Source organism: Dasypus novemcinctus, chromosome 14 (assembly GCF_030445035.2).
Source record: "Dasypus novemcinctus isolate mDasNov1 chromosome 14, mDasNov1.1.hap2, whole genome shotgun sequence".
In the NCBI taxonomy this organism is placed as follows: Eukaryota; Metazoa; Chordata; class Mammalia; order Cingulata; family Dasypodidae; genus Dasypus; species Dasypus novemcinctus.
In genome coordinates this window covers 7963195-8107373 of record NC_080686.1, presented here as the reverse complement: position 1 = coordinate 8107373, position 144179 = coordinate 7963195, and the positions used below count along the sequence as shown (strand labels likewise).

The 144179-nt window shown below is 40.2% G+C and overlaps 1 protein-coding gene, 1 long non-coding RNA gene and 4 pseudogenes across 4 annotated transcripts; 2 read left to right on the top strand and 4 right to left on the bottom strand.

Annotated features, from left to right (window-relative positions):
• Positions 1-30326: 30326 nt before the first annotated feature.
• Positions 30327-68190, bottom strand: LOC139436393 (uncharacterized). The gene is made up of 3 exons (XR_011645609.1): positions 67553-68190; positions 32701-32936; positions 30327-30466 (listed from the first exon to the last, which is right to left on the bottom strand). It is a non-coding gene; the product is annotated as an uncharacterized lncRNA (long non-coding RNA).
• LOC101417286 (serine/threonine-protein phosphatase PP1-gamma catalytic subunit B-like) lies at positions 34801-35694 on the top strand (annotated as a pseudogene).
• A 45-nt stretch (positions 68191-68235) lies between the features above and the next one.
• LOC101414223 (zinc finger protein 596-like) lies at positions 68236-128413 on the top strand. 3 transcript variants are annotated; one of them, XM_058275499.1, is made up of 7 exons: positions 68246-68355; positions 84129-84246; positions 117724-117809; positions 119342-119468; positions 122576-122671; positions 123188-123270; positions 123651-128413. In XM_058275499.1, the coding sequence occupies exons 3-7, from the start codon at positions 117798-117800 to the stop codon at positions 124596-124598; spliced, it is 1266 nt and encodes a 421-aa protein (XP_058131482.1). In that variant the 5' UTR covers positions 68246-68355; positions 84129-84246; positions 117724-117797; the 3' UTR covers positions 124599-128413. The 3 variants fall into 3 exon arrangements, with proteins under 3 accessions (XP_058131481.1, XP_058131482.1, XP_058131483.1); XM_058275500.1 differs by having other exon boundaries at positions 68256-68355; positions 84059-84246; XM_058275498.2 differs by lacking the exon at positions 84129-84246 and having other exon boundaries at positions 68236-68355.
• On the bottom strand, positions 84531-86867 carry LOC101417712 (band 4.1-like protein 1 pseudogene; annotated as a pseudogene).
• LOC101414968 (BAG family molecular chaperone regulator 5-like) lies at positions 92517-94341 on the bottom strand (annotated as a pseudogene).
• Positions 104560-109042, bottom strand: LOC101418150 (motile sperm domain-containing protein 1 pseudogene; annotated as a pseudogene).
• Positions 128414-144179: the final 15766 nt, after the last annotated feature.

Genomic DNA, 144179 nt, shown 5'->3' with positions numbered 1-144179 from the left:
TCACTTCCCTGGCTTCCCGTTCCCTCTGAGCCAGCTGTGTGTGGGTGGCATGGCTTATCTCCCATGGCTTCCATTTTCTCTGGCCAGTTGGGTCCCCCTCTCTAGATGCCCTTTGCATTTGCATCTTCAGTCCTGTGGCTTCTCTTCTGCCAGGTAAACCTGCCACCCTTCCCACAGTTTCTGGAGGAGGCAGTGTGCCATTCCTTGTTCTGCCGTCTTCTGTGCCCAAATTTTAATTTTGCATCAGAATGATTTTTGATACTATGGCTTTTCCAATTTTATAGATAAACTTATTAAATCTTACCCAAATCAACCACAAATATTCCTTTTCTGCAAACCTTTTGTACTTTTATATTCATAGAGGTTTGTCCCACATTTTCCTCATTTTAATAACTAGTCATTTTATTTTAGTACAAAGTATTTTCTTTTTCCCTAATAAAAAATAATTCTAGATTGTGGGAAGATGGCATTAGATTAGGCAGATAAAGCTCAGCTCTCTCACAAGAACAATGAAGAAGGAATCTAAAGTTGTCAGAGGGACATGCTTTGGGGGTCGGCAGGCCAGGACTGTACTTCACATCTCCCAGGAGAGTGGACCTCCTGCCAGGTCCCACTGAGAGTGGTCACAACTCCCTGGTCCCACTGCCTCTCCCCTTCTCTTCATAGGCCTCCTAATTTACCCACCCTTTGTTCCCACCCTCCATGTGATCTCAACTTTGCACAGTGCTACCTAGTTCCATGGGCATCATCCTCCATTCTGCCCACATGAGACCCCATGTCCAGGTCACTCTGCCAGGTCAGGTAGAGTTCATCCTCACACTGTACTACAGAGACCTATGTGCTGGGAGAATTGTAACTCCCTGGAATCCTGACCCTTGGCTCATTCTCACACCATTGCTCACAGCTCAAAGCAGCTTCCTCCATCCTCCTTTCACCAAAGCCATTTCCCCAAGGACAGTGGTGTCTCCCACAGAAAACCAAAACTTCCCCAACTCATTTTTACACTCAGGCAGTGGTCTAATGGGGTTGTCGTGCACTTGTCTGTGGGAGAGGCAGGGCCCACAGCATTACCTAAGGGAAGTGGCCTGAAACTTTAGGGATGGCTTCCCAGACCTTGCTCCCTGGTCTCCACCCTGGGCCTCGCATGGGCTGCTCCTACATGGGCAGGCCCTTGATCATTGCTGCTGGGCCAGGAGAGAGTATACACCCAACCTGTGACCACCTCAGGCCCTTTTCTGATTGCCAAATGATGACTTGCCATTTCCATCATTGTTCTTATATTTGTGGAGTTTTTTTTTTTCTTTCATTTTTTGTTTTATGTTTTTTTCGGCTCTCTACCGTAAGGAGGGGCTTGTTTTACTCCCCTGTTTATTATATCAATATAGATCATGCATGAAACCTTATTTTATTTAATGTATTATTATCTGTTCACATTCTTTTGCTGCTCAAACTTTCACTTATTTGACCAGTGGAATACTATTAAAGCTGAAAAAATCAGGCTCCAGGTTCTGTAAGAGCTGACTTGAGGGACATGTCAACTAAAAGCATTGTGGCATCAGAGAGGATTCAATGATTGTATATTGAAGACTACACTCAGGAATATTCTGAGAAGGAAGATTTATTATGACCAGCTGGGCCCAGTGGACTCCTGTCCACAAAGCTTAGCTGCAAGTAGAGACTTTAGGCTATTTTTATACAAGAGATACACGTGGTGGGGTCAGAAGATGTTTAGGGGTTAAAAAGACTATCTTTGTTAGCTTTTTTTAGGGTTTAGCCATTTGTTTGAATACCAGTTAAGCTTGAATTAGCATGTCATCCACATTCCAGGTAAGCTTGAATTAACATATCACCCACATTCTATGTAAGCTTGAATTAACATTTTGCCCACATTCCGTCTGGATGCAACCTAAAGACTTTGAATATTCAGAAAGGATGTAAGCTTGAATTAACATATTGCCCACATTCCATCTGGATATAAGCTTGAATTAACATATTGCCCATGTTCCATCTAGATTTAGTTTATATCCTGTCTGAATATTCAAAACGTATAGGGTCTATATCACTTAATTGGCTTTCTAGAAACTTGGCACACTTGGCTACAGAATTAGATAATTTTCAATTCATGCACAGGCTATATTAAAAGTAATGAATATTTCTTGACTGGATCCTGGAGAATTGGAAAGAAATACTTGTATTGATAATAGCACCAAAAAGAATATACCACTTAGAAATATACATTTATAAAAGAGGAATAAGATTGGTATGTTTATAACCAAAATATGTAGCTGAAGGAGATTTAAAGAAGACCTAAATAGAGATACACCCCATGTTTATGCATTGGAAGGCTTATTAACATGACACTATTCCCAAATTATTACTCAGATTCAAGGCAATTCTTATCACAATCCTGGCTGGCATTTTGCAGAGATTGGCCAAATGTTCTTAAAATTCATATGTAAATGCAGGAAAGCAGAATAAACAAACTTGAGCATAAAAATAAAGTTGGAAGGCTTCTTCCAGACTTCAAATCTTAATATAAAGCTATAGTAATAAAGACTGTATAGTACTGTCATAAGAACAGACATAACAGATCAATAGAATAGAATTGAGAGTTCAGAAATAAATCTTTATATTTTTAGGTACTTGATTTTTAACAAGAGTGCCAAGTCAATTAAATGGGGAAATAAAATCTTTTCATCAAATGATGTTGTGATAACTTGATAGCCACATGGCAAAGAATGAACTTGGACCTTAAAAGCACATTATATACAAAAATGAATTGAAATGCATTTAAGACATATAGAAGAGCTAATTTTAAGTTAAAAAAAAACCAAACAGATGTAAATCTTCATGTCCTTGAATTAGGTAATGGTTTCTTAGATATGAAAACAAAAGCACATCCAACAAAAACCAAAAAAACACATAAAGTGGATTTTATCAAAATGAAAAATATTTCAGTATCAAGAAATTTAAAGAAAAATCCAGGGAAACGGACTTGGCCCAGTGGTAAGGGCATCCATCTACCACATGGGAGGTCCGCAGTTCAAACCCCGGGCCTCCTTGACCCATGTGAAGCTGGCCCATGCGCAGTGCTGATGCACGCAAGGAGAGCTGCCCAGCGTGAAAGAAAGTGCAGCCTGCCTAAGAATGGCGCCACCCACATGGAGATCTGATGCAACAAGATGACGCAACAAAAAGAGACACAGATTCCCGTGCTGCTGACAACAACAGAAGCGGAGAAAGAAACAAGACACAGCAAATAGACACAGAGAAGAGACAACCAGGGTGGGGGGGTGGGGGGAGGGGAGATGCGGTCACCCCTCGGGCTGAAGTGTGGTTTGCTGGCCTGGCGGGGGAGCAGCCACAGCAGGCCAAGCCGCTGCCCCCATAATAGAGTGGCTGGTCGGACTCACTACCACCCCTGAAGGGAGCTCGGCATGGGCGCAGAGTGCCCTCGGGTCTCCCCTTCTCGGCAGCCATGCTTCCACGGCCGCCCCTCCTCCCAGATAGCGTCACACGATGCCTTCTTTCTCCCTGCACAGGCGCAGGGCGGAAAATTCCAGTCTGCCCTTTTCCCCTCCCCCGACAGCAGCAACAGCCAGGCGTGGGTGGAAAAATCCAGTCTGCCCTCCACCCCAGCAACAGCAGCCACCAATCCCTAAACCCTGCCCCTTCCCCCAGCAACAGCGACAGCCAATCCCTAACCACCACCCCTCCCCCGTCCAGTACCACCCACTGACCTTTCGCCGGCAACCAATCAGAACAGTGCGTGGCTTCGACCAATCAGCCTTCCCCAGCCCCTATAAAACTGTTGCCTCTCCCTCAATAAAGTTGGACTTGCGTGTTTACCTTGTCTCCGCGGTAGTTCTTCTGCCGTGCGCCCTCCAGTCCTGAGAGCCCCCGACAAGGGCCTGGCCTCCCTTGTCCCCAGTTCGTCGCCTGCTTCTCCGGGTGACCCCTTCGTCGCCGGCTTTGCCGGGCGACCCCGTCAGCCGAACTGCTCAACCCCTTGTGAGACCAATCCCTCGTCCCAAGTGGGACCGACCCTTCGTCCCAAGCAGGACCGACCCCTCGTCCAGAGCTGGACCAACCCCTCGTCCGCAGCCAGACCCCACCTCTACCGACCGAGCAAGCCGCCGCAGGGAGAGAAATAAATAAATAAATCTTTTTCAAAAAAAGAAAAATCCATATTATGGGAGAATGTAATTGCAATGCATTTATCTTGTAAGAATCTAGTATTCAAAATATAGACAGAGAATTTACAGTTCAAGAAAAAAAAAAGACAAGGAAACCAATTGTACAATGGAAAAAGGTTTTGAATGGACATTTCTTCAAAGAAATAAAAATTGACAATAAGAACCTAAAAAGGTGCTCCAGATCATAGGGATATGCAATTCAAAAACTAAATGAGATACCAGTTCACACATTATAATTACAAAGGTGCATATTTGCAAGTGTTGGTAAAGAAATGAAAAAATTAGAGCACTCATACACTCTTGGTAGGAATGTAAATGATGCAACCAATGAGGAAAACTGGCAGTCCTATCAAAAAGTCAAACATGAACTTGTATTATTCATATAAAGGCAGAGGTGTCCAAAGATTCTTAGGGGAGGGGAAGGAAGAACAGGTTCAACATAGAGGCATTTTTAAGAGATTGGAATTGTCCTGTATACCATTGCAATAACGAATACAGGCCATTACACATTTTGTCAAAACCTATAAAATTTTGCAGGGCAAAATGTAAAGTATAATGCAAACTATAATCCTTGCTTAGTACAATGTTCAATATGTGTTCCTCAATTGTAACAAATGTACCACACTAATGAACTGTGTTGTTAATGTGGGAAAGTGTGTGTGGGGGGGTGTATATGGGAATTCCCTGCATTTTTGATGTAAGATTTATGTAATCTAAAGTTTATTTAAAAATTTAAAAATTCAAACATGGGATTAGGGTACAAGGACTTCCAGGGAAAATGGCAAAGTAGGGAGCATCGAGACTTAGTTCTTCCTCCAAAACAACTACTAAACAGGTAGAAACTATCTAAAACAACTATTTTGATCTCCACAGTCCAAAAGACTCTCCAGTATTCAGAGAATAACAGAAGGAAGAGGCTGATAAATTATGGGAGAGAACTGTAAATTGCACTCTGCATGCTGGCTACCAGTGTTCATCTGCAACTGTTGTAACAGGCCATCTTGGAGTCCAGTGTCGGCCTACTCACTTGTGACAGAAAAAGACATGAAACCCTCTTCCCCAAGAACAGGGGTAGGCATGGACAATGACTGATCACAATTTTCATTAATGAATTTGGATCATTCAGTTCCTCCTATGGGGAAATTATTGTTCTATTTCCACTGTGGACAAAGGCCACAGCAGCCATTGTTTGATCCCTCCCTGAAAAGAAGTAGAAACTACGGAAATTAAAGACACAGGACTTCCTCAGTGCTGTGGATAGTTAGTTTAAGGGCTGCATTTTCTGTGCTGACCAGAAAAGCTCAGGTTTGTGGAGTTGTCAGAGAAATTTTTGAGTCCCTACACAGGGGACTTTGGAGGCAATCTGCCCCTGTTAAAGGGACCCTGACCCAGGTTTGTCTGGGAAATACCACCCTGGGAAAGTCCTCCCTGGGGTGACCCATTCCCCTTAATTTTCTCTCGAGGCAGAACTAGCCTAAGACACAGAAAGGATGGTAAAAAGAAAAAAACCATAGAGGTAGACATCTGGGACAAAGCCCTGCCAGCTTCTGTTACCCAAAAGAGGGAGGGTTGACACATGGAAAACATAGGGAACAACCAAACTCCCATAAACAGGGGAATTCCAAAATAAGCAAAGCCTAAGACATGGCAGAGACCCAGTAAGCCTAGGAAAACCCTGCACTGTGCATTCACCTTGGGCAGACCTTCCTCATAGAAAGGCTGAAGCTCAAAATTGCTGTCTTATTACCAACTGATTACAAAACCAAGAAATTAACATCTCAAGGAATAAATCCCAGAGTCACCACATATTAAATGTACACTGTGCAATAGAAGAGTATGAGACAAAACAAGGAATGAGGATAAAAAAAGGCGGAGGATAAAAATACAGAAAACACCAATGAAGAAGGCAAGAATGTGGACATACTGAATAAAGTCTTTTAAAATTATCTTAAAGATGCTTAAGGAGATGAAGGAAAGTTGAGAGAAAGAACTACAGGCTATTAGGAAGACAACAATATGAGAGTATATGAATAGAGAGTGTTATTTTAAAAAGGAAGCAAATAGAAATATTGGCATTGAAGACCACAGTAATGGAAATGAAAAAATGCCCAGGATGTTCAAGACCAGACTGGAGATAGCAGAAGAATGAATCAGTGAGATAAAAAAGACAAGTTATTTAACACGAGTCAGGTTGAAGAGCAGAAATTTAAAAAGAATTATTAAAAGTGAAAAGTGTATAAGACTGCTAAGGGACACCATCAAATGGCCAATTACATGTTATGGGAGTCTCAGAAAGAGAAGAGACAGAAAAAGGGACAGAAGAAATAGTCGAAGAAATAATGGCAGAGAATTGCACAAGCATAACAAGAGACATGAATATACATATCCAAGAAGTTCAGAGAACACCAAACAAGGTAAACATGAAGAAAAATAGACCCCATCATATACTGATCACACTATCAAATGCAAAGTTCAAGGAGAGAATTCCGAAAACTGCAAGAGAAATGTGTTACATACAAGGGAACCTCAATTAGGTTGAGTGCCAATACTTCATCATCCACCACAGAGGCAAGAAAGCAGTGGGTTGAAATACCTCAAGTGCAGAAGGAAAACAACTACTGGTCAAAAATTTTACATCTGGTGAGATTCTTTGAAAAATGAGGGAGAGATTAGGTAATTTTCTGATAAACAAAAGCTGAGGGAAAATACCAATGCTAGACCTGTCCTACAAGCATTGCTAAAGGGAATTCTTCAGACTGAAAGGAAAGGACACTGGACAGTGGTTCAAAGCAGCATAAAGAAATAAAGAACACAGTCTAGGTAAACATTTGAGTAATTATAATTGCCAGTATTTTTGTATTGCATTTTTTGGTATTTAATTCCACTTATTTCCTACAAGTGCTAAAAGGAAAATACATGAAAGGGAATGATAAATTTAGGTTTATGGGCAAAACATGGACAAGGATATCAGTGGTAACAAGTACACATAAATTGTGGGGGGATGGAAGGGTATTGGAAAAGTCTATGTGCATACTATTGAAGTTATGTTGGTATCAAACCAAATATACTTTTTATATATTTGGGGTGTTAAACTTTAACCCTATGGTACACACAAGGAAAATAAATGAAATAAATACATAAATACAGAGAAAGATGAGAAGGAACTCAGTATGGTACAATGCAGGAAAGCAAATAAATATAAAAGTCAGCTTTAATGAGATACCAAGGTTAAATAACAAAATGGCAGAAGAAAGACCTGTATTGCCATTAGTGACTTCAAATGTAAGCAGTTAAACTCTGTCAAGGACAGAGATTGGCAGAATGGATAAGATAGCTTGACACATATTTTAGTTTGTTAGGCTGCCAGAATACAATATACCAGAAATGCATTGACTTTTACATTTAGGATTTATTAGCTCACAAGCTTACAGTGCTGAAGTTGTAACAAATGTTCAAACAAGGTATAATCAGGCATTGCTTTCTCCCCAAAGGTGAGCAGCTGGTGATCCTGGATACCTCTGTCTCATGGCAAGTCACATGATGGCATGTGTTGATCTATCCCTTCCCTTCTGAGTTTTGTTGCTTTCAGCTTCTTAGTGCCATGTTATTCTCTCAGCTTCTGTCTTTCCCTCTCTGTCTCTGTGACTTTCCCTCTCCATATTCATCCCATTTATAAAGGACTCCAATAAGAGAATTAAGACCCACCTCAATGTTAACTTTTAGAACATAATTTTCCTGGGTCCATAAAGCCTCCAACTACCACACTTCACACCCAAAAAAGATGTTCTTTCCATATGTAATATATATTTATTTCATCACAAAAGCAGGAAAAGCTTAAACCATTTCAGTAACAATATTATGTACAAAATCTCATCAAAATCTCTTATAGGTTTGGCACATCCTGGGGTAAAATTCCTCTCCAGCTGTGGATTTATTAAGTAGCATAAATTATATGCTTCCAAAATGCAAAAGGGGGCAGTAATAGGATACACATTCCCATTACCATATGGAGGAACATGAAGGAAAACAGGGGTCATGGGTCCCCAAAAGTTCTGAAAGCCTACAGGGCATATTCCATTAGATTTCAAGGCCTGAGGTCATCTGTAGAACAATGTTTTTTCTTGGGGCCTAAGAATGTGGCAACTCCAACCTCTTTTGCTCCACTCTTGTGAAGCATGTGCTTGATAGCTGAACTCTAGGCTCCATCATGGGAGAATACTGGGGTGTGGGCCTGACTCACCAATCCCCAAGGAATGTGCTCCAATCTCTCTGAAGGCTGAGGTGGGGACTTTTTCCTGAACAATGGGGCAGAAGAACTGCCCTCTTCAAGCTTTGGGTCACACTCACCCTCTCCACACAAACGTGTGGGCTTGCTCTCTTGGTCTGAGAAAATGTCTTCAGTCTGGACCTCAAAATGAGTTTTCTCTCTAAGATATTATGTGTTTTTCGCTGTCACTGTGCCTTTCTCTCTCCATGTTTATCCCATTTATTAAGGAGTCCAGTAAGATGGTTAAGACTCACCCTAGGGCACAGTCCAATTGCAGTAATCCAATCAAAATATTCCATGTTCAATATGTTCACACACACCAAAATAGGTATATTAAGAAAATAATTTTCTTGGTTCCATAAAAATTTTAATCTACCACAACCCAACTTATAGTCAAAGATGCAGGTAGGTTAATGTTGAAAGGATGGAAAAAATGCACCATGCATTTGTAACTAGAAGAGGACTGAGGTGGCATTCTAATACTGGATAAAATAGACTTTCAGACAAAAGCAGTTATGAGGGACAAAGATCATCATTATATACTGATAGAGGGGCCAATACAACAGGAATATACAAAAATTATAAGTATGTATGCACCTAATAGCAGAGCCACAAAATATGTAAAGTAAATACTAACAGATCTGAAGGGATCTACATTCATAGTAGGAGATTTTAGTACAACACTCTCAATAATGGACAGAATATCTAGTCAGAAGATCTACAAGGAAGTACAGGACTTTAATGATACATGAAACTAACTAGACCTAACAGATATATATAAAACAAGGCACTCAATAAAAAGAGAAACTACATTCTTCTTGAGTGCATGTGAATCATTCTTTGTGATAGGCCATCTGTTAGGTCACAAGAAAACCTAATAAATTAAAAGATATTGTAATCATACAATGTACATTCTCCAACCACAGTGGAATGAAGCTAGGAATAATTAAGGGGGCAGCAGACTTGGCCCAGTGGTTAGGGCATCCATCTACCACATAGGAAGTCCTCGGTTCAAACCCTGGGCCTCCTTGAACTGTGTGGAGCTGGCCTGTGTGCAGTGCTGATGTGCGCAAGGAGTGCCGTGCCACGCAGGGGTGTCCCCCACATAGGGGAGCCCCATGTGCGAGGAGTGTGCCCCATAAAGAGAGCCACCCAGTGCCAAAGAAAGTGCAGCCTGCCCAGGAATGGTACCGCACACACGGAGAGATGACACAACAAGATGATGCAACAAAAAGAAACACAGATTTCCATGCCACTGACAACAACAGAAGTGGACAAAGAAGAGGCAGCAAATAGACACAGGGGTCAGACAACCGGGGTGGAAGGAGAAGGGGAGAGAAATAAACAAATAAGTAAATCTTTAAAAAAAATAATTAAGGGAGAAATGGAAACTACTCAAATATGTGGAAATTAAATTACATACTTTTAAACAACTAATGTGTTAAATAGAAAATCAGAAGAGAAATGAGGAAATACATTGAGATGAATGAAGATGAAATACAGCATACCAAAACTTAGGGAATGCAATAAATGCAGTGTTGGGAAGCTGATGTATAGTTATAATGCTTATATTAAAAAAGAAGAAAGACTTCCAATCAGAGACCTAACATCAAAATTGGAAGAAATAAAAAATGAAGAGCAAACTAAACCAAAAGCAAGCATAAGGAAGAAAATAACAAAGATTAGAGCAGAGATAAATGGAAAAAGAAAAGAAACAAAGAATCAACAAAGTTAAAAGTTGGTTCTTTGAAAAGATAAACAAAATCATCAAACTTTTAGCTAGACAGACAAAAAAGGAGAGGATACAAATAACAAAAATCAGAAAATAAAATGGGAACAGTACTACCAGCTCTGCTGAAATAAAAAGTGAAAGTGGTTACTATGAAGAACTGTATGCTAATAAATCAGATAACCTAGATGAAGTGGGCAATTCTTAGAACACACACACTACCTAAATTGAATCAAGAAGAAATAGAAGATTTTGGTAAACAAATTCCAGTAAATGGATTGAATCAGTCATCATAAATCTACCAAAAATGAAAAGTCCAGGACCAGATACTTCAGAGCAGAATTCTACCAGACTTTCCAAGAAGACTTAACCCAATTCTGCTCAAACACTTCAAAAAATTCTATAGGAGGAAACACTTCATAACTCATTCTACAAGGCTAACATCATTCAAATACAAAAGCTATAAAAGAAATCTACATATTAATAACTCATGAATATAGACACAAAATTTCTTTTAAAAATCCTTGCAAATTGAATCCAACAATAAATGAAAAGAACTATATACCTTTATCAAATGGGCATTGTCCTCAGTATGCATGATTGGTTTAGCATGAGGAAATCAATTAATGTAGTACACCAAATTAATAAAGATGATGAAAAACCAAGTGATTATCTCAATTGATGCAGACAAGGCATTTGACAACTACAACACCATTTCTTGATAAAAATCACTTAAAATGTTAAGAAGAGAAGGAAACTTCATCAACATGATAAAGGGTATCTATGAAAACTCAACACCTAACATCCTACTTAATGGTGAAAGACTGAAAACTTCCTCTAAGATCAGGAACAAGACAAGGATGGCCCATCATCACTATCATTATTAGTCATTGTACTGGAAGTTCTTACCAGAGCAATTAGCCAATTAAAATAAATAAAATGCATCAAAATTGGAAAGGAAGAAGTAAAACTTTCCTTTTTGTGGGTGATATGATTCTATAATTAGGGAATCCTGAAAAGTCTGCAAAAGCTCCTCACCTATTAAATGAATTCAGCAAAGTGGCAGCATCCACAATCATGTCCAAAAGTCAGTAGTGTTTCTATACACAAGCAATAAACAATAGGGAGAAAACATCAAGAAATAAATTCCATTTACATTAACTACTATAAAAGAATCAAATGTGCAGGAATAAATCTAGTCAAGAATGTAAGGGACTTGTGCAAAGAAAAGTACAAAACATTGCTAAAAGAATTAAAGAAGACCTAAAAAATGGAAAGAGATTCCATGTTCATGGATTGGAAGACTAAGGATGATTAAGATGTCTGTATTACCCAAACCAATTTATAAAATCAATGCAAACACACACAAAATTGGTACAATCTCCCTTGCAGAAATGGAAAATTCATTCATCAAATTTATTGGGAAGGGTAAGGGGCCCTGAATAGTTAAGGCCATCTTGAAAAAGGAGAATGAAGTTGAAAGACTCATATTTCCTGACCTTAAAACTTATTACAAAGTCATCATCATCAAAACAGCATGTTACTGGCACAAGGACAGACATATAGACAAATGGAATTGAACTAACAGCTCAGAAATCAATCCTCACATTTATGGCCAACTGATTTTTGTCAAGGTGGCAAAGAACACTCAGTTGGGAAAGAGTAGTCTCTTCAATAAATGGTGGCGGGAAAACTGGATCTCCCTCAGCAAAAAACAAATCGAGGACCCATACCTCACACCATATAAAAAAATTAAAATTAATCAAAGGCATAGATCTAAAAGATAGAACTATCAAACTCCTGAAAGAAATGTACAGAAGCATCTTCAGGACTTTGCATTAGGCAAAGGTTTCTTAGACTAAAGTTAGTTGGTGAATTGCAGTCTGAGGCATCTTTCATGGTGTCTGTTCTGGATGCTGGGTTTAAATTAAAATTAAAAAGGGAAGGAAGATGGCATCAGATTAGGCAATCTTCAGATCTCTCACAAAAACAATGGGGGAAGACCCAAAAGTTGCGTGAGTGTCAGCATACCAGAACATGGTTTATTCAGCTCCTACACTCTGGTTTATTGGACTTACCCCACTCAGCTAATATGGAGTTGAAGAAGGTCAACCACCACACCAAGGAGCCAAGAGTGCCTACAACTGAAAGCAGGAGGATTGCATCCAACATCCATGTGGAATCTAAGCCCCCTCTTAATACAGATGTAGTGTGGACACAACCATTCCAAGGTCCACAGGATGGAGGAATAGAGTATGGATTAGAGTGGACTTACTGATAATCTATTCATGAACTATTGTGATTAGTAATCAAAGAAAATGTGGCATTGGTGTGGAGAAAGTGGCCATGGTGGCTGCTGGGGGTAGGGAGTGGAAGAGATATAATGTGGGGCCATTTTTGGGACTCAGAGTTGTCCTGGGTGGTGCTGCAGGAACAGTTATTGAACATTGTATGTCCTCCCATGGCCCACTGGGTGGACTGTGGGAGAGTAAGGGCTATGATGTGGACCCTTGACCATGAGGTGCAGTGGTGCTCAGAGATGTATTCACCAAGTGCAATGAATGTCTCATGATGATGGGGGAGGTTGTTATGGGGGGAGGAGTGGGGTGAGGGGTGTGGGGGTTATATGGGGACCTCATATTTTTTTAATGTAATATTAAAAAAATAAAGACAAAAAAATAAAATGTTGGCTGCAGAGTCAGGGAGGGGACAAAAAAAGAAAAAGAACATGATTCATAACTCCCAGAAGAATGAGGTACAGAGATGAAGAAGTCAAAACAACCAACTGAGTTTCTAAATATTCCATTTGCTGGGAAGGGCTCCTAACCCCAATTGGGGGTGGGTAAAACTCCTGTTTCATTCCAGCTGACCAAAAGAGGAGCGGATATCTTCCTCCTGTCAAATGTTACAAGAAAAAGTGGGGGGAAGTAAGATGGTGGCTGACTGAGCTTGCCTTTTGGTCTCTCCTGGGAAGAGGCAGCTGGGCGATGCTGGAGGTTCTCTGAGAACAGGCTTTTTCAGGATTTTTGCAGGGCAGGAAGTGTCTGGACATTGATTTGGAGGGAAGGTAATGGAGAGGATTTGTCTATAAGATATAATTTGGGGGAAACGGACTTTGGCCCAGTGGTTAGGGCGTCCGTCTACCACATGGGAGGCCCGCGGTTCAAGCCCCGGGCCTCCTTGACCCGTGTGGAGCTGGCCCATGCGCAGTGCTGATGTGCCCAAGGAGTGCCCTGCCACACAGGGGTGTCCCCCGCGTAGGGGAGGCCCACGCGCAAGGAGTGCACCCATAAGGAGAGCCGCCCAGCGCGAAGGAGGAAGCAGCCTGCCGAGGAATGGCGCCGCCCACAATTCCCGTGCCGCTGACTACAACAGAAGCGGACAAAGAAACAAGATGCAGCAAAAAGACACAGAAAACAGACAACCAGGGGAGGGGAGGGGAATTAAATAAATAAAAATAACTCTTTAAAAAAAAAAAAAAAGATATAATTTGGGTTCTATTGCCTGGAGGTGAGACCTGCACATGGGTTGCCCCCTCCTTGGAGGTGGGTGGAGCCACAGTATCGCCGCTGCCGCCGCGTTTTTTGGTGGCTCTGCGGTGCTGGGGAATTTGCGAGTCCTGGGCGGGCTGTTGGGCTGATGGGACGGGACGCCTTTGTGGATAGATTTGGGGAGACAGACGGTGTTTTGTGGTGAAGCAGGGGAATTTTTGATTGCGGACACAAGTAATAGTGCTTCCGCCTGGAGCCCCACCCCCACAAGCCCGGCTGCCGATCTGCAACGGAATTAGATTGTTGGCAATAAAGGGGCGTAATTGGGAGATTGTTATAGGGTGTGGCGAGGGAGGGGGACACATCTGGTAGCCGATTGGGGAATATTTTGTGAAGCTTGGTAACACCGGTTTTGTCAGAGTTTCCAACTGGAGCCCCACCCACCGGCCAGACTTCTGATCTGCACCATTAAATTGGCCGCAGTGTAGAGGTGCCCTCAGGCAGCCATTGTGTAGAATCACAGGGTGGGAGCTGTCCAAAATCTGAACTGACGATATATCCTAATATAATAAACTGAGTAAGTGAACTGCAGGGTTCAGACATAATATAGAATTTGCGGATCTGACTTCCCCCATAGGGCTGGCACCCAGCTGCGGGGATCCCTGAGGGCTGTGTTACACTGCGGGGCTCCTAGGCTTTCTGTTGACCAGATTTGAGGTTGCCGGGTCTGAATCCCCTAAACTCTGGTGGCCCACACCCCAGAGACTCACACCTCTTGAGTCTTCAATATCTCAGACTTTCCACCCCTGAATCCATCATGCCCTGAGGTCCATCTGAGGTCCTTGAATGCCCTAGCCTTAAACGTTTGCATTTTTCCCTTATTGTTTCATTTTGTTTTGTTTTTATTTTCATTTAATCTTATTTTTTACTTTTTTTAATGTCCTAATTGCTAATATTGCATTATCCCCTAGTCTTTTCTCCCAGCGTATCCCCCAAAGTCCTTTTTTTTATTCAGTTATTTAGGGGTTTTTTGTTGGTGTAGTTCCTGTTGTAATTGTGGTTCGTGTATATCTATTTTTGTCTTTCCCCTACTTGTTCCCGACCCTTTGCCCACCCCCTTTTTCTTTCTTCCTTTCTTCTCTTCTTTCTTTTTTTTTCTTCTCTTTTTCTGTTTTCTCTCTCCCTCTTGTCCCTCATTTTCTACTTATTTCATTTTAACTCAATTATATAATAGGTGCTACAGGGAACACCTCACAGTTGCTGGGTTTTCTCATCCTCCACTCCCTCATTTCTGTGTGAACTGATTTAGACTACCTACACTCTCCCCTTTCCCCTACATCTTCATATCTGCCATCATCTACTGTCTCTCCTATATTCCACCTCCCACCTCCCTTTCTTTGATCCACAAAGTGTCTAACCCTTAATTTCTAATACCTTTGTTTTGTCTTCTGTCTGTTATCCACTCTTGAAACAATTACCTTTCTTTTCTCTTTCCCTCTCTCATGAAAACAATAGCTTTCTAGCTCATACCATATTCCTCCCATATTCACTCATCTACCTCATAATAGGTACTCTACCTACTGCTATAACTCTACACAATTTACATGAATTTAACCTCCATCCTCCCAGATCTCATATTGTTGTTTTGTTAACATATATCACCAATACTACTTTACACTTTTCCCTTGCTTACACAATTGCCTTTCCCCGGCACTAATATTTTCCTTTAAAGTGAACTTAACCAGCAACAAGAAATTAGAATAAGAAGAACAAAGGGACAAAGAGAAGATATAACACTTATGCAAAAACAACAGCTAATTAATCTCCAGGACTAGACAAAGAAGCTAAGGAACTGATTAAACCTGTCAAGATAAAATGATGACAAGACAGCAACAAAAATCTACAAACCAAACCAGTAATCAGGAAAACATGGCTTAATCCAATCAACAAACTAAAAATCAGGAAGGGGAGCAGAACTTCGCACAAGCAATGAAAGATCTCAGAACATTTATCACCGACAAATTTGATGAAGTAATGAAAGAGGTTAACAACATGAAGACAACACTTGGAGGGGAAATTGCAGACATATGCAAAAACATAACGGATATGATGGGAATGAACACCACAGTTCAAGAAATCAAAAATACATTTGCAGCAAATATCAGCAGACTAGAAGAGGCAGAGCAGAGAATTAGTGATGTGGAAGACAGTACATCAGAAATCAAACAGATAGTAGAAGGGGTCGATAAAAAGATAGAAAAAATCCAGCTAGGACTTAGGGACCTGAATGACAATGCAAAATGCTCAAGCATATGTATTATAGGCATTCCAGAAGGAGAAGAGAAGGGAAAGGGGTCAGAAGGAGTGTTGCAGGAAATAATGGCTGAAAACTTCCCAAATCTACTGAAAGAGACAGATGTACATATCCAAGAAGCACAGCGCACTCCACTGGTCATAAGCCCTAACAGGCCGACCCCAAGACATATACTTGTCAAATTATCCAATGCTCAAGACAAAGAGAAAATCCTAAAAGCAGCAAGAGAAAAGAAAACCATCACATACAAGGGAAGCTCCATAAGATTAAGTGCTGATTTCTCATCTGAAACCATGGAGGCAAGAAGGCAGTGGTATGATATAGTCAAGGTACTAAAGGAAAAAAATTTCCAACCAAGAATACTCTATCCAGCTAAACTAGCATTCAAACGTGATGGAGAGTTCAAAATATTCGCAGATAAACAGAAACTGAAAGAGTATACCAACAAGAAACCTCCCCTTCAAGAAATTCTAAAGGGAGTTCTGCAGGAAGAAAGGAAAAAACAGGACAGGCAAAGTTGGAGGGAGTATAAGAGCAAGAAAAAAAGACAAAAATAGAAGGGAAAAAATACAAACAAAATATCACAAACACAAATCCAATCAAAATATGGCTAACACAAATAATTCCTTAAAAGTAATAACACTGAATGTCAACGGATTAAACTCACCTATCAAAAGATTCAGACTGGGACATTGGATAAGGAAATATGACCCATCTGTATGCTGTCTACAAGAGACACATCTTAGACCCAGAGACGCACAGAGATTGAAAGTGAATGGCTGGAAAACAATCATACAAGCAAACAATAACCAAAAAAAAGGCAGGAGTAGCTATATTAATATCAGACAAAATAGACTTTAAATGTGAAACAATTGTGAGAGACAAAGAAGGATACTACATTTTAGTGAAAGGGAAAATCTTTCAAGAAGATCGAACAATCATAAATATTTATGCTCCTAACAAGGGTGCCCCTAAATACGTGAGGCAAACGCTGGAAAAACTAAGTGAAACAATAGATTCATCTACAATTATAGTGGGGGATTTTAATACACCTCTATCAACTCTGGACAGAACATCTCAAAAGAGAATCACTAAAGAAACAAAACATTTGAACAGTATATTAGAGGAGCTGGATCTAATAGACATATATAGATCATTACACCCAAACACCGCAGGATATACATTTTTCTCAAGTGCACATGGGTCATTCTCCAAGATAGACCATATGCTAGGCCACAAAGAAAGGCTGAACGAATTCAGAAAGATTGAAATCATACAAAACAATATCTCTGACCACAGTGGAGTCAAGCTGGAAATTTGCAAGGGACTGAGGCCCAGATTTCACACCACGATTTGGAAATTAAACAGCACACTCTTAGAAAAACAGTGGGTCAAAGAGGAAATCTCAAAAGAAATCAATGACTACCTTGAAACAAATGATAATGATAACACAACATACCAAATTTATGGGATGCAGCAAAAGCAGTACTGAGAGGGAAATTTTTTTTTTTTTTTTTTTTTTTTTTTTTTTTTTTTTTTCCGCTCCCCTTTCCATCACTTTTATTTTTTTTTTTTTTAATTTAATTTTTTTTTTATTGACTTTGTAATAATATTACATTAAAAATATATATGTGAGGTCCCATTCAACCCCACCCCCCCACCACCCCTCTCCCCCCCCCCCCCAACAACACTCGTTCCCATCATCATGACACATCCATTGGATTTGGTAAGTACATCTTTGGGCACCTCTGCACCTCATATACATTGGTTCACATCATGGCCCATACTCTCCTCTATTCCATCATGTAGGCCCTGTGAGGATTTACAATGTCCGGTGATTACCTCTGAAGCACCATCCAGGGCAGCTCCATGTCCCGAAGACGCCTCCACCTCTCATCGCTTCCTGCCTTTCCCCATACCCTTTGTCCATTATGTCCACTTTTCCCAATCCAATGCCACCTCTTCTATGTGGACACTGGATTGGTTGTGTCCATTGCACCTTTATGTCAAGAGGAGGCTCAGATTCCACCTGGATGCTGGATGCAATCCTCCCATTTTCAGTTGTAATCACTCTAGGCTCCATGGTGTGGTGGTTGTCCTTCCCCTCCATCTTAGCTGAGTGTGGTAAGTCCGAGAGGGAAATTTATAGCCATAAATTCATATATCAAAAAAGAAGAAAGAGCAAAAATTGAAGAACTAACTGCACATTTGAAGGAATTAGAAAAACAACAACAAAGTAACCCAACAGGAAGAAGAAGGAAGGAAATAACAAAGATAAGAGCAGAACTAAATGAAATAGAAAATAAGAAAGCCCTTGCAAAGATAAACAAGACCAAGAGCTGGTTCTTTGAGAAGATCAACAAAATTGACAAACCTTTAGCGAGACTAACAAAGAAAGAAAGAGAGAAGATGCAAATACACAAAATAAGAAATGAGAAAGGCGATATCACCACCGACCCCACAGAAATAAAGACTATCATAAGAGGATACTTTGAAAAACTATATTCCAACAAAAATGACAATTTAGAGGAAATGGACAAATTCCTAGAAACACATAAGCAACCCATAATGACGAAAGAAGAAATTGATGATCTTAACAAACCAATCACAAGCAGAGAGATAGAATCAGTCATTAAAAATCTCCCAACTAAGAAGAGCCCAGGACCAGACGGCTTCACAGGTGAATTCTACAAAACATTCCGAAAAGAACTAACACCAATCCTGCTGAAACTATTCCAAAAAATCGAAACAGAAGGAACATTGCCGAACTCGTTCTATGATGCCAACATTACCCTAGTACAAAAGCCAAACACAGACACCACAGGAAAGGAAAATTACAGACCAATTTCTCTAATGAACCTAGACGCAAAAATACTTAACAAAATATTTGCTAATCATATTCAACAACACATTAAACGAATTATACACCACAACCACAAACAAGTGGGATTTATTCCAGGTATTCAAGGATGGTTCAACATAAGAAAATCAATCAACATAATACACCATATAAACAGATTGAAGGAAAAAAATCACATGATTATAGATGCAGAAAAAGCATTTGATAAAATACAGCACCCTTTCTTGATAAAAAGACTCCAAAAGATTGGAATACAAGGAAATTTTTTGAAAATGATAAAGAGTATATATGAAAAACCTACAGCCAACATTGTTTACAATGGAGAAATCCTAAAATCCTTCCCTCTAAACTCAGGAACAAGGCAAGGATGCCCATTGTCTCTGCTCCTATTTAACATTATCTTAGAAGTACTTGCTCAAGCACTGAGGCAAGAACCAGAAACAAAAGGCATTCAAATTGGAAAAGAAGAAGTCAAAATTTCCTTATTTGCATATGACATGATCCTATACATAGAAAACCCTGAGAGATCTACAGCAAAGCTTCTAGAACTCATAAATGAGTTTAGTAAAGTCGCAGGTTATAAGAACAATGCACAAAAATCAGTAGCATTTCTGTACATCAATAATGAGCAAGATCAGGAGAAAATCAAGAAACAAATACCATTCACAATAGTAAATTAAAAAATCAAATACTTAGGAATAAATTTAATTAAAGAGGTAAAAAACTTATACACCGAGAACTATACAAGACTGTTCAAGGAAATCAAAGAAGACCTAAATAAATGGAAGAATATTCCTTGTTCATGGATAGGAAGACTGAATATTATTAAGATGTCTATCCTACCAAAACTGATCTACACATTCAATGCAATCCCAATAAAAATCAACACAGCCTTCTTTAAGGAACTAGAAAAACTAACTATGAAATTTATTTGGAAAGGAAAGAGGCCCCAAATAGCCAAAGGCATATTGAAAAAGAAAAACGAAATTGGAGGAATCACACTACCTGACTTCAAAACATACTACAAAGCTACAGTAGTGAAAACAGTATGGTATTGGCATAAGGAGAGACATACAGACCAATGGAATCGAATTGAAAGCTCTGATATAGAACCTCACATATATAGCCATATAATATTCGATAAAGCCACCAAACCCTCTCAACTGGGAGAGAGTGGCCTATTCAACAATTGGTGCTTGGAGAACTGGATAGCCATATGTAGAAGAATGAAAGAGGATTACCGTCTCACACCTTATACAAAGATCAACTCAAGATGGGTCAAAGACCTAAATATAAGAGCCAAGACCATAAAAACCTTGGAAAGCAGTGTAGGGAAGCCTCTACAGGACCTTGTAATAGGAAATGGCTTCATGAATATCACACCAAAAGCACGAGCAGCAAAAGAACTAATAGATAAATGGGACTTCCTCAAAATTAAAGCCTTCTGCACCTCAAAGGAGTTCGTCAAGAAAGTAAAAAGGGAGCCCACACAGTGGGAGAAAATATTTGGCAACCATATATCTGATAAGAAACTTATAACTTGCATATATAAAGAACTCCTATTTCTTGAAAATAAAAAAGATAAACAACCCATTTAAAAAATGGGAAAAAGATTTAAATAGACACTTCTCCAAAGAAGAAATACAAATGGCTAAAAAGCACATGAAAAAATGCTCCAAATCTCTAGCTATCAGGGAAATGCAAATCAAAACTACAATGAGATACCATCTTACTCCCATAAGATTGGCAGCTATGAAAAAAACAGAAGAATACAAATGCTGGAGAGGATGTGAAGAAAGGGGAACACTCATCCACTGCTGGTGGGAATGCAGAAGGATTCAACCATTCTGGAGGACAGTTTGGCGGTTTCTCAAAAACTAACCATAGATTTGCCATATGACCCAGCAATACCACTGCTGGGTATATACCCAGCAGAACTGAAAACAAGGACACAAACTGATATATGTACACCAATGTTCATAGCAGCATTGTTCACTATCGCCAAAAGTTGGAATCAACCCAAATGCCCATCAACAGATGAGTGGATCAATAAAATGTGGTATATACACACAATGGAATACTACTCAGCTGTAAGAACAAATAGACTACAAACACACGTGATAACATGGATGAATCTTGAGAATCTTATGTTGAGTGAAGCAACCCAGGCATTGAAGGACAAATACTACATGACCTCAATGATATGAAATAAGAAAGCTGCCTCAGAGAGCTAGAGACTGAACGATAGGCTTACAGGAAATTGGGGGGTGGAGGAAGGATGTGAGCCAACATCAGCAGGGGTGGAGTTTATGACGAGCTGGCTGTAAGTATGAACACAAAGAAGAGATAAAATGGGGCAAGGGGTTGCCTTTGGGTTGGGCTTTGCGGGTTTGAGGGGGGCTGGGGATGGGCGGATGGGTAATATTGCCCAAAAAGTGGGGGGAGGGAGGAGTAGCATACGAACATAGGAGAGTGTCAGGTGTTCGTTGAGAGTAAAATGCTGAGAAAATCATATCAAAATATAATTAAGAGGGTTACTTGTTTAGGATGCTCGGAGGGGATGATCTGATGTGGGATGGGCTCCTGGGAAATGTCTGAATGCTCATTTTTCCAGAGTGGGTGGTACCATTGGGTAGAGACCCTAGCAGTGAGAGTGGGGGTGGACCCACATCCTGGGGAAGACTAATGCCATCAAATAGAGGGAACTGTATCTCTTGAGAGAAAGGGTGGCTCCCAGGGCATTGGGGCAGTTGAGCAAGTTGGGCCCTGAACACTGTTGCAAGTGTCTCTGGACGTGGCTCCTCGGGAAATGGAGGTTGGCTGTCACTGTGGGCACCAAGGGGATGGGAAAATGGATGTTAAATGTGTGGAAGCAAAGTAAATGTGGGGTAAGAGAGGAGTTTTGCGAGAGTGCACAGGGATGGATATAAAACATGTAATATTACACCATAAACATATAGGGGACGACAGACTAATAATGTAAACCATAATGTAAAACATAGGATAACTAAAAATTTAGAAAACTGTATATCCTAAAGTATGGGCCACAATGTAAGCGCGGATGTTGCCTTGTTTGAAAGCTATTGTATCAGAGTCTGTACATCACTTTAAGTAAATATGATATGAATAAGTTATAAGAATATCACTGTGGAAGGGAAAAGGTTCTATGGTGGGGATGTGTGGGAGTACTGTATATTGTATATATGAATTGCTGTGGTCTAGGGCTCTTGTGAAGAGAAGTTCAATAATTAGGGAAAAAAAAAGAAAAAGATAGGATGTAGAATTTTTCCAAGTCAACATGTATTCTGTATCTGACCTTTAAACCTATTGCCTTATCCCATTTTGCTAGTAAGGGATCCTGACATTATATTGGACTTCAATTTTCGGGAGGTTTTGGATCACAGAGTGGTTCGGCAGTGGCGGTGGAGGAATACTGGTATAGGACACTATTGACAGGTGATATAGGGCTGACAGGGAGCTATACAGGGCATATGTCCAGGGTGCATGGTAATGTTTGGATATACTCATAGTGGCAACAATTAAAAACTAAAGCTGGGGGGGCACTGGGTTCCTGGCTGGGGGTGCTCTGTCGTGGTCCCTAGGGGAGCAGCGGCAGTCCCCCAGGTGCAATGGTAAGGACCAGGAAGGAATGAGGGTCCAACAGTGAGAGCATGATACTAATGACTATGCTTGTGAGCCTATATGCCTGAAATAAGAACAAGGCCTAGAGCAGCACTGTGCCTGGGAATTTCCTCCTGACAGCCTTCATGTTACTCAAATGTGGCCAGTCTCGAAGCCAAACTCAGTATGTAAATGCAATGCCTTCCCCCCAGCGTGGGACATGACACCCGGGGATGAGCCTCCCTGGCACCGAGGGATCACTACCAAGTACCAACTGATGATGCAACTGGAAAATGACCTTGAATTGAAGGTTCAATGCGGATCAGCAGAATATCCCTGTCTACATATAATAACATGACTTTAAAATGCTGTTTGACCTAATGTAAGGGGGAAATGGAAAGGAAAAATGAGTTTATATGGCTACGAGTCTCTAAAAAAGAGTCTGGAGGCTTTCAGAAGGATTGCCCTTAAGCACAACTGAGCAGAGTCTAGGAGACAGATAAAGTAGATACAACCCCAGGTATTCATTCCTTTGAGGGCTAAAGAGACCCACGGGGTCTATGGTCATGGCAGATGGGGTTTACTGCCATATCAGATGGCCCTTCTTTGGAGCTGGTGTTTCTGCGTGATGGAGCTGGACTCAGATGGGATCTCTTTGCACAAAACTTTCATGCTACTTTACTGGAATTGTAGTTGGTGTTGGGGTTTAAGATATATTTAGGGGATTTGAATCTCTGGACTGACAATATGATACCCAGGCCCTGAGCCCCAACAGACTTCAGCTCCTACAATCTGATTTATTGGACTCACCTCACTCAGCTAAGATGGAGTTGAAGAAGGACAACCACCACACCATGGAGTCTAGAGGGCCTACAACTGAAAGCAAGAGGATTGCATCCAATATCCATGTGGAATCTGAGCCTCCTCTTGACATAGAGGTGCAACGGACACAACCAATCCAAGGTCCACAGAGAAAAGGTGGCATTGGAGTGGGAAAAGTGGACATGGTGGCTGATGGGTATGGGGAATGTCAGGAAGAGATGAGAGGTGGAGGCGCCTTTGGGACTTAGAGTTGCCCTGGATGGTGCTTCAGGGGCAATCACCGGACATTGTAAATCCTCCCAGGGCCCACTGGATGGAATGTGGGAGAGTATGGGCCATGATGTAGACCATTGACCATGGGGTGCAGAGATGTCCAGAGATGTACTTACCAGGTGCAATGGATGTGTCATGATGATGGGAGTGAGGGTTGCTGGGGGGGGAGTGGTGGGGTGGGGGTGTTAGGGTTGAATGGGACCTCATATTTTTTTAATGTAATATTTTTACAAAATCAATTATATATATATATATATATTACTTAGAAAAAAAAAAAAAGTGAAGGGGATGTCATGGGGCTTTTCTTCAGTGAATTCAGCCAAACTAACCTGCTTTGAATCTAGGCTCTGGACAGATTGAAAAAAAAAGGAAAACAGGTACACCTAGCTGATGAGGTGTGTCAATGAGTGCCATCTGCTGGCTGCTCTGAAAATTATAAGGACAAAACCTGCTTTTAGAGCTCTCCTTATCCCACCCCTAGGGAAAAGCCTGTGCCTCATTAGTGAGTCCCTGGCATGATATTGATAACATAAGCTGGGCAATTTTAAAGAGTTAGGATAAGTTGAACCAAATATCAAAAAAGAGATGTGAAAAAATAGTGCAAGATAGAGAAATTGGCCATCAGAGTGAATTCACCTAAATATTAGATGCCTAGAAATCAGCAAAAAATTAAAACCATAGTAGGAAGCAGGAAAAGATGGCCCAGCCAAAGAAACAAACCAAATATCTTGACAATATTCAGGATTTAAGACAATTAATCAATGATAATCACACAACTCTCAGAAATCAATTAGGGAAGAGGACGTGGCCCAGTGGTTAGGACATCTGTCTACCACATGGGAGGTCTGCGGTTCAAACCCCAGGCCTCCTTGACCCATGTGGAGCTGGCCCATGCGCAGTGCTGATGCACACAAGGAGTGCTGTGCCACACATGGGTGTCCCCACGTAGGCAAGCCCCATGCACAAGGATTGTGCCCCGTAAGGAGAGCTGCCCAGTGAGAAAGAAAGTACAGCCTGCCTACGAATGGTGCCACCCACACGGAAAGCTGACATCAATAAGATGATGCGACAAAAAGAAACACAGATTCCCTTGCCCCTGACAACAACAGAAGCAGATAAAGAAGATGCAGCAAATAGACACAGAGAACAGACAACTCGGGCGGGGGGGGGGGGGGGAGAGAAATAAATAAATAAATAAACAAATAAATAAATAAATAAATAAAATTTAGAAAAGACCATGTGTTGGGTCAGAAGACAAATCTCAATAAATTTAATAAGATTGAAATTATACAAAACAGTTTCTCAGATCCTAATGGAATGAAGCTGGAAATCAATAATATACAGAAAAAAGGAAAATTCATAAATATGTGGAGACTAAACAAAACACTCTTAATCAGTGGATCAAAGAAGTTGCAAGGGAATTCAGCAAATATCTTGAGTTGAATGAAATTCTATGGGACACTGCAAAGGCAGTGCTGAGAGGGAAATTTATAGCCCTAATGCTTACATTAAAAAGGAAGCAAAACCTAAATTGATGATCTAAATGCACACTTGGAAGAATTAGGAAAAGAACAGCAAAACTAATCCCAAATGAAACCAAAGGAAAGAAATAGTTAAGATCAAAGCAGAAATAAAACAAATGGAGAACAACAACAACAACAACAACAACAAAAAATAGAAGTCAACAGAATGAATGTTGGTTCTTTGAGATGATCAACAAAATCAACAAACTCTTAGCTAGACTGACAAAGAAAAAAAGAGACAAGACACAAATAAAATCAGAAATGAGAGGGGTGTGTTACTACTGACCCTGTAGAAATAAGGTAGACCATAAGAGTATACTTTAAACAAATGAATGCCAAAAACTGAAAGTTTTAAATGCGATGGATAAATTCCTAGAAATACGTGAATCACCTATACTGACTTTACAAGAAATATAAGACTTCAACAAACAAATCACAAGTGAAAGATTGAAACCGTCATCAGAATCCTCCCAAAGATGAAAAGCCAAGGACCAGGTACCTTCACAAGTGAATTCTACCAATCATTCAAAGATGAACTAATACATATTTTATTCTTAAAAACATGGAAGAATGCTACCAACCTCATTCTATGAAGCGATATCACCCTAATACCAAAACCAGATAAAGATACTATGAAAAAAGAAAATTAGAGATGAATATCTCTAATGAATATAGATGCAAAAATCCTCAACAAAATACAGGGAAACAGAATCCAAAGCACATTAAAAGTATCATGCACCAAAGTTAAGTGGGTTTTATGTCAGGTATGCAAAGGTGACTCAACAAGAGAAAATCGATTAGTGTAATAAACCACATTGATAAATTGAAGAAGAAAAATCACATGAGCTTCACAATTGAGGCAGAAAAGGCATTTGACAAAGTACAGCACCCTTTCTTGATAAAATACCCCAAAAGATAGGAATAGAAGGAAACTTTCTCAATATGGCAAATTGCATTTATGAAAAACCTATAGCTAGCATTATACTCAATGGTGAAAGATGGAAAACTTTCCTGCTGAGATCAGGAACAAGACAAGGATGTCCACTGTCACCATTATTATTCAATATTGTGTTAGAAGTTCTAGCTAGACCAATTAGGGTAAACAAAGAAATAAAAGGCACCCAAATAGGAAAGGAAGAAGTAAAACTTTCACAGTGTACTGAGGACATGATTCTATAACTAGAAAATCCTGACATATCCACAACAAAGCTATGAGAATTAATAGACAAGTTCTGCAAATGGTGGGATATAAGGTTAATGCACAAAAAATCTATAGCATTCCTATACACTACTGATGTGCAATCTGAGAAGAAAATCAGAAAAAGAATTCCATTTATAAGAGAGACTAAAACAATCAAATACTTAGGAGTAAACTTAACCAAGGACATAAAGGATATGTATTCAGAAAAGTATAAAACATTGCTAAAAGAAACTGAAGAAGACTTAAATAAGTGAAAGGATATTCTGTGTTCATGGATTAGAAGAGGAAATATTGTTAAGATGTCAATTCTACCCAAACTGATTTACAGATTCAATGCAATCCCAATAAAAATTCCAACAGCCATTTTTACAAAAATTGAAAACACAATAATCAAATTTATTTGGAGGGAAGTGGACTTGGCCCAATGGATAGAGCATCTGCCTACCACATGGGAGGTCTGCAATTCAAATCCTGGGCCTCCTTGACCTGTGTGGAGCTGGGCCATGTGCAGTGCTGATGTGCACAAGGAGTGCCCTGCCACGCAGGGGTGCTCCCCATGTAGGGGAGCCCCACATACAAGGAGTGCGCCCTGTAAGGAGAGCTGCCCAGCGCAAAAGAATGCAGCCTGCCCAAGAACAGCACCACGCACTCGGAGAGCTGACACAACAAGATGACGCAACAAAAAGAAACACAGATTCCTGATGCTGCTGCTAAGGATAGAAGCGGTCACAGAAGAACACACAGCGAATGGACATAGAGAGCAGACAACTGGGGAGTGGGGGTGAAGGGGAGAGAAATTTTTAAATAAATAAATCTTTAATAAATAACAACAACAAAAATTTGTTTGGAGGGGTAAGTGGCCCTCAACAGCCAAAAATATCTTTAAAAAGAACAAAGTTGTAGAACTCTCCCTTCCTGATTTTAAAGCATATTACTTAGCTACAGGGGTTAAAACAGCCTGCTACTGGCAAAAGGAAAGGCAGATTGACCAATGGAACCAAATTAAGAATTCAAAAACTGACCCTCACATCTACAGTCAAGTGATTTTTTTTTCTTTCCCTCCCCATTTCCTTCCCCCACCCCCACCCTGCTCTTTTTGTTGTCTGTGTCCATTCACTGTGTGATCTTCTCTATCTATTTCTCTTTTTGTCTTCTCTTCTCCTCTTTCTCCTCTAGGATTCACCAGAATTTGATCCTGAGGACCTCTGATGTGGAGAGAGGTTCCCTGTTAATTGTGCCACCTCTGTTCCTAGTTTCTACTGTGCTTACCCTTGACTCTCCCCTTTGCCTCTCTTTTGTTATGTCATCACCTTGGTGCATGACTCACTTGTGTGGGCACTGGCTCATGGCATGGGCCCTCAACTCACTGCATAGGCACTTGGCTTACCATGTGGGCACTGGCTCCCCATGCTGGTACTCACATGGGTACTTGGCTTGCCATGCAGGCACTCACATGGACTCTCAGCTCACCACAAGGGCACTCAGCTCACCATGCAGGCACTCACATTGGCACTTGGCTCACTGTGCAGACACTCCACTCACCATGTGGGCACCTACTTTGGCACTCAGCTTGCCATGCAGGCACTCAGCTCACCATGTGGGCCCTTGGCCTGTCATTCAGTCACTTTCTTCTCCAGCTGGGCACTGGCTTGTCATGCAGGCATGCTTACCCTTCTTCTTTTTCACTAGGAGTTTCCAGGGACCTGGGTACTCCCATATGGTAGGTGAAGGCCTTATCACTTGAGCCACGTTCACTTCCCTCAAGTGTTTTTGATATGGCATTAAGTCCACCCAGCTGGGCCAGAACGGTCTATTCAACAAATGGTGTGGGAGAACTGGAGAGTCATATCTGAAAGAAAGAAGACTACCATCTCACACCTTATACAAAAATTAATGCAAAATAGATTAAGGACTTAAATATAAAAATAAAACCATAAAACTACTAGAAGAAAATATAGGAAAACGTCTTCAGGATCTTATGGTAGGCAGTAGTTTCTTAAACCTTATACCAAAGCACAAACAACAAAAGAAAAATAGATACGTAGGACCTCTTCAAAATTCAATACTTCTGCACCTTAAAGGACTTTGTTAAAAGGGTGAAAAGGCAGCTGATTCAATGGGAGAAAACATTTGGCAATCACATATCTGATAAGGGTTTAATTTTCATGATATATATGGAGATCTATACAACTCAACAATAAAAAGACAAAAGTATCTGATTTTAAAAATGGGCAAAAGACTTGAAAAGACAACTGTCCAAAGAACACATGAAACACATGAAAATGTGTTCAACATCACTAGTGATTAGGGAAATGCAAATCACAACTATAATAAGGGAAGCAGACGTGGCTCAAGTGATAAGGCCTCCACCTATCATATGGGAGGACCCAGGTTCAATCCCTGGGTCTTCCTGGTGAAAAAAAAAAAGAAGAGAAAGCATGTCTGCATGGCAAGCCAATGCCTATGTGGTGAGCCAGTGCCTACATGATGAACTGAGGGCCCATGCTGTGGGCCAAGTGCCCATGTGGGTTCCTATGTGGCAAGTCAGGTTGTGATGCAATTGGCCATGTGGGAGCTGAGTGCCCATGCAGTGAGCTGAGTGTCTGTGCAAGTGGCCATGTGGTGAGCCAGTGCCCATGTGGTGAGCCTGTACCCACATGGTGAGCCAAGTGTGTGTGCAGCAAGGCTAGTGCACACTCAAGTGAGTCACACAGCAAGATGATGACACAACAAAAGAAACAAAGTGAAGAGTCAAGGTGAAATGCAGCAGAGACCAGGAAATGAGGTGGCACAATTGACAGGGAAACTCTATCCACATCAGAGGTCCCCAGGATCAAATCCCAGTGAATCCTAGAGGAGAAAGATGAGAAGACAAAAAGAGAAATAAATACAGAAGTTCACACAGAGAATGGACACATAGCAAAAACAGCAGGGCAAGGGAGGCAGAAGGGAAGAAAAAATCAAGTGTAGGATTAAACAGGATTCAGAACCAAACCTTAAAAAAAAAACTACAGTGAGATATCATTGAACACCTATTAGACTGGCCTTTATTAAAAATTTGGAAAACTAAATGTTGGACAGGATGTGAAGAGATAGGAACACCTATTCACTGTTTGTGGAAATGTAGATGGTACAGCCACTGTGGAGGACTGTTTGGCAGTTCCTAAGGAAGTTGAATACAGACTTGCCATGGGACCCGACAATACCATTGCCAGGTATATACCCAGAAGAACTGAGAGCAGCGTCACAAATAGGTATCTCCACACCAATGTTCATAGCAGTGTTATTTACAATAGCAAAGTTGGGAACAACCCAGTTGTCTGTCAACTGCAGAGTGGATAAACAAAATATGGAGTATACACATGATGGAATATTATGCAGTAGGAAGAAGAAATGAAGTTGTGAAACATAAGACAATTTGGATGAACATGGAGGACTTTATGCTGAGTGAAGCAAGGCAGACACAAAAGGACAAATACTGTATGATGGCCATAATTTGAACTAAATATATTATGTGATATATGAATATGGTTAGAATTGCCTTTATAACACAGTATTTCTTTGAAGCTGAATAAATATAAGTTAATACTACAAAATGTTAATAGCAAACCAAAAAAATTATACTAAGTGAAGGAGACCAAATACAGAGTTCATTTATATAAAATGTAAATATAAATTAATTCATAAAGATGAAATGAGATTAGTGGTTATGTTAGTCTGAGGAAGGAATGCTAAGCATTGTGGAATCATTCTTTTTGGAATAATGAAATTGTGCTAAAATTTTTGTAATGATCAATGTACAACACTATTATTATACTAAAAGCCATTGATTATAACACTTTGGATAGAATAGCCTGAAAAAGCATCTATGTATAGGGGGGAAGCACAGAGAGATCAAGAAGTGAAGAATTTTCCTGTTTTTCTGTTTTTTTTTTTTAATTATTACTGAAATTATAAAAATGCTCTAATAATGACTGAAGTGCCGAATGCACAACTATGTGATTATACAAAATAACATTGATCATATACTTTGGATAATTGTATGCTTTATTAATATGTATCAGTAAAATTGATTTGTTTTAAAAAAATAGAGAGAGAGCAGATGTGGCTCAAGCAATTGAGCACCTGATTCCCACATGGGAGGTCCCCGGTTCATCTCCTGCTTCCTCCTAAAAACAAAAACAGAAACAACTAGCAAACAAATGAAAAAAGAAAAAAAAACTCAGAGGAACTGATATAGCTCAGGGGTTAAGCACCAGCTTCCCACATACAAGGTCCCAGATTCAATTTCCAGCCCCAGTACCTCAAAAGAAAAAATTCTATATACCTTACATAGCTAAGTTACCAAAATGATTTTGGAAACTATCTCTAAACATTTTACAACATATAATTACCATCAAAATCAAATATGTCAGAATAAATTATTAAATACAGTTAAATGCAAACTTAATTTTCCTTTTTTTCATTTTAAACAATAAATGTAACATTGCCATATTTGATCAGCAAATCTGTATAAATTTAGGGAGAACATACTTATGTAAAACAAAATTGTCAGAAATATTTTTTCAGTTTTTTATTTTATCAGTATTTCAGTGAGAAAACATTTATGAAACATTTACAAAGACATTTTTGAGGCAGCGGACTTGGTCCAGTGGTTAGGGCATCCGTCTACCACATGGGAGGTCTGCACTTCAAACCCCAGGCCTCCTTGACCCGTGCAGAGCTGGCCCATGCGCAGTGCTGATGTGTGCAAGGAGTGCCATGCCACGCAGGGGTGTCCCCCACGTAGGGGAGCCCCACGCGCAAGGAGTGTGCCCTGTAAGGAGAGCCACCCAGTGTGAAAGAAAGTGCAGCCTGCCTAAGAATGGCACCACCCACATGGAGAGCTGACACAACAAGATAATGCAACAAAAAGAGACACAGATTCCCCGTGCCACTGACAACAAAAGAAGCAACAAAGAAACAAGATGCAGCAAATAGACACAGAGAACAGAGCAGCAAATAGACACAGAGAACAGACAACAGGGGTGGGGGAGTAAGGGGAGAGAATAAATAAATAAATCTTTTTAAGAAAAGACATTTTTGAAACAGCTTTGAGGCAAGTTAGGGGCTGGTTGCTATCAGGGCTAAGCCATGGTTTAATTGTATGTTTACAAAAGCAGTCAACATTTTTCTTTTATCTTTTTATACAATTATTTAGTTTAAAATTACTAAACTTTAACAGCACTAATGTATTAATGTGGTTACCCAGGTTCAATTAGAATTAGCATGGGAACAAAACAAAAAACATTGATGTTCTTAAGTTTTTTATTATTATTCCTTGTATTTAAAAAATAACATAATGAAACAATACAAATGGAACTATGAAAACACATTTTGTACTAGCAGATTTGTTGCAGTACTTAAAACACCTTAGTTAAGCACCTTGAATGCACCAGTTAGCATACTTTAAAACAGTAATATAGATTTTAAATAAGGATTAATGACACATATATGTATTATTACACTGTTTCCAAGAAAAGAAGGTAATGTATACAATTTAATTTTACATGAATTTTGAAACTTATGAAGGTATTTTGTCTTTAAAGTTTTCTTAAATCCTTTGTAATTAGGAATAAATTTAATTTATACAAAGCTTGGAGAGAAGTTTTTTCCTTAAATGAATTCCTTTCAATTAGGATGACATAAATAATAAGCATTTAAAATATTTATTTTATGGATATGTCATGATGATGGAAGAGAGTGTTGCTGGGGGGGGGGAAGTGCTGGGGTGGGGTTGAAAGGGACCTCATTTTTTTTAATGTAATATTTTTACAAAACGAATAAAAAAAATTAAAAGATAAAAAAATATTTATTTTAGATTATACTCTTTTTTATTGTAAGATTCTCAGATTTCAGTGTATTGAAAATCACCCTTGCTCTGCTTAATCAAATAGTTTTATGTAAAATTTTTGCATGACTTTCACCAGCAGACCTGTAAATTAATTGGCAAAGGTTTGAATATCCAGGCTTATATATCCGAATGATAAGATTGAATTTTTTATAAGTCCTACTGAATCTTCATTAGGAGTTGGCAAATATTATTATAGAAGGGGAGTTAAACTAAGTTAGAACCCACAGGGAGAAGACAGGAGGATTTTAAAGAGCACCAGAAGTTCAGCTTCTCCAATTTCTGGGAATCTAAGAGTATTAACCTGTTTTTAAGCATTTTGAATACAGCTCTCTTAAGAATTTTTATTTGATAATTTAGTATTACCATTCAGAGGTAGGAAAATATATATTAAACAGACAGACACAAAGCACAGAAACACAGAAGCACAGAAATATAAAACTTATTGTTTCCACAGTCAGTCTAGAGAAACAGCAAAGGAACAGAAACAGCAAAAGAAGAGAATTCTCTTACCTGATGGCCAAAACAGAGGCTGGGACAGAGGTCCTGCAACAAATGGATTTTGACCTCAAATGCAACATGGTGGTAGTTCAAAGATTTGCTACAGGCTAACCAAATGATCCAGGAGGGATCCTGGAGAGGATGGAATGGAAAGGATTTCTTCAGGTACCTTGCTCATCTCTGAGGCATCAGGCATCCTCCCGGCATCCACCTTCAGATCCCACTTCTGTATGCCAAGTACTGTTGTGCTGAAAATAAAATAAAGTGACTTACAAAAGGAGGCACAATTTATTGGGCCACAAAACAAATACTTCATTAGAAATTGTTGAATTGCAAAAGAAAATACTAGAAATGTCTCAGAATCAGATACATGTAGCTACTGATAAAGATGTTTTTTCTGACTTAATTTCTCATGTTACAAAGCTTAATCCTGCAAATTGGTGGAAATCACAGCATTTTGTATCATCCTTATGAATAGGGATGGCTGTTTTAATAATCCTGTTTATAACAGTGGCCTGTCTTAATTGGTATGTTACAAAGCGATAACAGAGCACCAACCAGCTGGGATGAACCAACAATATTGTTCTTGCATGAGCATTGCAAAAAATCCTCTAAATATTGTGCCAGAAGAGCTTGGCTGGTAGTCAATGACAGGTAAGGCCATTAAATTGTGATAAGGGCAACCTAAGACAGGCACAGTCACCCTCGCACTGAAACAAAAAGGGGAAATGAAGGAAGTAATGACTAGTTGGCTGAAGAAAATAAGACGTGGTGTAACCTAGGAAACAGAACAAGAAAAGAATGTTCTTTGTTGAGAGTCCCTTGGTCAACAGGACAGGAATGTCTCTGGTTAAGTTCTATTAGGTCAACAGGCCAGATTATTAGAAAGAACAAAGTTGCTTTAAAAAGTTAAAATATAGGGAAACGGACTTTGGCCCAGTGGTTAGGGCGTCCGTCTACCATATGGGAGGTCCGTGGTTCAAACCCCGGGCCTCCTTGACCTGTGTGGAGCTGGCCATGCGCAGTGCTGATGCACGCAAGGAGTGCAGTGCCACGCAAGGGTGTCCCCCGCGTGGGGGAGCCCCACGCACAAGGAGTGCGCCCGTGAGGAAAAGCGGCCCAGCGTGAAATGAAAGAACAGCCTGCCCAGGAATGGCGCCTCCCACACTTCCCGTGCCGCTGACGACAACAGAAGCGGACAAAGAAACAAGACGCAGCAAATAGACACCAAGAACAGACAACCAGGGGAGGGGGAGAAATTAAATAAATAAATAAATCTTTAAAAAAAAAAAAAAAAAAAAAAAAAAAAAGTTAAAATATAAATGGCCTGTCCCTGTTTCCAACGATGAGATAACAACAATAAATCTGTCTCTGCTTTTTGGGCTTTTAGTATGCAAGCTATCCTTATACATAAAAATAAACTTGCCTGTGGGCATTGACTTGCAGATCCCCTGATTCTTTCTCTCTTGTTATTCATTCCTGACACCCTTCCGGCTGGATCCAACAGGCACACAGCAAATTTATTGAGCTAAAGTTGCATTAATGCAGGAGCATCCCTAAAAGAGGTTTCTGCTCAAAGGGGTCTCCTGGGGACACAGCTTATGTGGCTGCTTGAAACAAAGGAAAGGCATGGAGGATAGGGAGGGATAAGGTAGGCATGAATTTTGGTTAGTACCTGAGCTCTGAGAATGATGTGAACTACTGGACTATGGTGGCTGAGGATTGTTTGGGCAGGGTGTGCTTGAGACCCAGTTCATTATTTTGCAAGCAGAATGTTGGTGTAAGATGTGGTGAAGATCAACACTTTGCTGGTGTCATCCTGATCTCTTTGCTTGTTCTTTCTTTGGGCTGGGGCAGGGGTCTTTATCAGCACTGCAAAGGATCATTGGTACCTTATCCTGCTTTAGTGAATGTGTTTCTCCTTTGTAATCCACTGGATAAAAGGAAGCTCAAGACAACTCCATCTGGTAGGGAAGGAGGGAGCAGGAAGTAGGGTGGTTGGTGGGATCCTTCAGTGGCTGCTGCCACTGTGCCACCACTGCCTCTTGGCTCTAGTGGGATAGGTGTGAATCCTGGGTGCACCACTGTGGGAGGGTAAGGGGTGGGAAGGCTATGGCAGATACAGAAAAACTCAACCTCGACACCATCATCCAATGGCTGCTGGAAGTGAGAGTCCAAGCCTGGTGAGAATGTCCAGCTACAGGAGAATGAATTCAGAGGACTGTGCTTAAAGTCTCGTGAGATCTTTCTCAGTCAGCCTATCCTACTAGAACTTGAAGCACCACTCAAAACACGTGGTGATAGCCACAGGCAATACTATGATTTGCTTTGACTTTTTTAGTATGGTGGTTTCCCACCAGAAAGCAACTATCTGTTTCTCAGGGACTATGTGGACAGAGGGAAGCAATCATTAGTGACTATCTGCCTCTTAGAGGCCTACAAAATCAAATATCCTGAGAATTTCTTTCTTCTCCAAGGAAACCACAAATGCGCCCACATCAATTTTATGATGAATGTAAAAGAAGACACAACACTAAACTATGGAAAACTTCCACAGACTGTTTTAACTGTTAACCAATAGCAGCCATTGTGGATGAGAAAATATTCTGCTGTCATGGAGTTTGATCACCAGATCATCAATCTATGAAGCAGATTCAGAGAATTATGTGGACAACTGATGTACCAGGTCAAGATCTTTGTGATCCTTTGTGGTCTGACCCCAATAAATGGCTCTGGGGCAAATGATAGAGGAATGTACAACACATTTTTTGTAGAAGTGGTTGCAAAATGTCTTCATAAGCATGATTTGGCTCATATATGTAGAGCCCATCAAGTGGTTGAAAATGGCAGTTTGTCACTCTGTTTTTTGCACCCAATTATTGTGGAGAGTTTGACAGTGCAGGTGCCATGAAGAGTGTGGATGAAATGCTAATGTGTTCCTTTTACATTTTAAAGCCTGCAGAGAAAAAGAAGCCACTAGATCTGTACCACTATCAAGGGGTATGATCACAAAGCAAGCAGAGAAATACATGTCATTTTGACACTGCCTAGATGGACTTGTAATATATAGTATATAAGCTTAATTTTTAAAAATGTAATGTATACTGGTCAGCTTGCTTAAATAGTTCTGTGTTTGAAGGGCTACATCTCCTGTCAGTTTTGATTTAATGAGTGGTATTTGCTGGTAATAACAGCAAATGAAAGACATTTCCATTTCCAAGCACAGTATTTTGTTTTTTATTTTTCTATTCCTTTGCAAACTTCCATGATGGTATTAAAACTGTCCACCCCAGGGCTGTTTAACCTATCTAAGGGGTAGGAGTATCACTGATCCTTTTTTTTTCAAATTCAGTGCAACTCATGAATAATGCAAATGCTTGTTTTCTTTAAGATATGAAGAAAGAGGCTGAGGGTGCTCTGAATCTGTATGTTGTCAAAAAATGCCTACTGTCAAAACAAACCACTATGAACAGTTTTTTTTAATTCTAAAATTTGTTTCAAAAGGATTTCTTTTATTCTCTCATTGTCTTGTCAGGTACAAACTAGTTTTTTACAGCTATCAATATTAGGAGTAACTTTCAACCTTGTCAGCATTGGTAGTATTGGTGTAGACATTTAGACAGGTTCGATTATTGTGTATGGAAAGGTCAGGACTCAGTAATAATTTTGGAGTAGAAAAAATAATTTCTTTATGACTGCCTGGACTCAGGAGCTTCTTTTTCAAAACCCAAGCCCTGAATAAGATTTTAAAGTTCTTTTTTTTTTATATGGAGGAAAAGTTAAATGTTCCTTTGTTTCAGTGCTCAATAAATTTGAATTAACACATATCCCCCACATTCTAGGTAAGCTTTCAGCATGAATCCTATACATTCTAGGTAAGCTTTTATCATGAACTTCATACATTCCATGTAAATGTTTAACAATTTGGTTTGAATCCTTCCTGAATATTTAAAGTTTATAGAGTTTACACTTTTTAATTGTTTTTCCAGGACTGGAGTTGTTGCCATGGTTACCAAGGGCAGGGCTGCGGCTCTCACTGTCTGACACACACAGCTCAGGTTATTTATGAAGAAACAAACAGTTCCCACCCATAGCTTATATCATTGCCCCCTTTATGCCAGCTTAACTTGCTAAGCTTTGACATAATTTTTGTTGGAGTTATGAGGTGGGTGACTTTTGTTGTTTTGATTGATCATCCCACTTATCAATTTCCCAGTGAGGGCCTAAAGACAAAGTTCCTGTGCAACATCTAGGGTTTATCCTGTTTCCAGAAGAAGTTCTCGTCCCAGACAGCAGAATCCTGGGGGTGGGGCCCCCCAGCATCCATCCTGGGGGTTACAGGTGCTTACATGGATTTCTTGCCAGGCTCCAGAACCATCTATTAATCTTATTTTACCCTTATAGTGTTTACACCTTTAAGCTTAAAAGGGGTGCTGAAAGGAGATGATCTTTTATCTGTAACTACTTCCTGCTGACCATAGGTTGTAGTCCTTAAGTAACAAGGTATAAAAATTTTGTTAATTTATTTTGACTGGGGGAAGATGAATCTGGCATTCTGTACAAAGTTGGATGAAGTTTTCATATGGTTAATAAGATGTTCATTCTGAAAGAAACAAATTTAATTAGAATTTTGGAATACCTGTTTCTTAAAAGAGGACACTGGATTACAGAGATAGGTGCCTGCAAAGATGGCAGTTTTTTAAAAAGTTGATGTGGAACATAAAATATAAAGATATTTTATGTTCAGAGAGATATTGTAATAGATAACAGTATAGGTACTTAGTTTTGTTTTGCAGATGCATTTAGGTTGTTTAATGATTGGCACTCATGTTTCATCAAGTGTTCCTGGTGAACTGGCACCTTATTAGGCAGTTGGTTTTAATCAGCATTAGTGCACCAAGCTGGAAATTCTTTTAGCTGTGGGAGTGATCCAAACTACAGAATAAATTTTTTTACATTTTGGTTTTAATTGAATAATTTTTGGTAATTTTAGTGGTTTAATAGGTGACCCACTGCTCCTAAGCAAGCCTCATTTTGCTACACAGTAGAGTACAGTAGAGTAGTAGGGTGGCTGAGCTTGGTATTAATTAACCAGTTACCTGTAAGCCACTGGTGGCCCCATTGTTTTTAGCTAAGATGGCTATTCTATTTTATAGACATGTTTATTAAGTATTTAGAAAATGAAGTTTACCAGGAATTTCACATATCTAATGTACTTTTGTACATGATTTAGAATAGAAAAGATAACATTATAATTATCAGGCATATATTTAGAACAGGATAAAGGTACAGCACTTAATGTATTACTTGATGCATAAGGATTCTGAGTTGCAATTAATAGCTTTAAGTTTCAGGTTTGTAATTCTTTACATATTATCTCTCCATGGGAGCAGACCATAATGCCAATTATGTTTATGTTCTACTCATGGTATTCTGGTATTTATTGCTCCACTTCACTTCATAAGTTCTTGATCCTAGAGAAAAATAGGGAGTAGATTTTACCAGCCTGGTGCATAGCACTCTCTGGCACTATGAAACAGTGCCAGTCTGAAGATGATATTCGTTGTACATTTGACTGTTCTTAGCCACTATTGGCTGCTGCAGGAGTTCAAAACTGCAAAGTAGTTTCCATTCACTTCAGGAACATGACCGGAAAGGTAATACACATTTTATTGTTTTAAAGGTCAGTGACCAAAATAGCCAATAACTCATATGGAGAGGCAACTTGCAATATATTCAAGGCCTGGTTTGAATGCACAAGAGAGTTTGACAATGTTAAAGTTTATTCCTTGATTTCATATATTTTTAAACATTTTCAATGCAATATGTTACAAATCAAATGACTTTATTTTTACATTTTTTAACTAAGATTTTACTTTAGCAATAGGGGAAAAACTATTTTTCATTGTTAAAATGAAAATGGAAGATTCCCAATGGAATCAAGGTAATTTTTTATTACCATTACTTAAATATGTACCTTGTAGTGACCTTTAGACAGGTTTCATTATTATGAAGTTATTTTTTGCTTTTAATATTAATCCAGGTTTTTAGTTAATAATGGCTCTTTAGAACTAGAACCACTTAAATGCTTCAGTTTGGAAGATGCTTTTACAAACTTTTTACAATTGACTACAATTACAGTCTAGCAAATTTACTTTAGATTACAATTAGCAACCAATGGAATTACCTTATGCATTTAAGAGAGAGCAGCTCTACATTTAACTTTATTTCATTAAACATGAACTTACAGTTTTTATTATTTTAAAGATTTAACATATATAATGTTAACTTATTAACCTGCTATTTTATAAACTAAGGAGATAATACTTAAGCTAAACAAGTTGAAATTGTTATTGATTAAATAAAGAATGTTTTCTTTTTACAGGGGTTTAAAATCTTTTTTGATAATTTTAAAACTGTGAATAATTTTAAAAGCACACTAATTTTCAGACTTTGGAATATAAAGCAATTACTTAACCTGTTTTGATTATAATTTAATAAGATTTTATAACTTTTAACAGTTTCTATATTTAGATTTATTCATGACCTTTTATACTGTTTAGTTTAATTTGGGTTTTAGGGACATATATTACTTATATAACTGCATATTTAACTTTAATAATTTGAGCAAATAGGCAGACATGAATAGTTTGATACAGAAACACCATTTAGTTATTTTTTTAAAAGACTTTTTTTTTTTTTTTGCAGATTAAAGTATAGTTCCCTTATTGACTTTCCTGGTTATATTGCTACTTAGAGGGAACCTGGCAAGCATTTGGGCTTCTGTTTAGACTGGAAAGAAACTGGGTAGCTTTTACTCATTTTTTTTTTTTTCCTTTTTGAGACAGCCTGAACAATGGGGTGGGGATTGCTTAGTAAGGCTTGGTACACTGGAAAGAGTATTGCCTACTCCTGGAAAATCTGGCAGCAGTTATTTTTGATTCCTGGTGGAAGTGGCCAATCAGAATTAATTTATATTATTTTAAAGGTTAAGGAAAAAGAAAACTTTTCCTTTAAAAGGATAAAGAGGAAATGAGAAGACCAAAAATATTTAGGATGGCAAAAAGTGATATGCATAAACCCCTTTCTTTTCATTTAAGTATAAGTTTTTAAAGTTTATTGGGTTGAATTGTTAAGGGGTGGGCCAGATTCACAGAAATTGTAGGCAAAGGCAAATGCAGTTTATAATTACTATTACAATAGCTGAAGACGAGGGGTGAAATTAGTTATAAAATAACTATAGGATAAGTTCAAGTAGTAATTATTATTATTATAATAAGCATTAGATAAAATCCAAGTAGCCACAAACAGAGGCAAATCAGTTCAATATTACCATTATAATAGCTGAAATCCTGGCCACATTTACTCTGTTGTAATAGCTTTAGTTATAGGTTTATATATATATATATGTACACACTAATAAGGTTCTTGTAACTTAATGAAAGTATCCAATTCATCTTAAGGTAAAAACATACTAAAAACTGTAACTAAGAATTAAAATCATTATATAAGTACCTTTATATACATATATATATATATATACACAACTTTATATATATATACACACAACTTATACAAAGGTACTTATACAATTGCATGAGTACCTTTATATATATAAAAGTATATATGTATAAGTATATATATGTACAAGAACCTTTACATATATATATATATCATATAATTACCTTTATATATATATATAGGTACTTATACGGTGATTTTAATTCTTAGTTACAGTTTTTAGTATGTTTTTACCTTAGGATGAATTGGATACTTTCATTAATTAGGTTACAAGAACCTTATTAGTAACAATCCTGTGAAGCTTTTCTGCTTTTTGCTTAGTAACTGAACAAATTTTATCTGCAAGCTATGCATTTAATTCACCAACAAGACAGCATTGGCATTTAAAGATTCATTTTAAGTTACTTTTTACTGTGATTTTTCAGGCACAAGTCAACTGACAAAAGTCAAATTTTAAAATTGATTTTAAAATCTGATTTTAAGATTGCAGATTTTAAAATTGAACTCAAAGTTAAGCACATACTAAAACAGAAGAATTCCATATCTTTAGCATCTCTGGGGCATTGGGAGATAGGCTGTTTAAATTTAGCATACCATTGTGAAACCAAATTAGGGTTTGTCTATTTGTTTTCTCTGTAGTTTTATGACCTTTACTGCTGATAGTTTTCAGCCAAACCATTAAAAGGGCTATCAAGTGATTGGAGGTTTATTGTTTCAAGCAATAGCCTCCTTCCTTTAGATAAAGGTACTTTACCAGTTTTACAGGTCTAGGGGTCCCCAAAGTAATGTGCAGGGCTCAAGCCACATTGCTAGGGAGGATCAATGTGTGCAGAGTGATGAGGGTGTGGTCAACCATGTCTGTACCTGCAAGTAAGCAGAAAGGAGCTGAAGTCCTGATAAGAAGAAATTCAAAGAAAGCCCTCCTCAAAGAACTTCATGCCTGATAGCTCCTGAACTGAGACCAATGACCTAGTTAACTGCTTTAAATAAAGCTTGTGGTGCCAGCTCAGGGCCTTGGTTTTGCCATCAGCTAGCCCTGGCCTACCTGGTCTCTCTAATCTTGTCTTTGTCTCTATGTGTCTCTCTTCAGCTCCCATCACCTCCCCTCAGATTTTCAGTTCACCTGCACAGCTCATGGCAACTGATGCCCAAACAGGGACCTGAGTACAGAGGAACATCATGAGAAGGTATGGAGTCCCCTGTGAAGAGTGGTAAGTACAAGGAGGAAGCACTGGGTGTAAAAAATGGGGAATCATGGTTCATCACAATGTAGTTTGTAGGTACAAATGTTTAAAGCTTTGTTAGTGGATAGAGGTTCAAAAGTAACTACCTCACAACTGGAAACATTTTTAGATTCTGTGCAACAGACCTGCCCTTGGTTTCCTGATGAAGGCACTGTAAATGAAGAGACATGGTGGAAAGTTGGTCAATGCCTTCAGGACTGTTACACTGCTGAAGGGACACAGGGCATGCCAGTGTGCACCTTTACTTTGTAGGGCTTAATAAGGGATTCCCTGAATCCCCTGAGGGAGTTGGAACGCAAACCTGTAGTTGAAGCTTTAGCATCCACAGTTAATAAACAGTTTATTAACATCCACAGTTAATAAATTGACTCCAAGGAAGAGGGGGAAGAGATTACCATGCCCTTGGGCTCTGGATTAGGGGGACTATAATGCCAGATGTCTCAAATGTCTGTGCAGGATCAGAACATTAGCTGCAGCTCTCCCTTCTGCCCCCATGGTGCCCACACATAAAGGAGAAGCTCCTTTGGTATCTCCACTGCAGCAAGGGCTGCATGCAGCACATCTTGCTGGGGAAGATGTCACAGGGTTCCAATTGTTCCCCATGATAGAGTGCCAGACCCTAATAATCCCGGTAAGGTCTTGCGCTCTCATGACCCCATTCCTTTTAAATTGCTGAAAGAGTTAAAAATGGCTTGCAGTACATCGTCCTATGTCACCTTTCACTATGTCCCTTTGGGAATCCATGGGTACTGACCCCCTTTGTCCGAAAAGGGCCTATGAAAACAACAGGGTTTGTTGGAACCTGTGCAAACTCAGACTCATCCTCCTTGACTGGGGTTAAGGTACCCACATTTTTAGCAAGGTCACTGATACTTCAACCCAGCCAACTGCAGCACCCATAGTTTGGCTATCCAATGAACCTGGGTGGATCAGTGGCCCCTTACACTGCAGAAATGCTAGTGAATGAACAGAGAGCTGCAGGCCATCTCTGTGAAACTTTTAGTCCATGGAATACTCCCATTTTAAAATTATTATTATTTTTGTCTTTATTCATTTTTTAATATTACATTTAAAAAAGATGAGGTCCCCATATACCCCCCACCCCCCTCACCCCACTCCTCCCCCCATAGCAACATTCTCCTCCATCATCATGGGACATTCATTGCATTTGGTGAATACATCTCTGAGCATTATTGCTGCACCTCATGGTCAGTGGTCCACATCTTAGCCCACACTCTCCCACGTTCCATCCAGTGGGCCATGGGAGAACATACAATGTCCAGTAATTGTCCCTGCAGCACCACCCAGGACAACTCCAAGTCCCAAAAATGCCTCCACATCTCATCTCTTCCTCCCATTTCCCACACCCAGCAGCCACCATGGCCACTTTCTCCACAACAATGCCACATTTTCTTTGATTACTAATCACTCCCATTTTTTATACTTAAAAAAATCAGGAAATTGGCAGTTGTTACAAGATCTGCATGCAGTAATTAAAACCATGCTGATTATGCATATATTACAGCTTAGATGCCCATCTCCAACCACTATCCCTTTACAATATCACCTTTTGGTACTAGACCTAAAGGATGCCTTTTTCACTATTCCCTTGCACCCTGCTGACCACCCCCTTTTTGCCTTTTCCTTGCCAAGCCCTAATTTTCAGCAACCTTTGCACCAGTTCTGTTGGACTGTACTGCCTCAAGGCATGGCCAACAGTCCTGCTCTCTGCCAAGCTTATGTAGCTAAGGCGCTGACCCCAGTGCAAGAAAAATACCCTTCTGCCTATATTATTCACTGTATGGATGATACCTTATTGGCTTGTGCAACAGAAGAACAGTAGCTTTCACTTTTTGCAGACACCCAACAGCTGCTTACACAGTGGAGATTGCAAATTAATTCAGAAAATGTTCAAAAAGACTTTCCTTTTGCTTACTTAGGTCATCTAATGGAAAAGCAGTGAGTAGTGCCACAAAGGCCAACTATTTATGTGTCACATTTAACTACTTTAAATCATTTTCCAAAAATTGTTAGGGGACATTAATTGGTTGTGACCCTCTTTGGGACTAACCACAGGTGATTTAACCCCTTTATTTGACATTCTCCAAGGAGACTCTGATCCCACATCCCCACGGACACTGTCACTTGAAGCTGAGTCTGCTCTTCAGTTCCCGTGGAGCAAAAAATTGCAGACCCTCAACTAACATGAGTTGATACTACCTTGCCTGTTGAATTACTGATTTCCACCACTACTTTTTCCTCTACAGGTGTTTCGTGGAAATCAATAGGCATCCTGGAGTGGATTTATCTGTCCCATAGTCCGCAAAAAAAGTGTGCTTCCCTATGTAGAAGAGGTTGCCACCCTTGTTGCTAGGGGCTATGCTCATGCAATTCAATTACTTGGCATGGAACCCCAAAGGGTTGTTCTTCCATGCTAAAAAAAAAACCCAGCTTGATCAATTGGTAATGTTTTCCACCCCTTGGCAGTCTGTGCTGGTGCACAGTCATTAACAGTCATTATCCAAAAATAATGAAATTAACAGTCATTATCCAAAACACCATCTATAACAGTTTCTCTTGTTAACCCTTCTTGTGTTTCCCAGTTACACTTCTGCTTGTCCGATACCACATGCATGTACTGTCTTTACAGATGGTTCCAGTTCTGGTTGGGCCGCCGTTGTTTCATCTTCATTCTCTTGCATTCGGCAAATTCAAGAGAATCTTGCACTTCTGCTCAGCGAGTGGAGCTCTGAGCGCTTTGTGATGCTTTGCAATATTTTCTGCATGAGCCCCTTAACATTTATTCTGGCAGCTGCTATGTGATCGGTGTGGTCCTTCGAATTGAAACTGCTCATTTATAAACTATCCTGTCTGAAGAGCTTTTTGTTTTGTTCTCTCATTTGCAAACTCTTATCTGCCAACAGTCTCTTCCCTGTTATTTTGGTCATCTATGTGCACATACATCTTTACCTGGACCCCTAGTGGAAGGAAATGCCCAAGCCGATCGTTTAGTAGCCCCCACCTTTGACAAGGTTTCACAAGCCCAATGCTTGCATGCTATGTTCCATCAAAATGCAAATAGTTTGTGGAAACAATTTCAGCTAACCCGTGAACAAGCCTGGCAGATTGTAAAGCAATCTACTAACTGTCTTCCTTTCAGTTCTGTCCCCACTGTTGGTGTTAATCCCCACGGCCTGCACCCCAATCACCTCTGGCAAATGGATGTCACCTATTTTGCCCCTTTTGGCTGTGTTCGGTGGGTTCATGTAACTGTAGATACTCCCATTTCCTCCGTGCCACCTGCCAAACAGGAGAAAGTGTGCAGCACGTTATCAACCATTGTTTGCTAGCATTTGCAGTTATGGGTTTGCACTATACGTAAAAACTGATAATGCTCCTGCTTATGGCAGCCATGCATTGCAACTATTTTTTCCACTTATGGTATCTGCCATTCAACTGGCATTCCATACAATTTGACCAAACAAACAATTGTTGAGAGGACCAATCACATCCTAAAAATGCAGCAAAATGCAACAAAAAGAGGGGAGAAATGAGGAGGTAACAAGGAGTCCATAGCGTCAATTAGCTGCTGCTCTTTGTATCCTTAATTTTAAAAATTGTGATGCTTCAGGGACCTCTGCGGCTGAACCGCATTTCACTAGGATCCCGCAGGAGGCAAAAGGGCTCGTTATGTGGAAGGATCTCCTTATGGGCCAGTGGCATGGTCCTGACCCTGTGTTATTATGGGGCCAAGGTTATTGTTGTGTGTTTCCTGAAATAGCAGATAGGCCGTTGTGGGCTCCTGATCCTGCAGTCCGGTCAGCCACAACACCTGCAACCCTGCCTTGAGCTGAAGGAGAAGTTTCAGAAAACCAGGAAAGGGGCCAGCAGGATGCTGAGTAAGGAGGTGGGATGGTAGTGGTTGCTGCAGTTAGCCTGCATCCAAGCACCTTATTCCTATTGGACATTTTTCCCCAGGCCTCCCCTATTGCACCCAGTCACTTGGTCTGACCTACCTGTGCCTGTGTTTGTCAAGGATATGGCCATGATAGGAGGCCCTAACCCTAACCCTAACCTCATGTCGTCAACTCATTTAACTACAATGGCCTCACTGCTGAAGTACCTCTGTGCTTTTCTCCCCAGGAAATTGTGGGTTATCTACATATCCAGCAGGAAAATCACACAGCCTGTGGAGGCAGACGTGTAGCCTATGTTGCTGGCCCGTGGGATCTCTATAAATACATCCAAACTGTGAGCAAATGGGGATTCACTAATGATACTCCAGTGGCCATGCACCATCGGCCCCTGTTGCCACTCTGTGTTAAAAGCACTAATTTAGAGTTTAAGGGCTTTCCTCCTTTGGTCTTGTATACTTATGTCCCAGCTTGTGCTCATAACATTTCAGAAGGCTTGGGTACTTTATATGCCTGGACCCACCATGCAGACCCCTAGCATCCAAATTTTCATTATATGTCTGCAGGACATTTTGTTGCTAATGTCATCATTTTTCCAAAGTTTATTTTGCAGGATAAGCTGTGGCAGTCGGTTGCTGTGACCCATCATATCAGTTTCATAGGCACTGGGACTGCAGACTGTGGTTGCCAGTTTCAATATAGATTGAGGGCCTGTGTCCCCAGACCATATGCAGTTTTAGCAGGCCATGTAAATATTTCCTTTCAGGGTTCTTACTATGTGGTAGAATGCCCCCTCTGTAACCTTATCAACTGCATTACCACTGCTAACTGGGATAATGATCTACTCATCATCTGACAACCTAGCTTTGTCATGCTCCCAGTGACCCTAGATGAGCCCTGGTATGATGACCTGGAGAATGAATGTTAGCTCATGCAGCATGCACTAGAGTTGTGACATCATAGAGTCCTCAGCCTGATCATTGCTGGCATTGTTGCCCTCATTACCATTATAACCTCCTCTGTAGCCTCCGATGTGGCCCTAGCAAATAGCATTCAAACAGCTCATTTTGTAAATGATTTGGCTAAAAACACTTCACTAGCATTAGAAAATTGGGATCATATTGACCAAAAATTGGAAGCAAAATTTAAATGCATTGGAAGAAATGGTCCTTTCTTTAGGAGATAATTTGGAGTCATTGCAGTGCCACATACAGCTACAATGCCATCTGCAATACACATTTGTTTGCGTGGTCTCTGTCCAATTCAATGAAACTTCCTGGAATTGGACAGCAGTGAAATTGCACCTACAATTACATGGAATTATGAAGAAATTAGTATGAATCTAAAACATTTGCACGATGAGATCTTATCTCTCCAAACTGCTCATCTGGCAGTTAGGAACCCCAAAAAATTGGCCAAGAACCTCCTACATACTTTATGTGGTCTCAATCCTTGGAACCTGTTGCAGCATAGCTCTTGGTATTTAGCAGACCTTATTATCTGTGTTCTTGTGTTGTGGTGCATGTTTCTCTATTTTGCAGCCAAACTCAACAAGTGCTCTGACATTTGCAAACTGAAGCCACACACCTTAAACTCACACAAAAGGCTCAGTGTGGCCTCTGATCATTCCTGTGGCACCCTGTGCACAATAGTCTATAGCTAGCTGGTAGTCAGTGATGGGTAAGAGTCTGAAAGGAAACCAACCTAAGATGGGCTCAGCTGATGTCCAGACAAAAAAGAAAAGGGGGACCTGTAGGAGTCCCTGAAGTAATGTGCAGGGCTCAAGCCACATTGCTGGGGAGGATCAATGTGTGCAGAGTGGTGAGGGTGTGGTCAGTCATGTCTGTACCTGCAAGTAAGCAGAAAGGAGCTGATGTCCTGATAAGAAGAAACTCCAAGAAAGCCCTCCTCAAAGAACTTCATGCCTGATAGCTCCTGAACTGAGACCAATGACCTAGTTAACTGCTTTAAATAAAGCTTGTGGTACCAGCTCAGGGCCTTGGCTTTGTCATCAGCTAGCCCTGGCCCACCTGGTCCCTCTAATCTTGTCTTTGTCTCTATGTGTCTTTCTTCAGCTCCTGTCACCTCCCCTCAGGTTCTCAGTTCACCCATGCAGGTCTGCAGGTCACGGCAACAGCTTAAAACATTTCAAAGCATTTTTACATAGACTTGGAAAAAGAGAGATTCAGAAAAGCAGAACCTGGGCAGAAGTTAATTATGCAAATTTATTTTTGCCCTTGATGCCTTAGGGAGGGAATTTTTATTGCATTTATCCTTGCCCTGCTCACCACCCCCCATCACCTCCCCGCCTTCCAGGCAGCCGGGTGTGATTAGTGATTAGATAGGAATGTGGCTTATGAACAGAAGGCATGGACTCACTGGAAAGGGGCAAGCCACTCCCCCCTTTCCCAACTCTCCACTTTTGCTATGGATCCTCCTAAATGGAGGAGTGTGGAAAGGTAATGGTAATGAGTTCCAGGCTGCTAAATGGCTAGAAAAGAACTTTCTAGGCTCAGCACTTTCCCAGGGGACCTCTGCCCTGGCAGGGCTATGATTTAAGTTACTGGTTTCATCAGCCATCCTTGCTGGGGCCAATTTTAATAAACTTGGGTGCATGGCATAGACATGGATGACCCCCAAGCCCCAGCAAATGGGGCAGACCCAGAGAAGCAAGACAGCAGAGCATGCGCAGCACACATCCAGACTCCGTGGTTTTTCTTTATAAACTACAATCATTTCACTCCTTTGCTAATGGTGAGAGAGTTCCAAATTAACCAAAGTTTACTCCTTAAATAATTACAAAATTTCGGAAGTGGACTTGGCACAATGGATAGGGCATCTGCCTACCACATGGGAGGTCCACAGTCCAAACTCCAGGCCTTCTTGACCCATGTGGAGCTGGCCCATATGCAGTGCTGATGTATGCAAGGAGTGCTTTGCCACACAGGGGTGTCCCCCATGTAGGGGAGCCCCATGTGCAGGGAGTGTGCCCCATAAGGAGAGCCACACAGTGCAAAAGAAAGTGCAGCCTGCCCAGGAGTGGCACTGCACACATGGAGAGCTGACACAGCAAGATGACACAACAAAAAGAAACACAGATTCCCAGTGCCACTGATAAGGACAGAGACAGAAGTGGTCACAGAAGAACACACAGTGAATGGACACAGAGAGCAGACAATGGGGGGAGGAGTTTGGGGGGAAGGGGAGAGAAATAAATAAAAAATAAATCTTTTTGAAAAATTATACAATTTAACACAAGTGCTGGGCAGACACAGATAGAGCACAAAGCCGATTAATTTGACTTACAATTTCTTTTTTTTTTTCCTGACATGGCTGCCCCTTACAAACTTTAGAAAGAGAGAACACTTAACATTTAAATTGGAACAGGATTTCCTGCTTATGCTTGCTGTCTACAAAGTGAATTCGTCTGCAGTCCAGCACCAAAACAAAAGACTCCGGTTAAACCTTTTTCACTGTTTACTTTACATTCATATCAAGTCTCACTGCAAAGCCGATCCATTATCTGTAACCAAGATTTTCTAAATTCAGACCAATTTTCGGGATGTTAACTTAAACTTATCAACATCCTTTCCTATCATAATCAAGCCTTCTCTACCTCAGTGGAGGCAAGATTGAAACCAGATGCTAATACTCAGTTAGCCAAACCCAAACACCAGGCTTTTTTCCTTTTTTTTTTTTCTCTTTCCTTTCAAAACTGGAGGAGATGGCTTTCCCTCCAATTTCTGGAGGTAAGGGGGTCTCCTTGGGAGGTGATCAGGCCCCCCTTCCTAACAATTAAAGCTAGAGTTTTCCTAACACTGTGCTCCCCCAGGGGAGTCTTACCTTTATCCATGTTTGGAGGTTTTTTTCATTCCCAGAATTTTTCCAGACCTTCTGTTGTCCCCAGTTTTCATCAGGGGGATTCCAGCAGAGACCACATCTTTTTCTAGACCAAACGTAGTCCAGGGGCACCCAGATTTGGGGTTCACCAGAGTCCTCCCAGCTTCCTTGAGTATCCAGAAGGGGTAGCAAAATGCTATCCTCTCTGGCCTTCATTTGCAAATCCTGGATGAGCCCCCAAATGCCATAGACATTGAGAGAGGTTCAATTATTGCGTATGGAAAGGCCAGGACTCAGTAATAATTCTGGGAAGGAAAAAATAACTTACTTATGACTGGCCAGGCTCAGGAGCTTCTCATTCGAAACCTGAGCCCTGAATAAGATTTTCCAGTTCTTTTTATACAGAGGAAGAGCTTTGTTTCAGTGCTCAATAAGTTTGAATTAACACATGTCCCCCACATTCTAGGTAAGCTTTTAGCATGAACTTCATACATTCCATGTAAGTTTTTAGCATATTTGGTTTGCATCCTTCCTGAATATTTAAAGTTTATAGAGTTTACATTGCTTAATTGTTTTTCTGGGACTGGAGTTATTGCCATGGTTACCAAGGGCAGGGCTGCAGCTCTCACTGTCTGACACACACAGCTCAGGTTATTTATGAAGAGACAAACAGCCCCCACCCATAGCCTATATCGGTATTATGCATATTTAATTAAAGCACAATCTTCCCCTACTGTATGCTTACAATGACCATTAAAGCCATTATTTTAAATGTTTGTGACATTTTCCTAAAGCCAAAGTTTCTGTTGGGATCTGTATTCACACTAGGTGCCTTGCCCATAGTACACATGCTGTCTTGAGGGGATTCAAAACAGGTTTTTATATTGAATAGCAGTTAGTAGCAAGTAGCAGTTAGTTGCAAGTAACCACTTGCTAGCTGTGTGCTCTCTGTGTCATTCACTGCATGTTCTTCTGTGTCTGCTTGTCTCCCTTTGTTGCATCATCTTGCTGCACTGGCTCTTTATGGGTGTGGGCCATTGACTCTCCATGGGTGTGGGCCAGCTTGCCTTCAGAAGGAAGCCCTGGGAAGCAAACCCAGGGCCTCCCATATGGTAGACAGGAGCCCAACTGGTTGAGTCTCATCCACTTTCCTGATTATGCTTTCTTTGGCCTACATTCTTTGTTCTGTAGTGAAGTTGAGGCTTTTTTTTAAAAAAATTAAAAATTTTTTAAAGATTTAGTTTTTATTTATTTCTCTCCTCTTCCCCACCCCCCCGGTTGTCTGCTCTCTGTGTTCATTTGCTGTGTGTTCTTCTGTGTCTGCTTATATTCTTGTCAGTGGCACTGGGAATCTGTGTCTCTTTTTGTTGCATCATCTTGCTATGTCAGATCTCCATGTGTGTGGAGCCACACTGGGCAGCCTGCACATTTTTGTGCTGGGCAGCTTTCCTTATGGGTTGCACTCCTTGTGCATGGGGCTCCCCTATGTGGTGGACACCCCTGCATGGCACAGCACTCCTTGCATGCATCGGCACTGCACACAGGCCACCTCATCACATGGGTCAGGGGGTCCTGGGTTTGAACCCTAGACCTCCCATGTGATAGGTGCCTGCTCTATCCATTGAGCCAAATCCACTTCCTGAAGTTGAGGCTTTTAAGTCAAAAGAAAGGCACTAACATACTAGCCACCAGTTTGTGCAAACCTTGTAACTATGACTTTTTAAAACTAAGATCTGTTAAAAAGAAATCTGTTTCAATAGATGACAGGGTACAACACCATGTAGAGAAAATGAATTCAGACATATTAAATGAAGACCTTGTTAAATCCTCTCAGTGTCTATTTAGCATAACAGTACAAACAGGAGAACTGTGGAGGGCATATTAATAGAATTTAATGAATAAATTTCTTTGGAAACCACTCACACACATAGGAAGCTCAAGCAAATCAAGATGGTTACTAAAAACCATTTATCATTCCAATTTCACACAGGCAAATCAAGGGGGTTAGTAAAGTTATTTACAATTCCATTTTCACAAGAGAGAAAGCCCCAGGCATGACTTGGATGGTTGAGCTATCCTCTGTTACACCTGGAGGGTGAACATTTCAATACCTTTTTTTCACTAATGGAAATGTCTCTTTTTATTCTCCTCATCTTAAAGAGGTAAACACTCCTGTTATAAAAATGATTCTCTCTTTTGTTCCAAACTACATACATATAAACAAGACTATGTTATATTTATCTATTTTTTCCTCACAAGAACCTTGACATTTGTGTATATAAAATGATAGCTGGCATCACATCCTTCCTTCCCTCTGTCTTGGAGACCTGTGGAGACCACACTTTTGTGGCCTCCTCTCTGGGTCCTTTGTGGGATCTTGCAGTCTCCCAGGGTCTAGATCATGGGAACTCTATGGCTCCCCAACCCTCTATCCCCACATCCCTCCTAGCTTCCCCTGACTATTTCTTGTAGTCACAGAGGAAAGCCTATAAGTAGAAGTATATGGGAAGGCATTCCAAAATAAATTTCTTTGCTAAATATTTCACCACCAAGGCCCTTTTACCTGAAAAACTGAATGAATTTCAGTCTCATTGTGTTTCAACCTTTTGTAGGTCTCTATGGGCATGTACTGGGTGGGCGTCCTGTGTGCTCCCATCTGGCAAAAGAGAATGAGAACCTCTCCTCCATGGTGAGATTTCCAATGGAGGCAGGTGTCCACGTGCCCTGAAAACAGAAACTCAGCTTTGTAGGCACACACATCAGGCTTTCCTTTCTTGTGGCCATACACATTCAACATATGGATTATTTATCTGCAGAGACAAATTTATAGTATTGCATTTTATATTACCAAGGAAGCTTCTTAGCTCAGATGGAATGTTGTCAAGATAATTTACTGTGTATTTCAAAACAGGTTCTAACTCTAGTAGTATATCTCCATATACTACTTTAACTTTAAGACTTTAAGATGACATGCCTTGCCTTTGTTTCCAAATTCAATTGCAGAAATACTGAACACCAGAATCTAAAGTTGGGTTAAGTCACAGTCTATTAAAGGGCTTTTTTCAAGTACCACGGTCCTAGGCTGCAAGTGGAAAACTGAAGGGTATCTGTGAACACTGAACAGTGGGGCAAATCTAATTTGTCATTTAATCTAACACAGAATAAGCTGCCATATCATTTGAGAATTATTGATATTGAGAGGCATATTTTACTTTGTTTTCCTTAGAAGTGACCAAGTCAAAGGAATGCTAAGCGCATTATCTTGGTATCCTAGCATACACAGTTAAAACTCAGGAGTGCAGAGGTAAGGACCAAGGCTAGAAGGATAGGTTTTGACTCTTTGGCCCTGGGTTGTGAGCCCAAAATATTCCTATTGCAACAATCTGCTACATATGCAGGTTTTTATAAGTAATTTTCAAGTTAAATGATTCATTTTCATTCTCCCAGCTGCTTTCCACTGGAAATTGCCAGTCTATTTCTATGCACCTATAGTAATATAGCCTGTGCATGAATTTAAAATTAGCTAATTCTGTATCCAAGTGTGCCTAGTCTCTAGAAATCCAGTTAAGTGATACAGGCCCTATAGGCTTTGAATGTTCAGAAAGGATGTAAGACTGAACGTTTATTCAAAGTTGCATCCAGACAGAATATGGGTGAGATGTTAATTCAAGCTTACCTGGAATGTGGGGAATATGTTAGCTCAAGCTTGCCTGGAATGTGGGGAATATGTTAATTAAAAACCTATCTGGCGGTGGACTTGATCCAGTGGTTAGGGCATCCGTCTACCACATGGGAGGTCGGCGGTTCAAGCCCAGGGCCTCCTTGACCCATGTGCAACTGGCCCATACACAGTGCTGATGCGCATAAGGAGTTCCATACCATGCAGGGGTGTCCCCGCATAGGGGAGCCCCACACGCAAGGAGTGTGCCCCATAAGGAGAGCCGCCCAGTGCAAAAGAAAGTGCAGCCTGCCCAGGAATGGCATCGCACACACGGAGAGCTGACACAACAAGATGATGCAACAAAAAGAAACACAGATTCCCATGCTGCTGACAACAATAGAAGCAGACAAAGAAGACACAGCAAATAGACAGAGAGGACAGACAACTGGGGTGGGGGGGGGGGAGGGGAGAGAAATAAATAAATAAATAAATCTTTTTTTAAAAAAAACTATCTGGTACTCAAACACTTGAGTCATTTTCTTTCATAAAAGCCCCATTTGTCTCTCCACCCTTATATTATCTGTATAAAAAGAACCAAAAACTCTATTCAGGGCTTGGGTTTTGAACAGAAAGCTTCTGAGTCCAGCTGGACATAAATAACTTTTCCTTCCCAAAATTATTCCTGAGACCTGGCCTTTCTATATGCAAATAATTGAACTTCTCTCAAACCTCTCTAGATGTCTACAATATTTGGGGGCTCATCCAGGATTTGCAAATGAAGGTCAGAGAAGGTAGCATTTTGCTACCCCTTCTGGATCCCTGAGGAAGCCAGGAGAACTCAGGTGAACCCCAATCTGCGCTCCCCTGGATTACATTTAATCCAGAAAAGATGTGGGCTCCACCAGAATCTTCCGGAAGAAAACTGAGGGCAATGGTGTGGAGATGTAGAAGCCTGTGACGACCCCCACCCAAGAGGAAAATTCCACAGCCCCCTAACCGCATATATCTTGCTTCTGTAACAAGCTTGCTTCACTGTAAAACCTTATCTCAGAGCCTCCTCCTATAGAAAATCTCGTCAGCCCCTGCCAAAAGACCAACCTGACCCATACTCTTGTAAATAACAAGAACTCTCCAACCGCTTGTCTCCTGATAGAATCCCCAGCACTTAATTAACCACAAACATCTGCTTCTGAACGTGCTTGCTTGCTGAGTTATTGCCTGCCCCCCCCACCCTGAACCTAAAGGCCTATATAAACAAACTTCCCCTGCAACCCGGGGCTGCTCTCTCTGTGTAGGATGAGGCAGCCGCTGCACGGCTAATAAAGCTCTCAATTGGAACTTTATTCAAAGTCTGAGTCTGGTCAATATCACTGATCTATAACAATGGGAGGTCTGAAAAAAATTCTGGGAAACAGAAAGACTCCAAACATGGAAGAAGGTAGGACTTCCCAGGGGGCATACTGTCAGGGAAAAACCCTAGCTTTAATTGCTAGGATGGGAGCTCAATCACTTCCCAGGAGACCCCACTACCTCCAGAAATTTGGGGGGAAGCCATCTCCTCCAGGTCAGGAAGAAAGAAAAAAAGGAAAAAGCCTGGTATTTGGGTTTGCCTAACTGCATGTTAGTATCTTGTTCTGGTCTTGTCTCCACTGGGGTAGTGAAGGCTTGCTTATAATAGGAAAGGATTTTTATAGGTTTGGGTCCTAATGTCCTGGAAATTGGTCTGGATTTAGAAAATCTTGGTTACAGCAAAATGGATCAGCTTTGCAGTGAGGCTTGATTTGATCTGAATATAAGGTTGAGCTGGGGTCCTTTTGTTTTGGTGCTGAATTGCAGATGAATTCACTTTATAGACATCAAATGTAAGCAGGAGATCCTGTTTAGATGATAATGTTAAGTGTTCTCTCTTTCTAAAGTTTGCAGTGGCTGCATGGAAGCTGTGCTGAGGAAAATATAAAACTTGTAAGTCAGATTGATAAGTTTCATGCTCTGCTGTCTTGCCTCTCTGGGTCTGCCCCATTTGCTGGAGCTCGGGGAACTCAGGGAGCTTGGGGATTGTCTGTGTTGGTGTCAGTACCACGCACCTGTTTATTGGAACTGGTCCAGTCAGGATAGCTGATGGAGTCAGTAACTTAAATAATAGCCTTGCCATGGTGGGGGTCCCTGGGAAAGGCACAAAATTTGAAAAGTTCTTTCAAGTCATTTTAGTAGCTTGGAACTTGCTACCTTCACCTTATCTCCCCTCCTCCCTTTAGGAGGATTCATAACAAAAGCAGAGAGCTGGGAAGGGGGAGCGGCTTGCCCCTTTCAGTGAACCCATGCCTTCTACTCATAAGCCACATTCCTATCAAATCACTGATCTACCTGGAAGGGGGGAGGTAAAGGAAATCTCTCTTTATAAGTCTATGTAGAAATGCTTTGAAATGCTTAAAGCTGTAAACTGGTAAAATGCCTTGGTTTAAGGGAAAGAGGCTATTGGTTGAAAACAATAAACCTCTAATCACTTGATAACCCTCTTAATGGTTTGGCTGGGAGCAGTCAGCAGTAAGGGTCATGAGATACTGCAGAAAATAAACAGATAAATCTGAAAACCCATAGACCTCATGCCATGTCTCCTTAAAATTTGAAAAAAAATTAACAATCTTTAAATGCTAATACTGTCTTACTGATGAATTAAATTCATAACCCACAGATGAAATTTGTTCAGTTACTGAAAAAAAAAAAAACAGGAAAGTTTCACAGGGTTGTTACTAATAAAGTTCTTGTAACTTAATTAATAAAGGTATCCAATTCATCTTAAAGTAAAATATACTAAGAACTATAAGAATTAAAATCATTATATAACTGCCTTTATATATATATATATATATATATATATATATATATATATATAAAAATTTATGAGTAAAGCTATTGTTGTGGAATTTAAGAGAAGTTCAATTATTCGAGTATAGAGAGGCCAGGACTCAGGAATGATTTTGAGAAGGAAAAATGGTTTATTGACGGCCGGCCCGACTCGGGAGCTTTCTGTTTGAATCCCGAGCCCTGAACAAGATTTTCAAACGTCTTTTATACAGAGAGGAAAGGCCAAATGGTCCCTTTGTTTCAGTTCTCAATAGGCTTCAATTAGCATATATCTCTTTCACATCTTAGGTAAGCTTTTAGCAAGGACTCCAGACATTTTAGATAAGCCTTGGTTTTTGCATTTCCCCTAAATACTTAAAGTTTATAGCCCTTGCTTTGTTAAACATTTCCTGGGACTGGAGCCTGCTGTCACTGTCCCTAAGGGCAGGACTGCAGCCTCTTACCGTTCCACACCCACAAGTCAAACAACTTAGTTATTTCTGAAGAGACACAAGTCAAACAGCTTAGTTATTTCTGAAGAGACAAAGAGCCTTCCACCCATAGCCCACATCATTCCCCCCTTTCTGCCAAAGATTAACTTGCTAAGCTTTGGCATAATTATTGTTGGAGCTATGAGGTGGATGGCTGTTTGTTGTTTTGATTGATTATTTATCAGTCTTTAGTACAGCATCAGGACTGTTTTTAGAAGTTTAGAGCTTTTCATTCTGGACAGCAGAATCTTGGGCAGGGGCCTCCTGCAGTTATTCTGTTGCCACTGGCACTCACGTGGATTTCCAGTCAGGTTCCAGATCCATCTATTACTTTTATTTTACTCTTAAAGAGTTTACACCTTTAATTTAAAAGGGGTGCTGAAGGGAGACGATCTCTTTTCTGTAACTGCTTCCTGCTGGCCATGGGCTGTAGTCATTGCCTAATAAGGTGTAAAAACTCTTTAATTTATTCTAACTGGAGGAAGATGGATCTGGCATTCTGTACGAAGTTGGATGAAGTTTTCATATGGTTAATAAGATGTTCACTCTGAAAGAAACAAACTTAATTAAAAATTTGGAATACCCGTTTTTAAAAGAGGACACATTGGATTACAGAGATAGACAAGATTAGATGCCTATAAAGATGGCATTCCCCAAAAGCTGGTGGGAACAGCATATACGCTCTTTTTTAAGTTATCCATCTTTAGAGAGAAATTGCAACAGACACTTAGCTTTGTCTGAAGACACATTCCAAGCTGTTCAATGATCGACACTCATTTGCTTTGTCAGATGCTCCTGGTGAACTGGCACTCCTTGGGCAACTGGCTTCACTCAGGATTAGAACACTAATTTGGAAATACTCTTAGTTTTCACCTGTGGGAGTGATCAGAACTACAGAATAAAGATTTTTACACCTTGGTTTTCATTGTACAATTTCTAGCAATTTTGACTTGTTCAATAGGTGACTCACCATCAGCAAGCAAGCCTCACTTTTGCTAACTTGAGACTGGCTGAGACTGCCACCTTATTCTATAGACATGTTATTAACTGTTTAGAAAATGATTTTACCAGGAATTTAACATGTCTAATATACTTCTGCACTTGATCCAAAATAGAAAAGATAACATTACAATTATTAGGCATATATTTAGTACAGGATAAAAGTACAGCACTTAATATTAACTAATGTATTACTTAATGCATAAGGATTCAGAGTTGCCATTATTAGTTTTGAGTTTCAGGTTTGTAATACTTTACATGTTATCTCTCCATGAGAGCAGGCCATAATGCCAATTGTGTTTAAGTTTTACTTACAGTCTCCTGGTATCATGGCTCCACTTAGCATGTTCTTCAACGCAGTGAGCAAGTTGCAGCATCCTTCATCTTAGAGAGATTTTCCAGTATTCTACTAGCCTGGTGCATAGCGCTCTCTGGCACCATGGAACAGTGCCAGTCTGGAAGCGATATCCATTGTACACTTGGCTGTACCGAGTCATTATTGGCTGCAGGAGCTTGAAACTGCAATATAGTTTCCATCGACTTCAGGAGCAGAACCAGAGACTGATATAGCACATATTTTTAATTGAGGGGTCAGTGACCAGCCTAGCCAATAACTCACATGGAGAGGCCACCTGTAATGTATACAAGGCCTGGTTCGAATGCACAAGAGTTTGACAATGTTAAAGTTTATTCCTTGTTTTATATATATTTTAAACAACTTAACGCAATACATATATCAAATGACTATTTACTTACACAATTTTACTATGAAGATAACAGTAGGTGCTTTACTTTAGTAATAGAGGAAAAATATTATTTTTCATTGTTAGAATGAAAACAATTTTTCCAATAGAATCAAGACAACTTTTTATTACCATTTACTTAAATGTGTATTTTGCAGTGGCCTTCAGACAGGTTTATTATCATGAAGTTATTTCTGCTACCAATACCAATCTAAGTTTCTTTAGTTAACAATGACTTCTACAACTAGAATTATTTAAACATTTTCAGTTTGGAAGATGTTTTACAAACTCTTTATAATTGACTATAACCACATTGACTAGACACCTCATGTTTAAATAAACTTACTAAATTACAATTACCAATGAAAGAAATTTACTCTCTATTTAAGAGAGCATATCTACAATCTTTTCCCTTTAGCCTAATTTCACCAATGTGAACTTACAATTTTCACTTACAATTTTCATTACTGTAAAGATTTTGTACATATGTTAATTTAGTTTATAAATTAACTATGGGAGATTACACTCAAGTTAAATAAAATTGAAACCATAATAGTTTATGCAAGGAATGTTCTCTTTTTCCCTTACAGGAAGCTAAAAACTTCTTTTCTTTAAGTTATCAAAATTATTAAATTAAAAGCATACTGACTACCAGGTTTTAAAACACATTACACAATTACTTAATTTTTTAAAAATCATAACCTAGGAAAGATCTCCATAGTTTTTATGGACTTTCCTTTACTTACTGAAATTTGTTAATAGAGCCACTAATTACCTTATTTTGTTGGAAAGAAATCTTCTGGAAGAAAATAAGGCTCACCAGATTGTGGAGAAGAAAATACTTTATTCTCAATCTTGCAAGAAGGGGCGCAGAGCCAGATATGGCTGGTGCCCCCGAACAAAGAAAAATGACACAATTTATACCCCTAAGCCTAGCATGCAAGCTCTTCCTGTTTTTCCATAGATTGGATACTTCAGAAGTTACAGCTTATCTGAGATTTAACTTTCCCACGCAAAAGTTTGATTTAACTGCTTCTTCTATCACATTCCAACCATTTTAGTTTTTACCTGCTCCCCTCTTTTTCAAATAAGGAATAGAATTTAGTGCTGAAATGGCACCGACTTAGTTAGCTCCTTCTTGGGCATCCTTCCACTGCCCATAGGACTGGCCTAAACTGGTCTCCTCCACTGCTGTCCAACCCGGGAGTGGGAGACTGAGGCAGCAGGCCGCCGGGTTACATCAACATTTTTCTTATGTGAAAATTAACCTAATCTTTGGGTTTTTTTTTTTCTTCAATTTATGGCTGACAAAGGTTTAAATTGGGAAATTACCAGGCAAACTGATTCTTAATTCCCTAGCCTAGTAGATAGGTTTAATCTGCCACACCTAGTCTTGCCTTAAAAGCTCTTGCAAAGAGGAGGCCCTTTCCCAATTGTTTCCATAATCAGATTTCTATGACTTTTCCATCCTGCTTAGTTCAATTTGGGCTTTAAGAATATTTATAAATATAACTGCATATTTAATTTTTAACAATTTGAGCAAATAGGCAGACATGAATAGTTTGACACAACAACATGACTTTAGTTACTTTAAACTTTTCAAAGACTTTTGAAACTCTTCTTAATTTGCACTATGACCATGCAGTTTACCACAAGAATTTTCTTTCTTACTTAATGGATTGTAATAACCAAAATGTTCTCAATGCCTTAGCACCATTGTTTTAGAACTTTATATTTTACCTTGAAATTAGCAGAATTTTGGATAAGCAACAAGATTAGTTTTATATATATTTACTGAGGCTATTTGAAGCCTCAGGGAGACAGACTGCTTTCTCTCATGAATTGCCACTCTTAGGAACACTGACCGTCAAGGCAGGAGACTTCTCCCCCTCCACCCCCCTTTTTGATTTTGGAGATAATAAAACTCCAGTGGCCATTTAACCTTATTCTATCAGGCAGCAATTTATTTAGTTTACACTTGAATTCGTGAGAGAAAGGGTTACTAATACCAGGAGAGGAGACAGTGATGTCCCAGCTCTTCTCAATTATGAAATAACCGTAGGCAAAGGCAAAGGGTGAGGTTAGGCTTGAAGTAACCATAAACAAAGGAAAGGTTAGTGTAGAATTTACACTTAAATAATAGTTTCAGGCTAAATTCACCCAGCTATAATCTCAGTTATTGTCTTTCCACTGTTTTACAATATAAATGCATTTATAAATGATTTTAACTCTTAGTTACAGTTTTTATTAATTTTTAAAAAAACTATTAATTTTATAACACCTTTAAATACCTTTCATTCAACTTATAACATATTAAATGAACTTAACCATTACTTTAATTTTTCCTTTAAAGTGAAAGAATAAATCTCTTGCAGTTAGTTTGAAATAAAAGGCTACTTTTCAGGATTTGATTTCTAGAACATAAAATGTTCTTTTAAAAGAACTCTTCTTCAAACATTGAGGATATGATGAGGTTAAAGCACAAGAAGCTATTGATAAAATATTTTCTTTGTATATTGATCTTACTCAATTTAATCATAAAAATTTCCCTTCCACAAACCTTCTACACTTTCAGTATTCATTCAGGTTCTGTCCCACACTCTACTCTTCCCAATAATCAATCATTTTATCTTAGGACAAAATCACCTTCTGTTACCTTAACAATAAAAACCCACTCCATATATCCCACATACTAAGTTACCAGGCAAACTTCTTACAACATATAATTGCCATTAATACTAAACAAGTTTGTTAAAATAATGAATTTTTTTTTTTCACTTTAAATACTTAGTAGCATGTAATACCAGAAACAGTTTTTTTGGAAGCAAGTTGGCAGGGGAGATTGGCTGCCGAATAAGTTTGTTATAAAATTGCCTTTTATTATTATTATTATCAATTCAGTTTTGTTAAATAATGACTTTCTGCAATTAGCCACTTAAATACCTTAAACAATGCTTTGTAAAACCTTTATATTTATACCCTTAAGACAGATTTTACCTTCACAGAACACATTCTCTCACTTAAGGTTACTACAATACCTTCTAAGAACCTGAGCAGAATGCAAACGTATTTTGGCTTTGACACCCTAAGGAGGGAAATTTACTGCATTTATTCTGATTCTGCTTTTCACCTCCTTCACTTCCCCCCCTTCCAGGCAGTCGGGTGCACAACAAACAGGAATGCGGCTTATGAATAGAAGGGTGGACTCACTGGAAAGGGGCAAGCCGCTCCCCCCTTTCCAGCTTTCAGCCAAAATGGGCAGACAGAACCTACTCAAATTTGGCAACTCTCCCAGGGACCCAGCCGCCCCGACTGGGACATTCCCAACAAACTTGGGTGCGTGGCGCGGACACAGATGGCCTCCAAGCCCCGGCAAAGGGCCAGACCAGAGACAAGACACCAGAACATGCACAAACATCTAGACTCCTCAGCTTTTGCCCCAGAATCATTTCACCCCCTTGCCAATGGCAAGGGAGGGCTCCAGCTCAGCTGTAATTCTACTTCATGTAAGGACACAACTCCAACACTAACATTGAGCTGACACAGACAGAAGCACAAAGGTCACTAATCTGACTCACAAGTTTATATATTTATTTTCACCACGGCTGCCCCCACAGCCATCACAAACCTCAGAACACTTAACATTTGGTATAAAGCAAATTCATTCACAAATTAGCACCATAACAAAAGATTTCAGCTAGACTTTTCCACTGTTTAAACTTTACACCCAGACCAAGCTCCACAAGCCGATCCATTTTCCTGTAACCAAGTTTTGTTTTCCTTAATCTAGACCAATTTCCAGGATATTAGGACTCGAACCTATAAATACCCTTCCTATTAAAATCGAGACTCCACTCCTTTAGTGGATATAAGACCAGTACCAGATTCTAACATGCAGTTAGACAAACCCAAAACACCAGGGCTTTTCCCCGGTTTTCCTCCTTTTCCCAAGCCTAGAGAGAACGGCTTCCCCCCAGCCTTCTGGGGCTACTAGGGTTCTCTCGGGAGGTGATCAGCCTCCCCTTCCTAGCAATTAAAGCTAGGGCCTTCCAGACTCTGCTCACCCGGGGAGTCTTACCTTCTTCCCTGTTCGGAGCTCTTTTTCGTTCCCAGAATCTTTCTCTTCAGACCTTCCATTGCCCCTTGATTTTGTCGGGAAGATTCTGGCGGAGCCCACATCTTTTCTGGATTAAATTTAATCCAGGGGCACCCAGATTTGGGGTTCACCCGAGTCCTCCCGGCTTCCTCGGGGATTTGGAAGGGGCAGCAAAATGCTACCGTCTCTGGCCTTCATTTATTATCCCTCCGTGGTTGCCATTAATGTTGTGGAATTTAAGAGAAGTTCAATTATTCGAGTATAGAGAGGCCAGGACTCAGGAATGATTTTGAGAAGGAAAAATGGTTTATTGACGGCCGGCCCGACTCGGGAGCTTTCTGTTTGAATCCCGAGCCCTGAACAAGATTTTCAAACGTCTTTTATACAGAGAGGAAAGGCCAAATGGTCCCTTTGTTTCAGTTCTCAATAGGCTTCAATTAGCATATATCTCTTTCACATCTTAGGTAAGCTTTTAGCAAGGACTCCAGACATTTTAGATAAGCCTTGGTTTTTGCATTTCCCCTAAATACTTAAAGTTTATAGCCCTTGCTTTGTTAAACATTTCCTGGGACTGGAGCCTGCTGTCACTGTCCCTAAGGGCAGGACTGCAGCCTCTTACCGTTCCACACCCACAAGTCAAACAACTTAGTTATTTCTGAAGAGACACAAGTCAAACAGCTTAGTTATTTCTGAAGAGACAAAGAGCCTTCCACCCATAGCCCACATCACTATTACAATGGACTAAATGTAGGCTAGATTTCAGTTATTGTAATAGTGATATTGAATTGACTTGCCTCTGTTTGTGGCTACTTCAGGTTTATCTAGTGCTTATTGTGATAGTGGTGGTTATTACTTAAATTTATCCTATAGTTATTTTATAACTAATTTCACCCCTGGTCTTCTACTACTGTGATGGTAGCTTATAGTTCCACCCCTTAGCAATTCAACTTAATAAATAACTTTAAAAACTTATAGTTAAAATTAGTAGAAAAAGGGTTTATGCATATCACTTTCATGCCATTCTAAATATTTTTGGTCTTCTCAATTCCTCTTTACCCTTTTAAAGGAAAAACTGGCTTTTTCCTTAACCTTTAAAATAATATAATTTAATTCTGATTGGCCATTTCCACAAGAAATCATAAATAACTGTTGCCAGGTTTTCCAGAAAAAGCAATACTCTTCCTTACTAAGCAACTTACTAAGCAACTCTCCCATTGTTCAGGCTGTCTCAAAAAATAATTAGTAAAAGCTACCTGGTTTCTTTCCAGTCTAAACAAAAACCCAAGTGCTTGTCAGGTTCCCTCCAAACAGCAATGTAACTAGGAAAGTCAGTGAGGGAACTATATTTTGAATTAACCAGCAAAGATAAAGGGGTTTTAATAACTAAATGGTATTTCTGCATCAAACTATTAATGTCTGCCTAATTGCTCAATTTATTAAGGTTAAATATCAGGTATTCAAGTAATATATATATTTCTAAAAACTAAATTAAACTAAACAGTATAAAAAGTCCTATAAAATCTAAATACAGAACTGTTAAAAAGCTATGAAATCCTTATTGTTATAATTAAAACAGGTTAAATAATTGCTTTATATTCCAAAGCCTAAAAGTTAGTATGCTTTTGAAATTATTCAGTTTTAGAATTATCAAAAGTTTTTAAGCACCTGTAAAAAAAGAAAATAATATTCTTTGTTTAATTAATAACAATTTCAACTTGTTTAGCTTAAGTATTATCTCTTAGGTTTATAAAATACCAGGTTAATGAGTAAACACTGTATCTCTTAGGTTTATAAAATACCAAGTTGATAAGTTAACATCGTATGTGTTGAATCTGTAAAATAATGGGAATTGTAAGCTCATGTTTAATGAATTTAAATTAAGTGTAAAACTGCTTGCTCTCTCTTTTAAATGCATGGGGTAAATTCCATTGGTTGCTAATTATAATCTGGAGTAAATTTGCCAGTCTATAATTGTAGTCAATTGTAAAAAGTTTGCAAAAATATCTTTCAAACTGAAACACTTAAATGGTTCTAGTCCTAAAAGCCATTGTTAACTAAAATCGGGCAAAAAAGTAACTTCGTGGTGATAAAATCTGTCTGAAAGTCACTGCAAGGTGCATATTTAAGTAAATGGTAATGGAAAATTACCTTGATTCCATTAGGAATCTTCCATTTTCATTTTAACAATGAAAAATAGTTTTTTTCCCCCTCTATTACTAAAGTAAAATGCCTGCTAATATCTTCATGGTAAAAGGGTAAAAAATAAACAAAGTCATTTGATATATAATGTGTTGCATTAAAAACATTTAAAAATATATATAAAATCAAGGGATAAACTTTAATATTGTCAAACTTTCTTGGGCATTCAAACTAGGCCATGAATACATTACAGGTTGCCTCTCCATGTGAGTTATTGGCATGGCTGGCCACTGATCCCTCAAATAGAAATATTTGCTACATCATGCCTCTGGTTGTGCTCCTGAAGTTGACGGAAACTACGCTGCAGTTTCAAGCTCCTGCAGCAGCCAATGATGGCTCAGTACAGCCAAATGTACAATAGATATTGCCTCCAGACTGATGCTGTTCCATAGTGCCTGAGAGCACTGTGCACCAGGCCAGTAAAATACTGGAAACTGCCTCTCTCTAGGATCATTGATGCTGTGACTTGCTCACTGTGTGAAGAACATACTAAGTGGAGCCATGATTACCAGAATACTGTAAATAAAACTTAAACACAATTGGTATTATGGCCTGCTCCCATGGAGAGATAATATGTAAAGTATTATAAACCTGAAACTTAAAACTATTAATTGCAACTCAGAATCCTTATGCATTAAGTAATATGTTAATTAATATTAAGTGCTGTACTTTTATCCTGTTCTAAATATATGTCTAACAATTATAATGTTATCTTTTCTATTCTGGATCCGGTACAAAAGTACATTAGACATGTTAAATTTCTGACAACTTCATTTTCTAAATAGTTAATAAGCATGTCTATAAAATAAGGTGGCGGTCTTAGCTAAAAACAATGGAGCCACCAGTGGCTTGCAGGGAGCCGGTTAATTGGTGCCAGGCTCAGCCACCCTACCACTCTACTGTACTCTACTGTGTAGCAAAATGAGGCTCGCTTGCTAGTGATGGGTCACTACTGAACGGCCAAAATTACCAGGAATTATTCAATTAAAACCAAAATGTAACAAACTTTACTCTGTAGTTCTGATCACTCCCACAGCTAAAACTAAGGGAATTTCCAACTTGGTGCACTAATCCTTTGTGGAAACCAACTGCCCAAAAGGTACCAGTTCACCAGAAGCACCTGATGAAGCACGTGAGTGCCAAATCATTAAACAGCCTGGAATGCATCTTCAAAACAAAGTTAAGTGTCTAATACCATTATCTATTACAATTTCTCTTTGAAGATAAATAACTTAACAAATACAATATACTGTTCCCCACCAACTTTTGAAAAGGGTGCCATCTTTATAGGCACCTAACCTTTTCTATCTCTGAAATCCAATGTCCTCTTTTAAAATACAGGTATTCGAAAATTTTATTTTATTTTCAGAATGAACATCTTATTAACCATATGAAAACTTCATCCAGCTTCATACAGAAAGCCAGATCCATCTTCCTCCATTCAAAATAAAATAAGAAAGATTACACACCTTGTTAGGTAAGGACTACAAGCCATGGCCAGCAGGAAGTAGTTACAAAAAAGAGATCATCTCCCTTCAGCACCCCTTTAAGACTAAAGGTGTAAACTCTCTAAGGGTAAAATAAAATTAATAGATGGATCTGGGGCTTAGCAAGAAATCCATGTAAACACCAGTAACCCCCAGGATGATTGCTGGGGGCCCCCACCCCCAGGATTCTACTGTCCAGGATGAGAACTTCTTCTGAAAACAGGATAAACCCCGGATGTTACCCAGGAACTTTGTCTTTGGGCCCTCACTGGGAAGTTGATAGATGGGATAATCAACTAAAACGATGAATAGCCACCCACCTCATAAATCCTCTATATCTGTTGGAAACCTAACATGTACGAGGGTAGTCTGTGGAAAATTCATGTATCAAACTGCTGTCTTCAGCTAGACAGCACTGGAAAAGTTATTGATGAAATTACAAGCAAAATGGTAAAAATTGCTCCTGTTTCAGTGCATACCTGGAATGGTTGGAATTTTAGTAATCCCTTTGAAAGCTGGCAGTCAATAGCAAACAATTTCAAGGTTCCACTGGGAATAATTGCCTTCCTCATAGGAGGATGCACCATACATCCTTGCCTCCTCTCCACCATAAACAGAATGTGCACCCTAATAACTGGTTTAGTAAAAATGCAAACAGCTGCCCATCTCATGATTCTATATACATACCAGTCCAGAAAGACTCAGACAATAGTAATGCTGAAGCTTAATAGCTTAAGCTTGGCTTCAAAGGGGGGATATAATATAGCCTATGCAAGAATTCAAAATTATCTAATTCGATATCCAAGTGTGCCTAGTCTCTAGAAATCTAGGTAAGTGATATAGACCCTATAGGTTTTGAATGTTCAGAAAGGATGTAAGACTGAGTGTGTATTCAAAGTTGTATCCAGACAGAATGTGGGTGAGATGTTAATTCAAGCTTACCTAGAATGTGGGGAATATGTTAGTTCAAGTTTGTCTGGAATGTGGGGGATATGTTCATTCAAAACCACACTTACCTAACAAATAAAAGTTGTTTTCTTTCATAAAAGCCCCATTTGACTCCCCACCCTTATAGCGTCTGTATAAAAAGGACCCAAAACTCTATTCAGGGCTTAGGTTTTGAACAGAAAGCTCCAGAGTCCGACTGGTCATAAATAAATTATTCCTGAGTCCTGGCCTTTCTATATGCAAATAATTGAGCCTCTCTCGAACCTCTCTCCACCTCTACAACAATGGCAGTAAGGAGGTCAAGTAATTTGATTTTGCTTTGTGACTTCTACAAAGCGGAAGATGGAAAAACATGAGTGAACTCCACAAATGGCAGCTTTGAAGTAAGAATTGTGGCAAAATGATTTGAGCAGAGACTATCATGGCAAATCAATATTTTGAAACTTGCTCACAGAGTTCTTAAAAACCAGCATAGACCATAAGAGCTAAAAGGGAGCACAGGTACTATTCTGAGCTCTTAATTTGTCCCCACCCAAACCTCTCAGTAGTCCTCTGAATAAGTTTCTGTTTTCCTCCTCTTTATACCTAGACGGTGTCAGAGAGGCAGAGACTGCTTGACCCTCCAGACAGTGACAGGCAGTCCAGCTCCTCAGACACCTGATTGCACCTTGTAGGTGTGGCTTTAAGGAGAAGGCGCTGGGGATGGGTCAGATCCCCTGATGGAAAGCCTTTCAGGAACATAGGTCGGTTTCTCAATGTGAAAAAAGCTTTGAACTTCTAATTAATTTATAAATTTTTCACTTCCTGGAGACAATGTTCTTATAGTAGGAGGTAACACTAGAAATTCACAAGAATGAAGAAGAAGAGGTTTCTTTACCTACACCAGGGATCACCACCGCCCCTTGAGCGGGTTCCGACGGGCACTCGGTGGAGGAGGGGCCTCGACACGCCCACCCCCCTTCGTAGGCAGCCCCCTGTCGGGCTTCTGCCCCCTGCGGCTCTGCGCCCTGGACGGGGAGCACTGACTTGGGGCCGCGCTCCTTCAGCTGGTGGTGTGATCCTGCACAGGTCCCCCCAACCGAGCCCCAATAAATGCACCAACACGTGGTGGTCAGCTCCTGACTGGGCCAGGCAGGAACGGGTGGGAGGAGGAGGGGAGGACTCGGGCAGGCGGGGCCGCCAGGGGGGCTCCCTTTGCACCCCAGAGAAACCCCCCGCGATGCAGCCTGAGCTCCCCAGCGGTCGGCGGAGGCTGGGGTGGGGACCCGAGCCGGCAGGGCCAGGACGTGCAGAGGAGCCTGCGCCCGGAGCTGCGCCCCCCGCGCCTGCCCCTCCTGCGCGCCCTTCCTTCCTGGCCTTCCCTGCCGCTCGTGCTGGGGGTCCACTTCACCCAGCCGGGCCCTGCATCGCGGACTCTGGGCACCAGCTCGGCGGCGCAGCCGGAGGGCGAGAGGGGAAGGGGCGCGCGGGCACCAGGCGGGAGCGGGCGCTTCCTGCTCGGCGCGCCCCGCGGCGGCCTGGAGGGGGCGCCGGCCGCCTGTTGCGTCCCAGCGCTGACCCGGAGACGTTTGCTTTTCGGTTCCGGGACCTGGCGCTGCCGGAGCGGTGAGGACGCAGCTCTGCACCATGAGCTCCGCAGAGCAGCCCCCGCAGCTCTGGGATGTCTCCGATCGCTTGGAGGTGAGCCAAGAGCTTTATTTTCACGCCCCAGTTGAGGAGGAATCCTTGTCCTGGCTCCTCCGGGAAGTTTTTCTTAAATAACGAGCACTGAGCCTTTCTTTTCTGCAGTGATCCCACGTGGTTCGTTTTCTCCTTAATGTTGTAGCAAAACTTATTGCACCAGCGTTATCTATTCATTTCGGGGTTTGCCTGCTAGAAATCCTGGCATGCTTAGGATTTTTGAAAATTAGGTAGGACTGTTCTCGCAGATAGTTCTGATAGGGATACAACGAAAAGGGGAAAGCATGTTCTTTAGTGGAATGAACGTACTAGATATCGGAACCTTCCAGTGGGATAAACTGGGGACAGGCCTGACCTGGCTGAGCTGCGTGGAAACCCCAGAGGAAAGGGCAAGTGGTGTTAGATGAGCTGTGTGTGCGGACTGTGTGTGTAAGCTCGCAAAACTTAACATTCCAGCATAAACCATGTGTGCGTGCAAACAGTAAGCACTGCAGCCCACCTCTCCTAACCGCGCCACCCAGTCCAGCCTGCCTAGTTCCTGCTAAGTCCCCAAGCCCAGAGAGAAGGAAACCTAACCCTGGAAACCTAACCCTTCACGCCTAAGGCTGCCTAACTCCACGCCCCATACTCTCTGTATAAAAGCAACCTACAAGATGGGCACAGGGCTGGGTTTTTTGGAAAGAGGTCCGCTTGACCCAGCTGACCATAGTAAATTTTCCTTTTCAGAGAATTCTGGCGTCCTGGCCTTCAGTACCCAAACACCGAATTCTCTCCGCTGCCACAACAGTGTCCCTAAATGTACAATATTATTAATTTTTAAATGGTTTGTTTTTCCTATAACGCTAACATAGTTCAAAAAAATGTTGAAAATTTTACAAATACAGATATTACAACTCGGAACATTGTTTTAATTTTAACTATGTTATTTACTCACAAAACCAAAATTTATTATGGGTTTTACTTCCCTGGCTTTAATCGAGGCAAGCTTGTCAATAAAGTTTTTGAAATATAAGTGTTCATTTCTCTTGGTTTTTATTGAGAAAATGCCATGATAAACAATTTCGCATGACCCTGTGACGAGTTAAGTGATTTTTAATTAATTTCAGTTTACTGAAATGTCTTTCACTGTGATTGATATGTTTATAAAATATATATAGATGGATATTTAGAGTGAAACCTGCTCGATATGAGCATGTAATAAATTGTTGGACTGTTGAAGAGTCAAGAAAGTGGCTGCCTTTTGTAAAGCATATGAAGACATGGCAAATAATTTATCTTGTTAATTCAAAATATGAAAGCACTTATTTAAATTTTGTATGTCTGTTTGAACGGTGAAATTAGGACATACATGATCTTAATTTTTATATGCCTCTTTCCCATAAGAACCATAACTGGTGAAGAATCATTCTCAAATCCTTTACTTATTTCAAAACTTTGAAATTTGAAAATATATTCATGTGTATTGTTTAATTTTACCTTTATCAAATATTCTTTCAAAGTTACACTCTCTCATTTGTGGTAAGCAAGTGGTAGGCCTTCTAATAACCATCTATGTTTAAATATTGTCAGGATTGTTTGTTGAACTTTATTAATTACTTTCTCTTCATTCAATATAGCACCCCACATTGACAAGATGCATGAATATTTGTAAATATTTGCATCAAAGAGCTTTATTTCAAAATAGTGTATTTCATCAACTACTATATATACCTCAGATATCTCTGATCGTATATATGCATATAATGATGAATATTAATTTGTGTGTTAAATGCCCTGATCCCAGATTTTCACATAAAGGTAAATTCCAGCATCCTATAACCCTCAGCATTTCTCCACCTTGCAAATTCTTACCTCATGTTCCCATGGGTACTAAAATATCCAGATGGTCTCCTGGAGAGGAAAGAGACAGAAAATCCCCATACTCTGGCCAAGCTTCTTTTTTCCTGATACCTGAAACCCATGTACAGACAAGACAGCCAAACTGGGCCACCTCCTGAGACCATAGAGAGTGAGCTCAAGGAAAATTCTTGACTAGCATGCCCCTGGCTTGGAGGAAGGAATTATATTAGTAAATGGCTTCAAGTCTGTGGCAAAGGGATGTCACTCTTGAGAACATGCAGCAGAGGACGGGATTCCTGTGAAAAATGGGAATATAAATATCCTTTTGCATCCACAAACACTGCAAAAGCTCCCAGAACATCAGAGGCCTAGTGCTATTTATGTAAAATTCACACTTTCTTAATAATATCCAGACTCTCCCAAGAGCATTCACTTTTACTACTTGGAACTGCATTTGGGTAGATTTGGCCTCTGAATGCTTTAATGGCACGTTACGGCATAGGCATTTTAAAAAATACATTTTCATTAGAGAAGTTGTGAACTTACAGAACAATCATACACATGTAGAATTCCCATACAGTACCCCTCCATCAACACACTATATTGTTGTGGAACATTTGTTTAAAATTATGAAATAATAGCATCAGACCTTTTCCACTAACCATGGTATACCTTTGGTATATTTTTTCCATATCCCCTTTTATACATAGTATGTCTTTGAAGTGAAGCAGGAATATTATGAAATTGTTGTTAACAATAGTCCATAGGTAACATCAATTGTACTTTTCCCATGAGTGTCCACATTCTTACCATATTGCAATAGTGATGTACATTTGTTCCGATTCATAAGGACATTCTTGTATTTGTACTATTCACCACAATTCTCATCCATAATTCATATTCACTATGATATTCAGTCCCTAGATTATTCTCTAGCTTTCTTTCAGTTGACATTTATATCCCTAGACTACCCTTTTCAGCCACCATCCCATTTATAAACTAGCTGTATTAATTTTACTCACATGTGTTACCATCAACTCTATCCATTTCCACATTTTTACAGTCAAGTTAATTAAAAGTTCTATATACATTAAGCATCATTATCCCTTCTCAGCACTCCTCTTATCTCCTCATAATCTTGGCATAGGCATTTTTTAAAATAATTTATTTTGAAATAAAATCAGATGTATAAAAATTGCAAGAGTTGTGCAAAGAAACCCTAATCCAGGGGTTCTTAACAAGAGATCTGAGAGCTTGTAGTTCTTTATGGTGTAAAAGTAAGTTATGAATTTCCTTATTGTTAAAGAAAGGGCACTTAACTGGGACACAGAGGCTAAGGATGGCAGGCAGATAGTTTATTGAGAAGGCCCCCCAATGGAAGGGGTCTGAAGAATAGACTTCACTGGCCCTTGGAATGGATGGTTAGGAATTTATGCAGTATTCCAAAAGGGCGGGAGCATTGTTAGTTCGTGGGGCAGGGGTCAGGGATTGAGTATATCCCTGGGCCAATGAGGGGTTGAAAAAGCAAATTCTTTCCCTTGTAGGGTTATTGGGGTAGTGGACTAGGAAGTGATTTGTTCTTGGACTGTAAGAGGGACTGATGTAGCTTTAGTCAGGAGGGAGTGGAGATTCTTATCTTGCCCTGTGGTTTCTTTGTTCTTGTGAGATGACTGGTTGCTTTTATAGACATCTAGGCTATGGTTTGCTCAATTAGTCAAGTGGCCCCTGGATAGGGGTTGCCTTTCTTTGTGTCATAATCTGTTAATCATACATTGTGAACTTTACAATAGGGAACCCCTAACATTCTCAACTCTTTGAGAGATAAATGTATCTATATGATGAGGGACTAGGGGACCTGGGGATGTAGGGTGTTGGGCTGGATGGGAGGGTGAAGGGATTTGGGGAGTTGACTCAGTCTGGCTACTTCTGCTGTTAGGCGGTGGAAAGGCATTCCCTTCTGCCCTGCCCTGTGGGTTTTGGCTTTTGGTCCCACAGTGGTTCGCTTATGTAGCAGGAAGATGCCGTTTACATATTCCTGAGTTGCTGACTGTACAATTTGGTATATGAACCAGACAAAAAGCTGCAAGAGACAAGGACCAAAAAGAAGAAGAAGCAATATTATCTATACTGGTGTTATAATGGGTAAAAGGATTGATTTTAGGGGTGAGGAAAAGTAGGAAAGAAATGAGAATAACCATGAATTTTTCACTGGTGGCATGTCGGTGTAGTCTGATTGCCAATCTTGTCCTCGTTTGGAGCTTCTATAGAGGTGTTTAATAGAAAGAGAAGTAAGATTTTTTGTATATTAGTTCGTCGGCAAATAGAACAGCCTCTCATATCGTCTAAGTTTTCTGAGAAGTCAGGACAATATAGGGAATTAGGAGTAGTGAGAGTGGTTTGTGTCCTATGTGGTACTGATTGTGAATAAGTGAGAATGTTATGATTTTACAATTCAGGTAAAAAGATTTTCCATCTTTCATGAACCATCTCTTGATTTGCTTTGCTCTCACAAAGGGAAGTTTTAAGAGTTTCTTCAGGTGATAAGAGGGGGCAGGATATGGAAGTGCTAGGAGAATGGGTGTGACAGTGAAGTGTGAACCTGCGTAGGGTTAGGTAGCCTGCACTTTGGCTTCAGTGTCAACTCGGTTATTGCTAAAAGATATGGGGGAGTTTGATTTTTGGTACCCTTTGCAGTGAATTATAGCAGTTAAGGCTGGAAGTGATGCTGCTTTGAGTAACTGTAGGATGAGATTTTTCTTAACAATGGAGGATCCACTAGAAGTTAGGAAACCCCTCCCCCGCCAGATGGGAGCTTGTGAGTGTAGGATGTTGTATGCCTATTTGAAGCCAGTGTAGATGTTTAGGGCTTGCCCCATGCCTCTGACTGACTAGTACTCTGGTGAGGGCCATGTTCTCAGCTTGTTGTGAGGTTGTGCCATGTCGGAGGGGAACCAATCAATGGTGTCAGTTAAGGTAATAAGAGCATATCTGGCCTGGGTAGGATTGTTAAGTTTAGTGGAGCTGCCATCAATAAACCTTGTGTTAGTAGGATTAGGAAGCGGAGTATCTGAAATATTGGAAATAGGTTTAGTGAGGAGATCAAGCATGTCACCACAATCATGAGTGTAAACTGTATCAGGTGTTTCTGGGGATGGGTTGGGATCAGTGGAAAGGAGGGTGGCAGGGTTGAGAGGAGGACAGTGGTATGAGAAGATGCCGGGATTTTGTAGAAGAGTTGTGCGAAGGGTTTGAAGATGGGTGAGGATATAGATTCAGGAGCTTTGTGAGTTAAAAGAGGCGATAGGGAATGAGGACAAAACACTGAGCTGATTTACTGGAGACAGGGTAAGCTTTCTTGGACTAGGAGGGTAGCAGCAGTGAGGACTTTGAGGCAGGTAGGCCAGCCGTCAAGAGTCACAGAATCTAACTGTTTGAAGAAATGATTTAGTTATCAGGGCTGTTGGCTGCCTTAAGATTCCTAGGACATATCCTTGCGGGTGTCTATATAGAAAGAGAAAGGTTTAGAAGGATTGGGGAGAGCTAGAGGAGGTGCTGTTAATAGGGCTTTTTAAAGCCGATTGAAGGGAAATTTGTGCCATAGGGGGCAATCAAGTGGTTCATTTAAATTGCCAGAAGCAGCTTGGTAGAGAGGTTAAGATATAGGTCTGAAGTTTGGAATGCAGAGTTGGAGAAAGTTGATAAGCCATAGGAAAGAATGGAGGTTGTTTTAGTCTGTTGGAGCTGATAGCTGTTGATGAGTTCGATTTGTTCTGCTGTTACATGCTTATGTGAGGGGGAAAGATGAAGCCCAAGATAGGTTATTTCAGATTTTTAAAAATTGTCCTTTGCTTGGGAAAATGCAGTATCTCTTATCACCAAGGAAGTCAGGCAGGGTGATAGTTTGGGTTATGGATGTTTGTAGGAGGGGCTACAAAGGAGGAGGTGTTTGACATATTGGGAGAAGAGTACTGGAGGGGAGTTAAATTAGAGAGGTCATGTTGTAGGGCCTGCCCACAAATGTGGGGGTTATTTCTAAAGCCCTTTGGAAGAATCGTCCATGTTAGTTGTTGGGAATTTAGGGGGTCTTCAGGGTCTGTCCATGTAAAGACAAAATTGTCTTGGGAAGTCTCGTGTATAGGAATAGTGAAAAAGGCATCCTGAAGGTCGGTTATGGTATAGTGTATAGTTTGAGGGGTATGTGGGAGAGAAGACTGTATGGGTTAGGAAGTAGGGGAATGATAAGCCGTGTGGCTTCATTAGTAGATCTAGTGTTCTGCCCAAGACCATAGCTTCTGTTGGGTTTCCTAACTGCTAGAATTAGAGTATTTAAGGGTGAGTTAGTTGGACTCAGGAGGCCAGCAGCACAGCTTGTCAATGGTGGGTTTCGAGCCTTATCGGACAGAGATGGATAGGGGATACTGAGGAATATTTGTGAAAGAGGAGGATTTCCTTAAGACTATTCTGACAGGGTGTGCTGTGACTGAAGGAGAACTGGTATCCCAGACCTGGGGACAAACTTCTATCTGCAATACTGGAGGAATGTCAGTTGGGATTGGGGAGGAGGGTGGATGTCTTAGAGAGGAGGAGAAGAAAGTTGGTTTGGGATGCTGGGAGTGTAAAGGAAATGGAGGAGTGATGTTTAGACAATATATCACGACCTAGGAGTGGGGAGGGACAGGTAGGTATTATCAGGAATTTGTGGAAGAAAGTGTGATTTTCTATTGAGTGTACCTGTGGCTTAATATATAAAGGAGAAGAAGGGATGCCATCGACTCCCACAATAGAGCTTGAGGAAGTAGATAAAGTTCTTGAATGTTCTAGGAGGACTGAATATGTGGCCCCTGTGTCATTAAAAAGATTGGTTAAAAAAAAAAAAGATCATCAGCTTATACCCAACCTTGATGAATAACCTTGGTTCAGACTCACTGATGGAGATGTGGGGCTATTCCGAACCTGGGACCCATCAGTCATCTTTTGTCATTCAAAAAAGGTTTGATTTGGCTCCAAATCCATAGGGTTCACTGGAGGAACTTTCCTGGAAACAGGGTTTTCAGGACAATCTGACTACTAATGACCTTTGCACTGACATACCAGGCAAGGCCCTGATGGGGGCCTTGGATCAGGGCAGGAATGTGCCCAGTGCCCTTCCTTTCCACATTTGAAATAGGGTCCAGGTGGTGGCTGAAAGTAAGAAGGATGGGGTTTTTGAGAATCAACTCTGAGAGCAGCAGCAAGGAGGGAAGCTTTAACCTGATCTCACTTATGCTTTTCCAGTTTGGCTTCCTCTTCTCTACTGTTAAAGACCTTGAAGGCTGCTGTAATTAGGTCTTTCTGAGGGGTTTGAGGGCCATCCTCTAACTTTTGTAGTTTCTAATATTGGAAAAGGATTGATGATGAACTGGGTGTGTAAATCAGTTGACCAGAATCTGAGCCAGGATCCAAATTAGTAGATTTAAGGAGAGATTCAGTAAATCTATTCATGAAAGCCACTTGATTTTCATCAGGTTTCTTTGAGAGCTCTTTAATTTTATCATAATTTACTGCCTTAAGGGCAGCCTTTTTCATGACTTCTTATGCAGGTTAAGAAATGAGCCATGAGAGTAGGACCAGTGAAGCCTGGTTGGTAATCCCAAGGGGAGCTAGTGGTGGGAACTGCAGTGGGGCTGGCCAGATGCCTCTTGGGATTGGGTATACATGGAATCTGTGAAAGCAGTAGCATAGCTACAGCCCAAATGCAGTTTTTTTTCCCCTCTGGAGTTGTATAGGAGGTACTGATAACATTAGTGTCCTAATAGGTGAGGTCATGTGAGTGAGTGAAGTGTTGAAATTCTTTAATATATGTAGCAGGGTTTTCAGAGACAGATCCTAACTGGTTTTCTATCTGGCTTAAATCTGAGGGTGAGAAAGGAATGTGTACTCTGACTTTTCTTTCAGCTCCTCCTACTTCCTGGAAGTATAAGTGAAGAGATGGTGTCTGTGGGGAATTTGGAGCCTGCATCCTGGTGGAGATGGAGGGCCACAGGGTAGAAAAGGGGAGGTAGTTTTCATGAATGAGTATGAGGAGGGGAGAAGGTAGGGGTAGCAGCAGTGATGAAAGTGGAGAGGTAGGAGCAATGGAGGTTGAGTTTGGAAATAACACCAGAGGATTGTATGGAGGAGGTATGGGGGGCATTATTTGTATGATCAAAGTCAGAGTGTTAAGAAGTTATAGGGGATGGAAGTGATGAGGAAGATCCTAGAGGAAGTTTTTCATGTAAAAGAAAAATTTGTTAGGAAGAACAGGATTGGCAGTGGGAGGGGCAATTGGGAAGATAAAAGAAAGCCTGAAAGTAAGGAACCTTGGACCATTTGCCACTCTACTGGATAACGTTCTTTAAGTCTTGGAGAACTTGGAAATTGAAAGTATTTTCTGGCCATTGACTTTCATTGTCCAATTTGTATTGTGCCCACACAGAGGTTAAATAGAAAATGAGGTTTTTAGGTCTGGTGTCTCCTTCTGGGTACAGAGTTTTAAGGTTATGTAGGAGACACCTGAAAGGTGTGTTTTTTGGGGGGGCAAAAGTTGAATTCCCCATTTTATTTGGCTTGGGCGAGACTAAGACTCTAAAAAGGAAAGAACGGGAGATTCCGAAAGAGTTATGATTAGGGCATGATAAAAGGCATGGCAAAGAACAGAGTTGAGGGTTTTCTGATGTTGGAGTTTTGATGTTGGAGTTTGATGCTGAAGACTTAAGCTGGAGCCCCGGGAAGTCAGCACACAGAAGAAAGAGGAGCCAGCACCCGGAAGGAAGGAACCTTGACCCCAGAGAAAAGCAAGCCATACAAACATAGGAACCCAGGAAACCTGAACCCTCACAGACGTTGGCAGCCATCTTGCTCCAAATAGACTTTGGTGAGGGAAGTAACTTATGCTTTATGGCCTGGTATCTGTAAGCTCCTACCCCAAATAAATACCCTTTATAAAAACCAGGAGGTGGACTTGGCCCAGTGGATAGGGCATCTGTCTACCACATGGGAGGTCCACGGTTCAAACCCTGGGCCTTCTTGGCCTGTGTGGAGCTACCCCACATGCAGTGCTGATGTGCACAAGGAGTGCCGTGCCATGCAGGGGTGCCCCCGCGTAGGGGAGCCCCACGTGCAAGGAGTGCGCCCCGTAAGGACAGCCGCCCAGCGTGAAAGAAAGTGTAGCCTGCCCAGGAATGGCACTGCACACATGGAGAGCTGACACAGCAAGATGACACAACAGAAAGAAACACAGGTTCCTGTGCTGCTGACAACAACAGAAGCAGACAAAAGAAGAATACGCCGCAAAATGGACACAGAGAACAGACAACTGGAGGGGGGTAGGGGGGAAGAGAAATTTTTAAAAAAATGCTTAAAAAAAAAAAACCCAACCAATTTCTGGTATTTTGCATCAGCACCACTTTGGCTGACTTAATACAGAATTTGGTACTTAGATAACTGCATCTTCCATCTTGATTTACCAGTTCCAAGTTTAGTTAAGTCCTCAAATGGGGTACTTTTATGTGGGAGCTTGATTTCCAGAGGCTTGGAATTTTCAGAATCAGTTTCCGTTTTCTTTGTGCCCAACAATTCAGTTCTCAGCTTATCTCACTTCTCTAGCATTTTGCTATATGTTGCGAGGAGAAGCCAAGCTGCATTCTCCGAGTGTACTTTGGAAAGTTCTTCAGCTAAATGCCCAGGCTTGCCATTTTCAAATTCTGCCTTCCATAAAACACCAGAACTTAATCTTGCTAAGTTCTCTGCAACTTTAAAACATAGATCATCTTTCCTCCAGTTTCCAATAATAGTTTAAACATTTACTTCTAAGGCATCCTAAAATGTCTCTTTAGCTATCAACATTCTCTTCAAAGCATTCCAGGCCTTTTCCATCAAGCATCTCACAATTCCTCCAAAAAACACCACTCTCCCATTTATAAAACCATTCCAGCATTTCAGTAATTGCAAAAACACTACCCCACTCAATACCAAATTCTGTATTAGTCAGCCAAAGTGGTGCTGATACAAAAGTGGACATGGTGGACGATGGGTATGGGGAAAGGCAGGAAGAGATGAGAGGTGGAGGCGTCTTTGGGACATGGAGCTGCCCTGGATGGTGCTTCAGAGGTAATCACCGGACATTGTAAATCCTCACAGGGCCCACTGGATGGAATGGAGGAGAGTATGGGCCATGATGTGAACCATTGTCTATGAGGTGCAGAAGTGCCCAAAGATGTACTTACCAAATCCAATGGATGTGTCATGATGATGGGAACGAGGGTTGTTGGGGGGGGGGGAGGGGGGGTGGGGGGGTTGAATGGGACCTTACATATATATTTTTAATGTAATATTATTACAAAGTCAATAAAAAAAAAATTCCAGAAATTGGTTGGTTTTTATAAAGGGTATTTAATTTGGGTAGGACCTACCAGATACTAGGCCATAATGCATAAGTTACTTCCCTCACCAAGTCTATTTAGAGTAAGATGGCTGCCGATGTCTGTGAGAGTTCTGGCTTTCTGTGTTCCTACATTCCTGGGGCTTGCTTTTCTCTGGGTTCAAGACCCCTTCCTTCCTGTGCTGGCTTCTCTTTCCTCTGGGTGCTGACTTCCTGGGTCTTCAGCATCAAATGCTAACATCAGAAATCTCCAACTCTGTTCTTTGCCATGCCTTTTATCTGTGTTTCCACCCACCAAGGGGTGGGGACGCAATGCCCAAATGATAACACAATCATGCGCAGGTACAGATCAGATAACAAGCATAATCCAGTATTTCCTTTGGAATTCATCAATTATATCAAACTGCTACACCAGGTGATAATAACTACAATAACAGTAAATCTTCTTCGGTCCCTGGTTACACTCCCCACTCAGGTTTGTTCATTCCTTAATCATGAGAAATTTGGGATGATTTCTACTCCAGATTGAGAGGAGGCTTAGATTTTATGGGGCAGATGGAACTGTTTTGCTTGCAATTGTAGATACTCCTTCTTTTTTGGGATAGGGGATGTCTATCATCATTTTGTGAGTTGTCCAGTGAAGCCCAAAGAACTGGAGAGTTGGTCACAACTCTGCTGGGAACCAGGACTCAACCAGCCTATGAAAAATCTGAAGACTTTGGTCTCTTTGAGACATATTTAATGGGTGTAGTGATAATTACAGATTCAAATAAAAGGAGTAGAAGAATCATGAGCAAGGAAATTATAAATAAATATAACTATATTATATTATATTGATGAAATAGATTATCATATATTCCCAAATAATGCCCACCAAGGGGGGTGTTTTTCATGAGGCTGTGTGTCTTGCATATAGTGTCTGGACATACCTAGAACCTTTGGGAGCATGTTTGTTTGAGGCTTTCCTTGCTGTGGCAGTTAGTGAAATCTACCTTAGTGTTGCATATGTGTAACCTCTTGAATGACCTCCTGATTCACTTTGAAATCTCTTAGGTGTAAAAACTCTTTTGTATTTAATGTTTCCCCCTTTTGGTTAAGGTTTTTTTCCAAGTGCCTTACTGGTTGGCACTTGGTAATAATCCCTCATGCCAGGGCGCTTATCCCCGGCCGTCATGTCCCACGTCCCATGTCAGGTGTTTGGGTGGGGGAAGACAGTGAGTTAATTTGCTGAGTTTGTCTTAGATAGAGGCCTCATTTGAGTATCAAGGAGGTTTTTAGGATGTAACTCTAGGATTTAATTATAATTAGGCTAAGTTTTATTTTATTGGAATTAGGTTCATAAGTTTTAGTACTTGGCATATTGGCCTGTACTTTTTTATTAGGCACTGCTTATATATTCCAAATATTTTTGCCATTTTAATTGAGAAAGTAGCAGGACTCCCTGGAATAGGAGTTTAATATTTGTTGGCTAGTGTGTGAGCCTCTTTTGAGAAAACATACCTATGACAACATGAATATATTCATATCTCATACAATTATGCTTTAGGTATATTTCTCCCCATGTATCAACCCACCATTGACACCCTGTATAGGTGATGTACCTTTGTTTAGATCATGAAAGGACATTCTCATAATTATATTTTTAACCACAATCCTCAGCCACCCAGAGTTCACTGAGTTTTCAAATTCTAGCATTGGTTCTAACATCATGAATGGCCCAAACCTTCCCCTTTCGACCATGTTCACACTCACAGTTGGTGACTAATTAAACTCATCATGTTGCTGCACCACCATCGCCTTCATCTATTACCAAAATGTTACAATCAATCTTACTATAAATTCTGCCCAGATCAAACTTAACCTCATCAATCTCTATTTCCCTTCTATCTACTGGTAATTTACCTTCCAGATTCTGCCTCCACGAGTTTGCTCAATATTCTTAATTTATATTAGTGGAATCATGCAATATTTGTCCCTTAGTGACTGGCGTACTTCACACAACATTACGTCATCTAACTTCATCCCTGTTTGTAAGATGTGTCAGTACTCAATTCCTTCTTTCCACTGTGTAGTAGGCCATCATATATATATATCTCATTTTATTTATTTTTTTTAATAGCCTGTCTAGTATGTGTGAAATGATATCTTATTGTAATTTTGATTTGCTTTTCCCTAATAGTGATGTTGTGATGTTGAACATCTTTTCCTGTGCTTTTTTGGCCATTTCTCTTTCCTTTTGGGAAACAGAAAAATGGGTTGTCTTTTTTTTTTTCTTTTTTTTTTTAAAAAGATTTATTTATTTATTTAATTTCCCCCCCTGCCCTGGTTGTCTGTTCTTGGTGTCTATTTGTTGCGTCTTGTTTCTTTGTCTGCTTTTGTTTCTTTGTCCGCTTCTGTTGTCGTCAGTGGCACGGGAAGTGTGGGCGGCGCCATTCCTGGGCAGGCTGCTCTTTCTTTTCACGCTGGGCGGCTTTCCTCACGGGCGCACTCCTTGCTTGTGGGGCTCCCCTACGCGGGGGACACCCCTTCGTGGCACGGCACTCCTTGCGCGCATCAGCACTGCGCATGGCCAGCTCCACACGGGTCGAGGAGGCCCGGGGTTTGAACCGCGGACCTCCCGTGTGGTAGACGGATGCCCTAACCACTGGGCCAAAGTCCGTTTCCCGGGTTGTCTTTTTATTATTGAGTTGCATGGTTTCTTTCTATATGCTGATTATTATACCCTTAATGGGTAAGTGGTCTCCAAATATTTTCTCCCATTGAATAAGCTGACTTTTCACTTTCTTGACAACCTCCTTTGAATCCCACGTTTTTAGTTTTGTGGAGGTCCAGCTTACCTGTTGTTTCTTTTGTTGCTCATGCTTTGGTTTTAAAGTTTACAAAACCATTTCGTACCACAAGATTTTGTAGATGCTTCCCTACCTTATTACCTTCTAAGAGCATTATGTTTCTGGCTATTTTATTTAAGTCTTTGATCTATCTTGAGTTAATTTTTTAAAGGGTATAAGAAATAAATCCTTTTTCATTGTTTTGCATATGGATATCCAATTCTCCCAGCACCATTTGCTGAAGAGACTATTCTTTGTGAGCCTGCTCCATATCCTTAGTTCATATCAGAACAATCATGCAATATTTGTCCTTTAGTGGCTGGCTTACTTCACTCAACATAAGGTCCTCAAGCTTCATCCATATTGTCGCATATGTAAGTACCTCCTTCCTTTGTTCAGCTGAGTAGTATTCCATCATGTGTATACCACATTTTGTTTATCCATTCATCTGTTGATGGACATTCAGGTTGCAGAACTTCCAAACTGTCCTCCACAGTGGCTGCACCATTCTACATTCCCACCAGCGGTGGATGAGTGTTCTAATTCCTCCCCATCCTCTCCAACACTTGCGGTTTACTGTTTTTTAATAGCAGCCAGTCTAATAGGTGTAACATGATATCTCTTTGTAGTTTTGATTTACATTTCCCTAATAGCTTGTAATATTGAGCATCTTTTCATGTGCTTTTTGGCCATTTGTATTTCTTCTTTGGAAAAGTGTCTGTTCAGCTCTCTTGCCCATTTTTAAATGTTTTTTTGGTTTGTTTTTGTTCTTGAGTTGTAGATTTCTTTATATGTGCTGAGTACTATACCCTTATTGGATAAGTGGTTTCCAAATATTTTCTCCCATTGTATGCAATGCCTGCCTTTTCACTTTCTTGACAACTTCCTTTGAAGCCTAAGTTTTTATTTTTTCTTTTGTTGCTCATGCTTTGATTGTAAAGTTGATGAAACCATTTCCTACCATAAGATCTCTTAGATGCTTCTCTACATTTTCTTCTAGGAGCATTATGTTTCTGCCTCTTATATTTAGGTCTTTGATCCATCTTGAGTTAACTTTTTATAGGGTGAAAGAAAGGGATCTTCTTTCATTCTTTTGCATATAGATATCCAATTCTCCCAGCATCATTTGTTGTAGAGACTATTCTATCCCAATAGAGTGTACTTGGCAGCCGTGTCAAATATTTGGCTCTATCAATATCTGAAATCTTAATTCAGTTCCATTGGTCAATATCCTGCAGTTTTTACCACTGTAACTTTGTAGTATGTGTAAAGGCAGGTAGCATAATTCCTCCAACTTTTTCTTCTTCAAGATGTTTTTGGCTATTTGGGGCCCCCTCCCCTTCCAAATAAATTTAATAATTGCCTTTTCCATTCCTGTAAAAAATGCTGTTGGAATTTTTATTAGGATTGTGTTGAATTTATAAATCAATTTGGGTAGAATTGAAAAATGGTTGTGGTGTGTTCATTTCTGTTTATCTCAAAGTTTTTTTCTAATTTTCCTTATGATTTCTTCTGTGACTCGTGTTGTTTAATTTCCACATAATTGTGAAGTTTCTGGTTTCCTTTCTGTTACTGATTTCTAGTTTCATTCCATTTTGGTCAAAGAAGATACTTAGGATTTCAGTGTTTTTAGAAATGTTATGGGGTTACATATGGTCTAACATTTATATGTTAGAATGTAACATGTAAATTGGGAAGAATGTATATTTTGCTGGGTTGAGTTGCTTTATAGTTTTGATCAAACACTCTATTTCCATATTTATCTTCTATCTTGTTTTTGCTATCCATTTATGAATGTAAATAGTGTCATCAAGTTGTTATTTTGAAACCATTTCTCCCTTCAATACATTTATATGTTTTGGTGTTCTGTTGTTCTGTGCATCTACGCTTATATTTATGATGTTTTCTTGATAGATTGACCCTTTTTTAGATATATAATTCTTTTTCTCCTATAACAATATCTAATTTAATTTAGTCTGATATTACTATACCCAGCCCAGCTCTTTTCCAGTTACTATTTGCATGTAGTATTGCTGTTTCCTGTTCTTTCACTTTCAACTTAATTGTGCCTTTGTAGCTAAAGTGGGTCTTCTACCAACAATGTTATATCATCTTTTACCCATTATGCCATTTCTGTGCTAATTAATTAAAGTTTAATGCATTTTCATTTTAAGTAATTACTTATAAGGAAGAGCCTACATCATCCATTTTGCTAGTTGTTTTCTTTTTTTTTTTTTCATACTTACCAGCACTGTTTATTTTAGGGTTTGTTTCCTCTTATAGGTAATATACATAACTTAAAATCACATCTATACAAATCTCCTACAACTGCACCTTCATAATGAGAAACCATAAACATACATTGTCCACCTCCCTGCCTGTGGCTTGGTTTTCTGTTCTTGCTCACTTTTCTTTTCCTTGTTTCAAATGAGAGTCATCTGCAGTGGCCCTCAGCGGGAGCAGGACACGGAGGGTGCAGGGCGTGAGGTGGGGGAGGGCAAGGAGGGTGACAGAGAATGACAAGACGTGTGAGAATCGAGGGTGAGAGGAGGCGGAAGAAAGGAAGATGGCTATTGCAACCTAGTGTCAAGACCCCAAAAATAATAACCCAGTGGTCCTCCTCCTCCTTTCTACATAGGGAATTTTCTTTCTTTCTCGGAATATGTTCGACTGTGAGTACCTTCCCGTCTTCTCTTGCGTTGCTGCAGAAGTGTTTTCCTTCGCATTCGAGTAGACAACAGATCCTGGAGAAGAACAGATGGAATGTTCATCCATGAAATATAACGGGCAGAACCAGAGGAGCATTGTACTTCTACAGTCATCATGGTCTGGCTTGCTTTTATCATTCAGTAGGGGAAGGGGGAGCGAGGGATTATTGTTGTTTTGTAATTTTTCCTTCTGAAAAATCCTACCAATTCTTTAATTTGTCAGCAAAGGAAAATGCAGGTATTCGGATGTTGGTTGTTGCTATTGGCTGACTGCCCTGCCGGCTCCAGCTGTGGTGCACAGACGCAGTGTTTCCTGTATATACATCTATATCTGGATATATTTCTCTATATATGCTCTTCCTTTCCCAGTCTCTCATCAGTGACAGTACGTCACAGCTGGGTGTTGGTGTTGTGTTGGAGAATCCAGAACAAAGGCCCCTGCTTAAGGGTTCTCTGGCTTGGGTTGGACCGGAAATACCAGCAACTCTTCTGGAGGTCAGGATTCCTGGGAGCCCAGAGGCGTGGGGGAGGGGGCACAGGGAAAGGGAAGAAAGGAGGAGCACTGTGGCTTCTTGTCCCTCTCCTCTGGGACAGGGTCTGTTTCTCTGTATATGACAGCTTTGGTTACCAGCATGTCAGGATGCTGCAGTTTGGCCTCCTTAATGGCCAAAGCCAGGGCCTGGTTTTGATCAACATCTTCGTCCCCAGTACGATCATCTCAGAAAACCCTCCTTTCACAGTTTTGGTGACATGGGCGGTGGTGGAGGTTGAGAGGGTTTCCGCGGTGGCGCTGTAGGTGCTGGTGAGGACATCTTTCCCGATGATGGGAGAAAGAGAACGGATTTCTGTGGCCACCGTCTATGGGCTTGGGATCATGGCAGCCGCCCCTTTCCCGGACTTGAGACTGTTCTCCATGGTGGTCGAAATGGTCTCGGCGGTGACGGAGGGAGTAGCAGGTAAGGTCTCCTTCCCCACTGGCGCACCGCCGTCCACCTGGGTGGCATCCACAGGGGTGACTCTGGTCTGCAGTGCGGCCTCCGGCTCGATCTTCCTGATGGCCAGGCCGCCGACAGTCATGGTGTCTGTTTTCAGGGGCTCATTGGCTTTCTCAGGGGTGCCCTTGGGGGAGGGGGAGGCGGGCGAGGAGGGCAGCCTGCTCCCGCTCCCAGTCTCGGTTGCAGTGGATCAGCTTGCTGTTGGGCCCCTTCAGCGTCCTCTTGAGCTCACTGATGCTGGCTTGAGGCTTCAGCAGCACGTCCTCCTCGGGCTTGTCCAGGAACCTGAGCTCCTTGATCTTGGTGGGTGTCCTGACCTCGCCCTCCCTGGCCTCTGACCGCCACCTGCCAGACTCACCATCCTCCTCCTCCTTGTCGCTGTCAGGTCCTGCGTCGTGGTTCTCACTGGCAGGGTGGGAGAATTCTGCTCCACCCAGGCTGTGGGACACGGTGTACCGTTTGCTGGAGGAACACTCAAAGAAGGGCGCGGGCCGGTCGGTGAGGGCGCTGCCCTGGCGGGTCTGCGCCTGGGTCCTCCCGCTGTACCGGAACTTGGAGCCCATCACCAGGAAGCCCTTGGGTGGGGGCTCAGGGGACACCAGCCGGAAGAACGTGTGATGCTCGATGCAGACCTTCCCCAGGCTCTTGGCTGACCGGTGGTTTGGGAGCTTAAAGCCAACTGTCCTCTCGAACTGCTCTTCTCCCCAGGCCGAATCTTGACATAGAAGTTACTCCTCTTGTAAGAGATCTTGAGAATCTTGGGCCAGGCGAAGCGGTTGATTCTCAGCCGGTCCCGATGGATGAGCCCGCCGTTGGCACAGACACCTAACGTGATGTCGATGCCCTCAGTCCCTGGCATGGTGCAGGTCCACCCCGTACATGGAAAGCTTCTTGGCATTTTCCAGGAAGTGGGTTTCAGCCTCTCCCGGGGTCATGCCCCTGTGCGTCTTGTGCAGCTCCATGATCCTCTCCTCCAGCTCTCGGGGGTCTGGCGAGGGGCCAGGGGAGCTCGCTGGTGTAGTAGCCCACGCGGTCCGCGGCGTCGCAGGCGCCCAGCTCAGCCCGCACAGCGCAGGAGCGCAGCGGGGCGTGCGCGAGGAAGGCGCAGGGCGCGGGCCTGCGCTGATGTCTGCGCAGGCGCAGGCGCAGGCGCAGGGAGGACCTCGTCCTGTCTTCTGTGAGCCGGGCAGGGTCAGCGGGTAGAACTTGACTGTGAAGGCAAAGTTCCAGGGGCTGCTCCGGATCTGCTTCTTGCTCTCCTTGGAGGGGTCCAGCCAGTTCTTCTGGCTGTCGGTATCACAGACGGTCAGGCTAAAGTAGTCCTTCTCCAGGAGGCTGAGGTGCGCACAGACCAGGTCACACAGCACCTGGCCCGGCCGTGTTTCTCCACCTCCCACCCGCGCTGGGAGGCGTCGAGCAGGCTGGCCCGGCAGGTGGCGCGCTGTATTTCTTGGCCATCTTCCAGCGCGACTTCTGGGCCTTGCTGGGCGTGGTCCTCTCGGACCCGCCATCGGCCTCCCCTGGTCCTTCTCCTCCGTGGCTAGACTCTGGTCAGCGGGCCGAGTGACCTGCCGCGGCGGATGCCTCTCACTGGAGCTGGCCTCTGGGTGGCCGCGGCCGGCGGGGGTCACGGGCGTGGTCGCAGCAGCAGCGGCCTCGGGCGGCTGCAGGGCCTCCTCCTCAGCCTTCGTCACCTCAGAATCGGGACCTGTCTCTGTTGTCATGGTGACCAGCACGCCTGGGCCTGAGGGTGCCGGCGTCGGGCCGCCAGGCGCGGACCAGCCGCCTCGGCTCCTCCGGGCGCAGGGCCGCGGCGGGCTCTGCGGAGCGGCCTGTTCCGCGACACCCCCGTGCCCTGACGGATGCCGACTGTGGCGGCGGCTCGGCGTGTGCCGGGGGCTGGCCGCCGTGCCCCTAGTTGTTTTCTAAATGTGCTTTTGGTCGTTAATTCCTCTATTACTAGCCCCCCCCCCCCTTTTTCCCTTTTTTATTTGATGTATCAGGGCTGGGGATTGAACCCAGGACCTTGTATGTGGGAAGCTGGCACTAAACCACCGAGTCACATCGGCTTCCCTAAGTTGTTTTTTTTTTTCGTTTGTTTGCTTGCTGTTTGTTTTTTTTGTTTTGTTTTTAGTTAGCACCAGGAGCTGAACCTGGGCTCTCCCACTGGGAAGCAGGCACTGAACTGTTTGAGCCACATCCACTCCCCTTAATTTGTTTTTAATTTAGTTTTAGTAGTATGCCATTTTAACTTACTTCTTTATATATAGTTTTTCTTTCAACTTTTAAATTTTAAATTAATTTCAAATTTACAGAGCGTCACAAAAATAATACAAAATTCAGTCCTCCCTTGATACCCATCTACACCAATTTGAACATTTCCCACATTTGCCTTTTCCGTTCTATTGTATCATTTATCTATGTATCATTTCCTAAACATTTTTGAGCAGTTTCTATACATCATGGTCCTCAAACACAGTGTTTCCATGTATATTTCCTGAAAACAAGGCTATTCACTTACATAATCACCTTAAGTACAGTTACGAGGTTCAAGAAATTTAATATTGATAAAAAGCTTACAGTGTAAATTCTAGTTTCTCCATTTGTCCCACTAACATCCTTTGGAGTTTTTTCTCCTCCATTGTTAGAACCCATGATTTTTCAGTTAATTGTCATTTCCTCTTAAGATGTTTTTCTTTTACAAATTGTAGAGATATATATAAAATAAAAACTTTCCCATCTCCCCCTCTCCTAAGCATTCCTTTCAGCGGGAGTAGTCATATTCACAATTTTGTGCCACATTTACTACCATCCATTACCAGAATTTTCCTATCACCCCAAACAGAAACCATAAACCCACTATGTATTATCCCTACATTTCCCTTCTAGTCCCACTCCTGGTATCCTAAACTCTGCATTCTGACTCTAAAGTGCATATTATCACTATTTTATATAAGTGGAATCATATCTCACATGTTTACTCATGTTTGACATCTCATTCAACAAGATGTCTTCAGTGTTCATCAGTGTAGTGACATATCTGAGTTTCCTTCTTAAGGCTGAGTAATATAGGTGTGTGTGTCTGTATTTACACATTTTGTTTATACATTCACCTACTGATGGATATGCTTCCACCTTTGGGCTCTTGTCTTCATAATGCTCCTATGAACACTGGTGTACAAATGTCTTTGAGTTCCTGTTTTTACTTATTTTGGGTCCATACCTCAATGTGGGATTGTCAGGTCCTATGATGCTTCAGTGTTTAACTTTTTGAGGAACTGCTGAACTGTTTTCCATAGCAGCTAATGCCATTTTACATTCATACCAGCAATGTATGCGAGTTCCTATTTCTCAACATCCTTTCTAGGACTTAATATTTTCTTTTTTTATTATAGTAATAGCCATGCTTGTTGTCATAAAGTTGTATCTCTTTGTTCTGATTTCATTTCCCTAGTGAATTTGGTGATTGGCCTTGCTATTGCTACAAAGAAGGCTCTTGGAATTTTGAGTGAGATTGCATTGAGTCTGTAAATTGCTTTGGATAGAATCGATAATTTAGCGATATTTAGTCTTCCAATCTATGAACAGAGATGTGCTATGTGTTTGTTTGTTATTCAATATATTTTTTATTATTGCCTTTTCTTTTTTAAAGATAAATAGATCACATGAAATGTTATGTTAAAAAACGTAAGAGGTTAGCAATGATTTTTAGTATGTTATGAATAAGTCCTCTATATCCTTGGTTAAATTTGTTCATAGGTGTTTCTTTCTGTTGGTATATAAATGTAACATTTTCTTGCTTTCTTCTCTGAATTGTTATTTACTACTGTTTAGAAACTATTGAATTTTGCGTGTTGGGAATTTTTTTTTCCTTAGTAAAATTGATTTTTTTAGATTTACACAAAAATTACACCAAAAATATAGGGAATTCCCATATAACCCCTCTGAGGCAGGTTGAGATTGTTTTATGAATTCCAAAAAGAGAAAGATTATGTTTGTAAACTAATCTGTTCCTCTGGGTGTGATATCCTTTGATTGCATTAACTGAGCTGAGATATTTTTGATTATATTACCTGTTCTGATTAAGGTTTTTTATTTGACTGCATCAGTGGGTGTGACTCATCTTGAGTTCCTGTCCCCTTGCTGGATTTGATATAAGCATACATTCAGACACACAGGGAAGAGAAAGCTGCCATTTTTAATCTGGCCATGTGACAGAAAGAGGAAGGGTCAAACAGCTAAAGTCCCAGGACAGATCAACCCTTTTGCCTGAGAGGTTATAGCTTACCTTTGGGAGAGAGGTGAGACTGATATAGGAAGCACTGAAAGACAAGCCCTATGCCCACCTGTAGCTGTAATCAGGAAGAAGTGGAGCAGCTGAGCCTGAGAGAGGAAACCTGGAGGGGAAGGCTGAAACCTTGCAGATATCGCCTGCCACCTTGCTTTGACACATAGCAGCTGACTTTGGTGAAAAAGTATCTCTTATGGTACCTTGACTTGGACTTTTTACAGCCTTGTAACTGTAAGCTTTTACCCCAACTAAATACCCTTCATAAAAGCCAACGGATTTCCAGCACTTTGCATCAGCAGCCCTTTGATAGACTAATACACCACCCGCCCCCACCCCCACATCCACATACATAGTTTCTCATGTTATTACATCTTACAATATTGTGGTACATTTGTTACCATCGATGAATCAATATTGAAGCATTACTACTAACCAAAATCTATAGTTTACACTATGGTTTGCACTTTGTGAAGTACAGTTTTATAGGGTTTGACAAATATATAATTTCATGTGTACGTCATTGCAGTATCTTACTAAACAATTTCACCACCCTAAAAATGCCCTGTGTTCCAACTATTTATCCCTCCCCTTCCTTTCTGAATCCCTGGCAACCACTATATTTATATATCAATGTTATAGTTTCTTATGTTAACACAAGATAATAACCAGAATACCAATAAATCTACTTTGGTTTATGGTAACATGTGTTGATGATTTTTGCATCTATATCCACAAGGAATATTGGTCTTTATTTTCCTGTGGTATATTTACATAGCTTTCATATTAGGGTGATGTGAGACTTAGAATAAGTTAAGGAATGTTCCCTCTTCAGTTTTTTTTTTTGGGTGGTTTTGATGAATCCCATAGGATTTTTTTATTTTTTAACTTTATTTTTAAAGAAGTTGTAGTTACATCAAAACAGTTACATCAAAAACAGAGGGTATTCCCATATAACTCACATTCTACTCCTCTTACATTCTCCCCTATTAGTAGCATTTTACATTAGTGTGGTACATTTGTTAACAGTTGATGAACAAATATTGAAGCATTGCTACTAACCATGGCCTACAGTTTATATTATGGTTTACATTTTGCAATGTACAATTTTATATATTTTGACAAAATGTATAATGGCCTGTATCTGTCATTGTAATGTAATTCAGAATAATCCAATGCTGTAAGAGTGCCCCATTCCACCTATTCTTACCTCTCCTTTACCTCAGAACCTCTTATAACCACTATCTTTTTATCAGTGTTACAAGTTCTTCCATTACTACAATAAATAGTAAGTCTACTTTGGTCTGCAGTTGCATTTGCCCCTTATGTTTTTTCATTCCTCAATTTTGAGGAATTTGGGATGGTGATGTCCACTCTGTTTCAGATTGCAAGGGGGCTTAGATTTTATGGGCAGATGGAAGGAATTATTTTGCTTGGAGTTGTACATACTCTTCGCTTTTTGAGATGGGGGTTGTCAATCATCTTGTTAGGGATATATGCCCTCTCTACTTCCTACTGAATAGGAGTTCTTCCAGTTCAGGTTCTTTATTGTATGTATTAAATCAGTTAATCCTTTGCTTAGGTCTCTTTAATTTGATTGTTCCTTACATAGCTTTAGCTATTCATAACCTGCTTCTGCCTGCAGGGCATGTTCAGGGCAGGTATGCAGTGATGAGCATCCTGGTGTAGTCTTTTCTTTTTAATGTAAGTGTTCAGAGCTGTACATTCCCCTCTGAGTACTTCCTTTCCTGAATTCCATGAGTTTTGATATGTTATATTTTCATTTTCTTTTTATCTCAAGATATTTCCTAATTTACCTTGTGATTTTCTCTTTAATTTATTGACTCCTTAAGGGTGTATTATTTAAGTTCCACATATTTTTGCATTTTCCAATTTCTATCATTGACATCCAGCTTCATTCTTTTTTGGTTAGGGAAGATACTTAGTATGGTTTCAATCTTCTTAAATTATTAAGATTCATTTTGTGCCCTAACATGTGGTCTATTTTGGGAATGATCTGTGTGCACTTATGAGGAAAATGTGGTCTCTTGTATTGAACAAATTGTGATATTTATGTCTGTTTCATAGTATTATTTGGGTCCTCTATTTCCTTATTAGTTTTTTGTCTAAATATTTTAGCCATTATCGAAAGTGGCATATTGCAGTCTGCTGTTATTAATGTAGAACAATCTACTTTTCCCTTTAAGTCTGTCAAGGTGTGCTTCATATATTTTGGGGCTCTGATGTTATGTGCATATATTTTTATAATCATTACATCTTCTTTTTTGGAAAAGATTTATTTATTTCTCTCCCCTTCCCACTCCCCACCCCCCATTGGCTGCTCTGTGTCCTTTCGCTGTGTGTCCTTCTGTGTCCACTTGTATTTTTGTCAGCAGCACTGGGAATCTGTTCTCTCTTTCTTTTCTTTTTTTTTATTTAACAGCTGGTGTTTTATCCTTTCAATAAATTCTCATTTTTTTTCTTTACTATTACATTTCATAATTTTCTTATGTCATACACAAAAATAAGATATCTCCCCTCTAAATGCAGAGTATGGGGGGAGGGGGTGGGAATGCAACACTTTCAAATGAAATACATTTACAAAAGAACAGAACTTCAATCAAAACCATCTAATGAACACATAAACAAAAAAACCTCCACCCTATTAAAATTGGTATGCCCAAATCAGGATTTCTAAATGAAACAGATCCTTCTGCTTTACTCAGCATATTAATATACTTCATTTTGCTGCTTTGTGCTTGGACCACTCCTAGCTATTGAAAAATGTTCCCTTTTCTCATAATTTAGTATTGTGTAAGGTTATATTTATTTTTTGAGATTGTGAAATATCTGCATTTAAATGCTTGGACAAAGCCGTTTAAAAATAATTACAAAAGCTGCCTCTATTTCATATTTTGATAATAGGAGAAAAACACACCAAAACCAAAACCAATCAACAAACAAAACCATACCACATACAGATAAGGACCCAGATGGAAAAGGTAATGTGCTGTAATATTGGTTTTGCAGCATCAAAAGCAGCAAAGATACTGAATATAATTTGCTTAAATCATAAATACCGAGGTTGAAATAGGTATGTATAAATCATATTTAGGCTCAGTGAACTGAAAGCTCTCTATAAATACATATAAGTATGTACAAAGTACAAAACAAGGGAAGGCAGGTGTGAGGCCTGGGGCATTTCAGTACTCCCACTCGTCGGATTTCATGTCGAGATAGCTGAGAATGTTCTGGGCGAGCTTCACCGCCTGCTTCCTGGCAGCCTTGCACTTCTCCTCCCCCTGCGGGTTGACGTCGTCCAGGGCCAGCAGCTGCTGGGTGAGCAGCTCTTCCAGCTGGATGTAGTTCTTATCAGTCCAATTTCCCCCAAACGAGAGAACTGCCTCTTGGGTCTCTGACAAGCTCCTGAGGACACTCCAGACTGCTTTATGGGACGGGTGTTCCTTGCACACCAACACCTGTCTCTTGCCCAGGGCTTCCTTCAGGTCGATGTAAGTTATGAGGGTCTGCACCTCAATCACTGCTCTTCTCCTGGCTTCCCGGATGCAGGGGTTCTTCTCGAGACTGACCTCATCCAACTGTCCAATCAGACCCTGCAGCTCTGTTTTGCAGCTCAGGTACAATTCAGAAGGATTCTGTGCCTGAAGAAGTTCATTTTTTATTTCTCTCATTCTCTTGAGGACCTTTTCAGTTTTTAAAATGGATTGATTCTTTCCCAGGTCAAATGCATACGTAGTGTCTGCTTCCTCCTCTAAATCCAAATATTTCAATAGTTTGTTGATATCTTCTACCATCTCCCTTCGATAATTCCTGATTTCTGTACGCCCGCACATATCTAAAGCATCCAGATCAGCCATCAGGCCTGAGAGCACACACGACAAGTGCCTGCAAGTCTCGTCGTTGTTCACTCCCATCAGAGTGCCTCTCGCCTTGTTCATGTCACACATCACAGAGTTAATTTTGGAGACTGAAGGGTGGGCATCTTCAGAAAGCGGCAGGGAAGGCTGCCTCTTCAGGCAGTCTTCAATGATCTCCTACACTGCACAGATTTTGGTTAGAGTGTGATACCTTGCTTTCTGCAGGGAGACCTTGCCTCGGGTTTTCACGTGTGTCAGCCTGAGAATGACACCCTGGATGCCTTCCTTGAATTCATCAGTCACACGGTTACCTCCGCTAGAGAAAGGCGCTATCTTCTCTTTCACGAGGGACTGGGCTTCCTTAAAAATGTTCTGTATTTCCACTCATTGCGGGTGTTTTGCATTCTGCTCCAACTCTTTGAGAAGACCTTCCGTCTCCCGTGCTGCCCTCTTTCTGGCTTGCTGGATGTCTCCTTTCCCTTAAGTGTCTACAGAGTCTATTTCGAAAAGCTGTTTTGTTAGAATCCTCTCCAGTTTCTTTTTTTTTTTTTAAAGATTTATTTATTTATTTAATTCCCCCCTCCCCCGGTTGTTCTCTATGTCTATTTGCTGCGTCTTGTTTCTTCATCCACTTCTGTTGTCATCAGCGGCATGGGAAGTGTGGGCGGTGCCATTCCTGGGCAGGCTGCGCTTTCTTTCGCGCTGGGCGGCTCTCCTTGCGGGGTGCACTCCTTGCATGTGGGGCTCCCCTACGCGGGGGACACTCCTGCGTGGCGCGGCACTCCTTGCGTGCATCAGCACTGCGCATGGGCCAGCTCCACACGGGTCAAGGAGGCCCAGGGTTTGAACCGCACACCTCCCATGTGGTAGACGGTCGGCCTAACCACTGGGCCAAGTCCGTTTCCCGTCTCCAGTTTCTTGTAATTCTTGTCATCTGACACACTACGGAAGCCAATTACTTGCTTTTCTGTACTTTTTACTTCCTTTTGGATTTCCTGAAGCCTGCTGATGGAAGGATGTTGGTTTCCCATATCCATATTTTTGTTGTGTTCAGTTTCGCAAGCACTCCCATGCAGAAGGGCTCAACACCTCTGGTGTGTGTGTTCTGGGGTTTCTATCAAACTGCTCACGGGGAGGTGGTAATCGATGGAAACCGAAGCCTCGCACGGGTGCCGGAGTCAAGAAAGGGCATCTACACTCTCACAGCCAAACTCAGCGTGTAGATGTGATGCATTCCCCCCAGCGTGGGACACGACACCCAGGGATGAGCCTCCCTGGCACCGAGGGATCACTACCACATACCAGCTGAAGAAGCAACTAGAAAATGACCTTGAATTAAAGATTCAATGTGGAACAGCAGAATATACCTGTCTACATATAATAACATGACTTCGGGAAGCGGTTTGACCTAATGTAAGGGGGAAATGGAAAGGAGAAATGAGATTATAAGGCTGTGAGTCTCTAAAAAAGAGTCTGGAGGTTGTCAGAAGGAATACCCCTATGTACAACTGAACAGAGTCTAAGAGACAGATAAGGTAGATACAACCCCAGGTATTGGTTCTTTTGAGGGATAAAGAGACCCACGGGTTCTATGGTCATGGCAGAAGGGGTTCACTGCCATGACAGATGGCCCTTCTTTGGAGCTGGTGTTTCTGCGTGATGGAAATGGACTCAGAGGGGATCTCTTTTCACAAGACTTGCATGCTACTTTATTGGAATTGTAGTTGGTGCTGAGTTTAAGATATATGTAGGGGATTTGAATCTCTGGACTGATAGTATGACACCCAGGCCCAGAGCCTCAACAGACTTCAGCTCCTACACTTTGACTTATTGGACTTACTCCACTCAGCTAACATGGAGTTGAAGAAGGTCAACCACCACAGCATGGAGCCTAGAGTGTCTACAACTAGAAGCGGGAAGAGTGCATCCAGTACCCATGTGGAATCTAAGCCCTCACTTGACATAGGTGTGCAATGGACACAACCAATCCAATGTCCACAGAGAAAATGTGGAATGGGTGTGGGAACGGTAGCCATGGGGGCTGCTGGGTGTGGGGAACGGGAGGAAGAGATGAGATGTGGAGGCGTTTTCAGGACGTGGAGTTGTCCTGGATAGTGCTTCACGGACAATTACGGGACACTGTAGATCCCCCCAGGGCCCACTGGATGGAACGTGAGAGTCTGGGCTATGATGTGGACCATTGACCATGGGGTGCAGTGATGCTCAGAGATGAACTTACCAGGTGCAATGGATGTATCACGATGATGGGAGAGAGTGTTGCTGTGGGGGGAGTGGGGGGCGGGGGCAGTGGGGTTGAATGGGACCTCATATATTTTTTTTAATGTAATTAAAAAATAATAATAATAAATAAATATTAAAAAAAAAAAAAAAAAGAAAGGGCATCTGGCGGCCCACGCTGAGCAGGCGGCCCGCGTTCTCTCCTCCCCGTCTCGCCCTTCCCTCTCGGCACATTACCCAGGCGAGCTCTAAGCTGGCTGCGGCCCTGGCCTCCCGTAGCTGAGGTGGTGAGGCGGAAGAGCAGCCCTTTACGAGGTGAGGCGCCGCAGCCAGGCCCCAAGCCGCATCCCTCTCACCCCTCCCGGCTAGGTCTGATCGGGGCAGCCGGTGAAGGGGCCGGCGGTGGCGGCGGCAGCTACTGGCCGCAGCGGCCTCTCCAGGCGTCTCGGCCCCGGCCCCACGACACTCCGGCCGGCTGTGACCTCACAGTGCGCCCGCGGGGGAGGGGGCGGCCCCGCCCAGTCTGGCCCTACCCGCGCGGTGTGGGGCGCCTGGGGCAGGCCTTCGGGGAGCGCGGTGCCGAGCCAGCGGGCCCCGCCCCCCGCCGGGCGGGCCCCGCTCACCTGTCTGGCCCGAGCCATCTCTACCTCGGCGCCGCTGCGGAGCCTGCCGCTTCCGCCCGCGCCCACTGGCCCCGCAGCCGCGCCTCGGGCCAAGTGCCCCCAAATTCGGGAAGAACGCCCTCCGGCGCCAGCACCTCACCTCGCCGCGCCCTCAGTGCCAGGCGCCCGCCGCCCAGCACCGCAGCCCGCACCCGCTGCCCCGCGCAGCCACCTGGGCCCCGCCGCGCTGCGCCCGCTGCCCCCATGGCGCCCCGGCCCCCTCATGGCGCCGGGAAAGCGCACGGTCCTGTTCTCTTTTTGTTGCTTCAACTCTTTGTGTGTATGGTGCCACTCCTGGCAGGCTGTGCTCTTTTCATGCAGGACGGCCCTCTTTACAGGGTACACCCCTCCTGCATGGGGCTCCCCTACGTGAGAGACAACCCTGCGTGGCAGGGCACTCCTTGCACACATCTGCACTGCGCGTGGGCCAGCTCATCACAGGAGTCAGGAGGCCCTGGGTTTGAACCCTGGACCTCCCATGTGGTAGGCAGACGTTCTATCAGTTGAGCCAAATTAGCTTCCCAATTATATTTTCTTGATTAACTGTACACTTATCAATATATGGTGTCATTCTTTGTCCTCTTTAGATTTATCTCTTTAAGTCTCTATTTCCTGGTAATAATTTAGTCATTCATATGTAGTTTTGTTACTATTTGTGTGGTATATTTTTTCCTTCCTTTTGCTTTTACCTTGCGCCTTTGAATTTAACTTGAGTCTCTTTTTAATAGTAAATATGTCATGCTTTATTATCCATTCTTACAAGCACTGCCTTTTGACTGGAGAGTTTACATTTAAAGTAACTATCGTCACATCGGGTGGTAGTGGGGCCCTATACACAGACCCACACACTTGGAAAAGCTTTGGTAGCACCGACAAGGATGGTTCAGGGACCCGAGGCACCTGGTGCCTGCCTGGACCGATGCTGCCCTGCTGCGTGGCACAGAGTGCTATTTTCCAAAAATGTCACATCTGGTCGGCACCCAAAATCCCCACTGGAAAGTCCCTGCCCTGTGCTACATGGGGAGGGACACACTGTGTGGGAGTGAGTCAAAGCCCCTAGTGTCCTGTTTGTCTCCAAGCCCGAGACTGCTCCGCCCTGCCCTCATGAGCAGAGCCCTCTCCCACCCACCCCTGGCCCGGTTTCAGTGGGGGAAGAGGGGCAAAAGGATGTGATGTTCTCTTCAGTGTTGGAGAAGAAAATAATGCCATTTCTAGAGTTTCTGCCGCTAATGAAAATGGTGCAATGATCCACTCTCAGAGACTGCCAGTCCTGGCTCCCCAGGAACCTGCGCAACAGGGGCACACAGCAGGGATGGACGCTGCAGGGCAGCCGGGTGCAGGCAGAGCAGCTAGAGCAGCGCCAGCTTTCCTGCCAGGGGGAGGGGTTTCAGAGCTCATGTCTGTTTGCTAACCTTCTCATCTCCTCCGCACGGCCCTTGAAAGGCGAAGAGTCCAGACTCCCTTGAGTTTAAATTTGCTAACTCAATGCTTAGTTAATTCTGGCTAGAAACTAGGATTTAATTTATTTCTCTCCCCTCCCTGCCCCAGTTGTCTGTTTCTGTGTCCATTTGCTGCGTGTTCTTCTTTTTGTCCACTGCTGTTGTTGTCAGCGGCATGGGAATCTGTGTTTCTTTTTGTTGCGTCATCTTGCTGTGTCAGCTCTCCGTGTGTGCAGCGCCATTCCTGGGCAGGCTGAACTTTCTTTCATACTTGGCGGCTCTCCTTGCAGTGCGCACTCATTGCGCGTGGGGCTCCCCTATGTAGGGGTCACCCCTGCATGGCAGGGCACTCCTTGCGTGCATCAGCACTGCGCGTGGGCCAGCTACACACGGGTCAAGGAGGCCCAGGGTTTGAACCGTGGACCTCCCATGTAGTAGATGGATGCCCTAACCACTGGGCCAAGTCCATGTCCCTAGGATTTAATTTAAGTGGTCCTATATTCAACTAGGCAGAGGTGCAAGGTGAGAAATGAAGGATGTACCTTCTCTCCACTTCATGTAAACCGAGCTGTACATATATTTGTAACTTTTAAAAAAACATTCTGATGGTATCACATGCTTGGTAGACCTTAATAACTAACTGCTCACTTAATAACTAACTAACTTGGATTACTAACACTATCACCTCAGGAAGTAGGTCTTCTTTCTGTTTTTCAGTGGTTGGGATGTCAAGATGTTTGTTGTATTTTATTTGAAAGTAACAAAAGATGTATTTGGAAATGATGGCTTGCAAAGTTAAAGCTTTTTGGACTTGTTTACATACGCTGATTTTCTGAAGAACCAAACTCCCTGATACATTTTTAATAGTGAAACCTGGTTATCCCAACCTGGCTAACCATGCACCTTTTGGCATTCTGTATCTAGGAGTTGAGAATATCTGGCATAGCACCAAACATTTTATCTACGTGAAATGACAGACTTAAATTCATCTTGCCCACTGATTGTGTGTGTGGCCTCGGATAAGTAATTTTTCTTTCTACACTTAACCTTTTGTAATTTTGATGTAATAAAGATTTCTGAAATCTTTGTGTAAATTGCTTAAATATCATGTCTAAAATAAAAGTAAACTATAAATGACAAAAAAATAAAGTAACTATTAATAATACTTTTGTTTCTTCTGCCATTTTGCATTTGTTTTTTGTAACCCTTTCAGCATTTTTGCCCCTCATTTCTTCCATTACTGCATAATTTTGTTTTGAGTTGATTTGTCATAGCGATCTCTTTAGATTCTATTCATTTCCTTGTTTGCATACTTTTCTGCCATTTTCTTTTATTATGGAACTTAAATTGTTTAACATTCTAAATCTATAACAAGGTCATTGATTTGTTACTAATAACTTCAGTAGCGCACAAAAGCTGTTTTCCTATGGACCTTCATTCCCCTTCCTTATGTAGTTCTTGTCACAAATTACATCTTTTAATATTTTGTCCAAAACCATAGATTTATCATGACTTTTTAAAAATTTCTTTTGTAGATACTCTTAAAGGTAAAAAATGCAGTTCCACACCAAAATGCAGAGTACTGGCATTTATACTTCATTCAGCTTTGTTTCATTCCCTAAAGTCTTTTTTGAGGGTTATCAGTAAGTCTTTATTCATTGTATTTTTCTAGGGAAAAGAGGGGAAGGGGAAAGGGTAAGCATGTGTTACAGAATGATAGCAGAGGGAACAAAGTACTCAGTATAAAATCAACCATTAAATAAACATATCCCAGTGATGGGGTCACAAAAGTCGAAGGGATCTCAGTGTCCTGCTGTTCAGGAATGAACAGAAAGAATTAGGGAAAGAACAGACAAGTACATGCTTTCTTACGTTCCTTTCCTCCTCATAAATTTAATATTCCACACAGAGCTTTGATTTCTAGCAGTAAATATGGAGTTATATTCTTAAACAATCTGTGGCCATTTTGACATAAGTTTCTTGCACATGCATAAACGTTCCTGAGTGACCTTTTCTTGGTCTCTCACCTGCACTTTCTACATGGAAACCAACCCTCCACCCACATTGTTCCTCTCTGTCCTATGATTGATAAGTAAATTGATTTGGTCAGTCCAAATACAGCACTGTTAATCTTTTGGCTTCAGTCATAAGTGTTTTCTCAGAAAGTTGGCCATGAGAGATAGAGTGTCCCTAGATTCTTCAAGTATTTTTTATAAAATGATTTATATCATTGAAGAGTTGTCGAGATGCCATCCAATATTAATGTATGTGGGGGTGGGGGTGGGAGGACTGAAGAGGGGCAAGGGGTAAGTTTTCAGGAAGTAGATCTACTCCAAAATAGGAAATAGAAGAAGAGAAACAACAGAAAGAATGGTTCAAGATCTCTGCTTCAAGAAGAGGCCCCAAGCCTATGTTTCAGATCCTTTTGCCTAGTGCATAATCTTCGGTTAAATATGCTTTGGATCTTTTTCTTTCAATGCAAAAGAGAAGTTGGTAAACAATAAAAATTCTAAAAGAACATGGAGAAAGACCAACACATATTTACACCCACTAGCCTACCTAGCAGTCACCAAGCCAGCAGTTTATGAGGTTATACAAAGCCCAGACAAATTGAATAATTAGAGGGGGCAGCATTTGGGAGAGGACAGGAACCCAGGATTGAACACACATTACACAATATATTCTATTGCATTTGCACCATTTCCACACAGAGAGGTGGATCTGCAGTGATCCCACAGCATATAAATGAAATCCCCTTTCTCCTGTAGCTACCATGACACCAATCACTATTGCAGCAGGGTACGATATTGGCTCCAGGCACCACAAAGTATCCTTCACTTGTGGTTTCTCTGGAAGCCAAGGAGGAAAAGTCCAGGATTTTGAAAGTTTAAGGATTTTAGTCTTTGCTTCATACATCCATTCTTGGACACACATGTACATTCCCATTGTGCATGGCAAGCCTATCCTAATCCAGTGAAGGATGGATCTGGTGTGCCCAGGATGTCTTGTGCTCTAGGTTGAAGAGGCCGGGGAAAGGAATCCCTTATTACATATACAGATAGCTCTCACCTAACCTTGGCTTCCTCTCTGGACCTGTTGCCTGGCCCAGCCTCTCCTAACCTCTCTGTAGCACCCTCCTATTTAGACTAATTTCCAGTCTTCCAGTAAGAGATGACATCATGGGGTGACCCAATTAAAGACCTAGTCTCCCATGAAACTTTCCAGGTGGAGGGAACTCAAGAGGACACTGTTTTGTGTGACCGATGTATCTTAAAAAAAAAAAAAAGACAATTAAAAAAAAGGAAAAAAGAATCAATAAAAAGTTTTATAATTTTAATCTATTTCCTATTTTATTTTACAATTTTATAATAAAGGTATTTTTAATAGGTAAAAAACTATTGATTATACACTTTGACTACATCATATTGTATGTGAATATACCTCAGTAAAACTTCTTAATACACAAATAAATAACTGTGCAATAATAGCCAAAAATGGCAGCTATGTACAGCAGGGGAAAGAAATATTGAGAGGGGAGGCATTTCCTTTTTTTTCATTTGTTTGTTTTTTGTTCATTGTTATTGAAATACTGAAAATGCTTTAATAATAATTGAAGTGATGAATGCACAACTATGGGATTATACCAAATACCATTGATTGTACACCTTGGATAAATTGTATGCCTTATTAATATGCATCAATAAAATTGATTTGTTTAAAAAAATAGAATGGGTTGGGGGAAACATACGCCAAATGTAAGATATGGACTGTAGTTAGTAGTAATATTTTATGATACTCTTCGATAGTTTGTAACAAATGTATCACAACAATGCAAGGTGTTGGTAGAGGAGGATGTATGGTACCTCTATATGGTATGCCTTTAAACTAATTTAATTAAAAGCTCCAACCCACAATAGGTTTACATGCACAAGAATGGATTGAATTTATTTTTTATTTATTTTTTTAAAGATTTATTTTATTTATTTCTCTCCCCTTCCCCCCTGTTGTCTGCTCTCTGTATCGTTTGCTGTGTGTTCTTCTGCATCTGCTTGCATTCTTGTCAGCGGCACCAGGAATCTGTGTCTCTTTTTGCTGCGTCATCTTGCTGCATCAGCTCTCCATGTGTGCAGTGCCATTCCTGGGTGGGCTGTGCTTTTCTCATGTGGGGCAGCTCTCCTTATGGGGCACACTCCTTGTGTGGGGGGCACCCCTACATGGGGGACACCCCTGTGTGGCACAGTACTCCTTGCGCACAGATGCATCATGCGTGGGCCATCTCACCACATGGGTCAGAGGCCCTGTGTATCAAACCCTGGACTCTCCATATGATAGGCAGATGCTCTATCAGTTGAGCCATGTCTGCTTCCCTGGATTGACTTTAAAAACAGGATTTTCTGGGGTCCACAAAATAGTCAAACCATCACAGTCAGTTTTGCTGGTATATTGATTGCCCTTGTCTGTTTTAGTACTTTAAATATGTCATTCACTGCCTTCTTTCTATGATTTCTGAAGAGAAAACTGCATTTAATCTTACTGAGGCTTCTTTGTACATGGCACGTTTCTTCTCTCTTTTTCCTCAGTCTGGTTTCTCTGTCCTTGGCATTGGGCAATTTTATAACATGTCTGAGTATGGATAACTTTGCATTTACTGTGTTTTGGATTTCATTGAGCTTCTTGAATGTGTACGTTGGTGTCTTTTTGGGTAATTTTGAGCTGATTTTCCTTTCAATAATGTTTCTGCCCCTTTCTCTCTTCTAAGATTCCTATTATCAGTATATTGGTATGCTTGGCGTATTCCACAAGTGTCAGGCACTCCACATTTCTTCATTTTTTTTCCTTTCTACTCCTTAGACTTCATAATTTCAATTGTTTTATCTTAAACTTCACAATTTACTTCTTCTTTAGGTTTCAGTCTACTCTTTTGTTTTACAAAATTCAAAATGAATTGCATTTATACTTTTTTATCGTTAAACAAAGTATGGGCATGATCCATATAATTATTTATGCTCCCCAAATGGTTAATCAATGAGGATTCTCTGTGAAAGAGGAGTATTCATGAAAGCTTTTTCGAAGCAAAGTCTTTTGCTTTCTGCAAAATCCAATCTCAGGTAAACATTTTGGGTTTACATATAGTCCTTGAGAATACTACAGTAGCAGTGCATAAGTTCATTCTGTAAAAGATCTGAAAGATGATTTTCAAGAGACTCTACGTATTGCATTGTGCTTTTAGGAAAAATCCTAAATAAAAAGATAATAACAGTAAAACTGCATGTTTATCAGATATCAGATGAGGCTATAAAGTAATATAAATTGTGCTTGGGGACCTTTTTTTTTTTTTTTTTGGTAAAATTGTTTTAATAGATAAAAGCTTAAGTCTCTGTGACTGATAGAAAATAGGCACAGATATCAATGATTTTCTATACTTGGCTCAGAGTTTAAAGGAGCAAATAATCTGCATGTGAATGACCTGGCATCTAGTAATCCCAGTTTGGGCAAATCATTATAGTCAGTCAGGCAAAGGGGCTTTGGAGAAAAGATAAAATTATTTTTTCTTCCTCTTAACACAAAGTGTCATCCATGGTTAAAGCCAGGGTGAACCTACTAGCTAAACAAATGTCTTCCTTCCTTTAGAACTCTTAGACCAAATAAAGAGATTACCCTCTTTCTAGTAGGTTTTTATTTCTAAAATCCCACATGCTTGGCATCTGGACCACAACCTATTTTGTAGTGTACCGGATGTATGTCCTCTATCTTCTGGGAGACCTTCCTTATGCTTTTTTTAACCTCCATGCATTAACTGTAAAACTCTTATATTTTTAAAAAAAGACTTTATTTATTTCTCTCCCCTTTTCCCCCCACCCCATTGCCTGCTCTCTGTGTCTATTTGCTGTGTGTTCTTCTGTGTCTGCTTGCATTGTCAGGTGACACCGGAAACTGCGTCTCTTTTTTGTTGCGCTGTCTGGCTGCATCAGCTCTCTGTGTGCACAGCACCACTCCTGAGTGGGATGCACTTTTTTTTCATGTGGGGCAGCTCTCCTTGTGGGGCCATGCCTTGTGCGTGGGGCTCCCCTATGTGGGTTGCCCCTGAGTGGCACGGCACTCCTTGCACATAGCAGCACTGCATATATGGGCCAGTCCACCACACAGGTCAGGAGGCCCTGGGTATCGAACCCTGGACCCTTAATATGGTAGGTGGATGCTATATCAGTTGAACCCCGTCTGCTTCCCAAACTCTTATTTTGGAAACACCATGGCAACTGTTTATGCTGCTAGAGGAGAAGGTATAATTTACACAATAACTTTGATGCTTGTAGCCAAGAAATGAATGTAATTTTTATTTTTAGGCTGGTTCAGTTTACTGGTTTTTTTTTTTGAGGTACACTGGGGCTAGAGATTGAACCCAGGACCTCATATGTGGGAAGCTGTTGCTTAATCACTGAGCTACATCAGCTTCCCTGAGTTGGCTTTTTTGTTTTTCTTTTGCTTGTTGTTTGCTTTTGTTTTTTTCAGGAGGTACTGGAAACTAAACTCGATACCTCCCGTGTGGGAGGCATGAGCTCAATTGCTTAAGCCACAGCCTCTCCAGGTTTACTCTTTTAGTCCTTTAACTTTGAAGGATACATGACCTTAGTTATGTGAACTAGGAAAAAATGACAAAATAACAACTGTTTGTGCAATAGGTATGGCTATAAAAAGAATTTCTTTAATATCATTGGTGTCACTCAGAAGCATCCTTGCTATTTATCATGTAATGTGCTTGAGTCCTTCAAATGAAATTATAGTAATTTAAAATATATACTATATATTTGAAAGTATTTTAAATCATTCATTAGTTTATAGCATGTTAATAGAGTGAGAGAGGGATAAAGGCAGTCCACATTCATGATGTTTTGAAGATAAAATGACTTCAGAAGTCAATTGAAATCATTACTCACATCCTAAATAGAGTTGTGATAAGACCTAAAATATAAGCGGCCACTAATTTTTGAGTCTCATTTAAGTGGAGGTAGAGGGGTACTGGTGATTCCACATCCCCAGCATAGGAAGCATTAGGGCTGCAATGCACACTACTCCCAGGAAGACAGTAAACTAGGCCCTGAGGAGACAGTTCTGTTTTCTGGATGAAACAACTACTCAAAAAATAAGCTTTCTGTTAAATGTTCCTTTATTCTTTTTTTCTTCTTCCTTTTGTTATTCTTTTGAAGATGCATGAAGAGTAGCAACAATTTCCTTCCTAAAGGCTTCCCCTGGCTTAGCTTGGAAACTAGGTGATGGAATTTGTCTATTACACATAGTGAAAGGATTGAACATCTCTATGAGGAATCACAATATCCACACAACACTGTGGCTTTACTGCACCTGCAGCATCAAAGACAACATACTTATTTGGAGTAGTGCACAAAACTTTGAACTTTAAGACAAACTCAGAGGGATTATAATTAGTCAGCACTTGCTTATGTGTTGACTAATCATCTGCTTAAAATATTAACTGTGGGAAACAAAACAGAAAAATTACTTCCACTAAGTAGTTGTCTTTTTTTGTTGATGCATTGGCACTAATCCCCCTTGCTGCAGCTTCGTTTTTTACAATCTTGTCTGTTCTGGAATTTTCTTATATTCAGTTAAAACCTCCAAAGTGTTTTGGCAATTTTTTTGGGCTATTGGGGGATGGGGTAGCTTTTCTTTTAGTTTTTTAATTGGTTTATGTTTTTCAGAGATTGGAGTTGATGTAAAAGTCCTTAGCAACACTGGCTCCTTGAAAGCAGCTGCGACTGCTTCTCTGGCTCTCTGTGAGGGTCTTTAGGCTGCACTGATTGCTCGGTTACCTGAAGACTCAAGTGCCACCTCTCTCTGCACTTGAGGATGAGCTGTGTCTGGGTGGTGGGTGGCAACAGGGAGAAGAGGTGGAGCTGCCCCTAGCCATAGCCAGGAGCTGGGCCTAATTATTGCCCCCACCTCTCCTTCTGTCTGCTCTTGAACCCCCGCTAGGAACTTTTTTTTCTTTAAACTTCAGTTACTGTCACCTTCTGCAGTACTTCTCTTTGGTTTCCTTTTATGGTTTGTAGCTCTTTATTGAAATTGTTCATCTGTTGTTTTCTTGATTTCCTTTAGGTTTTCTCCTCATATTTTCTTTTGACTCTTTGAGCATATATAAGAAAATATTTTTGCTATCTTTATCCAGTATGTCCAAAACCCAAACTTCTTTTTTGGTTTCTAATCATTCCTTTGGCTCCTTTTCATGAACCATCTGAAGTGTCACTAAAGTGTCAACTGGGCCAGGTAATGGTGCCCAGTTGTCTGGTCAAGCAAGGTCTGGGCAGATTGTAATACAAGAGCATTTCATGGACTTTAATCATCAGTGAGTTAATTGCATAGATGATTGTTACATGTATAGTCAACTGAGAAGCTTTCCATCAGCAATGAGTGATATCTCATCCAATCAGTCGAAGACCAAAGGGGAAGTGATTTCAGTATTCATAAAGAATATCCATCCCTACTTCAACAGCCACTGTCTCCTGGGGAACTCCTTAAGGACTTTCATTAGAGCCCCTTGTTTGCAGCCTGCTCTATCGAATTTGGATTTGTGCATCCTCCTGTCACATGAGACAGTTTTATAAAGTCTCATACTTTTTACAGATGTGCTCTGTTGGCTCTGTTTCTCTAGAGAGCCCTGACTAAGACACCATAATTTCCTGTTTGTCTGGTAATCCTCTTGTACACTGTACCTTTTAATATTTTCATATATTGGTTCTGGAATTTGGTCACTGATTTGTCTGTCCTTTAATTTGTTTCCAGCTATTATGAAAGAGTTTTCCTTGAAAACCAGGAGCTACCAAGTAGAAAGATAATCAAAATACCCTTCACAGTCTTTGCAGATTAGCCTCTGTGAGAGCTCTCCTTCATGCTTTAGGCTGCCTAATAATGTATCTAAGAAATATTAAAAGGCTATAGTGCAGTATCCTGCCCAGTCTTGTCTATGCAGGCTTCTTGTCCTGGCCTTGCTCCCAGCAGATCTTACAAACCCCCATCCCAAGGAAACAGTTTCTCTTCCTGATCCTGGTTGTCACACTGTGTATCCCAACATCTATACTGCTTTGCACCAAACATCCATGACCTGGTTATACTAAAATGTCCTGATTCAGACCTTCAGGCTACCACCAGAGAGACTGTCAGAGATCTACATACCACCAGTATGTGGAGAAGGGTTATCCTGTTCTCTACTGAATTGGGACTGGGGACCTGCATTGGGAGCATGGGCCAGCTCCTTGATGAGCTTGTAAGGGATGTGGGAAGAGTCTGCAAATGCACCATAGGTTTTCCTACCATTTCTAAGTTGCTTTCTTCTAATTTGATGCTTAACCTTGTTACTACAACTCTTTAACTCTTTCCTGAGGCCCTAAGAAAAGACTGTGCCAGTTTTTTGCTCATTGTTCAAAACTGCTTTTAGGAGAAGGAACACAGGAGTGTTTCACTATGCTATAGGTTGACATCAGCTTAGTCTTCTTCTTTAGAGTATGATTTATATGCATAAAATTTAGTCTTAGTGTTTTTTACAGAGTGTATAGCCATGTAACTATTGTAGAATTTGAGAGAGGTTCAATTATTTGCGTATAGAGAGGCCAGGACTCAGGAATGATTTTGAGAAGGAAAAATGGTTTATTGATGCCCAGCCAGACTCGGGGGCTTTCTGTTTCAATCCCAAGCCCCGAACAAGATTTTTGAGTCTCTTTTATACAGAGAGGAAAGGCCAAATGGTCCTTTTGTTTCAGTTCTCAATAGGCTTGAATTAGTATATATTTTCCATATCCTAGGTAAACTTTTAGCATAGACTTCATACATTTTAGATAAGCTTTTAGTACGTTTGGTTTGCATTTCCCCTGAATATTTAATGTTTATAGAGTTTGCATTGATAAACTGTTTCCTGGGACTGGAGTTGTTGCCATGGTCACCAAGGGCAGGGCTGCAGCCTCTTACCATCCCACACCCATAAGTCAGGACAGACAACCTAGGTTAAGGTCATCTCCAAAGAGACAAAGAGCCTCCCACCCATAGCCCACATCATTCCCCCCTTATGACAAAGTTTAACTTGCTAAGCTTTGGCAGAATTATTGTTGGAGCTATGAGGTGGATGGCTGTTTGTTGTTTCGATTGATTACTTTACTTATCAATCTTTAGTATAGCATCCAGGACTGTTTTCAGAAGTTTAGAAGTTTTCATTCTGGACAGCAGAATCCTGGAGCGGGGGTCCCCCTGCATCCATCCTGGGGCCACTGGTACTCATTTGGATTTCTAGTCAGGCTCCAGATCTATCTATTATTAATTTTGTTTTACTCTTAAAGAGTTTACACCTTTAATCTTAAAGGGGTGCTGAAGGGAGATGATTTCTTTTCTGTAACTGCTTCCTACTGGCCATGGGCTGTTGTCATTGCCTAACAAGGTGTTAAACTCTTATTTTATTTTAACTGGAGGAAGATGGATCTGGCATTCTGTACAAAGTTGGATGAAGTTTTCATATGGTTAATAAGATGTTCCCTCTGAAAGAAACAAACAATTAAAAATTTGGAATACCCGTTTTTAAAAGAGAACATTGGATTACAGAGGTAGACAAAGTTAAGTGCTTATAAACATGGCACTCCTTTTTAAAAGCTGGTGGAACAGTATATATATATATATATATACTTTTTCTAAGTTATTTATTTTTAGAGAGAAATTGCAATAGATACTTCGCTTTGTTTGAAGACACATTTCAAGCTGTTTAATGACTGGCACTCATGTGCTCTGTCAGATGCTCCTGGTGAACTGGCACCCTTTCGGCAATTGGTTTCATTCGGGATTAGTACACCAAGTTGGAAATTTTCTTAGTTTTTGGCTGTGGGAGTGATCAGAACTACAGAATAAGGGGTTTTTTTTTTTACATTTTGGTTTTAATTGTATAATTTCTTAGTAATTTTGACTTGTTCAATAGGTGACTCATTATTAGCAAGCAAGCCTCATTTTTGCTACACATTAGAGTACAGTAGAATATAGTAAGTTGACTGAGCCTGGCTGAGACTGCCACCTTATTCTATAGACATGTTTATTACCTGTTTAGAAAATAAATTTACTAGGAATTTAACATGTCTAATATACTTTTGCACTTGATCCAAAATAGAAAAGATAACATTATAATTATTAGGCATATATTTAGTACAGTATAAGAGTACAGCACTTAATATTAATTAATGTATTACTTAATGCAAAGGATTTAGAGTTGCAATTAATAGTTTTAAGTTTCAGGTTTGTAATACTTTACATGTTATCTCTCCATGGGAGCAGGTCATAATGCCAACTGTGTTTAAGTTTTACTCACAGTATCCTGGTATCATGGCTCCACTTATCATGTTCTTCACACAGTTAGCAAGTCGCAGCATCATTGTTCCTAGAGAGTTTCCAGTATTCTACCAGCCTGGTGCATAGTGCTCTCTGGCACTATGGAACAGTGCCAGTCTGGAGGCAATATCCATTGTACACTTGGCTGTACCGAGTCATCATTGGCTGCTGCAGGAGCTTGAAACTGCAACATAGTTTCCATCAACTTCAGGAGCAGAACCAGAGGTTGATATAGCAAATATTTCTAATTGAGGGGTCAGTGACCAGCCTAGCCAAAAACTCACAGGGAGAGGCAAATTGTAATGTATTCAAGGCCTGGTTTGAATGCACAAAAGAGTTTTACAATGTTAACATTTATTCCTTGTTTTTATATATATTTTAAACAATTTAATGCAACACATCATATATCAAATGACTGTTTACTTATATAATTTTACCATGAAGATAATAGTAGGTATTTTAGTAATAGAGGGGAAAAAACTATTTTCCATTGTTAAAATGTAAACAGAAGATTCCCAATAGAATCAAGATAACTTTTTATTACCACTTACTTAAATATGCACTTTGCGGTGGCCTTCAGACAGGTTTTATTACCACGAAGTTATTTTTTGCAACCAATACCAATCCAAGTTTTTAGTTAACAATGACTTCCAGAACTAGAGCTATTTAAACGTTTTCAGTTTGGAAGATGTTTTACAAAATTTTTATAATTGACTACAACCACATTGACTAGTTACCTTACATTTAAATAAACTTAGTAAATTATAATTACTAACCAAAGAAATTTATTTTTTTAAGAGAGCATATCTACAATCTTTTTTAGCTTAATTTTATTAAGGTGAACTTAAATTTTTATTACTTTAAAGATTTTGTGCATATAATGTTAATTTAGTTTATATGTTAACTATAAGATTACACTTAAGCTAAATAAAATTGAAACCATTATAGTTTATGCAAAGAATGTTCTCTTTTTATCTTTACAGGAAACTAAAACTTTATCTTTGTTTAAATTATGAAAATGAATAATTTTTTTAAAAGCACATTGACTACCAGGTTTCAAAACACATGTATAATTACTTAATTCGTTGAATAATTTTTTTAAAAGCACATTGACTACCAGGTTTCAAAACACATGTATAATTACTTAATTCGTTTAATCAAAATCCCGGAAAGATTTCTCCATAGTTTTTATGGACTTTTCTTTACTTACTGAAGCTTGTCAACAGAGCCACTAATTACCTATATTTTTGTTGGAAAGAAATCTTCTAGAAGAAAATAAGACTCACCCGATTATGGAGAAGAAAAGAATTTATTCTCAATCTTGCAAGAAGGGGCACACAACCAGAAAATATGGTTGGTGCCCAAACAAAGAAAAATGACACAGTTTATACCCCTAAACCCAGCACGCAAGCCCTTCCTCTGTTTCTCCATAGACTGGATACTTCAGAAGTTACAGCCTATCGAGAAGTAACTTTCCCATGCAAAAGTTTGTGATTTAACTGCTTCCTCTATCACATTCCAACCATTTTAGTTTTTACCTGCTCCCCTTTGTCAAATAAGGAATGGAATTTAGTGCTGAATTGGTATTGACTTAGCTCTTTCTTGGGCATCTTTTTATTGCTTATAGGACTGGCTTAAGCTGGTTTCCTTTGTTGCTGCTTAACCCAGGAGTGGGAGACTGAGGCAGTAGGCTGGCAGGTTACATTATTCAATATTTTCTTCCTTTATGTGAAAACTAAACTAATCTTTGTTTTTTACATTTTATGGCTGACAAAAGGCTTGAACTAGGAAATTACAGGGCAAAGGGATTCTTAATTCCCTAGCCTAGTAGATAGGTTTAATCTGCCACACCTAGTCTTGCCTTCAAAGCTCTTGCAAAGAGGAGGCCCTTTCCGAATAGTTTCTATAATCAGATTTTTATATGACTTTTTCATCCTGCTTAGTCTAATTTGGGCTCCAAGAATATTTATTCACATATATAACTGCATATTTAATTTTTAACAATTTGAATAGAGCTCTTTTAGGAATTTTCACTTGTTAATTTGATACTATCATCCTGATGTATGAAGACATACACTGAGCAAATGGGCAGACACAAATAGAATTAGACACAGAAGCAAAACTTATTGATATTACTTATAATTTGCATTATTTTATATACTGTTTAGCTTAATTTGGGGTCTAGAAGTATGTATTACTTATATAACTGCATATTTAACCTCAACAATTTGAGCAAATAGGCAGACATGAATAGTTTGACACAGAAACATAACTTTAGTTACTTAAAAGTTCCATTTTTTACAAAATAAGTATGACTGCAAAATATTTCAAAGACTCCTGAAACTTTTCTTAATTTGCACTATGACTGCAGTTTCACACTATGACCATGCAGTTTTACACAAGAATTTTGTTTCTTAACTAATGGCTTGTAACCAAAATGTTCCCAATGCTTTAGCACCATTTTTTTTGTTTGTTTCAGAACTTTATATTTTACTTTGAATTTAGCAGAATTTTGGATAAGCAACAAGATTAATTTTATGTATATTTACTTAGGCTATTCGAAGGCTCAGGGAGACAGACTGGTTTCTTTCATGAATTGCCACTCTTAAGAACACTGATAGTTAAGGCAGGAGATTTCCTTTTTTTTCCCCCAGTCCTTGGAGATAATAAAACTCCAGTGATTGTTTAAACCCAAGGGCTAAGAATTCCACCAGGCAGCAATTTAGTTTATGCTTGGATTCATGAGAGAAAGCAGGGTTACTAATACCAGGACAGGAGATAGGGATGTCCCAGCTCTTCTCTGGACTGTAGGGTGGAAGCTATCATGAAATAACCATAGGCAAAGACAAGGGGTGAGATCAGGCTTGAAGCAACCATAAATGAAGGAAAGGTTAGTTTAGAATTTATACTTACAATAATCATTTCAGGCTAAATTTACTCAGTTATAATTTCAGTTATTTTCTGCTGTTTTATAATATAAATGCATTTATAAATGATTTTAACTCAGTTACAGTTTTTATTAATTTTTTAAACCTGCTAATTTTATAACACTTTTTAAACACCTTTCATTCGACTTATATTAAATTAGTTTAATTATTACTTTAATTTTTCTTTTAAGGTAAAAGAACAAATCTCTTGCAGTTAGTTTGAAATAAAAGGCTACTTTTCAGGATTTGATTTTAGAACATAATGTTCTTTTAAAAGAGATAAGACCCTTTCTTCTTCAAACACTGAGGAAATGATGAGGTTAAAGCACAAGAAGCTATTTTGATAAAACAGATTTTCTTTGTATATTAATTATTCAGGAAACTTTTACTGAAAGAGACTAATGACTTGAGAGACTTTGAGAAAGAACAAAATTTTTTTAACTTTGCATCAGTATACTACTTGATATTAAACCTTTTAAAACTTTATAGACAGACTTATCAAATCTTACTCAATTTTAATCATAAAAATTTTTCTTCCACAAACCTTCTACACTTTCAGTATTCATTCAGGTTTTGTCACACACTCTACTCTTTCCAATCATCAGTCGTTTTATCTTAGGACAAAATCATCTCCTGTTTCCTTAACAATAAAAACACATTCCATATATCCCACATACTAAGTTACCAGGCAAACTTCTTACAACATATAATTGCCATTAACACTAAACAAGCTTGTTAAAATAATGAACTTTTCTTCACTTTAAATACTTAGTAGCATGTAATACTAGAAACAGTTTTTTAGAAGCAAGTTGGCAGGGGAGGCTGGCCACCAACAAGTTTTCCTGTTATAAAATTATCTTTCATTAATAGTATTATCAATTCAGTTTTTGTTTAATAAAGACTTTTTGGAATTAGCCATTTAAATACCTTAATTTAAATAATGCTTCTTTAAATTTTTTATAATTATTTATACTTTTAAGACAAATTTTACCTTCACAGAACACATTCCCTTGCTTAAAGTTACCACAATACCTTCTAAGAACCTGGGCAGAATGCAAACGTATTTTGGCTTTGACACCCTAGGGAGGGAACTTTACTGCATTTATTTTGATTCTGCTTTTTATCCCCTCCACTTCCCCCCCTTCCAGGCAGTCGGGTGCACAACAATCAAATAGAAATGTGGCTTATGAATAGAAGGTGTAGATTCACTGGAAAGGGGCAAGCTGCTCCCCCCTTTCCAGCTTTCTGCTAAAATGGGCAGACAGAACTTACTCAAATTTGGCACCCCTCCCAGGGACCCAGCCACCCTGACTGGGGCAGCCCCAACAAAGCCAGGTGCATGACACAGACACAGATGGCCTCCAAGCCTCAGCAAAGGGGTGGACCAGAGACAAGACAGCAGAGCATGCACAAACATCTAGACTCCGCAAACATCCAGACTCCTCAGTTTTGCCCCATAATCATTTCACCCCCTTGCCAATGGCAAGGGAGGGTTCCAGCTCAACTGAATTATACTTTACACAACCACACAACTCCAACACTAGCACTGAGCTGACAGACAGAAGCACAAACGTCACTAATCTGACCCACAATTTCTATATATATTTTTTTCCAGCATGGCTGCACCCACAGCCATCACAAACTTTAGAGAGAACACTTAACATTAACATCTGGTATAAAATGAATTCATTCACAATTCAGCACCATAACAAAAGATTCCAGCTGACCTTTTTCACTGTTTAACTTTACACCCAGACCAAACTTCACTAGAAAAGCCAATCCATTTTCCTGTAACCAAGTTTTTTTTAAAAAATCCAGACCAATTTCCAGGACATTAGGGCTTGAACCTATGAATATTCCTTCCTATTATAATCAAGCCTCCACTCCTTCTATGGATATAAGACCAGTACCAGATTCTAACATGCATTTAGACAAACCTAAAACACTAAGCTTTTTCCCAGGTTTTTTCTCCAGGACATTAGGACTCGAACTTATAAACAGTCCTTGCTATTAAAATCAAACCTCCACTCCTTCAGTGGATGTAAGACCAGTACCAGATTCTAACATGCAGTTAGACAAACCCAAAACACCAGGTTTTTTCCTGGTTTTCCTCCTTTTTCCAGACCTAGAGAGAACGGCTTCCCCCCAATTTTCTGGGGCTACTAGGGTTCTCTCGGGAGGTGATCAGCCTCCCCCTCCTAGCAATTAAAGCTAGGGCTTTCCAGACTGTGCTCACCCGGGGAGTCTTACCTTCTTCCATGTTCACAGTTCTTTTTTGTTCCCAGAATCTTTGTCTTCAGACCTTCCATTGCCCTCGATTTTTGTTGGGAAGATTCTGGTGGGGCTCACATCTTTTCTGGATTAAATTTAATCCAGGGGCACCCAGATTGGGGTTCACCTGAGTCCTCCCAGCTTCCTCAGGGATTTGGATGGGGCAGCAAAATGCTACTATCTCTGGCCTTCGTTTGCAGTCCCGGGAGAGCCCCCAAAATATGGAATTTGAGAGAGCTCAATTATTTGCATAATTTAAGCCAGGACTCAGGAATGATTTTGAGAAGGAAAAATGGTTTATTGACAGCCAGCCGGTCTCGAGAGCTTTCTGTTTCAATCCCGAGCCCCAAACAAGATTTTTGAGTCTCTTTTATACAGAGAGGAAAGGCCAAATGGTCCTTTTGTTTCAGTTCTCAATAGGCTTGAATTAGCATATATTTTCTGTATCCTAGGTAAGCTTTTAGCATAGACTTCATACATTCTAGATAAGCTTTTAACACATTTGGTTTGCATTTCCCCTGAATATTTAAAGTTTGTAGAGTTTGCATTGATAAACTGTTTCCTGGGACTGGAGTCGTTGCCATGGTCACCAAGGGCAGGACTGCAGCTTCTTACCATCTCATACCCACAAGTCAGAGAGCTTAGGTTATCTCTGAAGAAACAAAGAGCCTCCCACCCACAGCCCACATCAGTACCTAAAATGAAAATACATTGTTTGTTTTTGCTTTTGTAATAATTTTTCTTCTGTATTTCAAAATATGTCTGAAACATGTTCATTGTGTCAATGTTTAAAAAGAGTTGGCTATAAGAATTTGTTTGGTGTGATTGGGAAGCCCTGGCAATGGATCTTGTTAGTTAATGGTAGCACAACATTTTGTATGTGACTAATCTCTCTGAATTCTGTGCTGCGTAGGTTTGAACTGGGAAAGTTTATGTTTATACATGTTTTCACAACTTTAAAATAAAGCAGAAACTAAAGGCATGTTTATTAAATACAGTACATGATCCTGATTGGATTGTAACAAAAGAAAATAGTGTACATCCTATTCATAGGGAAACAAATACTGAAATAAGATTATTTATTCTGGGAATTACTAAAATTTTGAGTCTTATACTTTTTACAGTTCTTGGAATATGCAGAAAATCTGACATTAAGAGACATGGAATGTTATTTCCTTTGCTCAGTAGTAGAATATGCCCATATCAAAACAATGACAACATTGTTCTTTGACTATATATTTTCATCCCAAACATTTCTACTTATAGAATACACTGATGCCTATATCCTGAGAGAATGTTAGTAGATTATAATTCCTTTTAGGAATGAAATGTGGGAGGGATCTTCTTACTCTAGAATACTTGCCCAACACAAAATTCACAAAATAATGAAACCTCTTGGAAAAGAAATAAAGGTTGATACTGAGGGTTTTAAAAGGAATTAAAAGATCCAATTTGTTTCCCTTAATTACATCTTCATAATTTATCTAATTTGAGGGTAAAGACTATTAAAGAAGTTATGACCTGAGTAATGTGTCTTCATGGACACCTGAATTGCTCAAGGTTTGTCTTCTAGGTTATGGGCCTTATGATACTATCAACTGCATAAAAAGAGTCCTTCAAACAAATGATCCTTTTTCTAGAAAGAAGTTTAGCAATGGTACATAGTGAAAGCGTCAGCAATCAGTCTTAGTGTCCTTACAGTTTTGGTCTGGTTGGGTGTGGTAAGGAAGAGAATTTTAACCACAAGGTGTAGTCCTTATTTATGTTGTAAATGATTCTGTTAATCAGAATGCAATTGTTGGAGTTGACTGCAGGTATTCAGGCCTAGGCCATCTGAGGACAGGTTAGGTTACTTGAAGTCCTAATTCATTAGTATTTTGCAGAGAAACTTGTCCAGAATATTCAGAGAATAATTTTATGTAATTTATACCAGTAGGAGGGACAGATAAATAAAGTATAATGACAAATTACAAGCGTAACCTGAAGGAAAGAACCTTATTTTGACCTGGATTGCCTTAGTCATGTTCCGTGTTCATGCAGCATGGACAAGGCAGGTAATTCACGTCACTCCTGTTGGAGACATTTATGGTAAATACTCAGTAGGACATGAGAAATATTCTCAGTGTCTATTGCAGTGAGTAAGTGTGGATTATACTGGATGGTAAACATCAGGGGAAATAAAGCCTGATGTTTGCATTGTGGCTTCAATTCTGTGAGGCTACCTGTTTGATAGGATAACGGGAAGGTGACATAATTGTGTGGGCAAACTATATGAAGAGATTTTGATAATAGGGTGGGGATTCTGCTTATCAAAACAAGAATTGACATTCCTGGTATAACCCAGGTATAAGTCTTAAGGAATTTGAACTGGAGAGAGGCAGAAAAATTAAAACACTGACTTTTTCTAGCCATGGAATTTTAACCATTACTAAAGATTCCTGAGCCTCTGTTCCTTTGACTTGTTAAATAGGGAATTTGGTCTTAGCAGGGTTACTTTGAGGGTTAAATAACCAAATATGTAAATTTCCAATCACATTGAATACAACCAGTGTTTTTTTGGGCTCAGGTACAAATGAGTAAGTTAATCTGATTTCTGTTTATGACAATATAATTATATATGAAATGCCTGTACTTATTATCAGTGTTTTAGGGAAGAATTTATAATATAGAACCTTTACAGCTATAAATTGTGGAGTGCAAGATTGTTACAGCTGAGGATAAATAATATAGGATCAGATGTCAGCTGCTGCAAAATATCAGATTGAGGAAATATATTTTCTCCCAAATTCTTCATTCTGTATTATTTGAGCCTCTTAGTCTGTGGGGATTTTGAGACAGTATGACCCATGTACTTGTACTACTTTCTGATGCATGGGATTTTCAGCACTAGATTTGTATGATGGGATCCATTAACCTCTCCAAAGGAGCAAGACTCTGAATTGATAAACCCCATAATGTAATACATTTTTCAATATTATTGGTAATATTCAAGTTCAGCAAGAGGAGATCTAGAACTTGGTGTAAAAGAGTGATATTGTTAAGCATGCCATGTGGAAGAACCAAGATGACTTGACAGAAGTGTACTCAGAAGGGAAGGTACAAAGTAAAGGAAGAAGGGAGTGAGTGTCCAGTGGGCTGGGATAAATGTTTCATAAGCCAGGAACAGTCATATCTGAGAAATTCTAGAGTGGTTTCTCTGTAGGTGGAGGCACAATGTTTTGAAATATGGGAAGGTATTGAAAATCTCTGGACATCTTGGGCTAGTGAATATAGAAAACTCAGTGATTTTCATGTTCTTATCGGTTCAATGAAGATGTTCATATCTTCTTTATTATCTAGAAGAGCCAAGCCTTTCTTACTCTTGACCCAGGGAGAGGAGAGTCCTCCCCTATTTCTCTTGGTGCACACTTCATGCCCCTGTTGATTGTACCTAGGGTAATTCCAGGGGAAGGGTTGGGATTCCTGAGAGTTGGGTCTGGAAATTGGGGACAAGACCAGAGTCTCATAGCTTCTTTCTCCATTCTCAGCTTTGTTCACCTAGTGCTTATATGATTTTGAGTGAAAACCCAGATGAAGACTGTTGTCAGCTGAGCTATTGACAATGCTACCACTGGTGAGTAGGGAATTCTTTGTACTGAAATTACCCATGTGTTGTCAGCATGGATTTTCTAGTCTCATTTACATGGTGTTTAGGGATCTGAGTTGCAGTTTAAGTTCATCTAGGCCTCTGGGATGGTGATGGTAGGTTAGGGGCTAGGGGTTAGTTTAGGGATCAATAAGTAATCTCCTTTCCCACATTAAACATATTTTTTCCAGACTCTGTTAAGGCTTCTCATTGGAAAAATAATTCAGTTATTGGTTATGTTCATGCCTCCATTTGGCTTTGGCATGGCGTGAACATAAATGATAGAGATGAGTAAAAGCAGAAGTTTTACAATCAGTAGAGTGGCTGATGTTTCAGCAGATGAGTTCAGTCAATACAATTTTATAGGTGCTAGGGTATAGGGCTGTGCATTGTTGAGAGGAACAAAAGTGGGACTTAGGTAATAGAAGAGAATATTTCCCCCACTTTTAATTTCTTAAAGCATTGATATATAGTTGCACATTTTGAAAACGTCTGAAAAAAGGTAACTAAAAGCAGACCTCAATTGCCTCTTTTCCAATTTTGTAGATAACCATATTCAGTCATTTACTTCCATAAGTGGAAGTAAATATAAGAAGTATTGTTTTTTTAACTCCAACCTGCATTCAGGAGAACGGAATATAGTATGTCCTATAAAATATATGGCCCTGTGAAAGTAGTTGAAGAATTGGAGAGACCAGAATGGATTAAGAGGCTTCTTGTACTCTTTTTTTTTTCTTGTACCCTTGAACATACAGAGGTGGTGAAGTTACTAGAAAAACAATGAAATGGGTATTTGGAGATCCAAAGGAAAATTGACTTTGAAAGTTCTCAAACCCCTCTAATGGTCAGGAACATCCTTTAGGACAACAGTCTCAAGAGTCTGTGGTGTGTACTGCTAAACGGTCTGTACTTATGTTATGATGAACACCTGAGTTATGTAGCATTGAGTGAGACAGAATGTAATGATTCCAAGTTCTATATGATACTTCTTTTTAGTTTTGTAGAATGCTGGACTTTGCATTCTACTGAATAATATACCTATGACATGTTTCTTAGGAAGTACATTTCACATAAGCTTATTGGCTATTTCAAAATTTATAATAGGATATGACGTGATTTCATAAATGACAGGAGACTGAGGTCCTCTAGGGGAAATGATGTAACCTTCATCATGGTATAAAAGTGGGAAATATAGATATTGCATGTGTGTTTTAGGTATGAATGCTCAAGTATGAATTGTATATATCACCATCTGGAAATTATAATGGCCAATTAGGAAATTTCCTTGTTATATCATGTCTTATGATATTCTTCTATATGGGGTTTTAAAAATTCAGGGTGTGTGTGTGTGTGAAAGACAGGTGACTGTTCAGCACTAAAAATGATGAGACTTGAAACTCAAATACAGTTTGAGCTTTCGATAAACTATCACCACTTCCTTGTTTCTGTCCCTCAAACAACCTGCTGTTGGCATTGGTAGCACTGATTGTGTCTGCACTCTGTGTCTGTGATGTTTTCAGGAGTTAGTGAACTTGAAAGATATAGTTATAGACTTCACCCAGGAAGAGTGGGCCCTGCTGGGAATATCCCAGAGAAAGTTGTTCAGAGATGTGATGCTCGAGAATATTAGTCATCTGGTCTCAGTGGGTAAGTCTCTCAAATTTACCTATCAGTTCCTGTATATTGTTTTATATTCTTTTTTATTATTACCCCCTCCTCATGTGTGCTCACTGTCCAGTCTCTGACTGTTCGTTGTGTGCTCTCTGTCTCTTTGTCTTCCTTTTTTAGAAGGCACCAGGAACTGAACGTGTCACCTTCCATGTGGATGGGAGGTGCCCAATCACTTGCCACATCTGCTCCCTGCTTGTTGTGTCTCTCATGGCATCATCTCATTGCATCATCTTGTTGTGTCACCTCCCCATGCCAGCCTGTCACATCAGCTCACGACACCAGCCCATCATGTCAGCTTGCTGTTTTGCTCGTCTTTAGCATGTACTGGGAACCAAACCCAAACTTTCCATGTGGTAGGCAGGTGCCAAACTACTTGAGCCACATCCACTTCCCTGTATTCTTTTATATTTTATTATATACTGTATAAACATAATTTATTTTATACTATTTTATAATATATACAACTATCTAAAAGAAATTTATTTCTTATTTACTTCCACTTTTCCACTGCACTAAAATTCAATGTCCTTGAATGCAAATTTTATGTTTTTCTTCTATTCAATATTAAATATTCATAGCTGTGCTGGGAATTCAATGAACATTTCCTGAAGAAATAAATAAGGGGATTAAATATTCCCTAATAATTATATTCTGCTCTAGAGACTTTAGTGTGGAATCAGATTATAGTAGTAAAAACAACAGGCATATCCTGTTCCACATAAAACTCTTCTGGCGGAACTCAAGTTATTGGATTCTTTTTAGAAAATAATTAAATATTGAATAAACTTGTTTGAAAATGCAGAGCATTTTGCATCTCTCTATGAACTTGGGCATCAAAAACTCTCCTCACTATTTGGACATTAGGTCAAGAGTTAACACTTTGATGGTGAGGAATTGTCAGTATTCAGTTTTCCGTTACTTTTCCCTTGGATGACCTTCAGTGTATACCTTATTCTTCTTTGGTCATTGTAGTGGTTTGAAGCTGTATGTACTGCAGAAATAGCATGTTCTTAATATTTATTTATTTATTTATTTATTTTTCTCCCCTCCTTCCCCAACCCCCTTGTCTGTTCTCTGTGTCTATTTGCTGCGTCCTCTTTGTCCACTTCTGTTGTTGTCAGTGGCATGGGAATCTGTTTTCTTTTTGTTGTGTCATCTTGTGTCAGCTCTCTGTGTGGGTGGCACCATTCCTGGGCAGGCTGCACTTTATTTCATGCTGGGCGGCTCTCCATATGGGGTGCACTCCTTGTGTGTGGGGCTCCCCTACACGGGGGACACCCCTGCATGGCACAACACTCCTTGAGCGCTTCAGCACTGCGCATGGGACAGCTCCACATGGGTCAAGGAGGCCCAGGGTTTGAACCGCAGACCTCCCATGTGGTAGATGGATGCCCTAACCACTGGGCCAAGTCCACTGCCCAACAAGTTCTTAAATCTACCTTATTCCTGTGAGTATGAACCCATTTTTCACTGGAGTTTTTATGTGGTTGTATCATTTAAGGTATGTCCTACTTCATTCAGGATGGGACCTTTTTTCTATTACTGGACTCCTTTACAAGGGAATAAAATTCAGAGAAAGATAGCCAGAGGATGTAAGCAGCTGAAATCTATAAAACCCAGCAGAGAAGATGAGAAGAAGCCACCACGTACCCTGCCATGTGACAAACTAAGGACTAAGAGTTGTCAGCAGTCAGCCCCAAAATGCCTCAGTCTTGGGGAGAAAGTGTTGCCTTGATTTCAACATTTTCCCTGCTTGAAACATAAGCTAATATATTTCCATTGTTTCTGCTGACTCATTTCATAGTATTTGCTTCAGCAGCTTAAGACTCTAACTCAATTATTGGTACCAGGAGAGTGGGGAGCTGCTATTACAAACACTAAAACTGTGGAAATGACTATGGAATTGGATAATCGGTAAAAAATTAAAGAATTGGAAGGTGCTTGATAGAAAAGGACCAGATTGCTTTGGAAAGATGTTGGTAGAAATATGCATGCTAAAGGTACTTCTTACAAGAACTTAGGAAGAGATGATGAATTTGTTATAGGAAATTGAGGAAAAGCAATCCTTGTTTTCAAGTGGCAGAGAACTTGGCAAAATTGAGTTCTGATGTCAGATCGAAGGGAGACCTTGAAAAGATTTGTAGAGTGCATAGAGGATGATGCACAAGCTCTTGGAATGGGTGGATCTGCCAGTACATCATTTCGAAAGCACAGAACATGATTCTATTAATTGTTCTTTGACCTTGAAATTTAATGGAGTATACCTGGCAGGGTTTTGCACTTGTTTGGGATTTGTGATCCCTTATTTCCACTGATTTTCTCCCTATGGGAATGGACATATTTCCCCTTTGTATATTGGAAGCAAGTAATTTCTCTAGATTTCACTGATTCTCAGACAGAACTGTGCCAGTGTTCAGACCAAACTCATAACAAGTTTTGAACAGGCATTATGCTAAGCATTTGTTCTGAAATGACTTAAGGCTTTTGAGATATTGTGATGGAATGAATGTAGTTTGTCTATAAAAACAATATATCTTTTTTTGACAGCAGAAGGTGTAGTGTGTTGTTTTGAAGCTGCATGTACCACAGAAAACTTCATTCCTCTTATTATAAGCCTATTATAAATAAGACCTTTTGCTGAGGTTACTTTGGTTTAGGTGTGTTCCTCCTCAATCAGGATACGACTAAACCTTAATATCTAGGTCCTTTTTAAGAGGATAAAATTCAGACAGTGAGAGAAAAGGCCATCAGAAGTAAGCTGAAATTTAATAAACTCAATAGAGAATGAACCATGAGATACTGTCATGTGCCTTGTTATGTCAGAAGCTAATGACCAATAGTCAAACTGGTAGTCCCAGAATGCCACAGTCCTGGGGTGAAATAATTTCCTTGATGATTTCTTTGTTTGAACATTTTCCTAGCCTTAAAACCATAAGCTAATAAAATCATATTGTTTAAACCAACCAATTTCATATTTGATTCTGCTGCTTAGGAAACCAAAGTGGTCACCTTCCCTGGACTTGATGATAATTTACTGTTCACTGCACAGAAGTTAAACTTCCCTATATTTTTCCCACACCCAGGACATCAGGTCTGTAAATCAGATGTACTTTCCCACTTTGCACAAGGAGAGAAACTATGGAGAGACAGAAATGGATTTTTTCAAAACCAGAATTCAGGTGAGTTTTAGCAACCTGTGATTCACAGCAAGGATGAGCTAGATCAGTGAATCAGTAGTTTTTTTAAAATATCAACTGAAGGTTTACTTAAGTGAGTTATATTTTCTGAAATGTAGGTATCTTTATTTGGGAAATTTTCCTCAACTATTGTCATTATTCTGTTTGCTTATTATCCATCTGTATTCAAGTATCTGTCGCTTTGGGAAAATAGAAATTGATGTACTATTAGATGTAAACTTTGCTTAATGGCCCTTTCCTGATCCTCCTCTTTGAGATTTTCCCTCTTTTACTTCCCAAACATATCTGTAATTTTTTTCTCCTATTTCAGTATTGAATATCTTTTCTAATTGTCAGTGTTGTATAAAGTTTTTTCCTGCCTAGAGAATTCCTTAATTTGATATTTTTTCCCAAATCAATGTCATATTAGAAAGAATTATAAGACCATGATGGACCTTTCAACATTTTCTTAGCCCAAATGCTAGTCTAGCAATGAACTGCTTTCTTCAAATTTTTCAGGTATGGAAAGTGGTCTTAAAAAGCCAGAAATGTTATCCATGCAGCGCATCTGCAGTAAAGACACATCTATGTTCATGCCATTGGTAAGCTTCATGGGTGTGAACCATGGTCTTCCACATAGATAGCTGGGGGAGGGGGAGAATAAATAAAAAATTCAGCACAGTCACTTAAACATAGTAAGTTGGCTTTAAGTGCTAATCCAAAAATCTGTGATAGTTTGAATTTTGGGAAAAATTATTTTCAACAAGAAAATATAACCTGGGAATTTATAGAAACATAATTTCATAAACATGAGTCATATACCTAATCTTTGAAATATTGTAAGGCCCTCAATATTGATGAGATAGCTCTGCAGTTGGGATGCTACAAAAGAGAAGACCTCTATGTATGAAAGAAAATAACATGGTAATTAACTACCATGGGAAAATTTTAATCATTTATTCTATGCTCATGCCTTATACAGTACGATGGAACTCACATCAACAAGAAATCATATGAATGTGGCTTATGTGGGAAAGCCTTTACTCACCGTTCGAACCTGAGACAACATGAGCAAACTCACAATGCAGAGAGACCCTATGAATGCCAACTCTGTGGGAAAGCCTTTACTCAACATTCGAACCTGAGACAACATGAGCAAACTCACAGTGCAGAGAGACCCTATGAATGTCAATTCTGTGGGAAAGCCTTTACTCGAAGTTTTACCCTGACACAACATGAGAGAACTCATACAGGAGAGAAACCCTATGAATGTCATCAATGTAGGAAATCCTTCACTACTTCTTCTGGCCTGAGAAAACATGAGAAATCTCACACTGGAGAGAAACCTTATGAATGCCATCTATGTGGGAAAGCCTTCACTTGTAATTTTTACCTTAAACATCATGAGAGCACTCATAATGGAGAGAAAGCCTATGAATGTCATCAGTGTGGGAAATCTTTCATCCATTTTTCTAGCCTTAGATATCATGAAAGGGTTCATCATACTGGTGAGAAACCCCATGAATGTCCTTCATGTGGGAAATCCTTCACCCATTATTCTAGTCTTAGATATCATGAGAGGTCTCACACTGGTGAGAAACCCTATGAATGTTTTTCATGTGGGAAATCCTTCACTCATTCTTCTCCCCTGAGAAAACATGAGAAAACTCACACTAGAAAGAAAACTTATGATTGCCATCTATGTGGGGAAGCCTTCACTCGTCGTTCTGCCCGTAGACAACATGAGAGAACTCATACTGGTGAGAAACCCTATGAATGTCAGTCATGTGGGAAATCCTTCAACCATTATTCTAGCTTGCGCTATCATGAGCGGACTCACACTGGGGAGAAACCTTATAAATGCCATCTATGTGGGAAAGGTTTCAGCCATTCTTCTACTCTTAAAGGACACATGAGGACTCACACTTGAGACAAACCCTGTGAGTGTCACCTACTTTAGAAATCCTTCACTCATTCTTCTTACTGGAGACAACATGAGAGGACTTATTCTGGAAATACTCTTTGTGAATGTCTTCTATGAGGGCAAACCTTCATTTGTTCTGCTCTTGGACAGTACAAGAAAACTTACATTGGAGAGATACCATAAGAATATCATCTATTTGGGGTAATCTTAGTTTTTTTGTAAAGTTATACAATTGGACTTATCTCAATCTTGAGAGAAACCCTATGAATGCCATGTATGTGAAAGACTTCAGTTAATGTTCTGCCTTAGATTTTATCAGGGTATACATACTATAAGTGTTTTGAATATGGAAGAGATTTCAGCCCTTTATTTAACCTGTAAACATACTGGAGAACTTGCACATTTGAAACACTGAAATCAATCTGGTAGAGCCCTTAGTCATCCTGACTACTTCATCAATTTAGGCCAGTTCACACTGGAGAGAATGGATATAAGTATCACCAATGTAGCAAAAACTAATAGGTGGTCTGGTACTACAAAACAAGAGAATTTCTAATAGAAATGTAAGGAAATGTTCCTGCTGATAAAGAGACAAGTCTTTATCAGAGAGTGAAGCTCCTTGAGGGAAAGCCAGGTAATTCAAGTAGGAGATGCCATTCATGAAACATCACATGAAATCATTTATTCACACATATCAATTGTAGGACAAGTGAGAACCTGTAGAGTAGAAAACTTTAAAGATTTATTTCTCTTCCCCCCTCCACCCCTCCACCCCCCATTGTCTGCTTTCTTGTGTTCATTCTCTGTTCTTCTGTGTCTGTTTGCATTCTCGGTGCCACTGGGAATCTGTGTCTCTTTTTGTTGCATCATCTTGCTACATGAGCTCTCTATGTGTGCGGCACCACTCCTGGGTGGGCTGCACTTTTTTCGCATGGGGTGGCTCTCTTTGTGGGGCATACACTTTGCATGTGTGGCTCCCTTACATGGGGAGATACCCCTGCCTGGCTTGGCACTCCTTGCATACAGCAGCACTGCATGTGGCCAGCTCACATGGGCCAGGAGACCCTGGGTTCCAACCCTGGACCTACTACATGGTAGGCAGACACTCTAGTCAGTTGAGCCACATCTACTTCCCAAGTACAAAACTTTTTAGTGTCATGACTAAAGACATTTTATGATGATGATGAGGAAACAAGAATCCTAAAGGTAATTTAGGAACATCTTCAGCTGGACTTCACATCAGAAAATTCATAGTGGAACACAAAATACTTGATATGGACCTTTAGCACAAAATTCAACAAGAGTCAAGAAGTTTAAACAGGACTTCCTATTGAAATTCTGTAAGAAAATATCTTAGAATTGACATGGGTATAGTGAATAATGAGTTTTTGTATGAGCCAATATGAAAGAGATTAATTCAGTTAAGTTACTGTTTTCTTATAGATCAGATTATTATTTCTGAAAATCTAATATGTTGGCCACATTCTATGTTTCTCTGTAATTCTAAGGAGTAAGATTGGAATAAATCAGAAAATTACTTTGAATGTTAAACATTTAGGACACAAAATTATGACTAAGCTATTGTCTTGTGTTATATATAGCATCATGTCAAAGATGAAAAACATGGATAAAAACAAATTTTAGAAGTACAGTCATTTATTCATAAATATGCTACTTTTAAAATACTCTTTAAAATTGTCATTAAAATTTAGGAAGGAGTTAAAAATTTTAATAAAGTAAAATTTGACAAGCACAGAGAATGTAATTGTTATTTTAGTTGTCTATTCCAATGTCCTCTCACCCATCACAAGTGGGTGTGTGTGTCAGTATTGCTGGGTCATTTTTGCTGTTAACTAGCTTTCTAGATCTGATGAGAGTCCAGCTGAATATCTGAACACTTTTTCAGATGTGCTTCTCCTCAGCTACAACAGTCATTTCAGCTGCCACATTATGCAAGAAAATAGTTTCTTGGATTTTTTTTTTTTAATGAAAAATTTATTTTATTTTTTCTTCCCCATCATTGTTTGCACTTACTCCCTGCTCTCAGTGTCCTTTCATTGTGTACTCATCTTTTTAGGAGGCAACAGGAACTGAACCTAAGACCTCCTTTGTGGGAAGGATGCACCCATGGTTTGAGCCACCTCCATTTCCCAATGTTCTATATGTTTTGCACTTTCCTTCATGAACCAAGCCATACCATTGGTAGGAATGCCTTTTGTCACCCACTGTATTGATTTCTCTGCAGAGCCTTGGAATATTTGCAACTTTCGCAACTATATCAAAGAGATCCGTGAAGGTTGACGACCCCGTTATCTCCATCCACTCTAATGAGTATATAGGACTTGGGATTCCTGGAGAGCATCCAGAGCCCTTTGCTCTATCCTAAACATTCTTTTTAATGGGAGTAAGATGAGAGTACACATGATGGGGAGCATCCTCCCTATAGGAATCATCATGGTCACAGAATTCTCTTCCTCATCATTTTGTTCTGTGTACAAAGAAACCTTAGCAACCCATGTGTACCTCCTTCCTCAGCTGCAGCTGTGGTTTGTTGGGCCTCTGAAGAATTCTAAACCTCATATCTGTGGCCCTATTCCTACTGCTCTTTTATGGCTTGTGAGATGGCCTTAATATCTTCCTTAGTCCACCTTCTGCCCCATAACACTGGCAGTTTTTCTATAGGGATCCCATTCATTTATGCTTTGTGTATCTCCCTGTTTGCCAGTCAAAGCTACATTACTGTGGGGATTGGCTGGCCCTGCCCCTTCCTTTGTCTATCCTTGGTAATGCTTTGTGTTCTCTTTATGGTCTTTGTGGCATGGTTTCCCATTGCTAGGCTTCTATCCTGCCCACCTCAGTCAAAAAAGGCTTATGCTGTGCTGCTGATCTCACCCCAAACCAGAACATTGTGGTGGGCCTTTTCAACCACTTCACCCACTGCTGTCCCTGAATTCAATAGAAAGGATATGGGACTCTCCACCTGGGTAATTCCTCATTTTTTTTAATGCCTCCATGCCCTTCCAAGGCAGGATCATCTCTTCCATGTCCTGGCCAACAGTGGGATTATTACAACCACATGTCTTTCCAACCTGATGGGACTTATAGCCTCATGATCATTCTATTTCAAAAGTGTTTACATGACATGTTTTTTTGCCTTTTACTGTCAACTTTGCTGTGTGAGATGAGTTTCTCAGGCCTATATATCTATATAGATAATGTTTTTTTTAAAATCCACTTAAAATTTTGATTATTTAAGGGAAGCATTAATATTGAATTATTGTTAAATATAATTAATTTGGATTTACTTAATTTACTGTATTAAATCTGTCTCTTTTATTGTGCTACTTGTGCTTTCTCTTTGTTCTTTTTTCTCCTGAATGCTTTCATTTGGACTGGTAATTTCTGTTAAATTTTTCTCCTTTATTGGATCAGATGCATTATTTTAATATTCTTTGAGAATTTGATGAGTAATTACAACATTTTTGCTTGCCTTATCAAATGTGAATTTAATTATTGTTTATCAACTTCACAAATGTATTTCCAAACACTTTATGTCCATTTACTCAGTATATATTTATTTTATGGTGTGTTTTAATACTTTACTAATATTTTTTGCCCAGAGTCAACATTATTATTACTTTGGCCATTCAATATTCATTTATATATATGGGTTTAATAAGCATTTATTCCTGCCAGTCCATTCTGAATCTTATTGTAGCTTACACTCTCTCCCACCCAATTCTGTAAGTTATGGCAAGATATATAATGGCCTGTATCTGTCATTGCAGTGTCATTAAAGGACAATTTACAAGAGCTGAAAATGCCTCCCCCTCCTGCATTACACGTGTTTTTCCCTGTCCCTCTCCTCATAACCTCCAGTGGCCCCTGCCTCCATATCAATGATATAATTTCTTCCATTGATAGACCCACAATAAATCTAGTAGAATACCAGTAAGTCTATTTTAGTCCCTACTTTGTTCCCCAATCCTGAGGAATCCAGGATGGTAATGTCCATTCCACCTCTGATTGAAAGGGGTCAGTGTTCCATTAGAGCAGATGGACGGGATTTTCTTGCAATTGTAGTCTCCTGGTTCCTTGGTATGGTAGTTGTCCTTCATCACCTCATTGTTTTCTTGGATGGGACCAATGAACTGGAGAGATGTTGCAACTCCATTGAGATTTGAGGCCCAGCTGGCACATGGACAACCCAAAGATTTAAGTCTCTTGGACATACATGTACAAACCAGTACTAATTACAGGTTCAAATAGAAGGGGCATAAGAGCCATGTGTATAGAAACCACAACAGAGTCCAACTCTGTCACCTTGGGGGGCATAAATTCCATAGTAGGGCCCACTGGCAAGGCACCAAACTCCTGAGCTATCTACCTGAACTATAGTGTCTGGATGTCTCCAGAGCCCTCAGGATCCCCTCTATTTGGGGTAGGTAGTATCTGCTTTGGCAATCAATCAGATCCTGCTGAGACTTGCATAAGCATACCTCTGGATAAATTTGTTTGTCTTTACCTTTCCCCCCTTTTGGTCAAGGTCTATATCCAGTTGCATTGCTAGTTGGTGCCTGGTAGTAATGTTGGTGCCAGAGAGGCTCATCCCCATGGGTCATTTCCCACACTGAGGGAACTTAATTTATTCCATGTTGAGTTTGGTTTAGAGAGAGGACACATTTGAGCAACAAAGAGCCTCCAGGGAGGCATCTCTTAGGCACCACATAATACTAAGTTTCAATTCAAGAGTGAAGTTTCATACCCAGTCATCAATATAAACGACCCATTAATGAACCATCCTTCACTAGTCATTGCTCCTGTACTCAGATTATTCTTGTTGGTCCATTAGAGAATGTGGCAGAGCTCCCCAGGATGGGAATTTGATCATTACTTTGGTTATTTTGTGAATCTCTACCCACTTCAGAATTCCCCATTAACATTTTATGTGTTTTATGTATGCCCAAGTGAGCTTCCTCCCATGTATCCTCCATCTCTGACATCCCGCACCAACGATCCTCCCCGCCACAGTTGTAACTCTTTTGTGCCCCAAAACTTCAAAAATGAAGCCACTAAAATACCAAAATACAATAATAAGTGAAATAATGCTATTTTTAAAATTAAGAAATAAGATACAAAAGTTTTTAAAAATAAAAAATTTGGGGTAACAGAAACTAATGAAAAATATTGGCTTCCATCACTGTAAGATCTGTTGTCCTATATGTACAGTGACAGTTTCCAGTGTGTTACTTTTTTCATTTTCAAAGAAGTTTTAGGTTACAGAAGATGCACATAATGAATACAGTGGAATCTCATATACCAGCATCATCCCTCTTTTCCCCTTACCCTAATTAATAACATTTTATGTGTGGATGGTATGAATGTTACAACTGATGTACAAATACTGAAACAGCTACCAACCATGGACAATGGTTTACATTTATGGTTTACCTTTTGGACCACTTTTGAAAATTTTGATGTAATTTAACGTGACCTGTATCCGTCATAGCAAGATCATGTAGAACACTTCAATCACCTCCAGAATACCCTCTGTTCCATCTATTCTATTTTTCCCTTCCCCTCCACTTGGGATTCATGGCAACCATCAGGCTTTACTCCATGAAGTTCAAGATTCATAGTTACTTACAAGAAAAATGAGGGATTGACACACCGGTCTGTCCTCCCCCATTAGGTACAAAATAACTTTAACAGGGGGAAACATTAAATACAAAAGTCTTTATGCCAAAATGAGTAGGGAGAACATTTCAGAGGTTATGCTTAAGCACACCTCAGGCAGATCTCACTGTCAGGTATACAAAACAAAAACAGGGTGCTTCCGAGGGCTCTAGAGACATCCAGACACTAAAGAGAAGGCACACAGGGAAACGGACTTTGGCCCAGTGGTTAGGGCGTCCGTCTACCACATGGGAGGCCCGAGGATCAAGCCCCGGGCCTCTTTGACCCGTGTGGAGCTGGCCCATGCGCAGTGCTGATGCGCGCAAGGAGTGCCCTCCTACACAGGGGTGTCCCCCGCGTAGGGGAGGCCCACGCGCAAGGAGTGCACCCATAAGGAGAGCCGCCCAGCGCGAAGGAGGGAGCAGCCTGCCGAGGAATGGCGCCGCCCACACTTCCCATGCCGCTGACGACAACAGAAGCGGACAAAGAAACAAACAGAAGCGGACAAAGAAACAAGACGCAGCAAAAAGACACAGAAAACAGACAATGGGGGGAGGGGAGGGGAATTAAATAAATAAAAATAAATCTTTAAAAAAAAAAAAGAGAAGGCACACAACCCTATGAAATCAGCCTACTGTCAGTGGGCCTTAACTTGTGACTATGGTAATTTTTTTCTCCAATGTAACAAAGTTAGACTCATTTATGATCTTCAGTATTGAGGAATGAACAGATAAGGGGGAATACAACCATAGATCTAAATAGACTTGTTGTTGTAATGGAAGAGCTTGTAAAGCTGATATAAGGATAGTGGTAAACAAAGATTCTGTGGGAAGGGGAAAGAAAGAATAGTTGGAGACCAAGTCATTTTTAGAGCATTGGAATTGCTCTGTACAATATTGCAATGATGGATACAGGCCATTATACATTTTGTCAAATCCTATAAAACTACAGTTTAAACTGTAAGCCATAATGTAAACTATAGACCTTGGTTAGTAGAAATGCTTCAATATTTGTTCGAGTGTAACTATAACTAATACACCACCATGATGTAACATGTTATTCATATGTGAAAATTTTGGAAGGGGTTGGGATATGAGAATGCCCTATCCTTCTGAGGAAACTTGTGGAATTTAAAAAATTCTCTACAAATGAAGTTTATTAGATAGGAACAAAATGGAAAAGGAATGAAGCCAAAATTCTATGCAAGGTTCCTGTTGATTCTCCAGCAGTCCCTGGCAGAAAGACAACTTCTAATCAGAGACTTACTGGTCTACTGAATTTAGAGATCTGATTGCATCTCTGCAAACCCAGATACCACACTGAGAAATACCACCTAGAGGGAAGTTTCCCTCCTCTTTGTGGTCTTAGAGTGACAGCTCTGTCCTTTTTCTTACCCTGAACAACACTGTACTCCTCTTCAAAGATCAGACATAGTGTGAGGAGGTGTGCAGGAAACAGGCTGAGGCTCGCACACCTTTCTTTGAGGGAAAATAGACTTCCTCTGACCATGTAATAAACTTGAAGATTTTGGGATGGATGGAAATGCCCACTTTGCTTAAGATTGAGAGGGGATTAAATCTAACAGGGCAGAAGGAAGGAACTGCTTTGGTTACAGTTTTAGGTACTGTTGGGTTTCCTTTGTTTTTTTGTTTTTTCTATAAGTGTCCATCATCATTTTGTTAATTGTCCTGGGCAGAGCTGATGAAATGGAGTCTAGATGTTGGCTGCAACTCTGCTGTGAACCATGGCTCAATCAGCATATGAACAGATTGAAGATTTAAGTCTCTAGAACATATATTTAATGGTTACAGTGCTAATTGTATGTTCAAAGAAAGGGGGAAGAAGAATCATGTGAAGGGAAATTATAAATGAGTCTAACTCTGTTATACTGGAGAAGTAAATTACCATAATCTACAAGATAAGCCCCAGCGACAGGGTGCTGATTTCATGAGGTTTTATGCCTTACATATAGTGTGATGGATGTCTCTAGAGTCCTCAGAAACACCCTGTTTTTGTTTTGTATACTTCCTAGTGAGAACTGCCTGAGATGTGCATAAGTGTAACCTCTGAAATGTTCTCCCTGATCACTTTGGCATAATGACTTTTGTATTTAATGTTTCCCCCTTTTTATCAAGTTTATATTTCAAATGCATCATTTATTGTTTGGTATCTATCCCTCAATGCCAGGGAGGCTCTTTCCTGGGAGTCATGTCCCACACTGGGTTGAAGGTAGTGAGGTTTTTTTGCTGAGTTTGGCTTAGAATCTCCGCTTCAGTAACAAGGAAGTTTTCAGGAGGTAACTCTTAGGTAACAGTTATTATTAGGTTAAATTTCAACTTTATAATAAGGTTCAGAAGTACAAGCACTGCCTGCTCCCACTCACACTCCATCACCATCACCCCCACTCATGCTCCTGCACACACATCAACCCCATTCACTGCAATACTACCACCATCCTCTTTATATATTCTGCCCTGATTATGCTTTGGTTCACCATGCTTTACTCCCTTTTTATCTCCTCATAAACCATATTCCAGTCTCTTAAGTCTGTAACTCTGCTCCATATCTTTAGTTCACATCAGATATGCTGTATAAGCATTTTAGTGACTGGATTACTTTACTAAACAGAAGATCATAAAGGGTCATACATGTTGTCACATGTGTCAATACTTTCTTCTTACAGCTAGTACTCCATTGTATTTTAATACCACATTTTGTTTATCTGTTCATCCATTGATGGACTCTTTGATTGCTTCCAACTTTGACAACTGTGATTTGTGCTGCAATGAACATTGGTGTGCATACATCTGTTCACATCTCTGCTTTCAATTCTGGATATGTTCCCAGTAGTGAGATTGCCAGATCATATAGCAATTCTATATGTAGCTTCCTATGGAATCACAAAGTTCTCTCCCACAGTGTCTGCACCATTATACATTCACACCACCAGTGGATGAATTTTCCTGTTCTTGTGATTTTCTGTATTTTTCATAGCAATCAGTATAGTAGGTGTAAGATGGTATCTTATTGTAGTTTTTTAAAATTAATTAATTTTTAATTCATTTTTTAAAATATTACATCCAAAAAATATGAGGTTCCCATGTACCTCCCATCCCCCTCACCCCACTACTCCCCCATTGCAACATTCTCCTCCATCATCATGACACATTCATTGCATTTGGTGAATACATCTCTGAGCATCGCTGCACCTCATGGTCAATGGTCCACATCATAGCCCACACTCTCCCACGTTCCATCCAGTGGGCCATGGGAGGATCTACAATGTCCGGTAATTGTCCCTGCAGCACCACCCAGGACAATTCCAAGTCCCAAAAACTCCTCCACATCTCATCCTTATTGTAGCTTTGGTTTATATTTCATAATAGCTAGAGTTTTTTTTTTAAGATTTTCTTCTTTTTTAAAAATTTCTCTCCCCTTCCCCCCCACCCCAGTTGTCTGTTCTCTGTGTCCATTTTGCTACATGTTCTTTTGTCCACTTCTGTTGTTATCAGTGTTTCTTTTTGTTGCATCATCTTGTTGTGTCAGCTCTCCATGTGTGTGGCACCATTCCTGTGCAGGCTGAACTTTCTTTCATGCTGGGCAGCCCTCATGGGGCACACTCCTTGCATGTGGGGCTCCTCTACATGGGGACACCCCTGCATGGCAGGGCACTCCTTGTGCACATCAGCACTGTATGTAGGCCAGCTCCACATGGGTCAAGGAGGCCCAGGGTTTGAACCGTGGATGTCCCATGTGGTAGGCAGATGCCATAACCACTGGGCCAAGTCCAGTTCCAGCTAGTAATGTTGAGCTTCTTTTTCTGTGCTTTTAAGCCACTTGTATTTTCTCTTTGAAAAGTGTCAATTTTTGACACTTTTATTAAATGGTTTCTTTTTATTATTGAGTTGTAGAATTTCTGTATATAAACTAGATATTAGACCCTTATCAACTAAGAACTTCCCAAAGATTTCTCCCATTGAGTAGTCTGCCTTTTTACTTTCTTGATACAGTCTTTTGAACAATAAAAGTTTTTAAATTTTAGCCAATCCCACTTATCAATTTTATCATTCAGAGCTTGTGCTTTGGGTATGAAGTTTATGAAACCATTTGTTTCTACAAGATCTCATAGATGTTTCCCTACATTATCTTCTAGGAACTTTATGATCTTGGCTCTTATATTTATGTCCTTGATTCATCTTCTGTTAATTTTTGTATAAGTTGTGAGGTAGTAATCTTCTTTTACTCTTTTGGATATGGATATCCAGTTCTCCCAGCACCATGTATTGAAAAGACTATTCTCCCAGTTTAGTGGGCTTGGTGGCCATATATAGGGTGGTCTATTTCTGAACTCTCGACTCGGTTTCATTTAGTATGTCCATCCTTATGCCAATACCATTCAGTTCTGACCACTGTAGCTTTGTAGCATACTTTAAAGCCAGGTAGCATGATTCATCCAATTTAGTTTTTCTTTTTCAAGATGTTTTTGGATATTTGGGGCACCTTACCCTTCCAAATAAATTTGATAATTGGCTTTTCCAGTTCTGTAAAAAATACTGTTGGAATATTTATTGGGATTGCATTGAATCAGTAAATCAATTTTGGTAGGACAAATATGTTAATTATATATATATATATATATATATATATATTAGATTTAGTTATTTTTATTTATTTCTCCCCCTTCCCCCCCCCCCCCCCATTGTCTGCTCTCTGTGTCCATTCACTGTGTATTCTTCTGAATCAGCTTTGCATTATCTGGTGGCACTGGTAAACTGCATCTGTTTTTTGTTGCATCATCTTTTTGCATCAGACCTCCATGTGTGCAGTGCCACTCCTGGGTGGGTTGTGCTCTTTTTTTTCATGCAGAGCGGCTCTTCTTGTGGGGTGCACTCCTTGCACATGGAGCACCCCTACGAAGGGGTGCCACTGTGTGGCATGGCACTCCTTGCACACAGCAGCACTGCACATGTGCCAACTTACCACATGGGCCAGGATGCCCTGGGGATTAAACCCTAGACCCTCCATATGGTAAGTGAATGCTCTATCAACTGAGGCACATCTGCTTTCCTGTTAATTATATTTAGTCTTTCAATTCCTGAACATGGGATATTCTTCAATTTGTTTAGGTCTTCTTTGTTTGCCTTTAGCAGTGCTGTGTAGGTTTCTGCATACAAATCCTTTACTTTTTTAGTTAAGTTTATTCCTTGTTATTTGATGGTTTTACTTCCAAGAGTAAATGGAAATTTTTCCTGATATCTTCCTCAGATTGCTCATTATTAGTGTACAGAAATGTTACTGATTTTTGCATATTCGTCTTATATCCTGCCACTTTCCTGAGCTCATTTATCAGCTCTGGAATCTTTGTTCTAAGTTTTTAGGGAATTTCTTTGTATATGACAATGGCATCTGCAAGTAGTGAAAGTTTTACTTCTTCCTTTCCAATTTGGGTGCCTTTTATTTCCTTTTATTACCTAAGGACTCGAGCAAGTACTTCTAATACAGTGTTAAATAAGAGTGGTAACAAGGGGCATCTTTGTCTTTGTCTAGACATTAGAGGGAAAGTCATTAGCATTTCACCATTAAATATGATGTTATCTGTGGGATTTGATTTATGCTTTTTATCATGCTGAGGAAGTTTCCTTCTATTCCTATCTTCCAATGTGGTTTTTATCAAGCAAGGATGCTGCATTTTGTCAAATGCCTTTTCTTCATCATTAGAGTTGGCCATGTGATTATTTTCCTTTGATCTGTTATTGTGGTGCATTATATTGATTTTTTAATGTTGAACTGTCCTTGCATAGGAAGGATAAAACTAACCTGATCATGTTATATGATTTGTTTAATAATTTGTTGGATTCATTTAGAAGTATTTGTTGAGGACTTGTGCATCTAAGTTCATTAGAGTGATTGGTCTGTAGTTTTCTTTTTATGTAGCATTTTTACAGGACTTTGATACAGAGTGATGTTGGCATCATAGCATGAGTTACGTTCTATTCCCTCCTCTTCATTTTTTGGAAGAGTTTGAGCAGAATTGATATTATTCCTTTCTGCAAAGATTGGTAGAATTCACTTGTGAAGGCATCAGGTACTTGACTTTTCTTGGTTGGGAGATTTTTGATGACTCCTTTGATGTCTGTATTGCTATTGATCTGCAGTGTTCTTCTTTATCTTATTTAGTAAATGCAGGTCACCTGTTTATTTCTAGAAATTCATCTGTTTCATATGAATTGTCTTATTGGCATACAATTTTTCAAAGTATCCTCTTATGATATTCTCTATTTCTGTCGAGTCATTCTTTTAATCCCCTCTCTCATTTCTAATTTTCCTTATTTGCTTTTTTCTTTTTTTTTTCTTTTTTCTCTAGCTAAGAGTTTGTCAGTTTTATTAATCTCAGAAAAACAGGTTTTGTGTTTGTTAATTCTAATAATTTTTTACTCTCAATTTCATTTATTTTGCCTTTAATCTTTGTTATTTCCTTCCTTCTGTTTGCCTTGTGATTAGTTTGCTGTACTTTTTTTCTCTAGGTGTGCAGTTAGTTCTTCAACTTTAGCCTTTTCTCATTTTTAAAAAATATAGGCATTTTCCCTCTCAGCACTGCTTTAGCTACATCCTGTACATTTTTTTGCCTTTCTCCTTTTGTTTAAATTTTATTTATTTAATTAAAGTTAATAGATCACAAAGAATGCTACATTAAGAAACATAAGAGGTTCCCATATAATCCATTCCTCACCCCCACCCCCCATCATTTTTGTAAATTGTATTTTAATGATATGTACATCTCAAAAAAAAACTTACATTAAAAAGCATAAGAGGGTCCCATACACCCCCCACCTCCCCAACCCACTCCTCCCACACCAACAACCTCCCCCATTATTGTGGCACACTCACTGCACTCAGTGAACAAATTTTGGAGCACTGCTGCACCACATTGATAATAGTTTACCCTGTACTTCACACTCTCCCCCAGTACATTCAGTGGGTTATGGCAGGATATATAAAGTTCAGCATCTGACCCTGCAATATCATTTAAGAAAACTCAAAGTCCCACAAATGCCCCCACATCACATCTCTTCTTCCCTCTTCCTGCCCTCAACAGCTACTGTGGCCACTTTCTGCATCTCAATGTTACAATTTCTTCTATTACTTGTCACAATAGTTTTATAGCACAATATCAGTAAGTCCACTCTAATCCATATTCTATTCCTCCATTCTGTGCAACCTGGGATGGTGATGTCCACTCCACCCCTAGATCAAGAGGGGGCTTAGATTCCTCATAGATAATGGATGCAATTCTCCTGCTTGCAGTTGTTGGCACTCTTGATTCCCTAGTGTGGTGTTTGACGACCTTCACCTCCCAGTTAGCTGACCTGGGTAAGTCCAATGAACCAGAGAGTAGGAGTCACAACTTTGCTGAGTCCCAGGGCCCAGCTGGAACATGGGCAGTCCAGACATTCAAGTCCCCTGAGTATATACTATCCCTAGCACCAACCACAGGTTCAGTAAAAGTGCCAGAAGAGGCATGTGTAGAAAGGTCACATCTGAGTCCAGCTCCATCACATTCAGGAGCACAAATTCCAAAGTAGGGCCCTCTGACATGGCACAGAACTCCAAGTCCATCTTCCATGGCCATTACTCTGTGGGTCTCCATAGCCTTCATGAGAACCAGTACCTAGAGTTGTATATACTTTGGCTTTTTCTGGGGTCCTGCTTAGGCGTGCATAAGCATGACCCCTCTGATGACCTCCTGACTCTTTTTGGGAGACTCTCAGCCATATAAACTCATTTGTCTTTGCCGTTTCCCCCTTTTATTCAAGGACAAAAAGCAATTTTTAACACATGATACTACATGTAGCCTGAGATATTCTGCTGGTCTGAGGTGACCCTTTCATTCAAAGTCTCTTTCTAATTGCATCACCAGCTATTGATTGGTAGTAATCCCTCAGTGCCAGGGAGGCTCATCCCCAGGAGTCATGTCCCACACTGGGGGGGAAGATAATGCACTTACATGCTGAGTTTGGCTTAGAGAGTGGCCACATTTGAGCAATGTGGAGGGTCTCAGGAGATACCACTTAGGAACCCTACATCTCTAGGCCTAGCACATATTTCAGGCACACAGGCTCATAAGCATAATCATCAGTATCAAGGGCTCATTATTGGACTATCCTTCCTTTTTGGTCTTTCATCACTGTAAGATCTGTTATCATTTTATGAATGTTTATCATTTTTCTGTTTCCCAAGGGTTTTCTTGATACCTTTTATCTCTTCCTTCAATTCATTGAGTTGATTAAGGATATTTGTTTGGACCTCTCTGATTAGGTTGAACACATTGTGCATCTTATCCTGCTTTTTAACTTGTTTGTTAGACTGGGCCATGACTTCCTGTTGCTTAGTATGCTTGTAATTTTTTGCTGATGTGTAGGCATCTGCTTACTTGATCAACTTATTCACTTGGTTAGATTCTCTTTCAAGTCAAGGGTTTATTTCTGTTAGGTTTTGTGCTAAGTGTCCTCTTACCAATTGGTTCAATTTATTATATATTATATATTATATATATCTTTGTGGTTGTCCATGATCAAGTTAAAAATTATTAGATCCACATAAATGGAAAAAAGTGGAGAAAGAAGAAAAGAAGGAAAAAGAAAGAAAAAAGTTTCTGAAAAAATAAATGAGAAAAATTACTTAAAAGGAATAAAAATTTTAAAAGGTGAAAGAAATAGAAATACATAAAATAAAGGACCAGATAATGGGTAGAGAAGAAAGAAATGTACCCAAAAAAAGGGAAGATGGAATAAAAGAAAAAAAAAAACAGGAAGAGGAGGAAATGGAAGAAAATGAAGAAAGAATCAAAAGAGGAAGGAAAGAGTAAAAGAAAAAAAGAAAAACAAAAAAAACAGGCCTCCCTCTCAGGCCACCAGCAACTCTTTTAGGCTGTCCTGGCCACCAGTCACCCTCCGGAACCAACTTTCCACAGGTACGTGGAAGAAGAGGGGGATTTTAAAAAGTCAAAAACCTTCTAAATTGCCCCTCCTGATCCTGCTTGCACCACAGTTCCACTCCATCCAGAAGCTGTCTGGGAGCCTGTCAGCCCTGGATCCCTTCCTGGCTCCTCTCTTCCTAGGGGCTGGGTGGGCATGTGTCAGCCCACCTGATCTTCAGCTCCCTCATTCTCCTTGGAGCTGGTTAAGCACCATCCTACATTTCCCCTTTTTCTTGAGTCATCTGGGAGCTGGCCTGCCTCCGCAATCACAAATCACACCCTGCCAATCCCTTTGCCCCCAGAGCAGGTTGGGTGCTATGCAACACTCCCAGTTACCCCATGGCCTCCCTCCCCTCAAGACATGGCTGGCCACCAGCAGGACAGCCCCCTGACTGGCAGATCTCCTCCTGAGCCAGCTGTGTTCTGGCCCCCACACCTATTGCTTTGTGGTTCTGTTCCTCTTGAAAGCCTGCTGCCCACTGGTCACCTGATAGCTCTCCTCAATCTCAGAGCTGACTGGGCCCCCATCGGCCAGGTAGATCTCCTTCCTGCCTTCCTTCTCCCTAGAAATAGCCAAGTGCTGGCTTGCCTCCTCTATCAAACATGACTTCCCTCTACCCTGAGCTGTTTGGTTTCCCCCTCTCTAGCCACCCTCTCCTATCTGCCTTCACTTATGCCAAACAAACCTACCTACCTTCCTGCAGATTCTAGAGAAGGAGTGTAGCCTGCCTTTCCCTAATTTGCCATTTTGGATCTCCTTCCATTCTATCTTAAGGCTTGTTGACCTTACTTAAAACCTGTGCTCTGAGGGCAAAGTTCGATATTATATTATATTCCACTCAGGGAAGGGGTGTCATGTGCTTGGGAATTTTGCATGATGAGTGGATGTTGATGGCATTTTGGTGACTAGTGAGGCATTTGATTGCCAACACCAAGGACCTTGAGGCCATATCAATTTTTGTTATCTGCTCATGTTCCTTACATCTTTTTTGTGTTCCTTTTTTTTTTTTTTACCCCTGGAGGTACCAGGTTTTGAACTCAGCACCTTGTATATGGGAAGAAGGTGCTCAACCACTTGAGCTACATCCACTCCCTGATCCATTTTATAATTCTAGTAATTGTAGATTCACACTTCATCATTCTTTCATTGTTTGAATTTTTCAAATACACACTCCCCTACCTCCCTCTGCCATTCCCTGATAACCACTAATTTACTTTCAATGTGGACATTTGCTATTTCTAGTCATCTCATTACTGATATCATACAATATTTGTATTTTAATGCTTTATATCCCTGAGCATAATGTCTTTGAGATATTTCCATCATGAACCGTGTTCCATCACTTCTTTATTTCTCAAGACTGCATTATATTCCTTCATGTGTATGTACTATACTTTGTTTTTTCATTCAACTGTTGATGGACTCTGGCATTGTATATACCTTTTGGTTCTTGTAAATAATTCTACTTATATACATTGGTGGATAATTACCTGTATAAGACCCTGTTTTCCTTTTCCTCGAGTTTATACCTAGAAGGAGAATTGCATACACATCATATGCCGATATATAACTTCCTGAAGATTTGCCCTAATGCTTTCCAGAGTGACTGTACCATTTTTGTACATTCCCACCCATAACACATTATAGTTACAACTTCTCTGCATCCGCTCCAACCGTCGTTATTTTCTGTTTTTGTTTGTTTGTTTGTTTTAATAGTAAGTCATTCTTGGGAGTGATTTTGAATTGAATTTCAGTAAAGCTAGTGATGGTGAGCATTTTTTCATATGCTTATTATACATTTGTTTATATTTGGACAAATGTCCGTCCAGGTTCCTTGTTCATTTAGCAATTTAATTGTTCTCTGTTGTTACATTGTGAAAGTTTATATATATTCTGAGTGTTAAGACTTTTCCCAATATATGTTTTCTATCTATTTTCTCCAATCCAAGTTGTATTTTCACTTTCTTGACAATTTCTTGATAATTTTCATTGGTGCACAGTTTTCATTTTGTCAAGGTTAAATTTGTTGCTTTGTAAGTTGGTCATGATTTTGATATCATGTAAGAATCCATCTGAATTTTAGGATTGATTTTACATTTTTGCAAAATAGTTTGCTGAGATTTTGATAGGGATTATATTGTTTCTGTAGATCACATTGGGGAATATTCACATCTTAACAATATTACCTCCTCTATTCAATCAACAAGTGATACCTTGCCATTTATTTAAGTCTTCTATTGTTTCCCTCAGCAGTGTTTTGTTGCTTTCAGTATGCAAGTGTTTCACATTTTTGGTTAAATTCATTTCCAGATGTGTTCTTCTTCCTGATTCTGTTGTAAATATATTTATTTTCTTAATTTCCTCTTTGGATTGTTAATTGCTAGGAATAGGAAAACAACTGATTTTTTCATCTTGATATTGTATACTGACACTTTGCTGAAATCGTTTATTAGCTCAAATAGTTTTCTTCTCAGTTCCTTTGGATTCTTAAAATATAAGATTAATTTGTCTGCAAGTAGAGATAGTTTTACTTCTTCCTTTCCAGTTTGGCTATCTTATATATTTTTTTGTCTTTATTTATTTTTTTAATATTACATTCAAAAAATATGAGGTCCCATATACCCCCACCCCCTTCACCCCACTCCTCCCCCCATAGCAACAATCTCCTCCATCATCATGAGACATTCATTGCATTTGGTGAATACATGTCTGAGCACCGCTGCACCTCATGGTCAATGGTTATATCATAGCCCACACTCTCCCACGGTCCATCCAGTGGGCCATGGGAGGACATACAATGTCTGGTAACTGTCCTTGCAGCATCACCCACGACAACTCCAAGTCCCAAAAACGCCTCCACATCTCATCTCTTCCTCCCATTCCCCACACCCAGCAGCCACCATGACCACTTTCTCCACATCAATACCACATTTTCTTCAATTACTAATCACAATAGTTCATGAATAGAATATCAGTAAGTCCACTCTAATCCATATTCTATTCCTCCATCCTGTGGACCTTGGAATGGTTATGTCCACTCCACATCTATATCAAGAGGGGGCTTAGATTCCACATGGATGCTGAATGCAATCCTCCTGCTTTCAGTTGTAGGCACTCTTGGCTCCATGGTGTGGTAGCTGACCTTCTTCAACTCCATGTTAGCTGAGTGGGGTAAGTGCAATAAGCCAGAGTGTAGGAGCTGAAGTCTGTTGAGGCTCAGGGCCTGGCTATCATATGGTCAGTCCAGACATTCAGATCCCTTGGGTATATATTAAACCCCAGCACCAACTACAGTTCTGGTAAATGTAACAGGAGAGGCTTGTGAAAAAAGATCACATCTGAGTGCAGCTCCATCACACAGAAACACAAACTCCAAAGAAGGGACAACTGACATGACACTGAATTCCATCTGCCACGACCATAGAACCTGTGGGTCTCTGTAGCCCTCAGAAGAATGAATACCCGGGGTTCTATCTACTTTATCTGTCTCTGGGACTCTGCTGAGGTGTGCATAAGGGCAACCCCTCTGATAACCTCCCAGCTCTTTTTGGAGACTCATAGCCATATAAACTCATTTGTCCTTTCCATTTCCCCCTTTTATTCAGGTCAAAAAGCATTTTTAACTCCTGATATTATATGCAGACTGAGATATTCTGCTGGTCCGAGTTGACCCTTTTATTCAAGGTCATTTTCTAGTTACATCATCAGCTGGTACTTGATAGTCATCCCTTGGCACCAGGGAGGCTCATCCCCAGGAGTCATGTCCCATGCTGGGGGGAAGGCAATGCATTTACATGCTGAGTTTGGCTTCGAGACTGACCACATTTGAGACACGGAGGCTCTCAGGAGCAAACTCTTAGGCACCCTGCAGCTCTAGGCCTTGTTCTTATTTCAGGTGCACAGGCTCACAAGCATAGTCATTAGTATCAAGGGCTCATTGTTGGACCTTTATTCTTTTTTGGTCTTTGCCATTGCACTTGGGGGATTGTTGCTGTTCCTTTAGGGACTGTGATAGAGCTCCCCTGGCTAGGAACTCAGCACTCCCTCAGTTGTTGTTTTTAATTGTATCAACTATGAAAATATCCAAACATTTTTATGTACCCTGGATATATGCCCTGTAGAACTCCCTGCCAACATTGTGTTCCCTGTCAATAACATCCCACACCAGTATTCCTCTGCCTCCATTGTTGAACCTCTCTGTGATCCAAAACTTCTTCAAAAGTGAAGTCCAATATATTGCCAGGTTCCCTTAATAGTAAAATAGAATATAGTGATGAGTTTAAAGGTTAGATATAGAATACATATTAATTTAGAAAAATTAAGGTAAAAATAAATTGGGGTATCAAAAAATTAAAAAATGCAAAAGTTTGTTTTTGATGTTTTGCCTTCTATCACTGCAATAAGTGTTGCCCTGTATGCAAATTGGCAAGGAAAGTACTTCAGTCTTTTCCTCAGTGTCTGCGTCCTATCTTTTTCTTTTCTTTTTTCTAATTATTAAGCTTATCTCACAAGAGTTTTAGATCACAGTAATTCATATATACAATATACAGTACTCCCACATATCCAACATAAAACCTTTCCCCCTCCACAGGAATAATCTTTTTACATATTCATACTATATTTACTGAAATTGATGTACAGATATTTAGAAACAATAGCTTTCAAACAAGGTAACATTTGTGTTTACATTGTGGTTTATATTTTAGACTATACAATTTTCTAAATTTTTAGTTATCTTATGTTTTACATTATGATTTACATTTTAGCCTATCAGCCCTTATATATTTTTGGTGTAATTTTACATGTCTTATATCCATCCTTGTGTACTCTTGTGAAACACTACTATTGCCCACACAGTTACATTGGTTCCATCTATTCAATACTTCTTTCCCCCTCCCCTTAGGGCCGACACTGACAGTCAATCTTCATTGCT

Bases quoted from the DNA above. Each gene is read 5' to 3' on its own strand.
- LOC101414223 (XM_058275498.2), top strand. The intron at 122,672-123,187 runs GTGAGTTTTAGC...CAAATTTTTCAG, and splicing joins TTTTCAAAACCAGAATTCAG to GTATGGAAAGTGGTCTTAAA. The intron at 123,271-123,650 runs GTAAGCTTCATG...TGCCTTATACAG, and splicing joins CATCTATGTTCATGCCATTG to TACGATGGAACTCACATCAA.